Source organism: Daldinia loculata (assembly GCF_022478755.1).
Source record: "Daldinia loculata strain CBS 113971 unplaced genomic scaffold F4817scaffold_86, whole genome shotgun sequence".
NCBI lineage: Eukaryota > Fungi > Ascomycota > Sordariomycetes > Xylariales > Hypoxylaceae > Daldinia > Daldinia loculata.
Window position 1 is genome coordinate 4,796 of NW_026054940.1, and position 122,790 is coordinate 127,585.

Here is a 122,790-nt window from a genome sequence, read left to right on the forward strand (position 1 = left end):
TATTTAAAATATTAAACTGGTAATATTTTTATTTAAAATTTTTATTAAAATAAAAAATTAATATTAAATAATAAAATTAAAAATAATATATTTTATATAAATATATTATTAATATTAAATATAATTATAATTTTATAAAAAATTAATTATAATATTAATAAATTATAAAATAATAAAAAACATTATTAAATAAATAATATTATAAATATTAAATATTAATAAAATAAATAATAAATTAATAATTGTTTTAATTTATTGTTGCACAATATATAAGGCGTAATTGCTATATAGCGATTATGGCGTTATTTTTTGTGTTTAATAGTTATGAATCCGGTTTATGCAATAGTAACATTTATAATTTTTTGTATTTAGTGATTATGTTAGTTTTAAATCTGATAAACTTTAAAATTAAATTAATATTAATAGTAAGGCGCGGGTTTAAATTGATTTAAAAATACCGTATAATACCGCATTAAATAAGTTAAAGGTTTAAATTTCCGAGATTAAGATTAGTTAAAGTTACCGCGTTAAAGGTAAAGGTATGTTTTGTTAATAATTAATAATATATTATAATATTAAAGATTTTAAAAAGCCGAGGGCTAGAATGAGTTAGTGTTATAAAAAGCTTTAAAAACGTTAAAATGTTGCGATTTTAGGTAATTTTATTATATATAATTACTTAAGGGGTGTATTGCATAATATATAAAGCGTAATTGTTATATAGCGATTACGGCGTTGTTTTTTGTGTTTGACATTTATTTATTATAATTTTATTTAAAAATTTATTATATATTAAAACAATTAAATTTGGTATTTAATATATTATCAAAATTGTTTATAACTAATAATTTAACAAATAAAAAAAAATAAAAAAACAAAATTAAAATAATATTTAAAAATATTATAAAAAATTTTGGTTATATAATAATAAAATTAATTATTAATAAAATATTTAAACTTTAAATAATCTAAAAATATAAAAAAAATAAACAATTATATCAATTATAAAAAATATTAAAATTAACAAAAATAATTAAAAAAAATATAATAAAATAATATAAATATAAACTTAAAAATAAACTTATATATTATATATTTAATATTAATTAAAAATAATTAATAATATTATTAACTTATATATAAAACTTATTAAAAATAATATATAATTAATAATATTATTTTAAACTTAAAAAAATAGCTTATAATTTAAAAGATATATATATATATAAAACTTATTTTAAAAGATAAAAAAATACGTTAAATATTATTTAAAATATTAAAAAAATAAAAATAATAAACTTAAAACCTATAAAAAGTTAATATTTATTAATTTAACAGTAATATTATATTATATAATTACATAAAATTTTATCGTTAAATTATTAAAAATATTATTAAAAAATATAATATAATTTATTAAAAAATTTAACCATTTTAATATAATAATAATTATTATATATAAATTTAATAAAAAAATAATATTTATTTTAAATTATATAACTTATAAAATAAATTAATAAATATTATTAATATTATAATCCCTTTTATTTTATAATTAAAAATTATCCGCAAAAACAATATCTAATAAAAATCCAAAATTTATATTAAAATTTTAGCAAATTTTATTTATAAAATTAAAAATAAAATTGATAATATTAACCAATTATTACTTATAAACAAATAAATAAATTAAAAAAAAAACCAAAATATTAAAATAATTATAAAATATTATTATACCGCATTTTAAAAATTATAGATTAATATTATTTTAATTTTATAATATAATTTTAATAATACAAAATTATTAATATTATAACATAATTTAAATAAAATTATATATAAGTTTAAATTAAAAATTATAATTTTAATAATAAAATTATTAAATAACTTTATTAATTTTAATATTTTAAAGAAATTATATTAAAAAAAAATAAAAATTATAATAAATTTTATTATAATTAACATAAAAATAAAATATAATAAAATTTATAAACCGGTTAATTAAAAAGTTAAAAATATAATATATTTTAAATTATATAAAAAATATAATTTCCTAAAAAAACCTTTAAAAAATAATTTATTTAATAAGTTAACTTATTAATAATATTAAAATACATTAAAAACTTAATATATAAATTAAATATTTTTAACTATTAAAAAATATATAAAATTATATTAATAATTTAATTTTATAAAATTTTACAAAAAACAAATTTATATAATAAACAAAAATCTTAAATTAAATATATTATAATTAAAAATAATAATAATAAATAACTATTTTACAAAATTAAAAAACTTTTAAAAAAACAAATAAATAAATAAAATATATTAATATTAAAATATTTCATATAATAAAAAAAATATACCTTAATATATAATTAATAATATATTAAAAAATTATTAATATAAAATATAACAAAATTAATTAATTAATTTAATAAAATAAATAAATTAATATTGGAAAAATTAAAATTATATAAAAAAATTAATAAAAATAAAAATAAAAAATGAAAATTAATAAAAAAAATATTAAAAATAAACGTTAAAATAAAATTAAATATTAAATTAATAATATTATTATTAATATAATTATTAATTATACTATTATAATTACCAATTATATTATTGTAATTAATTATATTAATAACGATACTTTTAATTTCGAAAATTAAAATAGTATAATTTTTAAAATTAAGTTTAAATACAAATAAATAAAGTAAAACTAATTTTAATACAAATGAATAAAGTGGAATTAAATTCGATACAAATAAACGGAGTGGAATTAAATTTAATACGGATAAACAAAGTAAAATTAATCTTAACACTTAATTGGCTTAAAATCCAAAATTTTAAATTAAAACAAATACGGTTAATTTAAATAAATGCGGTTAATTTAAAAAATTAAAACCTATTAAATAACCATAAAAGAAATTCCTTTCATTAATATTATTAAAAATATTTTTTTTTCTTTTATATTATCTTTTAAATTTAATATAATAAAAATATTATTTAAAAATATTAATATTATTTAAAGATATTAATATTATTATTGTAAATTTTAAAGGTATAATTTTTATATTATAAATTTATATATTTTTACTTAATTATATTTTTAAAAATAAAATTATTATATATTTATAATTATATTTTAATTATATTACTAATTAATATAAATCTTAAAATCGAAATATTTAAGGTTAAAATATTTTAAAGATTTAATTAAAGTAAATATTAACTTAATTTAATAATGACTTAAAATATTACTAATTTAAATAATATTAAAATATTAAAATAATATGGAAAATTATTATTTGAAAAAATATATTATTAAAAGTAAATAATTATATTATTAAAACAAATAATTTTTAATTAAAATATTTATTTTATGGCAATAAAAAAATACTTTTATTTTAAAAAAAAATAAATTAAAAATTTAAAAATATATTAAATCAAAATAATATATATTATAAAATTAAAAAAATAGTTTAATCTAAAAAAAATTATTAATATATTAATAAAATTTAACTTTTATAATTAATTAAATAACGGTTTATTATACCGTAAAATAATATTAAAATTATAAAAAATTTACGCAATTAAATTAAAAAACAATTAAAATTTTAAATAATACAAAAGAATTTTATTATATATTTTAATTAAAAAATATTTCGAAGTTATATAAATAAACGGAAATTTTTTATTAAAATTTGGCAAATTACTAAACAATATTATAAAAATATTATTAACATTAAGATTAATATAAATTATACAATTTTTAAAATATTAAAAAATTTTTATATTTTAATAATAAATAAAAAAATAAATAAAAATACCGAAAATATAACCATATAAAAACATAACAAAATTTATATTTAATACTTACAATTTTAACATTTTTATATTTATTATTAAAAATAACAAAAAGATTAATAATAAAAATATTACAATAAAAAATAAACATAATAATATTAAAAATATAAAAATATAAATGAAAAATATTAAAAACGCTATTAATAATATATTAAAAAAGATTTTATAAAATTAATAATAAATAAAATAAATATATATAAATTAAATTAAAAAACTAAATAAATTTAAAAAAACTTTTAATTTTTTACATAAACAATTAAATAATTTAAAATATAGAATTTTTTAATAAAAAAGAAATATTTAATAATTTGCAAAAATTATACAATTAATAGAAATATTAAATAAAATATAAAAATATAATTAATTAAAATAGGTAATATATAACCTAAAAAAATTAAAAAAAAAAGAATATTAATTATATTTATAACTATATTAAAAAAATTAAAATTATTTTTAAAAAAATTTAAAAATTATAAATTAATAATTAAAAAAGATAAAACTAAAGATGTTAAAATATAAACAATATTTATAAATATATTAAAAAAATAATTACAAATTTTTTTACAATAATTTAAATTTAATAAAAGGTTTTAAAATATAATAAATTAATATAATAAAATGTAATAAATTAATGCAATGAATTGGCATAATAAAATACAATGAATTAATATAATAAATTAACAATATAACAAATACAATAAATTAACAATATAATAAAAAAATACAATATATTTATAATAAATTAAACCAACAAAAATATTAAAAACTTTTTTATAAAAAAGTTATTAATAAATATTATTATTATAATAATTTATATAAATTATTAAATAAATTATTATATTTATTTTATTTATACGTTAACTACATTATTAAAATAACTTATAAAAAAGATCTTTTTTTTTCTTTTTTAATTTATTAAATTTTACATTAAACAAAACCTTACAATATAATAATATTATTAACTACCTCCCATAATTGTTTAATAAAAATTATGTAAATTTTAAAGTTTTATTTTTAATTATTTAATTGAATTATATTTAAATTTAATTAAAAATTATTTTATTAATAATAACTTTTAAAAATTTTTATATAAATAATTATTTTTAAACTTTAATTAAGTTTTAAACTTTAACTTTAATATACGCACGTTTTTATTATTTATATCATTTTTTAAAATTTTAAATATTATAAATTACTATTATAATTTCTTTATATTTTTAACATATAATAATAATAACGTTTTTTTAAATAATATTAATTTTTTTTAAAATAATTATATAACTTTTTAAATTAACAATAATTTATTTAAATAAATTATTTTAAACTTTATTATAATTAATTATAAAATTTTAAAATTAACCATACAATTAATTTAAATTTAAATTTAAATATAATATATAAACTTAATTAATTAAATTAAATAATACATTAAAAAGTTTTTTTTTTATTATTATATAAATTATATATTTTATCGTTTATAAAAAAATCTTTTTTATAACTTATAACCGTTACTTTAACTTTTTTTTTTATTATAATTAACGTTAATTTAATTAATAAATAAATTATTATATAAAATATATTTTAAATATTAAAATTAACATAAAACCACGCTTTACGCCATTTAACATACATATAAAATTATATATATTAATCGGCAAAATTTTATCAACTATTAAACTTAATAATTATTAAAATAACCATATTAAAAATTATTAAAAACAACATTTTAATCGTTTAAAATATAAATAAAATAAATAAATAAATAAATAAATAAATAAATAAATAAATAAATAAATAAATAAAAAAATAAATAAATATATAATAAATAAATAATTAATCCGTAAATTTATAATTTAAAATAATATATAATAATTACTTTAAACATAAACCGGGATTTATAACTATTAATCAAATAATATAAATTAAAAATAAGTTTTAAAATAAAGGTTTAAATTGATTTAAAAAAACAGTTATTTACCGTGTATATATATGGCCTTTTATATAAGGTAAAAAAACTTACATTAAAATTAACCACTTTAATAATTAATTAAAAGTTATTTATAACGTTGGTTAAAAACCTCGTTAATGCGATATATTATTTTTTAATTATGGTAAAAATTTAATAAAACGTTTTTAAAAGTTATATTACCGATAAATATAAAGTTTTTAAAAACGATAAATTTTTATTTAAAAATTTTAAAATAATAAATAAAAAAAATTTAATACATACGTAACCGGGTAAATGTTAAATTATAACGTATTAAAATATATAAATTGTTAATTTTAAAACAATTTAAAAATAAACGTTTTTTAAAACTAAATAATAATAATTTTCGTTAAAATATTATTACATTTTTACATTACGATTGTCGATTACTTGTATTATTACGGGGTATATTGCGAAAATTTCGGCCGCGATAAAGTTTAAAAATTATTTGTTTTTATAAATTTAAAAAAATTTTTAAAATTTTTTACCGTATAAAAACATAAAAAAGTTACCGTAAAAAAATTTTTTAATTAAAAATTAATTATTTAAAAGTTAACTTAATTTAAAACAACTTTATTTTTAATTAAATAATTTAATCGAAAATAACTTTATTTTTAATTAAATAAAAACTTTTATTTCGACCGTTTTTTAATTAATTTTAATTAATTTTAACCAATATAACGAAAAATTTTACCACAAAAAATTCGACCATATATTTATTAACAATTACGTTATAATATAAAAAAAACGGATTAAAAGTAAAAAAAAAAAAAGAAATTGTTAATGTTAAATTAATTAAATTGTATATAATTACGTTATACGAAAAAAAAAAGAAAAAAAAAAGTTATTAATGTTAAAATATTATTACGTAAAAATAATTACGTGGTAATACGTGATTATTTTTTACATAAAAAGTAATTTTTTTTAAATAATACTTATATATATAATTTATTATTTTTATAATAACAATTATTACGATAGTTTTATTTTATATTATGTTTTATTTTTTTATTTAATATATACCACCGCCCGTATTTTACATACCGACATGTTTAATTTTAATAAAATATATAAATTTATATTTAATAAAAGTAAAAGTAATTTTATTATTTTTATTTTAATTAAATATTTATTTAATATTATTTTTAAATTATGTTATGTTTTTATTAAAAGATTTTTTTATTTAAAAAATATATAAGTTATTAATATAATTAAAACGGTATTAAAAATTATTTAAAAATATATTAATTATATAAAATAAAATAAAAAATAAAAAAAGTTAAAAACTTTTATAAAAGTTTATATTATATGTTAAAAAAACTTATAATAACGTTTTTAAATTATATTTTAACCTAACGTTTAATTATAAAAAATAATATATATTTTATTATAAATAATAATTATTTTTATTATTTTAAACGTATAATAAAATGTTTATTAAAAATTAAATTAAAAATGTTTTATATATTTAAAATGGTTATAATTATTATTTTATAAATTTTAAAAATATATTTTATATTATGTATTAAATATGTTATAAAGTTTATTATAAAACGTTTTAAAAAAAACTTTTATTTATTATAAATTGATTATTTTATAAAAAAAAGTTATATGTTTTATTTTTTTTATAATAAATTTTTTTAAACTTTTATTTAAATATAATAAAAACGTTATTAAATATTATAATTTAATATTTATAAAAAGTTTTTTATTTATTTTCGATAATATTATTATTTTAATTATTTTAAAAGGTTTAAAATAATATTTAACTTTTAAATTAATTTAAAAAATAATTTATATATATTTTATAATATAATTTTATATTATTTTTAAAAGGTATATTAAAAGATTATTAATATTAAAAGTAATATTTTTAATGAAAATTATAATTATTTTTTTAAAAAGTATTAAAACTTTTAATAAATTTACATTTAAATTATTATTTAATATAAATCTTTTAAAAAAACTTTTTTAAAAAGTTTACATTTTATTATTAATTTTTTTTATTACCGTACCATTTATTAAAAATAAAAAGGTTTTTATTATTAAATTAAATTTATATTAATTTATTATTTTATATAATTTAACGTCGTTTTTAATATCTTTTATTTTATTTTTTTAATAATTACGTTTTATAAAACGTATTATTTTATATAATTTTTATTTTTTTACTATTAATAAAAAGCCATTTTTTAATTATATACGTTTTATTTTATTAAACGTTTTTTTACAGTTTTCGTTTTATTAAAATACGTTATAATTTTTACCGTTTAATAAATAACCGGTTATTATTAACGCATTAATAAATAAATTTATTAATGTTTATACGTTACGATTTATTTTTTTAACGTTAAGTTTTTTAAATAACGTTAAAAATAAAAAAGCTTTTTTTTTATTATTTTTAAAAAAGTTGGTAATTTATTGTTTAAAACCGTAATTTTATACCTTTTTAATTTAAAGGTTTATTTTATTAAAACGGTTAATTATAAAACCGCGTAGTTTATTTTTAAATATAAAACGTTTATTATTTCGTTTATTATAAAAAAAATATTTAAAAAAATAAAGTTTAAAATATGTTTTTTAATATATGTAAATATTTTTATTTTCGAGATTAATGTTAATTTATTGTTAATAGTTTATTTGGCAATATCCGCCCCCCGGTTATGGCTTTTAATTCCGGGTTTTTAATAAAAATATTTCGTATTAAAAATTTTTATTATTATATATTTTAATGGAAAAATATAAATAAATAATATTTCCGTTATTTTATTATTTAATTTATTTAACAGTTTATAAATATTAATTACGTTTAAGTTATTAACATTTAATTAAAATATATTTTTTATAATTTAAAATTAACTTTATTAAATTATATATATATATATTTTTTTTTTTTACATAAATAATTATTTAAAGTTTTATTAAAAAGTTATATTAATAATTAATTGGAATATAAGTATTATAGCCGGGATAATTATTAATAAAGCAACTATTATTAATATTTACTTAAGGTTTTTATATTAAAACTATATTTGCTTCGTTTTCCCATGCCAATTGCAAGAAAGCGGTATATGCCAACAATCTCTTCCTAACGTTTCCTTAGGCTATTTTGAGGAGTTTCTGCCGGCGTCGCCTGTGGGGCCGTCTATCTAATAAATAGTAGTAACATTGGCGAGTTACGAACAATGGGTGATTGTCTTATCAATCATCCACTACTTAAATAGTACGGTAGCTAGGTAGGTACTTACCATAGATATTCAATCATGGAGTCATTTGTGTATTCAGATCATAAGAAAGGGGGTGGGGAGGGTGAGAGCAAAAAAAAAAAAAAAAACATACAACACTGGGGATTCGCTGGTCGTCACCGACCCAACTACTAATCCAGCGATATCTGGCTTATCTAAGGGAGAGCGGACGGGATCCCGAGTTTTCCAGATTCTATGGTCGTATGTGCTTTTTTGTTGCTTTACTTTTGTATATATCACAACTGCCGATCAACTGACCGAGACGGTGAAGCCAGCCTGCAGTCGAAAACGTTATATACGTTAACACGCAAATCTCCCCCTTTAAGAGGGACTTTATACTGCTGCCTACGCTAAATATGTGGTACGTGGATATCATTATGCAAGTGACTCCTTAAATTTCCTATACACCGAATGGTATGATACCAAATATTATAGGAATTTCCAGCTCGGAATGCGGCTTCTTCGGGCCTCGGGTCCCTAGGCTTCCGATAGGCATCCACCGCGGGAGCTTCCGCACTCGGGAAACATGGCGATTGGGTACTGACGCGGAATCACCGACGTTGATAGATGGATCGGCTGTAGAAACTGTAGCGATATTGTTGAGTAAACAACTCGACGAGTAGCAATGAACCAGAAAGTGTTAAACCTATATATAAATCGTGATCGCTCTAGGTTTCGTCTTCTTGAAACCGCACAGGTTCTTGATATTCTAATTTCGTGTAAGAACGGTTTCGTTATCTAAATCACTCGTCATGTTGAAAACTTGTATCGGCGCCGCAGCCTTGGCCGGTAGGCTAGTAGCCGCATCTGAATTATCTTGGACTCCCCCTTCGCTTGTTCCCAAGGCTGCTGGCTACGAAGTAGCATCGAACAGTAGTGGAATTGCACCTGTAAGTAGTGACACCTACATGGCCTGATGGATAATGGTATAGTCGTCGGTTGCTTATACTCCCTAGTGCGATGCTCTGAAAGAAGTCGGTCTTGGGGATCGACTACTTTTCGCGACGGACGCAGATTACGAACCTCAGATACAGTCTTGGTATGCGGAGAACGCCCGTTTTAGGCCCGACTGTCTTGTTCTTCCCCATAACACCGAGGAGGTAGCAACAGCATTAACAGCACTAGTTAAGGTCAACAATGGCGGAGGTGATTGGCACATCGCCGTGCGCAGCGGTGGACACAGCTTTCCCGGAAGCAACAACATTGCCAACGGCGTGACTATCGACTTGACAATGATGAACTCATCGAGCTATGATCCGGAGACCAAACTCGCTAGGATCCAACCAGGAGGTCGATGGCGAAACACATATGCAGACTTGCAGAAAGCTGGGGTAGTTGTAACAGGGGGTCGGGACGGCGATGTTGGCGTGGGCGGTTTTCTCTTAGGAGGCGGCAATTCCTTCTTTTCGGGACGAATGGGATTCGGCTGTGATTCCGTCAAGAATTTCGAGGTTGTACTGGCTAATGGCACAGTTGTCAATGCCAATAGCACAGTAAATTCGGATCTATGGCGAGCCCTTAAAGGAGGTGGTAGCAACTACGGCATTGTCACGCGATTCGACATGGAAGCACTCCCGACGCGAGATTTGTACTACGAGACACGCGCCCTAAGCTTAAACTATACGGAATCTGTGATTGATGCGGTAGTTGGATATGCCAACCAAGACCAGTCCTTCGCCGACAACGCTCTTATAACTCTTTGGAGCCACAACGCGTCAAGCAGTCCCGAGACGCTTATCGAGACAATCTACGTCAATACGCTGGGGAATACTAACGCTACATCCGCATTTGACAAAGTTAGACGTCTTCCGACTTTGTTTAAGTCTACGGCTCTCAAAAACATGGCAGTGGCTGCTAATGGCTCCCAGCTTCCTGGTGGTTCTAAGTAAGTTTACCATCTTAAGCTCATCTGGAGCAGGTTATGAGTTGATTGACTAATCGAATCTAGGAATTCTGGAACGACATTGACTTTCCGCAACGATCCCCAGATACTTCGTCGCTGTGTTGAACTCCACGAGGATTTAGTTAAGAGGCTCAGCAGTCTGGTCGACCCTAAGAAGTTCACGTCATTGTTAATCTTGCAGCCCATTCCTTCTTATATGGGAACCATCGCCGAGCAACAAGGCGGTAACATGCTTGGGCTAGAAAATATCGGGGGCAACTCTATTTTGTTTAACGCCGGTGTTGCTGTTACCTCTGATGACAGAGACTTCGCGATAGCGAAGGCAGAGCTAGCCGTGCTAACGGCCCAAGTTAAAGAAGTTTCCAAGTCGGTGAATGGAGACCTAGACTTCATCTACTTAAACTATGCGGAATCAAACCAAGATCCTCTTGGAAGCTATGGCGCCAAGAATATCCAGCATATGCGGGATGTGGCCGCGAAATATGACCCTACTGAAGTATTCCAGAAGCGCATCCCTGGAGGTTTCAAGATTTCGAGGGTGGCATGATGCAATCTTAGAAATATGATGAGTTATCGGTGAACCCTTTTAGGAACCCCTATAAGGTGTGCATGAAAGCGGTGGCGGTGATAAGGGCGGATATGTTGAGCTCGCTAAGGTCTTCTTCGATTTATGTATTTGGTTATAATATAATTATCTTTGACTAATGTTGCATTGTCTCCTTTACATATGTTACATGTCATGTTAACCCCTTTTTTTACCCCTTTTTTTTTATAGATTTTGTGGCTACCCGTGTGGCTTAGATGCTTGTCTCTAAGTCCTGAGTCGTTATCACTTTGCTCAGCCTCGTATTATCTTGGAGGCAACCTGCTTTACTAAGCAAGATTGATATAAGTGGTCGGGGGCCTCGGGATCCGGTAAAGTCTAAAGTACCACATGGATGGAGCCGGGGTTTTGGAGAGCTAATCCAACATCCCTTTTTCGTTCTTTAAGAAAATGGACGAAATAGAAAATGGTGTTCCCTCAGAGCGGAGGCCTGCGGTAAGGATTCTTCATAGTTGATAATTGATAAATACTAATATTACGTAATATTCAGTGCGATAACTGCAAAGCCCGAAAGGTATGCCCAATATCAATACCCCCTTTACCTAACTTATACTAGGGACCTATCTAAGACACCTTATAACATAATACTAATTCTTTTAGTAGACGAAATGCGATAGAAGGTCGCCATGTGCGAGCTGTGTAACCCTCAACGTTATTTGCCGTACAACTCGTCGGGCAACTGAGAAACGGCAACGCGTTCTCCTATCATCGAAATATGATGAGGCCGTACAAGATGTCAGTCGTCAGCTTGGCGATGTCAAAGAAATGCTTCAGACGCTCCTGTTGAGCAGAAGCCCTGGGCCTAATTCAACCGCGACATCATCAGATAGTACCTCACACCATACCCCACCACCAATGATCGATGAACAGGTACCTACTCTGTCTGGTGTCAATGAAGGCTATAATGGTGATCCTTCGTTTTTGTCACACGCTCATCTAGTCGAAAATGCGTTAGGGGCTACCTTTGCAGTCTCCGAGTTCGTAAACGAAGAAGCTCTAGATACTTCCTCATTACTTTCCCCATTGCTCTCCCCGCGGAGGATTGCCGAGTTACTTCACGATGCAGATACGGGTAAAGGTGTTGTGTCAGATCAGACAACTCCTGAATCTCTTCCTCAGCCATATGGTCCGCCTCCCGGTAATATTCCACTTCCACCAATAGATCTTGTTCTTAAGCTTCTACGCATGAGCAAAATCTCCAAGCAACGATTCTTCGTCGACGTTCCTACATTCAAAGAGGATGAATTCATTGACCTGTGCCGCGGCGTCTACTTCGCAACTGAGCCAGTCTCAATTTGGAAATGGATATGTGTTAATGTCGGTCTCTACTACATCTTCCTAGGTGCTAAAGAAGCCGATTGTGAACACATAGGCACAACCGTGGAGGTGTTGCGTTTCCACACTAGGAAAATGAAAGCAAATGCCGAAACAGCGATGCAGAGTCTCCGTCTATGCTCGGAACCGTCGACGGAATCATGCCGCGCTTTAGTTCTTCTCGTAAGTGTTCTAGTGACTCAAGTGTGAAGATGATTCTGACAGGTAGTCAGGGGACCTTCTATGTCAAGGAAGGTCATAGCACGATTGCATGGAGATTGGTAAGTGCTGCTGCAAGGGCATGTTTAGACTTAGGCTTCCATCGTTTGCCTAACAGTCCGGAAAACGAGGAGGTGCTTCGGCAAAGCACCATTTTTTGGCATACATATTTATGGGATAAAGGATTAGCTATGACCTGTGGGAGGACACCTGTTATCCATCATTACGATGTAACAAACTGTTATCCGGTCAACTCGGACTATCTACGTATGATGCCGGGCCGGTTAGTTGCTCCAATGCTCAATATAATAACGGTGCTAACTCTGGTAGGATATACGCCGGTCTCCTTGACTATTCCATCGTTGCGGGGGAAATCCAGAGAAAGCTATTTTCTGCATCAGCACTACATTTTCCGCAGCAGAACCGTGTCCAGTATGCTAGAGAATTTGCTAGCAAACTTCTGAAAATCCAGGAGTCCGTTGCAGTCGTATGAATTCCACGTAGCTTACTTGTGGTCCATTACTAACGCGACTAGATACCTGAGGATGGCCCAATTTGGGACAAGGGGTTTTTCGCCGCCGCAGTCTTGCTTGATATTAAGATGTACTGCCTCCTTACTATCGTGTATAGAATACTTCCGCCTAGTTCTGTACAATCACACCCGCTACAATGCTCAGATGAATGTGTAGACGCTGCACGTACGGCACTATCCAAGGTCGTGGAAGCGGGTGAGTATATGCTACGACAAGACCCTTTTAGATGGTACATGTTTTTGAATGTGTAAGTTTACCCCCAAATATCGTTGTTCTGTGTTTAACATCGTAGTATAGGATCCTGTCCCTTGTACCATTTGTACCTTTTATCGTACTGGCTGGAAATGCCATATCTACGTCCTCTAGCGCCGACCTAGCTCTACTCTCCTCAGTCCTATCAGTTCTAGAACCACCAGCGGCGAATTCTCCGACTGCTCGGAAGGTTTATAATGCTTGCGAGAGATTAAATCGTATCGCTACCGCCCTAGTATCAAGTTCAAACGAGGGCTCATTACATCTCAAAGAGTACCAAGAACAAACTCCTAATGCCGGTTTGCCTTTCAATGGCCCAACCGATGAATCCGATATACATAGTCGTACGCTTCCGAATAACTTTGAATACGTGTTTCCGATGGCGCAGCAAGATTGGGACAGTGTTATGACCGGGTTTGAGTCAGAGTTGGAAGGCTACGACTCTAGAGCCCTGACAAACATTATGGAACCTTACATCGCAAATACGAGTTGGTAATCCAAGCGCTTTGTGGGGTGCCGTAAGCTTTCGAAGCTTAAATGAAAGATAAAAACGATAATCTAAAAAGCCACGCCGAGTCTTTGGGCGATTCTAGGGCTAGAACTGTTGCCAAGTAATATTGACTGAAGCTGGGGTAGACGCCCGGATACGGAGTTTTGGTCAACCTGCCGTAGGGCTTTTCATGAATTCAAGCATCTGGGAATTGGCAAAGTGCATGCAGCAAACAACGTAAGCATGTTACTACTAAAGAATGATGCAATATCAAATACATCTTACCGCGGTATTAGCTAACTAGTCGTGGCGGTGTATTAAACCCGACTTTTTTCTCTCTAATGTTCCTTAATTATGTATCAATCCTGAGTATCACGTCGTGTAACATAGCCAATCAAAAAGGGGTATATCTTTGAATGTTGATAAATCCCTTTGAATGATTTGTATACCTCCTATACAAGCATCCAGGAGTCTTTAGTAGTGCTGACAACGATAGATCTCACATCAAGTGCTAAGTCGCGAGTCTCGGGCTTCAAAGCGAGTCTCGCAAGTCCTAAATGCATTTCCGATGAGTATATTAGACGGCAAGTCCGTCGAATCCAACAAATGATGATATCTATGCTAAATGCCAGTTGTTAGGATAAATAACTACCTAAGCTACATCTCCTATTTAACATTTTAGATTAGTAAACGCAATTACAATCATGTCTGCACCACCAGTCCTCCTTTTCCTGGGCGCTGGGAAGAAACTCGGCACCCAAGTCCCTGCTATATTCGCTGAGGCAGGATACAAGATTGCCGTCGTAGCGCGGACGCCGAAGGAAGAGTTCGAGAAGCGCGGATATTACCAGGTCCAGGCCGACTTCAATAACCCCGAGAGTATCCCAGAGGTCTTCGCCAAGGTCCGCGAGAACGTCGGGATCCCGACAGTTGTTGTGTATAATGGTATGTTGATTCTATACTACGTCGAGAATCTAGTCTAATAAACGTATAATTATAGCTGTGCAATATACACTTGATGACCCAGAGGACCCTTTCGCCTCACTTGCGCCAGAGAATGTCTCGCGCTTTCATTCCGCTGTCGCTGTAAACGGCACTACTCCACTTATTGCAATTGAGCACGCAATCCAGGCCTTTAGATCTCTCCCCCCTGGCACACCCGGGAAGTCCTTCATTTTCACTGGGAATATACTCAACCACAGCCAATTTAAGAATCGCCTGTGCTTTGGAGTTGGAAAGACCGTGGCCGCCTACGGAGTCAGATACGCTTCAGTGGCTTATGCAAAGGAAGGTTTCAAGTGAGTTTTCTCAACTTTTATATGATTAACCTATCGCCATTGTAAACTTAATAGTTCGATACGAGTTTAGCTTTGGGCCAAATTAAAATATATTCCCTCTCTCAAGGTTCGATCTATACCTATTAACGAAACTTTACAGGTTCTACTATGCTGATGAACGCTCGGAGGGGGGACTTCCTGTGATGCGAGAGATTGATGGGCTCGTAGCTGGGAAAGAATATCTCAAAATCGCCGAGGCGCCAGAACAACTTCCCTGGCTGTATACATATACCATAGGAAGTGGATATAAGGACTTTGGAGAAAAGGACTACCTGAAGACTGTTGATAGCAACGAATCTCGGTTTTTAAAGGGGGGACGGTAAGTATCTAAAAGCTTAGGTAGATATGAGAAGCCTTCATGATACGTATTGAAAGTATAGACTTGAAAATTTAGCTTATAACCGTGCTAATAAACATGTTGGGGATAACTCATGACAAGAGAATTTTTCTCGTATTTTAACTTCAAAACTTACTCATATGCGCGTCGTAAACTGCCTTATACTCTTGATTTTAGACAAGTAGTACGTACGACTGATGTCAATGCGCGTCGTAATTTTCCTATAAATAAAGGGGTATGCCGCGTACAACTCCCATCCTGGATTTTACTCCTATTTACCAAATATTTGGAACCACCAAATTCATTACCAACTCACTGCCAATACTTCACTACCAATAACCCATTACGAATAATCAATCCACTACTTACCAACAAATAACTCATTGCGAATAATCTACCACGAACAATTCACTACAAACAATCCACTACGATAATTCATCAGACAATTCACTATCAATTATTCTCTACAATCCACTACATATAACTGCCTATAGACAATTAAATATCAGTTATTCACTATAAACAATCCACTACGAATAATTGCCCACAGACAATTCGCTATCAGTTATTCAATATTACCACAACTATTACTACGAATTATTCATCACCAACTATTCACTTCGAGTTGTTCGCTAAGAATAATTTACCGTCAATTATTCGCCACCATCTATTCATTTCAAGTTATTCACTGCGAATAACTTACCTTCAATTATCCACCGCCAGCTGTTGACTACGAGTTATCCCCAACGAATAATTTACCTTCACTTATTCGCCACCAAGGTTTACGAAGTGTAAGCTTCCCTACGCTCAGTTGAGAAATCGTCTTATATAGACACGCAGCTAATACATCCACAATAAAGTTAGCTAAACCTATATCGCTCTATCTGCGACAATTACGAACTATTCACCATCAATAATTCACCACTACCAGCACCACCACCACGTCAGCTACTACCAATAATCTACCACCGACACCAAGATGGCATCGAAATTCAACTCCCCATTTGGCTTGACAGCTATCCCAAGAGAACTAAGAGGTCTCATATATGATAACCTCGAAGACGAGGATCTCGCGCCTCTGGCACAGACTTGCCAGCAAATACGTAGTGAAGTCTTATCTCGCATGCCAGGAGGTCGCTTTATCGATTTCGATGGAGTTCATAACGACTCAGAACTCAGAAGCCAAATTCACGAAACCATCGAAATCAAGAACCTCGATCTTATCGCCGAACCATGGTACTCTTCTGGATCAGCACTAAAAATCGGAGTTACGTGGAAACCAAGGAACGAAGACTATATACGCTGGAGGACTTCATATTGGACCATCCGCGACCTATCGTCGCCAATGGCACGGTACATATACCTATATTGCCCCGATGCCATTTCAATCACACTTCAGGCAGCTACTAAGGGGTATTTTCTACTTGCCTTATTGATCCTACGGACAAAAATGTTCGACATATGCCGAATTCTGAAGACTGTCAAACGCGATTTATGCTTCACACCGAGTACTTTGAATATACGATTCTGCGGTGGAAGAGATCCGGATCGCCCCAACTCAGTTCGCAGGCCCTTCTGGGAGATGCGGCCACGATGCGTTTTCCCGAATTGGATAATTCGTCAGAATAAATGGAAAGACACGATCACCAAAAAGTCACATCAGGACAGAGAGGTTTATCCTTTCTTTTACGAGTGTTTAATGCTTCCTCTAATATCATATGGCGGGGAGGTCTCTGTGCACATCGAATTTGACTCGCCACCCGACCATCGACGAACTTCTTTTCGAGACTGGATATTTTATTCCCTCCACCACATGGCACGAACGAGGTATCTTGGCTTCGGGAAACTATTCGATTTCGCAGACTACTGTTATCATCTCCACTTGAAAGACATCGATTATTCTGGGAATGATTACACAGGAAGCTTTGAAAATGTCATGGAATGTCTGGAAGAATTCACGGAGGACACCGACGCCTTCTTGAAAAACGCTAGGTGTCAAGAGGCAGACCAGCTACGATCATATCTGAGAAGGATGAGGCAAGCACCGATTTGCAATCCTTTTGCTGGGCCACTGGAGGGAAATCCATTCGAGGAACAGGATGCGGTACAAATGAGATATGAGACATATATCTGGAGATGCTACGGGGAGGACAATGCTATGAGACAGAAGCTTATTGAATGGGCTATGGAAGAATAGGTTGCTTGACATGTTGCAGTCATATTTCGGCAGGTTATCATAGCGTTGTATTAGGATTGATGACGAAATGAGAATGGATGACACCACCACAATAAGAAGACTCATGACGTGATTTGTAGTTTGCTTTCCCGTATTGCCATATCCAAAGTTCCCAATTCCTTGCGCCATACTAGTGACAACACGAGCATCGATATCGTGGGCAAATTCCAATTCACACAGATCCCGGACCGACCCCCTCGAAAGTGTTAGTCACCTCTTAAAATTAACCCTACGCTATCAGGAGCAATAAGAAGAAAACATAATTGACGTTCTCTGTCGTTATCCCCCATCCTATAATCTAGCGTCTATCGTCTAATTGAATTGTTATGTTGTGTTTCTGTCCTTTTCTCCGGACATCCCTAACCCATTGTCATGAGGCGGAGCAAGAAGCAAGATCTTCAAAAGGATTCTCGCCTTTGCCTTTTACCTCAGACTTTAAAGGTTTCCACGACCCGCTCTAGAAAGTATTCATACTGGTGCGTCGAAATTTATTCAAATTCCATCCCAGCTTTGTCTTGGATCCTCTCGGAAATCTTTATAGCTAATACTTGAGGCATCAATAAATCCATAACCACCGCATGGTATAGGAAAGGCGTCTCTACAAATATACAAATGGCATACGTCGTCGCTGATGTTATTGGATGTACGTTCTCTACTTTCTTCAAGGTATAAATGAAGCAAATAATAGTATCAATAACTCCCACTCTCCCGGGCTTATGAATAGTTTTACTATTAACATCTAACTAGTCTTGGAATAAACTACGTTAAAGGTTTTGTCTAATTTTGAAATATATTGGCTTAACGCCGTTTGAGTTGAAATTATCTGATTTAAAAACATATTCTCTTCCCAGGAACGGGTGAAGGTCTGACCTAGTTCTAAAGTACCTATATGTATTATTAGACTTAACCCTTGATAGGAGAATAGGGGATGTATACTTACCACAAGTTTCTGGAGGAACTTTGCATGTATATTAAGAGAAGAAGAAAGTGCCCATCATATCTTATCATCATTTATATGATAGATCTTAATGTGCTATGTATACGGATGGTTACACACGTCACGAGTTATGGCTTTTGGGCGGCTGGATCTTAGGCCGTGACACAACTTGCAAATCGAGTGGCGTTTTTTTTTTCCTGCAGTTCTTCTGGATACGACATGCTAGATAATTACCGGTTAACCGGATGTAATCCACCACTGCTGGAAAGGGCAACATGAGGCTCCCAGCCCAATGTGTCGGTGGCGTTAGAAGCCTTAAGGAATGCATATCTTTTGTACAACGGATTCTCGCAGTTTATGCCTTGTTATTTCACCGCTTTAGTCATTATGTACCCGTGCAAGCCTCCTAGATGCCGCTTATATGTGATCTATCATTGTTTACGTCCGCCATAGTGCCCATCAAACGTTGGCTGAATGCAGCTAAGCCTTCGGCGCCAACAAAAGTTCTTCGGTGAACTTCCAAGGAGATACGGAGAGATGCCGGCACACGACATTATGTTAACTACAATAATAGCTATTCAGAACGAAACACTAAGAACATAATCTCTTATCGTCTTACTATACCAATTAATTCAAACAGGAAAATTATAAGCCCATCCGGGTAGAGCTCACCCGGCAGAAAGATAAGTGGATTCGAAGGAATAAAATGCATCGTACCGAAATGTACACGCGAGTACGAGTTGAGGTACGCCGAGGTACCTAGGCTTAATCCTCGGATCATATTGGCCGAATTCGATGCCGGTTTCGCAGCTAGCTCGACTCTCCACCCCTGCAAGCTGCGGATCTGATAACTTTGTCCCCCCTCCCACCCTACCGGGTCGAAGGTACGTATCGGTTCTTTGGCGGGGGCCGTTGACGTTGATCACCGCTCTTTTCGCTTCTTATCAGATCTAGTGGAAATGAAACATCGAAACCGACCGGACACCTAAACTAGACCCTACTAACCGAAGCTAGTAATCACGCATCTTTCAGAAAATATTTAGGTTGTCATTGACTTGGTAAGCATGGAAATATTAGGGACGAAGGGAATTAAAAGGTTAAATGTTAGTTTAAGTAGCTAACTACCTAATTTAACATAGTGACTTATAGTAATTAATTAGTATCTAAGGTATACCGTACAATGGGCACCTCAGTGTATGAAGTGCAACTTTTTAGATAGAAATGGATCATGTGTCTTCCTTGGCATTTGGTACGGAATAGAATGGATCCAATCGTGATTATCGTTCCAAGCAGACTGCTCGCTCGTTTAGCTTAACCCCCTAGCTCCCCAAGTTTACTAAATTATTCGGGCTGTCTGGGTACCTACATATGACAAGGGTTGGGCATGTTATTACTTTCTTCGAAGTTTAATTTCTTTACCTCGTCTATACTTTTTTCAAATGTCTGCTTCACTTATCAGCCTATTCTTCCAGACCCTGTTCCGTGTACCGACAAGCTAATATTGGCACTGACTGATCCTTGAATTTGCTCTCCTTTTTCATACTCCCTCACTCAATTTATAACGCAGCTAGCCGTCCGCGTGTGAGGTAGAAAGAAGAATCAAAATTTTTGATGTTGTGGCGTTCAACAATTGTCCATTGCTTTCAACACCTGAATACTAGATTCTCAACTCGGCCTTTTAAATACTCTTGTATTCTTTCATTCGCCGCAACCGCATCGACTCCAAAGTTGCACCCCACTGCAATTAATTATCCCACACCAATACTCGCAATGGCCTCTCATTTTGCAAGCGTCAGCGGCGCCCGCTCTAACGCCAACCCCTATAGAGTTTTGATTGCTGGTGGCTGCTACGGCGGCCTGGCTGTGGCCATCAATCTACTCGAAAAGTGCGACACTATCGAGTCTCCTATCCCAGTCGAGATCACCATTGTTGATGAGCGCGATGGCTTCTGTACGTGTAATATTTCCGCCTCCCTGCATCTCATGCATGCATCAATTACTCCAATTCTGTCCCCCCCTTCAATTGTGGTTAGATTATGGATCTCCAACTAACTCGTAGTCTCACAGACCATGTAATTGGTTCACCTCTAGCTTTGGCGTCGAATAGCTACGCTGAGAAGGCCTGGGTAAACTTCAAAAATATCCCCGTGCTACAGAGACCAGACGTACGGTTCGTTCACGGTACTGTTAGCAAGGTCGACTGTGAGAATAAGATAGCAACGATTGTTGAGCAACCAGACCAAGTATCGCGGGACGAGGTGTATGATTTCTTTGTTGCCTCCACTGGACTCCGACGTGTCTGGCCTGTAGTGCCGCAATCGGCGAGGAGAGAGGACTATCTCGAAGAGGCCCGTCGACACATCGATGCCGTAACTAACAGCACCGCACCGGTGCTCATTGTTGGTGGAGGTTAGTTCGCCTATTCCTTGCACGCCGAGTTTTGAAACCTCTTACTAACGTACAAATAGGTGCTGTGGGTATTGAGATGGCCGCTGAATTGAAAGAGGTTCAACCCAACGTCAAGGTTTCGCTGGCGCACTCCCGGGCTAAGCTACTGTCGGCCGAGCCGCTCCCTGATAATGTCAAGGACTGTGCTTTAGATCTGACAGAGCAAGCCGGCGTCGATGTGCTCTTGAACCACCGGTTGAAAAGTAAGACTCCTATTAAGAATGAGAACGGCACCGAGGTGTTCGAGGTTGAGTTCGAAAACGGCCACAAGATGATTGCGAGCCAAGTTATCATGGCCATCTCCCGCAGCGTACCGTCGACCACTTATCTCCCCGAGGATTCGCTCAGCGAGGACCGTTACGTCAACATCAAGCCAACTCTCCAGCTCTCATCGGATAAGGTCCCTAACGCCGAGTCTCACTTTGCCGTCGGTGATCTGATCCATTGGTCGGGTATAAAGCGCTGCGGCTCGGCCATGCACCAAGGCCGCTATGCGGGGTTAAACATTCACCAGCTCATGCTGCAGGACATACAAGGAAAGGAGCCCGTGTTCAATGAACTAGGTGAGGTTCCGCCCATGATCGGCCTCGCAGTCGGCAAGAACGCCCTTTCATACGGCGGTGATGGTATGAAGCACGGAAAGCAGGTGATGGAATGGTTCTTCGAGGAGGACCTAGGTTTCAGAAGTAAGTTAACCCACCATAGGCATATCCTATATTCAACGTCGAGTGCTTCATAAGCCGATAACTAACATTTTCTTCGTTTAGTCGTCTGGGATCACCTTCGTCTGGGTGGTATTAAGGCGTGAATAGACCAAAAACCTTTGCTCTGTGCTTTGCTTTGACCGGGGTATATTGGCGTCACTGGGGTTCTGGGATAAAATGATTTGACGATTTGAGGCACGATTTTCGCGGGTATCTTACGACCGCATCACATAAATTAGACAGTTCTTGTTAGTTGGTTATTAATATGAGTATAGTTCTCATTCCGTTAAAATGTATATAAGGTACGTATTTGGTATATCTGATGCATTTGTGATAATCTGAATGAATCTCCGTTAATAATAAATAGGAGGGGATAAAAAATGATAAGTCCACATCGACGCCCCCTAAAAACGATAAGCGTAATCAACTCGAGGCTTTTCTTTCCTCCCCCTCCTTCTTCCTTCCACGCAGCCACGACGCCATACCACGTGACATGATTTCTACCACAATTTAAATCTTTACAACTTGGGCAGCAATCCGACCAAAGTCCCACCAACAACCTTTTCACTTTCCCCAAGCGGCGCGAGCTGGAAGAAGCGCTCGCGGGAGCACCGCACGAATGCCGAACGCTTATGCGGTAAGTCGACGAACTTGTCGAGTCCGAAGCCGTGCATGAAATCGTACGCCAGGACTGAACTATTGGTATATTTCGGTTCACCCACCACGTACATCGTGCGCGGGTCGTCCAGGAATAAATAATGCATCAAGCTAGACCACCACGCCGTCACGCGGTGCGGACCACGGAATCGTATATCACCTACTAGCGAGTGTCGTCCTCGGTCGAAATCTCCCGCGCTGTAGTACGCGCCAAGTCGGTCTTCCTGTAGGTAGAGAAAATAGTTAGCGTTTGTGCATGTGGGCGCCGGTAGGTATGCGCTATGATCGTCAAGTCGCGCCATGCTTTGTCTTACGTACCTTAGCCCAGTACACTTCAAAGTAAGCAAAGAACGTGTCGTCGAAAGCAGCCAGCAACGTGATCTGGTGGGGATCGACGTGAGCGCGACGCAGGTACTCGCGATGCTGCTCAAGGGAACCTGTCTCATTCCACCCCTGCGAGACGCGCGGGTCGTTCTGCCAGTTGTGGAATAGCTCTAGGTGCTCCGGGTTCTCCCAGTCGAGCGCAACCATGCTGAAGTTCTCGCGTAGGTGAGGGATCCATCGACTGTATACCACGGAGCCCGGGCGCGGCTTCGCGGGTCGTCGCGGGTGCCACGCCGGAGTCCCACTAGCCTCGGATGTCATCGCATGTTGGAGTGGCGTTAGGGGATACGTGGAGAGTGGTTTCGGCAACGAATTGCCATTATCTTGGGGATCGTTGCCGGAGTCGGGGACCCAAACGCTGCGCGGTCCAAACGGCGAGCCGGCGCCTTGCCAGAATGTGCTGCGCAAGACAAGCAGCTCGTCGCTCAATCCAGCTGCTGTAGGGTGGTCGATGGCCAGTAGAACGGCCTTAAGCTGTGCCACGAGCGCTTCGCGGCCGGGTCCCTCGAGCGTGAGCCGGAGCCCTTCTGTCGACGGCCGTACCGTGAATAGCACGTAAATCACGAGCCAGGCCTGAGCTAACGTGGGGGGTGTCGCGACGTCCCACGCAATTGTTGAGCTCGGAGAGCGGCGGGCGCGACCCCATGGTGTGTTGTTCGATTCGGCCGGCCGCTCGCTTGACTTAAGGTCCGTGGGCTCGGTGAAGAAGAGCGTATCATTGTCAAGGCGTTCTGGTAACGGTTTCGTTTTTGCTTTTACCTCGCTAGGAGCATCTTCTTGGGGCTTCACTTGGAGCCAAGGAGTAGAGTCTGAGGGACGCGACGTCTTAACGAGAGTGTAGGATGTGAGGTATGGATGTGGGAGCTTGAGCACCGGCTCGTTCGTAGAGGGTGTCGCCATTGCTTAGGAAGATATGGGGTGTAACGTAATCTACAGGTGCGATTGGGTATCTATGGACATCAATTGGAGGCTTTTTTTCGATATTTCTTAGGAAGAGTACTTAATTACTCGAAGAAAAAAAATACTAGGAAGGAAATTTCTTATTCGCAGTAAGAATTCACGATTATTCTCCTTCCCGGACAAGCAGGCGTACCAGCAGAGCAAATGGAGTAAATTTACTAGTCTACCGAGTTATTCCGCCAGCACCCTTGTCAACCAGTGAATTGCTCTTCCTGTAAGTGAATCATTCCCATCTGCCAAGTACCCTGAAGTACAATACCTTGTTCGATAGTTCTCAATAGGTAGGTAGGTAGGTATCCTTAATTCCCACTTTCCATCTCCGTATAAGTGTACGGATTATAAGTCGTGGGCTACCATGCTCAAAACTTTTTTTTTACACACTAATGCAAGGGATCGCGCGGTCAACGTCAACGTGTCTCAAGTGTTAGCCAGCCCATGCTGACATGCTGCTATCCAGCCGAGAGATGATCTAACTGGGACTGCGGAGATTGGGAAGGTTGCGTACTGGGGGGGTGGCAGCGAACCGAGGCCATGGCTCTTGGCGGTCTGCAGAAGCGGATCAGATAACTTTAAGCGGATAGATTGGAAGACAAGAACCATGCTAGCTTTGGTAATGGCGTGTCACGGCTAACGGCGGATCAGATAAAAAATTTAGCTGGGAATTTAATAGCGCGTCCGAGAATTGTTGTGGGGCGGACACGGATCTGATAAATATTTCTCGGACCGATACCGGCCTCGAAAGGTACAGGTACTAGACCTGGGTACATTAGGTATCTTTAAGGGTACATGATATAGTGTCGTCATCAGTGCCTACCTGTGTATCTTTTCTTTATATATTTTAGCTCTTATCTTATTAACAAAATCCAGTCTGTTAATAGAATAGGTTAATAAATTATAATTAATTGTATGGTTTAACACCATAACTTGGAACTAGCTAACATCACTCTAGGAGTAGTTGATCCGTATTAACATTGTGGAATCCTTTAAGTTAACATGATAATTGGCATACGCATATGATCAACATAGCAAGTCCTCTCTACCTTAGCTTAGGTAGTTTAGCACGATTTCAGTCTTCCATAATACTGACTCGTATGTTAATGATCTATCTTATTGGAATTATTATTGTTTCGAATGCACATGTTCTCAGTTTCGTAGATTCGACAATCTCTCTTATACCTCCGTTTAAATTATCTCACCCATACTCAATAAGAGAAAACGTATCTGTGCATCCCTATCTCATACTTAAAGCTATACATGTATATAAGCCAAGTACCTATACAAATTCGACAAAAATAATAATAGAAAAGACACTATTATGCCTTTTACCAAGTCCTTAAACCTGATAATCTATCATGTAAATTCTTTAATTGTTAAAGTGTTTTATTATGGTGTTACATAGCAAGTTCTTTGAACCAACATAAGTCTTTATAAAACATACTGTTAGCAAGTGCACCGATTAGGTTAAATACCTATTTTATAAGGTAAAAACTTACATAGGTAGATATTTTACTATTTGGATTTTATTCTATTAATTTTTTCGATAACGATCAAAGATAAGAATACTACCCAACAGGAGTTGATGGGACATCTATTGTTGACAACTAGTTAGATAAGTTACGTGTAAGCGTAATTCTGTTAGGAACTGATACATTATTCACAGCATTAAGATGATCGCTTCCAGTATCATCTGCATACGGCCTCTATATGTACCGAGCCAGTAGTTTGCAACCTAAATGGATATTCTTGCCGCACAAAGTATGGGGAGCATTGGAAGGCTTTAAGGGCCTTGTCTCTGCATTAATAGTCGCGATCTGTGAGGAACCGTCTAATTGCTACATAATATACTATAGGTATTGAGACAACCGTAACTGAAGCTGGACGAAAATAGCTGACGACATTAGGGGGGGGTCCTTTCTGTAAGCTATGTTCTAAAGGTTAAGTTCTTTGGTATTAATGGTGATTTTTATTGTCATAAAATGTCTCCTCTTTACCATACACATTTCACCTTCATTATAGCTGCAATACTCTGATGGATGTCACTTACTCCTAAAATCACTGCTCAGTTATCAAGATTCTAGATAAGACGCCTAGAACAGAGGATACTTTCAGTATGCATAGGTAGGTATCTAGGTAGCTACTGGCTTCCATGGCTTAAGCTTAGGGTTACTAATAGAACAACAAAGTTGTTTCCACCCCTTATAGGTCCGCCTCGTGTTAGTTGTACTTACCAAAATTGATGGATACCTAAGGGAGTAAGCTATCTAGAGTTTGGAGGAAAATAAAACATTATTCATATGGCCAAAGGGAAGGTAAAGCCTCGAATATTAAAGTAATTACCAAAGCTTCCAAGGATATCGGCTTGAGTGCCAAGGTAATTTAGAATGATCGATATTGCAAAGCTACCTACCAATACCAAATCGAATCAAGATCCAACATTCCAAAATGAATATAGTTTTGGCTATTTATATCATATTAAGACCGATGTCCTTATCGTGATATCGCCATGTGTGCGGTATACGACTGCCTGCTAACTCAAATTCGACTAGTGACCTGCGACGACAACCTTGGTGATAGCGGTACCATAATTTATCTCATATCTTACCTATACAAGGCCTGCGCAACGTAAAATCCTCTGTAAACCATTAAATCTACAACCTCATGCAATATAACTTCTTTTGATTTATTATCATTATCATAGCTTCATACATTTCATGATGCCTGGCCCAGACTTGTCCCTCCCGCCCAAACCGCCGGTGCCTAACTTCAACTCTCCAGTTAGTTCAAGTGTTCCTCGGAAGCCTTTGACGGCATCCCAACCTCAGTACTCGACACCTTCAAGATCGGCAGTAAGTTTCGACTCTCGGAATCCTACGCGATACTTGGTCCCTGTGCCATTTCCTACTCCAGAAACTTATCGGCTGTCTCCATCCCCAAGCCTTTCGAATCAAACCCCTCTTAGCTTCACACCACTTCAAGGTCTCCCTTCGCCATCGGTACTTCCGTTAGGCGGGGTCACTGCCTTGCGTAACATAACCCCATCGCCTCAATTTCAGTCGCCTACAAATGGCGCTGTTGCCCAGCGACGACGTCAGAGAAAGCGCGACCCGAGGATGCTTCCTTCTGCACGCTCGCCATCTGATCGTTCGCCACGTCCACGTCCTACGGGGAAACCCCCTCCATGGAGAACCAATCGACGTAGGGCTTACGTGAATCCGAATCCGTTCCAAACCCCAGAGCAAACTCGTACGCCTCTAGAAAATATGTCCGAGTATCATAAATCACCCGATGAACCCATACGGTCAACAAATTTACAAGATCATGCGGATAGAATATCCCTTCTAAGAGCAGAAGACACCGAAGCCGTAAATGCTACACAGGTATATAACATACCCACCACTTTTCAATAAGTCCAACGGCAAACTGAACCGCAGTATTAACTTGAGCAGCAGCAGGAATCTTCCCGGAGCGGCACCGACCCCATCCGTCAATTATTTGACTTGTATCTAGACAATGGCGTGAACTACCTCAACGACGAGGAGCAGGAATTGCTATGCAGGTACATTGATCCCGGGAAGGAAGACCAGCGAGACCTGGTGTACCGCGTGACAGAGCAGATCCTCTGGTATAACCGCAAACCTTCACTCACGTATAGACTCGCAAATTGGATCTATACCCGAGACAGTAACCACGAAGTCATTTTTAGGTTGCTTTGCGAACGCTTAAACCTGCCAGACCCCGAAGAGGGAAAAGCGATGATGTCTCTAGAAGAAGTCAACGAGCTCATGGACTGTCAGATTGCCGTTGATGCTTATAAAAAATGGCGGGAGGAAGAAAAGAATCCGGAAGAACAAAAGGGCGGGAAAGAACACGAGTTTCGTCTTGACTTCCTTCGTCGCTGAGGATTATGGCGTGGTAGAAGATACTCTCTATCACCGCCGGTCCGCTATCAGTAGGGGTACGATCCCATTCAAACAAAGAACCAAGGATGCTCATTACGTAGGGAAGTTCGTACATTATAGCTAAAACACAATACTGAGGAATCATGGTGGAGAAAGAACGGTAGCCTTCGAAACTTAGCCAACCAAATGATGAGGAATGAATAAAGAATGATTCACGACGAGGATGGATGGCAACACGAGTTTGTTCGTGCTTTACCGATAATATTACACCGATTCTCCTTCGCAGATGGCAAAGACCTGCCATCGTGGCAGAGGGCTCGCAAATCGGTAACAAGGTTACCTAGATTTGAGGGTCTCTAGCCTAAGACAGTCATAGATCGAGTATTACCTCAGTAAATTAGCATCCATATTAATACTACAAGTAATGATATAGCAAGTCAACTTTTATATTTAGTATTGTGTGCTGATGTTGCTTTTTACTAACCCTAACACATCCTAACTATAGAGCCAGTAGAAGAGAGAAGAGCAGCGAAAGTTTACTCCCTGCCAAGAGGCTTTGGCTCCGGCACGTAATCCATAGTACCACCAACGCTCAACATCCACAGTTGGCCAGGAGTTTCAGGTACTTCGGCTCCGTAGAGGAAGTTGTTAGGGAATCCCACATCAAATGGAATCGCAGCCTCAATCTCCTTAATATCCTCCGTAGACAGTTTAATATTCAGGGCATCGATGTTTCCCTTCAGGTGGTCGATAGTACGGCAACCAACGATGGGAAATACGTAGGGCGTCTTGCTGAAAACATAGGCCTGAGCAATACTTGTGATGAGAGTGTTCTTTCGCTTGGCAACCGCTTCAAGCACCTTGCTGACTTTGATGTCATCCTCGGTAGCTTGGACTTTGCGGCCGGCGTCACTTTTGCGTTGCTCCTCGGTCTTGAACTTCCCGCTCCCTAGAGCTCCCCAGGGAGCAATACCCATACCCTCGGAACGGCACATGGGAATGATCTCGCGCTCGAAATCCCGCTGTGCCGCACTCCATTTACCCTGGTACACGCTGAACTGCCGGAGGCCGTTTTGGCGGGCATACTCGTTGGCTTTGCTAACAACCCAAGCGGGCGTGTCGCTCACGGCTAGGTGAAGCACTTTGCCGGCTGCGACGAGATGGTTGAGCGATTGCATCACCTCGGGGATACTGGTAGAAAAGTCCCACCAATGTACGTAAAGCTAAAAATTTCATGTTAATTATGCAGAGCAGGAAATCAGGGTGAGTAGCGGCGGACTAACCAAATCGATATAGCTGGTCTGTAGTTTTTCCAAGCTGGCATGGACCGAAACGTGCAGGCTCTTAGAACCATTGCCAGTGAAATTGATCATAATCTCCCCCTTACCACGCGGCCCGGCGTGGAAGTTAATCGAATACTTGGTTGCGATGACCATTTGGTCTCGGTTACCACGTTTCTTCATCCATGCCCCAATGCGTTTCTCTGACTCCTCGAACTGGTAGTTATTTGACGTATCGATGAAGTTGCCCCCCTGATTATAGTAATAATCGAGGATGTCTTCGGTGGTTTTCTCGTCACATTCACCCACTAAGAATTACGGTGTTAATAAATATTACTCCCGTGAAACATGTGAATAGAAGAGTCTTGATCGTTACAATAAGGTGAGTGTTATCACTTACTAAAATCCTTCCAAGCATTCCCGAAGTTCATAGCACCCAGACATAGGGGGCTGACCCGGATCGATGCCGTAGGGGAAAGCAAGCGGTAGCGAGCTAGAGGGGATTGGGGTGCTGGTGCTGTTGGTAGTGCTATGTGTGCAGACATTTTCTATGATTTATAACGCCAGTTGATGGTTGTACGGGTATTAATAGGGGGTGTCTGTGCTCTGAACAATTCATTATGGATGTGGTAACTACCTAAGTAATCACCCACGTAGGAACAGCCAGGAGAGGTTGCTATCTTATAAAGAGAATTGAAATGAAGCTTATTAATCCAAAAGCCGATATTTTCTTCGGTGATGTACGCCAATGTCACATAACACGAGGGGTCGGGGTAGAATATGCAAGGTCTAGATCTAGACGCAAGGATACTATACCTAGGTACATAACTCACCTCACGCTTGGATCTACATACGTATGATATTTCTGTAATGACTGTTTGATAAGAATTCATTCGCTGACCTTGAATTATACTTCGTATAGTACCCATGTCCCTGGTGCTAAGTCCGGTCAAAATCCGCAGCTTACCAAGACGATGATTGATAATACTGATGTTCTTTTGCTGATCATTAAAATTACGGATTTAACATGTACTTTTCATAATCCCAACGTAGCAGAATTATACATATCTGCCGGACAGTATTCCCTCCGATTTTATGTGTTGGGTCCGGACTTATGCTAGTCTCCGGAGTGGAATACAGGTTACGCTTCTGACTGCAGGGTGTATATCTGAAGTTTGGTACGTTGCTGCCAGCCGCCACGAGGTTGTCCATAGCTTCGGTTCTAATAAATACATGGATATGTTTCTTTCAAAGTTCTACTTATGTACGTCGGTACCCACAAACTAAATAGAGTCAGCTAGAAGTTGTTGGTTGGCCTCCTTTTACCTAACACCGACAAGAACATCGGTGATAGATCAACATGACAAACGAAAGAAATAGAATAGTTAACTAATAGTAGCAATTTCTCACTACGGCAGGGGCTCTCTATGCTTTTGGTATTATTGATAGATAGCTGAGCCATTTTAGAACCTATCTCATGCCTTCTCTTATAAATATAGCTACCAGAAGTTTCGCTCTAGGATCACTAAGGTAACTAGAGCAGAGGGGTTTGAGGATAAGGATATTAGTAATACAGTTTTATATAGGTAGATCTATCCATTGTTATTCTTATAAAAACAGTGTTAATATCTTATATCTCGCTCGGATCATAAGCATAACCATGTTCTCGATGCCCATATCTCTCGAAAAAAAGAAAAGTTCAGTGTAAGCCACTATAGCTTCCTTATCAAGCGTCCTTTTTTTATCCATCAGACAATAATATCATCACTGGCATCATATAGATAGGTAGGTAAGTTGCTCGTGCTATGGAGTCTTGGGTGGGAGCACGGTTCCATCCACTTAAAGTAATCAACCATATATAGTTACATCCGCTTTATCTGCTATAACAACATTAATAATACATACGGAAATCCCCTCTTGCTGGACGACATGCATCTCATTGAGTCATAGGCACTATATATCGGACTTAGGTGATTGGAATCCTGTATACCCGTATTACAGGAAAACGCATCCATAAATCTACATTCAAGTTCAACTAATTTAGCCTTTAAAATCTATTTATCTATTCTCTAATTTTCAAAGAGTGATGCTATTTGTAGATTACCGTGCCGGTCCTACAACGTAGATTACCCCACAAAACAGGTACATACAAATATTGACTAAAATTATTATAAATTAACATCAACAATTCTACCTTACTGCACTTACAAAAGTTCAATATTTTTCAATAATAACAATAGATATTTACAAATCTTTTGACATATTTGAATTGCTTACATTTAAACTAATTGATTGATACTAAATTTGAAAAAATGCGACCGTGTTTCATAGTACAATTGAAAAAGTAATCTACGAATAAAAGGTACTAATCTGCGAATAGTGGCATATAATCTACGGATAAGGCCAACTAATCTTATATTTCTCGGCCACAGCAACATATTTAACAATAGTTACTTATATCAATTAAATCAGCTTAATAATGCCAATCTAATAATGTTACAATTGTGTAATAATACTGTATTTTAGTGAAGATATTAAGGAGTGACAAAAAATAGGTAATAGTTTGGCCTAGCAGGCCTGGCAGGCCTGGCGGACCTGGTCAGGTGACCTACCTTGTAAGGAACGTTCCCACGATTTTAATACATACATTGATACATCAATTAGATCAATTAAATCAATTAGATCAATTAGATCAATTAGATTAATAAGAATATTGTCAATATAAAATTAGCATACATCGGCCGCATTCTGAGAAGGTTACGAAACAGAATGGGGCCATGTCATTTTACTAATAATTTTGGTTGCCAGTTACTTACACCTGTTCTGTGGGGTAATCTACGTGGAAGGGCTGTCATGGTAATCTACAAATAGCATCACTCTTTTCAAAATGTCTTCTCCAGTTTGGCTTATCACAGGCGCCTCAAATGGCCTAGGCCTCTCGTTCAGCCTTCGTGCCCTGAAGGCTGGTCACAAGGTCATCGGTGCGATGCGCAACCCAACACGGGCTGCTGCTGCCGTCGAGGCCATCGAGAGTAGAGGAGGGAAGGTAGTGCAAATAGACATGACGGAGTCTCAAATTAGCATCCACGAGAAAGTGAAGGCAGCTGAGAAGATTTATGGTAAAATCGACATTCTAGTAAATAACGCCGGGTACTCGCTCCTGGGACCACTATCGGAATTTACGTACGTCTTCTACCATTAATGGTCTTGGATATGCTACGCATTGTGCTTACCAACCATTCTTAGCGAGAAAGAAGTCAATACTCAAATGCAGACGAACTTCTACGGTCCAATCTATGCTATCCAGGTCAGTCCTTACGACGATACCATTCTATAGTCGGCTCAGTCTTGTATTAATGACGTTCCAATCGTCCCAAGCCTTAGATATATATTTCTGCAAAAGGGGGGTAAGCAGAAGAAAATAATCACTAACTCTGTGTAAAGGCCGTTCTTCCCGGGATGAGAGACAGTAAATCCGGGACCATCGTCAATATTAGTAGCATAGCTGGCCAAGATGGTCTTCCAACATGCTCACTATATGCCGGTAGCAAGTTCGCTCTCGAAGGGCTTAGCGAGTCTCTAGCGCGCGAGGTTGCAGAATGGGGTATCGATGTGCTAATAGTAGAGCCTGGCGCATTCCGGACAAACTTCCTGAAAGCCTTAGTCGCGAACGAAAAGGGCCTTCCCGAGCATGAAAAAGATACCCCTGTTGGAAAGACCATGCAGCGTTTTCACGAGGTTGCGGAAACTCAGAGGGGAGACCCAGATAAGTTGGCTGACCGCGTCTTTGAGGTAGTGACGGGTGAAGGAGAAGCAGGTGCGCTGAAGGGAAAGATCCTAAGGTTGCCGTTAGGGAAGGACTGTTTGGCACGATTCGACGCCAAGATTGCAAAGTTAAAGAGCGACGTGGAAGCATCTCGGGCAGTAGCTGAGACTACGGATTTATAAGGTTTGGGGTAATTGCATGAAACCTGGATGTACCTACCTAAGGTAGCTATCGAAGCTACCTTGGAGCCTATTTCAACATTGTTTCTTTCCTATATCATGTAAATCTATTAGCAGCACTTGCCGCAATAGTTAAACCTTACAGGTGGTTCCTAACTCTATAGATACCTCCTGACCGCATTCCAGTTAGATCTTGCCATAGTTATGAGGTTGGTTCTAAACTCTATCTGCATGGGTTGTTTGTTTTGTCTCGGCACGTCTCGACTTTACTTTTTCTTCCTCTTCTCATCAACTTCCATCCTGTCAGGATTCTAGATGAGACATTTATTTCAAATGATATTTTCAGTATGTATAGCCATAGGCTCCCATGGCCAGCTCAGAGTTCCTCGCGGAACAACAAAGGTATTTCCACGCTTCTTGCTCCACCCCATTATACTGTTTTCCCGCTGAGTCGAAAGCAGGACACACATCCCCCACGCTGTCACTGGAAAGAGAATTGCAGGAGGGGGATTTAGGGTCCCCTACTGCTGCCTCTAGCCAGAGGACAGCAAATATTGCAAGCCATAACCCAACTCGTTAGGAGCCGCCGGCATTGGACACTTCGGGACGAACACGACTCCCAGAGGGGGAAGTCGAAGAAGAAGGTCCAAAGTCACGACCTAAGCAACTTCGCCTATTTCCAGAGTCTTCCAAGCTCTGCACAAACAATCCTTTTCGACTCCGGTTGCTATTTACCTTCCACCGACGACCAGCATGCTACCGTAGTTCCTACTAAAAGAGCCCGCTCCAATTCGGACTCTTTCCGAGAAGACTTGCGCCAAAACCTCGACGACAACCATCAGTAGTACTGCGGAGGTTCAACGTGGCCGGAGCCAATTGGTAACAGCTGGAGGAAAAAAGAGGGCATACATTGATCAATTTGTCAAGCTTATCAATTCATGCCTCAGTTGGAATGACAAACTCTTGGAAGCTTCTAATGGAGATGAGAAAGGTGGGAGCTTTGGGGAAGCAGATAAGGAGGGCGGGCAAGGGGTAGGAGGGCTACACTATCGTTAATGTTTTGGTTATACAACAGCGTTTTGAAGTTTCGGTTACTCAATAGCTGTCGCAGATCTAGCCTTATAGACTTAACTCATGTATTATATAGGTGATCTCTCAACTGTATGTAGCGAAACACGGGCTCAGATCTTAATCAATACTGTTACACGCACTTAAATCTTTGGCATCCACATATAACTGCTCGTATCCTGTACCTCAAAATAGAGGTTTGGAGTTCATTATTATTCACATTCATTAATTAGGTATTCACCTTGAAGTTGCTTTGCATATATTCGCAGCCCCTTTCTACCAGCTTTCCCAATTAGTAAGCACGTTCTCTTTTCGCCCAGCCCGGGCTATCCACGAGCTCGACCTTCTCCCTTCCTGTCCACACTGGCGTTCCAGCCACAAGCTCGAGTCCAGGGATCTTCGCACCACCTTGTTCGAGAGCCCATAGCGAAATACCGACATAGTTCGTGCCGTTATAATTCAGGATTCCTTCCGGTACGGGGAATACCGTTTGAGGACCGACGTTGCTGCTTAGCTTGCCGTATTGCCAACCGTTAACGTACAGTTGAGCCCGATAGATGCCGGACGCGGAAGTGTCGTTGGAAAACGAGAATGCTAGTGGGATGTCCCATTCGTCGGAAGGCAAGTTAAGGTCGAAGGAGGTCGCGTAGAAGGCAATACCCGGCAAGCCGATACCTTCTAGCGGGGAGTGGGATACCCATGATTCTGTCGGCGCGCCTGGGAGATGGTATCCTTGGCGCTCGACGAACAAGCCACCTTCATTTAGTGGACCGCGCACGCGGTCTAGGTAGTCTTCACCACCAAGATTTCCCGTTAGCTTCCAGCTGATGGGTGTGTTAGTCGCCTTGGACGTCTCCAACCTCCACCCCAAGATTCCACGAGGCTGCTTCATTTCGTCGGCAACGATCCAGTTCTCGCTTAGGCCCATATTCTCTACGACGACGGTAAAAACGTGCTCCGTCCCGGCTTCAAGCCCAGCACCGGTGACGTCATATTTGCCTTGATAGCTTGCGTTTGCTGGATTTCCGCCAAAAGACGAGAGAAGGTGGTCGTCAAGCCATACTGATACAGCAAAACCGCTCCCTCCCTGGGTCCACAGGGAGAAGTTCCCTTCATTACCCGTGGCGTTGAAATGACCCCGGTACAGAAGCACTCCAGTATGGAATCCGTAATCGGAAGAGTAGGTCGAAACAGGGGCGAATAGGGGTTGGTAAGTGTTATCCGTAAACTTATGGTCCGCCTTCGTCCATAGCGAATCGTCGTATCCCTCCTGGATCTCTGGGAGCGAGTCGATGTACTTCCATTCGAGATCTGCCAGATCCGGGACGGTAAATGAAGGGCTGTTTACGGAAACGTTGGCGGTCACGGAAAAGTCTGATGACTCCGTCGAAGTTTCTACGTCATTAACGAAAAGCCTTGTCCCTGAGGTTCCCACAATTTCAACCGTCGTGGACGTGTTGAAGTCGGCTTTGATGTGTAGCTCATTGTTCTCTAGGGAGGCAGAACGCACGAGGTAGGGTCCATTGATGACCACCTTATCGCTTGTGTCCTCAATATCAGTAAGCCAATAGTTATATGCCGCGTTGCGATCTGAAGATTAGGTAGTTGGTTAGCATTGGAAATTAGTTGCGGGAGGGTAGACTAACTGAGTAGATAAACCAAGAGGTTGTCACCGATATGAAGGACGGATCGCTCCTTAGGGGTCGCCCAATCCACAGTCAAAAAGCTAGAGTTGCTACTCGTTACGCTGTATGATTGGTCACCTTCGATCTTGTTAACTTGACTATTCGATGGCGCTTCAATTGCGAATTCATTGTGCTCGTTAGGTCCAGCATAAAGGATAAGAACCGTCTGGTTTCCTTGCTTCAGATGCGTAAAAACATCGGCAGTGGAGTAAAGCAGTCGAGTGCCTTGAACATCGTAGTCGGTAACTATTATTTTTGAGTCTCGGCCGTTGAGACTGAGGGATTGGTTTGTCCGAGGAATCGTAAGTGTCCCTTGGGACGTCGGTAGTTTGACCTTGTACTGTGTCGATTCAAAACTCGAGTAGTTGGTATGTCTCACCACGAAGAACGAAGCATCATCTGTGCTGTTTGCTAGTATCGGCGTAACAGTGATGTCAGGGTTATCGCTGTAGACGTTATTCGAACTACTACCCGGTGTTGCCGTAAGATAGCCGGGGCTAGACTGTAGGAACGTCGCCTGTAACTTTAGTTCCGAGTACTTCTCCCGTGTAATGGTTCGGTCCTCCTTGATGACACTTCCGTAGTCGTACGAAGTGTATCCGCCAGGGTGTCCGAGGTTACCCCAATTAGTCCCACCGAAGATCATGTAGAGATTATTTATCGTCACGCCCTGTATATGTTAGCAATGCCGTACACTTGACATGGTCATATGACTCGAGGTTCTTCGTGCTTACCGCAGCATAGTTATTCTTGTAGAAGACTCTCTGGAACTCGTGATTCACAAGCGCACTGCACTATATAACTGTTAGTCGCGTGTTTGAAAATAGGAGTTTAACCAATTATTATACTCCTAAAGTAAGGAGCTAAGTTCGTTCGTTGGTGATGGTGTTTGAGAACCTACCTGCTCAAAACCCCAACCTCCCCAAGGATCAAATGAGCCGGCTTGAAATTCAACCTACACTGATATTAGCAAATGCAAACCAAAGAATACCCATGACGGTTCAATAAAGAGTGTCAGGGATAATAGCAAGGTATCTTATTATACATACTATGGAGTAAGGCGTCGTTGGACTCTGCTCTAGATGGTCGCTTCGATAGTTCGTGGGTAAATTTCCTTTAGGCCAAACCGTGGGATGTGCGCAGTCAAATCCCAAGGGATAACCATCGTGCCCATAGATGTCAACTTCACCTTCGCCGGTTCCCGGAGCGTTGTGGCCGAGGGGGCTGGCATCATTGTTGATAAAAGGAACAACTATCCCAGCATCCCGCGCCTGTTGAAGAACGTATTCCATATATGACCCGTCTGGGAAAGGGGTATAATCGCCAGCTCCCGAATACTCGTTCTCGGGTTGGAATAGAATTACCGGACCGCCATTTGTAATTTGAGCATCTGCAATTATCTTGCCGATATTTGACATGTAGTTATCCGTCGCATTAAGGAAGTCTGGTGCGGCACTCCTCAAAAGACCGCGAACCCGTTGTATCCAACCTGGAAACCCACCGCCGCTGACCTCGGCATTGATGTAAGGGCCAGGCCTAGCAATGAGATAAATCCCGACCTTTTGAGCGGCATCAAAGAACGGCTTCAAGTCAAAGACACCCTCCGCAGAGAAATCCCCGGGCTTCCCTTCCAAGAGAGCCCAGTCGATGTAGAACGAGATGCAATTGAAACCAAGCGCTTTAACTTTCTGTAAGACGTCGATCCACAAAGATGGCACTGGGAGTCTGAACGGATGGAACTCCCCACTGAAGATCAACACCCTCTCGCCATGGACAAAGAGCGAGTGCTCATCCCAAGTGACGATGTCTTGCGCGGCTTGTTGTTTCTCGGTAAAATCCCGTATTAACGTATCAGGACGCCCGCCGCTGCTAAGAGCATAGCTCAGCAGAGCTTGCGTTGCGACCAGAAACAGTGACGACCTCATTGCCAGTCCAATACCTCGCGCAGTCCCAAAGGAAATTTGGCAAGTGGGAGTAGGGCAATGGGATATTTCTATTAAAGATTAAATAATCCAACTAACTAGTTAGTCTATTTATGCAGTTTAAGTTACATTGCGGACGATGCGCCTAGGCTGATCTCGCCCGATATACACAAAGAAACCCCTAGGTTAGACCTTATGATGTAGGCCATGCTGCTATGTTGGGGTACGTGGGGTAAGATCAGCGCACGTTGCCGAAGATGGGGATCGCAAACTTCCATTTCCGGTGGACGAGCGAGAAAACAAGTAAGTTTGCTCACGGGCTAAAGAGGTGAGCGGCACAGCACAGCACACAAGAGCAAACCCGTAAGAGGGCCATCGGTGAGGAGGCTCGTACGGTGTATGTAAAGTACGGTAGCATCTCCACAATGAGAGAGTAACCCCCAACGTCGTAATGGCGAACGGAATAAATCCAACAGGTCCGCGAGTACGGCCACTATTATTCCATTACAAGGATCCTTCATTGCGCAATATGGCTTAGGTGACTCGACGGTTCGGCACATTGTGTACCGACATTGACGGCGAGTTACATAAGCTCAATGAGGTCAGATAATTTAATCATATGCTTGAATTTATTTTAGTTTTTTAGACTTGAATTTGTTAAATTGGTAAACGCTACATAACGCATGGCCCGTGTTGTTGTATTTGTGGGTTATAAATGCGAAGTTTAATTAAAGATTTAAAAAATATAATTGGTTAAAAAAAAATGTAATTAAAAAAATATAATAAAATAAACGAATTTTAAATCATTAATTTAAATTTGTTAAAATAAATAAAATCGATTTTATATTATAAATATTTTTATATTTTACTTTTTATTAATGGAAATTTTATATATACATTTATACATTATATTTTTTTACACGGTTAAACTTTTTAATTAATTACACAAACATTTAAATTAAATAACTTTTATTTTTTTTATTTAAATTTTATTTATATATTTTTTAACAAAAATTAATAATTTTTATCATTTATATTTACAAATAAATCGTTATTATACATTTTGTAAAAACGCGTTAAACATTAAACAATAATAAACTTTTATTAATATTAAAATAAAATTAATTTTATTTATTTTATTAATCGAAACTTTATATTATAAAATAAAATTAAATAATATAAAAACGATTTTATTATTTTATAAAAAACTTTAATTTAATTATAAAAGTTTATGTTTATATATATTAAACACGTTTTTTATTTTAAATGTTTTATTTAAAATTTTTATACCTTGTTTTTTTATTAATGTTATATAAATAATAATGTTAAAAAACTGTTAATTAAAAAAAATAATTAATAAAAAATATAAAATAATTATTTTAAAATTTATTAAATAAAAAATATTACATAATTATATAATTATATGTAAATAAAGTTAATATATAAATAAAAATTTAATTAAACCAAAAAATACATATTTTAAATTATTTATAAATAAATTAAAATTTTTTTAAAAAAAAAATTTAAAAATTTTAAAACTTTAAAAAATTATTAATAATTTTAATTATATTTTAAACTTTTTATAACTTTTATTATAAATAATTTTTTATTAATTTAAAAAAATCCGATATTTTAAAATAATACATATATTTTAAATTATTATTTATTTTATTATATATTAAAACTTTAAATTAAAATTTAATAAAACTTAAAAAAAACCTTTTATTACTTTTTTTTACCAATAATATTTTTTTTTTAATTATTTTTTTTTTACTATTATTATTTATTAAAAAAGAAATTAAATTAAAATATTTTTTTATATTAAACTTTACATTTTTAAAAGTTATTTCTTTTTTTCTTTAATTAAAAAAAAATTATAAAAAAATTTAAAAACTTTTTATTTTATAAACGCATAAATAAATTAATTTTTAATTAAAATCTTTTTAAAAAATATTTTTAAAATAAATATTAAAAGTGTTTTTTAATTTAATTTAATATTTTAAAACTACTTTTAATTTAAATTAATAATATAAATTTAACATATTTTAATAATAATTATACTTTTGTTTTATATAAATTATAAAATTATAAAATAATTATATAAAATATATTTAAAATTAACATTATTAATTTTATTATTACCAATTTATTTAATTAATTAATTTAATTGTATAAATAAATAAAAAAAACATATAAATTTTTTTAATTTTTTACACATTTAATAAATAAAAATTACAAGGATAATTAAAATTAACTTAATTAATAATATTAAATTTTATAAATAATATATAATATTATAATGTAAATATATTAAGTTAATATAACGGTTTTAATTAAATAAATCATTTAATTTAAATAATAAATTAAACAATTTAATTTAATATTTTTTTAAAAGATTTAAAAAATAATTATACGTTTTTTTAATAATAATAAAATATAATAAATAATAATTATTAAATTAAAAAATGTTGTTTAAAAGTAATATAAGGTTTTTTTAAATTTTTAAATTTAATAAAAATTTTAAAAGAATTTATTAAAAAAAGTAATAATTTAAGCTATTTAAAAAAAAAGTTAAATTAATAATTTTTTAGTTTAAAAATATATTAATTTAACGTATATAAATAAACGTTTTTAAAAATAATTAAAAAAACTTTAAATTTATATAAAAACTGTATTAATTAAATTTATTTTAAAATTAATAATTAATTAATTTATTTTTATAAATTTAATTTTATAAAATATTTAAAAAAAAATAACATTAAAACTTTTTTTTAATTAACCGTTTTAAAATTATTAATTAATAATAATAAAAGCATTTTTATTTAAATATTTTAACTTAAAAACTAAAATTAAAAGCATTTTATTAATATAAACGTTATAAAACGTTTAAGTTAAATAAATTTCGGAAAATGTTTATGTTTAATTTAAAAAAATATGTATTAAATCTTTTATTATATTAAAAAAAAATAAATAAAAATTAAAGTTATTTTATACATCGGCAAAAATTTTAAAAAAAAATTTAAAAGATTTTAACAATAATAATAATAATTAAAAATTATAAAATTTACTTTAAAAACTATTTTACGGGTTTTTATACTTAAAACTTAATAAATTTAAACGAGATTTAAAGTTTTAATATATAAATAATATTAAAAAACAATTATTATAAACGTTAAAAAAATTTATTAAATTTATTTTTATAATTATTAATTTAATATATTTAAATAAATTACTTATATATAACGGTAAAAATTTTGTTAAATTTCGAGTTTAATGGATAAAAGTTAAATTATATTTAAAAATTTATATAAAAAGTTTTTCCGAAAATTATGTTTATATTAATTAAGTAAAATTATTGTTTATAAATAAAGTTTAATTATAACATTAATAACGTTTTAATTAAATTAAACGGTTTTATTTTATAAATTAATGGGTTAATTACGTATTAATTTTATAAAAACAATTTAAAGATTTTTTAAAAAAATATAAAAATTTAAAAAAAATATATAAATTTAAATATATAAAAAACATAATTTAATATATTATTAAATTTTTGGATTTTAATAAAATTATTTAATGGTTTAAAATTACTTTTTAAAATTATATTATTAAAACCTTTTTTAATAAAATTATTAAATTGGTATATTTTAAATAAAGTAAAATTTTAAATAATAATAAAAAAAATTTTGTTATAATTTAAAAAATTAGTTAAATTTACGAAAATATGTTAATTAACTTAAGATTTTTAATAATAAAAAAAAGGTTTATTTTAACAATAAAATATTTAAAGTTAAGTTAATAAAACCGTGGTAAAAAAACTTATTTTAATTTAAATTAAAATTAATTTTTAAAAAGTAAAAATTAATTAAAATTTATTAATAAATTAAAATTTAATTTTAAAAATAATTAATAAGTTTTAAATAAAAAAGTTTTTTAAAAAATTAATTAAATAAATATTAATTAATATAAAAAAAATAAAAAAGTATATTAACGGTATAAACGTAACATTTATAACATTTTTATTTATTTTATTAAAAAAAATATTAATAATAAAAAATTGTTAATACTTTTAAATCGTAAAATTTTTTTAATTAAATAAAAATATAACAATAATAAATAATTAACTTTTTTATTTATAAAAAAAGTTAAAATAAATATAATAATGAAAAAAATTAATTAATTTTATTTTATTATTAAAGTTAACGATAATAATTTAAATTTTTAAAAACTTTTTATGTTATACCTTGTAAAATGTTAAAATAAAAATAAAGTATTTATTTATACCGGTTTACCGTAATTAAACAATTAACCGAAAAGTTTAATAAATTACGAAAAAAAAATAAAAAAAATTTTATTTAAAAAAAAAACTTTTAATAAAAATAATATTAATATTTAATAAATAAAAATTTTTTATAAAAATATTATTTAATATAAAAGCAATTATACTGTTAAAATATTATTAATAAATAATATTTAATTGGTTATTTAACCGCAAGGTTACTTTGTAACGACCCATTAATTTATGGGTAAAATTGTAAAACTTGTTAATTTTAATTAACCATTTACACTTTTATAAAACAATCGGCCACGTAAGCGTAACTTTCATTAAAACAATAACATAATAAACAATATACAATACTTTTTAAAAATACCCTTACTTTTAAATACCGCTTTTTGCATGTAAACCTTGTTTTTTTAACATATACTTATTATATTTATATTTAAAATTAAATTATAAAATTTTTTTAAAATAAAAAAAAATATGTTAAAAATAATAATATTTTTTAACATTATTTATATAAAAAAAAAGTTATTATTATATAAATTTTTTAATATTTAAATATTAAATAAAATATTATATTTATTTAAATTTTAAACTTAATATTATAAATAATAAATATAATTTTATTTTTTTATAATAATAATTAAAAATTTATTAATTTATAAATATTTTTTTAAATTTAAATAAAATATATTTTTTATTTAAATATTATTACGTTATTATATAAAAAAAGTAATTATTAAATACATTACATTAATATAATACAATTATAATAATTTTTTTTAAAAGTATTTAAAAAATTTAAAAGATTTATATTTATAATAAATAAAAAAACCGGAAAGTGTTTTCCCGAATATTAATTATAAAATTATATTATTGATTTAATAAAAAAAAACGTTTTTATAAAGCTTTTTTTACGTTATAAGTAAAAAAAATTTAATATTTTTAAATTATAATTAAAAAATATATTTAATATAAAATATATTTGTAAATTTATTTTCTTTTATATATTTTTAATATTTTTTATGTTAAAGTTTAATTTTAAAGATTTATTTTGTTTAATGGTAAATTATTAAAAATTAAATGTAATAATAATATTTATATGTTATTTTATTTTATTTATATTAAAAATATAAAACCGATTTTAAATTTTATAATAATTTATTAACATTAACTTAAAATTTAAATTTAATTTAATTTGTATTTAATAAAATAATAAATAAAAAACAACATTTAAATATAAATATAAATTTTATAAATATTTTATTATATTTTTCGGATTAAATAACGTGTTTATTACTTTTTAATTTATAATAAATAATATTTTTAAAAATATAATAAACGATAAATTATTAATATATATTAATAATTTATTTATATATATCATTATTTAAAAAAAAATATAACAAAATAATTAAAAAAGTTTTAAAAAAACTTACCGTATACCATTTCATAATTATTTTACATAAGTGTAAATAAATAATTTAAAAAATAAAATTTTTAAGTTATATTATTAATTTTTAAAGTATTTTTATATTTAAAAACAAAATTAAATATATTATAAAATAAAAGTTATTAATTAACTTTAAAAAGTTGTAATAATTTATAAATTTTGTAAATTTTTATAAATAATTTATTAAAAAATTTTTAATAATAATTAAATTTATCATAAAAATTAATAAAAAAAATAAAAAAACTTAAAAATAAATATTAAAAATAAACGAGGTTTTTAAAGATTTAAAAGTTAAATTTACGTTAGTTTTAATTTTTATTTATTTTAATCTTAAATTATAAATTTTCTTTAAAATTAATGTTTTGGATTTTATTATTAAAATTGTTTTTTTTTAAAAAAATAAAAAAGTAAAATTTTAATTTATAACTTTTTATTTTTAAAAACTAACTTTAACGGAAATAAATTACAAAATATATAATAAAAAATTATTTATAATTGTTAATTTTTTTAATCGATAAAAATATTATTTTAAAAAAATACAATATTAAATTAAAATATTTTTTAATTATTAAAATTTATTTTATTTTATAATAATTAAAGTTTTAAATAAAAAATAAATAAAATAAACATAATAATTTTTATTATATTAATTTATTATTAATTATTATTTTAAAAAGTAAAATGAAAAGGTTAATATTTTATTTAAATTATTATAATATTAATTTAAAAAAAAAAGTTAAATATTAACCGGTTACGTTAATATTATAAAAAAAACATTTTTTATATTTATTTAATTTTAATATAATATGTTTAATAACGGTTATTTTTACATTTAATCGTTTAAATAACTTTTTAACTTTAAAATGGTCACCCGAATTTATAAAACGAGTTAAAAAATTAAAAAAAATAACTTATTATATATAAAAAAAAAAAATAATCCAAGCAATAATTTTAAATTATAAAACAATTTTTTATATAAAAAAAACGTTTATAAATACTTTAAATACTTTAAAAAAAAATCATAAAATTAAAATATAATATTTTAATAATAAAATATATTAAAATAAATAAAACTTTAAAACTTATTATACGAAACTTTTAATAATTTAATATTAAAATTATTATATAAAATTTTGTAAAAAAATATTTAAAATGTTAACGTAATAAAATAAATTAACATATTTTTTATAATTTACTTTAATTTATAAAATTATATTATATATTATAATATATTATTATTATAAACTTTATTATTAATTTATTTTTATTTAATAACTGTAATTTTATTTAAGTTATAATTAATTTATTTATTAAAATAATATATTTTATATTTTTTTAAAAAAAAAAAAAAACTGTAAATTTAATTAAAACTTTTGTTAAGTTTTATTAAAAATTACATAAAATTTTTTTAAATATTATTTTTAATTAAAATTTTAAATTTATTATTTATTTATAATAAAACTTTTTTAAATTTATAAACATTAAACCATAAATAAATATAACTTTTTATTTTTAAATTAATAGTTAAATAAAACAATTTAATTAAATTTTTAAAATTTATTTTTAAATATTTATTAATTATAAAATAATTAATTAAAAAGATTTATTATTAACGGTAAAATTTACATATAATAACTTAAAATTAATATTATTACATATAATATTATTTTACGCGAATTATAACTTTTATCCCGTAATTTACAATTTATTTACCAATACTTTTTAAAATTTAAACAATTAATTATATATATATTAAATAAAGTAAGTTTATATTAAAATATAATAATATTTAAAAAAAAGTTATTAATATATAAAAAATTAAATTAATAAAAAAAAATATTAAAATTTAAAAAAAGTTAATTAATTATATTAAATGGTAAAAATATTAAAATAAAACAATTTATTAAAAAATTAAATAAAAAAATGTTAAGCTTTTTTAAAATTTAAAAAGTAATTTTTTTTATTATTATTAAATTTTATTTATTTAAAAAGTAAAAAATTTACAATTTATTTTACGTTTTATTTATTAAACTTTATTACGTTAATAATTAAACATTATTTAATTTTAATTAAGTTTTACGAAAAATAACCTTAATAAAGTTTAAAAAATATTATATAAATAAAATTAAAGATTTTATATAAGTTTAAAAAAATGTAAAATATTTAATTAAATAAAAAAATTAATTAATTAAAAAATATTAAACTTAAAAATCTTTTATTATTTTAATAATAAAAACGTTAAATAAACAGTTTTAACATTACATTAATAAAATTTAAAAAAGTTAATAAACTTTTAAACTTTATTAAAAAAAATTATACTTTTTATTTAAAATTTTAATTTAAAAACAAATTTTTAAAAAAAAAATAATATTATATAAATAATAATGTTAAAAAATTATTAATTAAAGAAAATAATTAATAAAAAATATAAAATAATTATTTTAAAATTTATTAAATAAAAAATATTATATAATTATATAATTATATATAAATAAAGTTAATATATAAATAAAGATTTAATTAAATTAAAAAATATATATTTTAAATTATTTATAAATAAATTAAAATTTTTTTTTAAAAAAAAAAATTTAAAAACTTTAAAACTTTTAAAAATTATTAATAATTTTAATTATATTTTAAGCTTTTTATAATTTATTTTAATGAATTTAAATTAATGATGCGAATTTTATTATATTTTTTCCGTTATATTTTTTTTAATTAATTATATTTTTAATTTATTTTTTTTTTATAAATTTTACATTTTTAATTTAAAATAACTCGGGCGATTTTTATTATATTAAATTATTTAATATTAAAAATAATATTAAAAACAATAATATTAATGCGTTTAAAATAAGTTTTAATTAATTTAAAACATTTATTAATTTTATTATTAATAAATATACGCGTTTATTTAATTTTTTAAACGTTTAAATATATGCGTTTTAAACGTTTTAAACGTTTTAAAATAACGATTAATTATAACATTAATTATAACATTTTTAAAAATATATAACGTTAAAATTTATAATATTATAACGTAATACCGTATAAATATATAAAATATCGAAAAAATTTAAAAAATTAAATTAAAAACTTTAAATTATAAAAATAAAAAGTATTTTAAACATGGTTATAAGTATAAACGCGCGGATGTAAATGTTAATATAACATTTTTAATGTTATTATATGTTTTTAAACGTTGTTTTAAACGTTAAAACTTAAAATATTATAATATAATACCGTATAAATATATAAAAAAAATAAAAAAATAAAAAAAACATATTATTAACCCCAGATGACAAAAATAAAAGCTATTTTATATATTGTTATTAAATATTAAGTTATTATAAATATAAGGTTTAATTTTTAAAAGGACCTGTTTTAACGTGGTTAAAAACGCCCGAGTTGTCTTAGACTAAAATTCGTTGAAACTTGCACCCATGACCCACAGATACAATTACACGGGCCAGGCGTTCTGTGGCGCCTGTGGCGCCTCTGGCGCAATCGGGCGTAAGCCCGATTTTCAACGAATCTAGTCTGAGCCACTGAGATAATTTACAGCCCTTGTTACAACCAGACGCTTAGAACGGCGCGCTGACATCTGTTAAGCTCGATGATATTAGCAAATACCAGAAAGTTATTAACTTCTTTCGGAATACGATACTCCTTAATAGCCTATTTCGCTTGCAAGAGATCGCGTCGCTCCTTTATCATATACACAACTGTGACAAGGGCAATAGGGCTTGGAACTGAGGTTCTATTCAACTGATAACTTTTTTGGTCCTAAGGTCCATGATGACCTTCTTTCTATCTCTGTAGTCCTGAGGGGTTGCAACTACTTATACCCAAATTATGGTACGTATCTTTGTTATCATTTTGCCGTCCTAACCGCTGATAATATGTGTTTGTGCTATTAGGCATCTTTTCATTCCGGCATCGTCGAATGACCTTCACTGTGGTGGGCATGTTGGTTGTCTTTGCAGATATCCTGCGGCTAACAAGACTCGACTCTATTCCCCGTATAACAACAACCTTTTCAAAATGCACATAACCATAATTCTTATCAGGTGGACAACATGCAATCGAGCATCAAGAAGCTTCAGCGAAAGTTCCTCTACAGCCTTCTGAGCAGCCAGTTGATTTAAACCTCTCTGATATTTTGGCAAAGGCACTAACTCTCGTACAAACTACTGCTCCTCCACCAAGTTCAATATCTGTCGCGAGGTGGAACCAAACAGCATGGAAACAACTTCGTTGTTCCGTGAGGAACTCTAGCCTAGCTATGGGAGTCTAAGTCTATACATACAGAACATGTCCTTTGTTCTAGATGTCTCATCTAGAATCTTGACACTATCATCCTGAATCCCATCAATCTAATGTATCTGGCTGTTGGGCTAGGGGTGTCGACACTCTGGTTGTAATGACTCGTGGGCTATGGGGTTGTTGGACGACTGAACTCGTTGGGAGTTTGACGATCGGGTTTTTGTCGTCGGTGTCGTTTTCGTAGCTCTCTGCAGATATGGATTCCACCGGCGATGTGATTACTGGTAGTTGTGTACTATGATCTGCTTGCAACTTTCGAGGGAAGATTCTCAAAGGCTTTAATAGTGAAGTCTTGGGTTACGCCAAAGGGAAACACTCAGCCAATCCACCTATCTACAACTTCTCTAAACGCCTCTTCCTCAATATCTCCTCGCCAAACCGCGCCATCTCGAACTTCTTAACCTTACCACTTCCCGTCAGCGGTACATCAGCCGGAACGCCATCCTCGCCTAGCCAAAACACGTGTGTCGGCGCCTTATGGCGTCCTAGCTTCTGCTGCACCCAATCGCGAACTTCCTGATCACCCAGCTTTTTCCCTTCCTTTACGGCTTCGTCCGCTAGCTGCAAGAACGCGCCAACCACCTCTCCATAGTGCGCGTCCTTGAGTCCCGTGACTATGGCTCGGGTTATGGCCGGATGTGCTAGTAGCCGTTCTTCGATCTCGAGGGGGTATATGTTTTCGCCGCCGCGAATAATTATGTCCTTGAATCGTCCGGTAATGGAGCAGTACCCCTGCTCGTCGAATACGGCTTCGTCACCCGTCCGTAACCACAGGACACCTTCGGCGTCGCGCTGCATCACCTCCGCTGTTTTCTCCGAGTTGTTCCAGTATCCGGCTTGTAGCTGGTACCCCGCGATGCACAGTTCGCCGCGTGCGCCCAGCGGTAGGATTTGACCGTCATGGTCGACGATCTTGGCGCGCGCGTGCGGCATCAATGTACCTACGGTAGTGAGTCGCTTTTCGATAGCGTCGTCGGTGAATGCGTTGAAGCAGGTTGGGCTGGCCTCTGTCAGTCCGTAACTGCTAGTGAACTCGGTCATGCCAAAACGCTCGACTAGCAGCTCCATGAGGTAGCGGGGCACAGGGGCACCAGCGATGATTCCCGTGCGCAGGTTGGTGCAGTCGAAGTTAGGAGGGAAGGGAAGACTGAATAGGGTATCGAACATGGCGGGGACGCCGTGCACGGCGGTGCACCGCTCGTCGGAGATGGCGCGAAGGACGGCGGCTGCGTCGAATGTTTCCTCTGGATACACGATCTTGGCGCCGTGGGTAATGACGGCCATCATACCGAGCACGAGACCGAAGCAGTGGAATAATGGTGGTGGGCAACAGAGAACATCATCTGGGGTAAGCCGCATGCGGTCACCAATGAAGCGAGCATTGTTGACGATGTTGTGGTGCGTCAACATAGCCGCCTTGGGAAGACCTGTGGTGCCGCTCGTGAATTGCAGATTGCACACATTATGCGCGAGAACCTTTTTCCCGAGACGGTGAAGGTCACTGTCGCTTACCGATCTCCCTTGCTTAATTAGGTCTGCGTACGTTGGATACGACCCCGATTCGCCTCTCAGGATGACGACGTTGGGGCCCTCCTTCTCCTTGGCTAGTTCCGCTAACAGTTTGGTGTTCTGCAGCCTTCCAATTTTCTTCGTCGTGAAGAATATTTTCGAGTCTAAGTACAGTTTAGAAGACAGCAGCGTCTTGGGTATAGATACATTACGACTTACCTGAGAACTTCAGTGCGTGCAGCGCTTCTGTTGGTGTGTACGTGTTGTTCAATATCACCAATATAGCCCCGATCCGTGCGACAGCGAAGAAGACTGCGGCGTATTGCTCGCAATTGCCGGCCATAATGCCAACGCGGTCTCCGACACCGATCCCAAGGGAAAGCAGCGTCCTCGCCAACTGAGAGCTTTGCTGATTGAGCTCATTGTACGTCCACCGAGCACCCGTCCAAGGCGTGACGATGCATTCCCGACTGCCGTGGTGCTGGCATTGGAGATCCAAAAGTTCGCCGAGAGTTAGATCTACTAACGGGGGATCTACCGGACCCTCCAAATAAGACATTGGTTGCCTCTGAAACTGAGGATTCGGCGTTGCCGAAACATTCGATTGTGTAGTCATGATGGAAAGACTGTCGCTGAATGAAGGATTATTGAATAATCTTCCTAAATAATCCTGTCTCCTATTGACGCAAGATATTATCTATGATGGAAGAGGCTTTAGACTAAACACGCAATGGTTAATCTCTGAATATACGCAACCTTTTCTAACTGCAATTTTGTCTTGAATGTGTCTGACATACTGGATTGAGTATTATACACTGACGTAGAAGAGAGTTAGATGGATCGCTTGACAGTGAGAATATGGGACATACTAATATCAAAATAAACGAATTACCCCTGGTAAGTCGTAAATAGTACCTAACTTATCCCCAGTACTAAATGGCTAGGTATAGTTATAGCTCAGAGTCCGGGTATCTCTCCCATTCTGGTATATGCTCCCCAAAGCCACCTACTTTCTCACGAAATTCTACCATTCCGCATCCAGCGCACCGGGCTCCATGGTAGTACTTGTACGTAAGAAAGCCGAATAAAAGCACATGTTATTAAAACATCTGCAAGCCGGCCGATAGAACCCACGGGAATCCATAGATCCCAATTCCCTGGAATACGCGACGAACCAAGAAAAAAAGAACACCTATATCCCTGTACCATTGCGTGTATGCAATTTGGTCTTTGTTGGGTCCGGCTTCGACGGGTGGGTCAGACGGGGGGGACTAGACATCTAATCATCGGATCTGATAAGATCAATTTTTTTTTCTATAGCATATGTAGGTACCTAGCAGCTGTACCTGTCTTGTACGTAGTTACACGCATTCATCGTGCATGTCGTGCGAGATCGGAGTACGAAAAAAAAAACTACTGTCCAGGTAGTGAAACGCTAACTCGTCAAATTACTGCCTTATTACAAGGAATACTACACACGTATACAACAGTATACATGTCTAGTACCTTGAGGTACTTCGACGACAATTATCTGATGTACAATGTATCTCTTTACATGTGAGTATCCATTAGTCTCCTGTTTTTTTTACGCGTCTTAATGTTGGCTACCTAGGTAGGTATTCAGGTATGTTATGTAGAAGAAGAAAAAACGAGCTCATTTATATTCTAAATGTCGGTCTAAATCCGTATGCTATCAGAAAGATCATGCTTATGCAAACTCGCTCCAACGCCTGTAATACGCTAAGTTGCCAGATATACCATGTTCTAATGCACCACCAAGATGGATTTTGCCTAGGTATCATATATAGCCCATATATATATATAGGTACCTATCATCATAGCACAGTCCCCTTGACCTGCTTGGACTGGCTAACCCTAACATCTTGCCAGATCCCCACCGCGAGGATTTCGAAAAGTGATATGAGGGTCCCCGTAATACACATCCGGGACTGGGCTATGCCGTATGCGGTAATAATAGCGCTTCGCATCGCGCTGCCCATAGGATAGCTTAGCTGTCTCTTTAGATCAGACCCGATTAGGGCTAGTTCGTCAGAAGGGACCTCGGGTAAGAGCCTGGCAAGCTCCGTTGGGAGTGTCGTGTTCCAGATGGCACCGCTGAGCGAGCTGCCTATTGCTGAGCCCGTGTAGTACGCAAGACCCAGAATAGCCATGATAGAGGCTAGGTCCGAGTGGTCTGCGATGGCCATAACTGCTATCTGTTCGCACATGACAAGCGTACTACCCCCGATCGTGATAAGAATTTGACACATAATGACCCATGCGATATTCGTGTCGGGCTGGCGGAAGATAATCATTAAGGCGCCGCCTAAAAGATGCACCGGTAAAGCAGCTAAAGCTAGCCACTTGAACCTGTCTGTCCGTCTGATCAAATACCCCACGACCACGGCCCAAATGCATGAACCAAGGCCGTAAATATGGCCTATGTAGCCGGCCTTTTCGAGGGTTAAGTTATGCACAACCTGTAAATACGATGTATAATAGCCGTCCCATGCGAAATAAGCAATAAATATTATGATGGATAACAGGAAAGACCCCGCCACGTTACGGGAGCATAGGAGCGAGAATCGTACGAACGGCCGCTTCGTTTTACGCTCGTGAACAGCAAATGCGACAAGAAATAAGACACCGAATATGGGAGTAATGGCGACGGCGCTGTTTACCGCAGACCCGTGGAGCGAAAATGGGACCAAGATTAGAGTTAAGCCGGCGGCGGCAAGGAACATTCCTGGGGCTACTAAACGTTAGACTCCAGATTATGGATATATCGTTATATAAGTCGACATACCATCAAAATCAATCAGTCCTTGGCGTAATTTCGATATAGTCCACGGGCCATTCCTAGTGCGTTCCGGAAGTAGACCTAGCTTTCTCGCCTTTCGCGCATTGATGATCAGAATGGACAGGACTGGCAAAGAAAGCACAACAAACAACACCGCAGAGAGACCAAATGCCCATCTCCAACCGCTTCCTTTGAGGAACGCGTTAGCTACCACTGGGCCGAGGAATGTGGTGATCAGTGTAGGTGAAGAGTTGAATGCAAATGCAAGCGTTCGGTCTTTGAGCGACGAAGTATCGGCAATGATGATGTCGAGGACATAGGTAAAGCCGCTGATACCGACTTGGTAGATTACCTCTGCTGCTGCGTATGTCCGGACGTTCTGGCTCGCGGCCATGAGAATAAGTCCCAAGGTCGCGAGCGCGATTACGCACGCGAGACCCTGCGGGCGGCCCCAGGAGTCGATTAGCTTGGCTATGGGCAGTTTCAAAATGCCGCTCATGACAGACGCTATTATGCCGATGGTAGGGATCAAAGAATGCGCACTGAATTCGCTGACGACAAAGGGCTGCAAGTTCGACATGACCTGGTATTGAAGAGTATTCGCAAACGAGCACAAGAAAATACTAGAGACACGATAAACGATCAGCTAAAACTGCGATATCGATCGATGAACGCGTAACTATTATTGCTGTCACGATCACGACTCACAAGAAATATGCCAGAACGAGCACAGCTCTCGACCAAACTTGATTGATGGCATCGGCCTGCTTGATGCCATCCTGGATATCGATACTTGCTCCATCATCCGTTGGGTCGATGGTGACTACCACATCATCTTTGCTGGAAGTAGTAGATCCATACGAATCTCTTCGGATATTACCACCACCGTCGCTACTTGAACCCTGACCCAGCAGTGGTGCCTGGCTACCTGTTATCGTGTCTTCTTCCATGTTAGTTGACGGAGGAAGACGTCGATGGAGTCTTGACATAGATATCGACTCCAGGATGAAAAAAGTAAAGTTAAAATAATTGGCAGTGCACGTTAATTTCTACCGTTGCAATATGTTCATCCAGGATTCCGGGTAGTGGATGTTTGATCATCAGGCCACCCTGTCTGCCTGTCAGCTGATGGAACCTCTCAGCTCTCCCGAGACAGGGCAAAGGCGCGGGGGGGGGTTTTAGGGGATATATTCGCGCAACTTTGACTCGGAGTGGCTTAGCCACGGGGGCTTGAAGTCTTGCGCGTACAATACAGGAAATAAAGAAATAAACAAGCTGAAAAACTTGAGGTGATACAAAATAACCCTTTAGTGACTCCAGCTGACTGAGTCAAGTCGTACATCAAGTCGTACAGGGCGATCCGAGCATTGGGTCGGGTTAAACTCTAATCCCAGCATAGTTCAGCAGTATACTGCCTACCTGGCCTGCCTACCCGGTACAGTGAGTTACAGTGAGTTAGAGGAAGTGTGAGTGATAATTACCACCCCCCCAACTACCCTAATAATGATGTGTTGTCCCTGTGGGCCTGCCTACCCTCTAGCGCCATCAGATAACTCATTCATAAATTAAAACAAAGCATGATCCACCACTAATCTTGGCTTGGCTTAGAATGATCTTATCAGATGCTGCATGCCAAGACCCCGAAACAGCATTGTCCTACCACTTAAGGTTTAGTCTCTGCGAATCATGGCCCCTCATCCCTCTTAGACCTCTTAGACCCCGTCCTCGGAGGCAAGGGAATCCCAACCTTTCCTTCGAGGTACAGCTTTGTATCTTCTGTGCATTGGAGTTAGTGTTACATCATAAAAACTATATACCGATCCAGAGTCGCCGAAATGAGAAGGCATCCCTTCAAGATTGGTCTTATGGAGTCCGTCCCTTGGCTCCATCTAGCCCCGTATCGCCATGGATGAGGTTGTATTGGCATTTACTACGGCGCATCGTGCTTCCGGATGCCGGCGAGGAGTAAAAAAAAAGATGGACCCATGGTGTCTGTTCGCTTGGGGGGGAAGAGGGAAAAATTTCTTGACATGTTGAATATGTTGGAAGCTTCGTGATTCAGGCAACAAACATCACAGGCGTCTAAGTAGAAAGGGATTTCGTCACAATGGGTGACGCGCCTCAGAACGATGATTCGAACGCCAGCGGAAGTGCAAAGGACACCGTTTTCCGTAGAGCAGCGTCAATAGCATCATATGTAAGGTTGCCGACATACTCTTCACGCTGCGTTTAACAAACTAATCGACTATGAAGGGATCACGAGGTCTCTTTCGATACTTCCGACTCCTGACCTACGCCGAACCGAGCAAAACCGACATTTCCTTGCTGGTAATCGGTACCATTGCCTCAATCGCTGCTGGAATTCCGTTCCCGCTTCTTGGTATCCTTTTTGGTCAGCTATTAGACGACCTTAACTCGGCAACATGTGCGGGTGAACAAGCAACCTCCCCGGAGGACTACCAGTCCGATGTGAATCAAAAGGTATTGCTAGTTATGGCTTGTGCCTTTGCGCAGCTTGCACTTGTTTACATATTCTCCGTATGCTGGAACCTGTTTGGCGATCGGCTCGCTCACCGGTTACGAGAGCGTTACTTCCGCTCCTTGCTACGTCAGGAGGTATCATTTTTCGACAAATTACCAGCCGGGGAGGTATCCTCGCGTTTGAGCGCCGACATTAACGTCATCAAAAGTGGTACATCCGAAAAGGTCGGCGTGTATATGGGCTCACTCGCAATGTTCATCACCTCCTATGTCGTGGCCTTTATCAAGAACGCTAAACTAGCTGGCATTCTAGTGTCATTGGTTCCTGCATTCATGCTGATGTCCCTTGTCGGCGGTCACTTTATTGGCAAATTCTCGGGTCAAGCATCACAACATGTTGCATCCGCATCATCCATCGCCCTAGAGAGCTTGTCAAACGTTATGGTTGTACATGCGTTCAGAGCTAATAACCGCCTCGAAGAAAAATTCGCCGATGAGCTCCTCGTGGCAAAAAAGAATGGCGTCAAGAAAGCTATCGCGACGGCCGTGCAGTCTGGGCTGCTATATTTCATAGCTTTCTCGGCAAGCGGATTGGCATACTGGCAGGGCAGTAAAACCATAGCTGATGTTGTTGCTGGTCGTGAGGAGGGAGTGACTGTTGGTACAACATACACTATCATATTCCTTCTGGTTGACGGTAAGACCCCTATACGGAGCCATTGTAACTGTCTTCTGACGCCAATTTTCTAGCCTCTCTTGTGATTAGTCAGATATCGCCATACCTACAGATCTTCGGATCTGCCACGGCTGCATTAGAAAAGCTCGAGAAGGATATAGATCGCCACTCTAAAATCGACGGAACGCTTCCCTCGCAGGGAGACGAATTTGAGTCATTCTCGGGTGACGTTACACTCGAAAATGTTGACTTCACCTACCCGTCTCGTCCCGACGTTCCCGTAATTCAGGGTGTAACGCTTCACTTTCCAGCAGGCCAGCAGACCGCAATCGTTGGTTTATCTGGTAGTGGAAAATCGACAATTGCCGGCTTACTGACTCGATTATACGATCCCGACCAAGGTACAGTATATGTTGATGGCCGAAATATCCGTGACGTGAACGTGCGCCAACTACGAAGCTTTATCGGACTTGTTCAACAGGACCCCTTGCTTTTGGATCGATCAGTCTTGGAGAACATAGCTCTCGGATTAGTGAACTCTCCTCGGCCGGAGCACGGCCCCCTGCAGCCTATCCTTCTTAGTACCCAGCTGTCACAAATAGCAGAGGCGGTGCGAGGCGGACAAGACATAGTTACTGCTGCGGAGTCATATGGCGATCTAACTGTTGAAATTGTGAAAATGATCCAGCGAGCGGCGAATCTTGCTGATGCTGACGCCTTCCTAGAGAACTTGGAATATGGATTCGGTACGACCGTTGGTCCTAATGGCGACCTGCTAAGTGGTGGACAAAAACAGCGCGTGGCACTGGCAAGAGCTCTGGTTAAAGACCCTAAGATTTTAGTTCTAGATGAGGCGACTTCGTCTCTCGATTCGGCTAGCGAACGGCGTATACAAAGCGCTATCGACAAGGTTTCTATGGGCAGGACAGTAATATCAATTGCGCATCGTCTAGCGACTGTCAAAAATGCTGACAATATCGTCGTCATGCGCAACGGTAAAGTCATAGAACAGGGCAGTCACATTGACCTCATTGCTAGAAATGGTGATTATGCGGCCCTTGTTCGGTTGCAGAATATGGGATCGGAGACTTCAAGCGTGAGCACTGCGAAGGGAAGCACTACGAAGGACCTGGCCCGCTCAGACACAGACATGGAGAAAGTATCTCGGTCCCTCACTATGGAGAACGAAAATGTTGGCGAAGCTGTCGCCACTGAAACCGAAATAGAGGTAGAAAAGGAGGCGAAGATATCCGATCAGTCGAGGCCGACATGGGCCACAATTAAGAGTCTAGCGACAATAACTCGACCTCATCTGCTCTGGGTATTTGTTGCCCTCTTCGCAGCTATCATTGTTGGCGGAACATATTCCGGATCAGCGTTGATCTTTGGTAACACGATCGGCGCTTTAAGCCCTTGCAACTCTGAGGATGCTATTCGAGCAGCGGGTAGCTTTTTTGGCCTTATGTTCTTTGTGCTTGCCATTATCGAGTTTTTCGCCAATGGGGTGAGTTGGTCGGCATTTGGCTGGATCGCGCAAAAGATTATCTATACAATCAGGGTGCTCTCTTTCCGCTCGCTATTTGAACAAGACCTGCAGTGGCACCAATCCGAGAATCGCACTCCGTCGATGTTGCTGTCGTATATCACAAACGACTCGGCTGCCGTCGAAGGTTTAACAGGTTCTATAATAGGAACTATCTTCTCTATCGGTGTTAACTTTATCGCCGCGGTCATTATGACACTCATTATCGCCTGGAAAATAGCAATTGTCTGTCTCGCAACAGTACCGCTTATGCTTGGCTCAGGAATAATGCAAATGCGTATCCTCACTCGTTTCGCAGAACGCCACGAAAAGGCATTTGCTAAATCTGTGAGCATCACTGTCGAGGCTGTGAACTCAATCAAGACTGTTGCAGCACTATCGCTCGAGCAAGAGGTACTCGGGACATACCGTCGCTCTCTCTCAGCGCCGCGTAGTGAGATGACGCGCTCCAGCCTATGGGCCAACCTATTCCTCGCGATTGCATTCAGCATGTCAAATCTCATCTATGCGTTCATCTATTGGTGGGGAGCCAAACAGATTATCGAAAGCCATTATACACAGGTCGAATTCTTCATCGTGCTGATGGCGCTTCTAGTTAGTGCTCAGCTTTGGGGTCAACTCTTTACCCTCGCCCCTGAAATAACGAGAGCGGGAAGGGCAGTGGGTCAGATTTTCGACCTCATCGACCTAAGCTCATCCAAAACCCTGTTGGCAAAGGGGGTAAATCATCGTGACCCAGAGGCGGCTGTTGAGTCAAAGAGAACATTAACATCAAATGCTAAGGGCCTTGCGGTAAGCTTCAAGCAGGTGAAATTCTCATACCCCGCGCGACCAAATCGACAAGTCTTGAAAGGTCTGAATATCGATATTCGCCCAGGCCAATTCTGCGCTCTTGTTGGTCCTAGCGGTGCCGGAAAATCGACAGTCATATCGTTACTAGAACGCATGTATAGCCCGGAATCGGGCGCGATCGAAGTCGATGGCGTAGATATCTCCGGCAGAAAAGAACCCGTCTTTCGAGATGACATCGGTCTGGTGCCACAGGATAGCGTCTTATTCGACGGTAGCATTCGGTTTAACGTCGCCCTCGGGGCTCGCCCAGACGAAGAACCATCAGATGCGGACATTGAGGATGCATGCAAGTTGGCGAATATTCACGATACTATCGTAGCTCTACCAGATGGTTACAACACACAGTGCGGTCCCAGCGGGGGTCAACTTTCAGGCGGCCAGAAGCAACGTCTTTCCATCGCGAGAGCATTGGTGCGTAAGCCGCGACTACTACTCTTAGATGAATCGACTAGTGCTTTGGATGCAGAGTCAGAAAGGCTACTTCAGGATGGATTAGAGAAGGCGACGCGGGGTATCACGGTGGTGGCTATCGCGCACCGATTGCATACTATCCGACGCGCAGACGTAATCTTCATGATCGAGGATGGGCAATGTGTCGAAAGGGGTACGCACGAAGAGTTGTTGACTCGTAGCGAGAGCTATCGCGTAAATGTTCTACACCAGACATTGGATGGATGAGGAGAGATGAGGGTCATCTCGGGATCTATACTGAGGCAATACACCCTCGGACATGAGCGCATAATGAGACGTCGATTATATAATATAACATGAAATGTTTATAGAGATTCGAGTAATTATAGAATAGAATTTGTATATACACTCTTTAATAATAAGTTTGTTGTTCTTGTAAAGAATATTGCTCTTGTGAGATCTTGTGAGATCTTGTGAGATGAAAGTGTAACCACAAGCACGAGTATGAAGATTAAAAATGTGGGTATCGGAGGACGGAGGACGGAGATCTCGGAATACAATTCGCATCTCCGAGCTTACCAGTACTATGGAATGAGATGAGACATGAAACTTAGGTGTGTATTAAATTACATCGAAACAGCCGACTTACACGAGATCAAACATCGTTTGTTAAATGTTAGATACTAACTACTTTGCCAAGTATATACATACTGCCTTGGATATTTTATTCTCGTACGAACATTACGTCAGGTATCCATTTCAACCCTATATCTGGAAGTCTTCGATTAAGTATATTTGCTTGTTTAGTTAGGTAAGTCTTGTCGCAGTCTTAAACCTTTGAATTAAACATCGAGGTTCTAAGCATGCACATGTACCTATGCATAAGTGCCTACCTACATATATGGAATAATAAATCTGGAATACATATGTATGAGGCAATTACCTTGAATATAGGTTAGGTATTATAGTCAAGTACCGCAGTACTCGTCGTATGTAATAATAGTCCGATTTCTTTAAGATGCTAGATCTAACTATGTAGAATGACCTCAGCTGCAAAAGGAGAAAAAGCCACATGATGCAGCTTCCACTTCCATTCCACCGGATCCCAAAAGGTGAGCTGAGTGTTATCGGAATTGAACATTAGAGGAAGGATCTGTCCCCGCTTAAAAGGAGGTGGGCTGACACTGACAACATTGAGCTGTCACTACTTTTGTTGTGTACTTCATACTGTACTACACTAAAGAAATCCTTGTCAATTCCGTCGCCCCATTTAGACAAAATCATATGATCACTAAAAATTTACACCGAGTCTAGAGTCTAGAGCCAAGAATCTGCCTCGACTATGCAGAGGAGGTTCTTTCAAATGGTGAGCGACACTACCTACATAAGCTAACTTACTCAAACTATGAGAGATCTGCGTCCCGTGAGTAAAGATAGGAAATAATCCAATAGGAATAGGAGTAAAGGATGGTAAACGCGGGGTCTTCCCCAACTTCCCCGCGTTTAAAGCCTGCAAGTTAAGACGCTAGGTAAGATTAAAGAAATCGATATGCATTCTACATATGTATGCACTCCAAGTCGACCGGAATGAAGACGGGACTGGCGGAGTTCCGCGCGGCCGAAGGCTCAACGCTATTCTCCTATCTGCAGCGCTACCAAGAACCAAAAACACCTCTCTTGCGTTTAGTGGTGCGGTCTGGTGCGTCTGCTCCGCCCGGTACCATAATCTGCACATAAGCCAAAGAAGCACCTGACATTCTAACAATCTCAAACCAGTCTTTCGCAGCGATCGTCCCTTGCGCCGTACATACCAACCAATGTCTTTCGCCCAGCCTACTCCGTACTTGCATACATACAAGTTAACTACGGTCTAGCTAAAACTCTAGATCGTCCGGCAACATGGATCCGCCTGTGGAAATTACTATGTACACTACTAGTACGGAGCCCCTAGGAGCCCCTAGGAGCCCCATTGTAGTTTGCGGTGGTGAGAGGGGTAAGGTGACGTTGAAGCATGCCACTGAAAGGAGACTTCAACGAGACGCTTTCGGGCGGGCGCGAGCTTTATTGGTCAATGCGACTTAATTTAGGTTGCTACCTACCTATCAACGGGCCTTTGGGTGTTAGGTGAAGAATATTATTTATACATCATGATTATCGCGTCAAACATTCTCAAGTCCACCATCAACATCAGACAACTTCGATATAAGTTAAATAAACTTTCGAAACCCAGACCAACTCTCATCTCATCTCAACCTCGATCACCCATATTGACCACTCCTCTAAAAAGAAACATGAGTTCCTTTCAAATTCCGAGCGAACAATGGGCGCAGGTCGTCGAAAAGACCGGCGGACGTAAGTAACCTTATACTGCTACCCAACGCCTATCTATTTATACACAGGCCTACCTCGTCCAGTCTCTAACATCAAGCAGCCCTACAATATAAGAAGGTTCCAGTTCCTAAGCCTGGACCTGATGAGGTACTCATCAACATCAAGTACTCTGGTGTCTGCCACACGGACCTACACGCCTTAAATGGCGACTGGCCACTTCCCACCAAGATGCCCTTCATTGGTGGACACGAAGGTGCAGGTGTTGTTGTCGCACGTGGCGAGCTTGTCAAGGACATCGAGATCGGAGACCACGCCGGTATCAAGTGGCTGAACGGTTCATGCCTTACCTGCTCCTTCTGCCAACAGTCTGACGAATCACTTTGCCCCCATGCCTTATTATCAGGCTACACAGTAGATGGTAGCTTCCAACAATATGCCATTGGCAAGGCAGCTCACGTTGCCAGGATCCCGAAGGACGTCAGCCTCGAAGCAGTTTCGCCCATCCTGTGCGCTGGTCTAACAGTGTACAAGGCACTGAAGGAGTCTGGCGCAAGACCTGGCCAGCAAGTCGCCATCGTCGGTGCTGGAGGTGGGCTTGGTAGCTTGGCTATCCAGTACGCCAAGGCAATGGGCTTACACACGATCGCCATTGACGGTGGTGAAGAGAAGGGCAAGCTCTGCAAGAGCCTCGGTGCTACAGACTACATCGACTTTACCAAGAGCAAGAACGTAGTCCAAGACGTCAAGGCAGCAACAGCAGATGGCTTCGGCCCTCATGCTGTCCTACTACTCGCTGTCAGCGAAGGTCCCTTCCAGCAAGCTAGCGAGTACGTACGTAGCCGCGGAACCATCGTTGCCGTCGGTATGCCCGCAGGTGCATACCTCAAGGCACCAGTGTTCGACACCGTAGTCCGCATGATCACCATCAAGGGCAGCTACGTCGGTAACCGCCAAGACACCGCTGAAGCCCTCGACTTCTTCAGGAGAGGGCTCGTCTCCTCACCTTACAAGGTAGTCGGTCTTAGCAAGCTGCAGGAAGTATTCGACTTGCTAAAGGCTGGCAAGATCGCCGGTCGGTATGTCGTCGACACAAGCAAATAGACGGGCTCGGGGTCAATAGAGTTTAAAGGGGTACGATAATGCTTTTCTTCTTCTATATATATAAAGTTCATACAGGCGGGTTGGATGATGCGACGACGGCTAGACGAGATGAATGAGTGTACCAATGTACCTACCAATTGAAATTTTGATATATCTTCACAACATTTCTTAGTGCTATGACAGTGTCAATCCTTACACGTGGCATCTTTCACGCCTCTAACAATGCCATCCGAAGTTGCACGGGCAAAAAGAACCCCGAGTAATTGCTATTAGTCTAATTAGTTCTAATAAGACTAATAGCAATCACTCGTATGCAGATAGATATCGCCAATAGATGATGTAGATCGGAATCGTCTCCAAAATCAGGGGTTACACAGTATATTGTAGGACTCCGAACATGCTCGCCCCTCAACACAGTATACCTATTTTCGTCGTGGATGCTACACACCCCCCCCCATCCAAATCTACCTATAGATCTTCGGAAGATGGCTGAAACCGCATGCCACTAGTGCTCGCAACCCATGCTCCCGGGTCCGCGTCTTTAAACGCAGAGCCCGCAGCAATCTGGTCGTACCAGACCTTCCTAGTCCCCTGAGTGCCCTCGTAGCCATGGTCGTGCCAAGCATTGGCGTACAGCCCGACTCTGAACTGGAAATATCGTCCGTCGCCCACGGTTGTCGGGAGGTTGTAGGCATCGACTACTTTCTCTCCGTCATACCACAGTTTGAAGAACCCGGTGTTGTCGCTCTTCCAGCTGGCTTGGATCTCGACGCGGTGCCATATTCCGGCGGTTACCGTTTTTAGGTTTTTGAATTCCTTGATCTTTTGCTGGTTCGTGGGGCATACGTTGCCGTATTTGACCCTGGTTGCTAGTTGGTCGCCGTCGATCCAAACCACTAAAATAATAACGGTTAACAATTGTATCTGCGAAGAGAAAGCGTAGAGTGATTATATTGTCCGAATAACAGAATTTTCCAATGATCTAGATCAGGAAATTCCTAGACAGTCACTCCAAAGGATAAGGGGTTAAGAGTAGTGCATACTAGTACTAGGCATGTAGTCCTCGCCACAGTTTAGATCCGAGAAATCGGCAATAAACTGGGCGAGATTGTAACCCTGGGCCGGGTTGAACTGCCAGCCATCCTGGAGTAGGAAGGCAAACCCGTAAAACCCAGCGTCACCTTTGCGGTAGACATTGTACTTGACAGCTTCAGAATGATAACGGCCATTGTAGCCCGAATCGTGGATTTGAGTCATTCTAAGAGCCGTAGGGCCCTTGTAGACCTGGTCCGTCACTTCATCGACGGTGCCCTTGTGTTCATGTGTAAAGGTATCCCATCCGGCCTTCGTTCCGGTGTTGTGCCAAGACTGCGTAGCTTGAACAGCTGTTAAGCCGAGGGCGAAGAGCACGCTCAATAGATTAATGTTAATCATCTTAGCTAGGACGAAAGGTAAGAAGATTTGTTAGTTATCCTTAGAAAGTTGAGGTTTGAGGGCTCCACGGCTTTCACATTAGGAGTACAAGGTCCTAATATCTTATATAGTACGATCTGGTGAGAGGTGAGCTCATTGTGGTAAGCTTACATACCTACCTAATGTATGTGTACGAGCTGGCCAACCAGATTGTCGGCAATCCTCAAAACTGGTAATTCACTAGTTGATGCCAGGGGAGCTGCTTACTTGATCCAATACCATCGCTAGCCTCCCCAATATTAGCCAGGGGGATCTTAGTTCGAAGGGGATGATAGTTCTCAGACAAACTGTTGACCACTTATTAGGGGTCTTATTTCCGAAACCAGACAGCCCTTCTGTTCAAACATACGACTAAGCTTACAGTGCCATATCAAGGAGCTTATTTTATTACTTTAGGCGGCACTATGAAGTTCGTTGCTTCAGTCAAATTCTTCTAGTAGAATATATGGCCAGCCCGCAGCTGAATACCAGGCTGTAGAATCATGCAGGGCTATTGTAGTTTAATATTAGGTACATATCTAAAAAGCCGCTGTGTCTTACCTACCTGCTGCAAGATTGGTATTGTGATTGATCACGTTATACGACGATAGCGAATGGAGATCTTATACACACTGCTCACTTACAAAAATGTACCTGTCATACTCTCAACTCCGCTTAGAGACATACGTGAGAAGTACGTCAGCAATAGTTCGAAGATCTAAGTCCGTTAAGAATGAAATAGCCTACATCATTTTACAAATCAAACAGACATAGAAACAACAGCATCCGTTGGACGGAGCCTATCATTCAAAATCCATGTGCCCAGCTCTCATCACTATTTGAATGTGTTTTATAAGATACCTATTCAAGTCCAAGATATTTAGTAAAGTTCCTAAATTTTATATGTATCCATCCAACCGTCCTAACAGAATAAATATACAGAAGCACGAGAACTAGCTCGCGCCGGCAACGATGCTTGATACTCTACCAGAGCACCCAATATCCCAATATCGAAGCGTGCAACTTAGCTATCTGATCCTACTTATCAAAACCATACTAACCACGAACGAGCTAGAGTGTCCCAAATCTCCGCCGTGTCTACCTAAATAACCCCCAACCCACCTAGTCCATTCTAGTTTGAGTTATATTATATCTGTTCACCCAGATTTCTTGGCAACGGGTGCCAAGTGAATATTCAAGGCCGGCTTTTCCCACACGGTGAATGACCTTTGGTTTAAGATCCAGTTTCGACTATCATCATCGATCGATATGTCGAAGTTGTAAATAATCTTGGCCAGGATGAGACGCATTTCAGCGTATGCGAGACTATAGCATCATGTGTTAGCAATTCATATCTCCCACCACCATGCCTTTATACCAGGATAACAGGACTGTGAATGAAACTCGACTGATACTTACTTTCTACCGATGCAGTTTCGCGGTCCGGTGCTAAACGGTTGCATGGCGTCCTGCTGGTCGTCCTTGTATTCCGGATCGCCCAGCCACCTCTCGGGGGCAAATTTGAAAGGATTCTTCCAGAATCGCGGATCGTAGTTGACAGCCCATTGGAAGACGGAGACGACGGTCTATTGCGATCAAATCGAGTAAGCATTGCTATATATAACTGGAGAAGGGGTAGTAAATAAATCACTCACGCCTTCAGGTACAAATGTCCCTAAGATTGTCGCGCCTCCTTTAGGTGTAATTCTCGGCAGGTCGCTAGTAACTGGAGGATACTGTCTCAAAGACTCGTTGAGGCATGCAAGCATGCTAGGTAGAATCCTCGTTAGCGAACGGTACGGCCTATGGATGAATGTTCAGAATGACACTTACTAATGCAGTTGGCTAACAGATGTGAGAGTGATCTCCTGGTCGCTCCTAAAAGTAGAACGGACCTCTTCAGCGACCTTCGCGAGCTTGTCCGGGTTCGTAGTCAAGAGGTAGGTTGCTCCGCTCAAAAGTGTGGCTGTAGTTTCCGAGCCCGCGACGATCAGTAGATTTGCGTTGCTAACGAGAGTTTCGAAGTCCATGCCCAATTCATCCTTCTTTTTCACCAACCCTTCGATCAAGTCAGGCCTTTCTTTGCCAAGTTTGATTCTCTCGTGGAGTGTTTCCGAGACGAGGTTGAGGCTCTCCTTATTCTTGCCCATTAATCCCCATCGGTAAATATACTTCACTACCGGACGTAAGCCCAAATGCGCCAAGCTCTGGAATGCGGATGACTCCCTGAAAGTCTCCGTAATGAGCCTCACCCAAGGATGGTACTATTATGAGTTAGTAGTTTCTTCCACGTTCTCAAGCGGTCGGATGGAATCAAGGAAATGGTATTTAGTATCACGTACACCTGTGCCCTCTAAGCAACCGAATGACCTCCCGAAACCTAGGTCGCCGATGACGTCGAACGTTGTCCAGTTATACCAGTCTCGCATGTTAAGGCGAGCCGCGCCATTCTGGGCGTTCTCGTGTAGCCGTTGTATTAATAGTTCCACATATCCCTTGATCAAAGATTCTTGCTCTCGCATCGACTTATCGGAAAACCCGTGTGAAAGCTGCCGGCGAAGGATTGCATGTTCCTTACGTTCGGCTGTGATAAGGCTGTGAGGGAGATCGGTATTTGTTGTGTAGAATTCTATAGGCTTCGAGTTAGCATCCACACATGTCAAATATGTTTCAAATAGGGCTGTAGTAGGAAAGGATAAGACCATATTGTTCTGTTTAGTATCCATAAAATGTCACGCAAGCTAGAATGACCCGCTCGAGAGTCATAAGTGGCTTACCTGGCCATTTGGAGTTCTCTGGGGCATTGCCAACGCGGTGACCATAAATATCTTTCCATGCTTGGGGGTCGTTGAAGACAACTTCGTAAGGTGTGAGTCGGAGGACTGGTCCGTATTTGTTGTGCAACTCTCCAACTTTAACGTGTATATCGCCTTTTAATATGTGATAAACTCGCGGCAGATTGGTGAGGCGCCAGAGGAACGGCCCGGGGACGGAGCGTAAAGGATCCAAGAAGAGTCTATAGAAGATACTCCCTACGACGTAGAGAGTTAACTAGGTAATTATAGTGTAAATATTAGGCAAACTAGTAACTATTAGACCTTTAAAGGCTGGACGATCTGTGACTTACACATGCTGCTCCTATTAAAGGAATATTAACGGGATTGCCTAACTCGAAAACAGGCGCCATGGTGAACTTCAAGTGCTAGAGCTCCTAGTTCAGTCACGCCTTTGCTTTCTCTTAAGCAGACTTCTTCATACCACCAGTAACGGGGAATACTCTCACTTATATATCGGGAATTTGGGCTCCCCATACCGACAAGTCCTCGCGGAAGGATATTCGATGGCAGTACAGTATACAGCATCGCTAATCCCGAAAGGCATTAACTCAAAGCCTTGACCTATTCACAGCGGACAATATACCCCTATAAGGCAACCATACTTGGCCATTCTCCAACGGCCCTGTGCCGTCCCGTAATCGTTTACGCATATCTTACGATTTGATAATTACGAATTAGACGAAGAATTTCCCAACCAATAGCTGAACAGAGTTTCCGAACTGATCTACTTATAGAGGCTAGACTACATCACGATCCTTGTGGTAGATCACCCGTTAGCACTAGGGGATTTATGTTGCTTTGTATAATCTCCCCCACAGACGATCCCGGCCCGCACAGTCCCGGTGCACAAGGTGTACGTCGGCAGTCCAAGACAAGGTTGTAAATCTAGAACAGACCCATATCTATTGGTTGGAAATAATTACCTTGCCGTATCATGTACATAATATGATTCGTCGCGTCGATTATCGATCGTAACGTCTTCGCCCCGATGGGCAAAGCGTCGAGACGGCAGCCCTTCCGAATGCGCAGAAGACACGGCGTCGTCAAGTTGACAGACTCGACGGGCTCTTCGAGAAACCCGAAGTTTTGCTCGCTTAGCAAAAGCCGAAGTCGCCATGAAATCCGTAACGTAGCAGTACCGGACCATCGTTCAGCCGCATAATAATAAAAACTCTCCGAACTAACATTATATCTCTTATCTAAAGTCAGGCATTGCTAATTATAGTCTTATGACTGCGTAACCCAACAGGGTTGATATTGTGTAAGTAGAGGTCACCCCCCAGGCAACACAAAAGCCTCAGGTTTACACCGTACCACATTCTTATATCATAATACTGCCAATTGCACAACGTACACATAAAAGAAGTCGTTTAAGCCGCCGGAGAACTATATTACCAACAGGACCTAGAAAAGATATATAAGATACTAAGATTAGTAGCCTTATAGGCCTAGAGAGGCCAGCCACGGCGTTAAATGCCCGCATATACACAAACGTGCACGTAAAACCAAGAGCAAAATATAAATAAAGGTATAAACCTCAGCCTATTACAACTTACCTGGTAGGGGTTATGTAAAAGTCCCGACCTCTCACCTGATACCCCCACCGATAAAGCCGGGTATAAATAAATGACATCTAAGATCAACATAGGCGCTTTGATTCAAGAGTTGACGGATACTTAAAACCCTTGAACTACATGTAGTCCATTGACAACGAGGTGACATACGCAGTTTATCTTCTGTTATCAAGCGGCACCGGAGAAAAGAGTAGAGAAGGGGTAGTAAACCCCTGTGCAAACGATTGGATATATTCCATACTAGAAATAAAGAGACAAATGCCTGAGGGTATGTAGGATAAGATATTACACTGCTCCAAACCCCCGGAGCATGAAACGCCCAACTCCGCTAGTAACTATGATGCATTCCTTCAAACATGATTCAAAATGATAACAGGATGAGACGTAATTATCTTCAGCCCGAAAGTATCCCGGGAGATAACCCCAACCCTTACGCCATAATGCGACCCCAGGCTGCGCGTAATTCCACAGCAAGACTCAACAGGTCTTACGGTACTAGGCGCCAACCCTCACACCCGTAGAAGATGGAATACCCCTTCCAGTGGAGCCGTGGTTCTCATCAGGCTTTTGCGCGGCACCACCATCCGACTGATCAGCCATCAGGGGTTTCTTTGGATCATACCCAACCGACTTGACAATGCCCAGACCCTTAGTTCGCCCTTCACGAAATAGAAGCCTGTCGCCCGGGGCCAAGTATTCTGGTCGCTGAACAAATCGGAATGCTACGGTCGCCCGGTCACCGGTTCTTATGAAGGGGCGGTCTACATCGATTATTGCGCATGTCTGGGAGACTGGCCCGACATGAAGCATTGCCTGATATTTGGTCTTGATGGTGGTCGCATGCGAGAGAATCAAGACCTCGGCGACAAATTCACGGTAGACTTTAGGAAGCGGTTGCCCCTCGACTTTTGGTAAGACTACCATTCCTTTCCTCACATCTTTTCGGCGTATTTTCTTCAACGCGAAACTAGCGGATTGGCCTGCAGACGCTGCGGGTACACTGATTCTTTTTCGCTCGATAGACCGAATGCTAGTTTGAGTGAACTGACCCAGCGAGTCCGGTCCGATTAAAACGCTATCGCCAGTATGTACTACCCCTGACTTGACGATACCACTAACTACCGTACCAACGAAAGGGACAGAGAAGGTATCATTAACATGGAATTCAAAAGGAGCGTCCGTGTCATAACGTCCATGATGCGGAAGGATATTCAAGAATGTGCGAACAAGGTTAAGATTCTCGCCGGTAACGTTGGAGACCTGGAATATAGGACATATTCGTTGACTCACAAACTGGGTAGCGGTGTTGATACACTCTTCGCGATTGTTAATAAATATAGGCATTTTTCGTGCCGCTGGAGATTTTAGGATTTTGGTAATCTGCTGGATGGTCTGTTCCAAAATATTTGGAGGACAGATGTCAATTTTGGTAACCACCACCATGATTGGGACATTTAAGGCCAAAGCGATACCAAGATGTTCTTTACTCATGCCAATTAGCCCATTATTGGCGGCGACCATTAGTAAACAATAATTAGGGCTGCTAGACAACAGGCCAAAGACTGTAGTTCGTAGATAGCGTTCGTGGCCGGCTAAGTCGGTGAAGGTGATCACTTTAGCGCTGCGTTTGCCAATTTCTTCCCACGACAGTTTCCCTACATCACAGTAAGCGGCAAGAAAAGGACAGTTGGGATTTTGAACAACTTACTCCCCGGGGTGTCGGATGTAACAACATTTCCCATGGTGTCGAAACCCATTATTTCCATCCCGACGGAACTAGTGCGACCAGTTTCTATCTCGTGTTTGTGACGGAAGAGATTGACGCGAGCTTTCCCTCGCCCATCGTCGAGGTCTCCCTTAACCAAGACGCCAAGCATGGAGCTTTTCCCAGCATCAACTATATATGAGTGTCAGCACAGCTGTTTATATTATTTTACACGCAGACTAAACTCACCATTACCAACAACGGCTATTCTTGTTTCGATGACCTGCTCGATTGTAATAGGGGTTTTTCGTATTAGAATTTTCCCGGTGCAGTCTTTGTCTTTACTCTGGTTCCCTGCAATTGTTGACTCAGCTTCGACGTCGCCCCCAACATTCTTGGTGAGCAATATATCACAGTCGGCGTGAGCCTTCTTAGCCGTTTCTTTTAAACGATCTAATGCAATGTTCCACTCGTCGCTGGTGAGGCGCATCGATTCACCATTATTCTCAAATCCTAGGTCAAAAACTGCCTCGCCATGGCCCTCCAAGAGTCGTTCGTCGATGTACTCGGAAAGTTTCTGTTGGGCTGTTGCATCGTCGGAACAGGCGAGTAGGAGATCGCGTAGTGGTACATGAGGTTCGGAATCGCCTAGGTTTAATGAGTCGAGGATGTCGAGCTCTTCGTGGTGCTCAACGCAGTCGGTGGCTTTGGCACTCGGGTATCGCAATGCTTGTTGCTTTTCAACAAATTCAGCGAACTCGCTTAGGGCCTTATAACTAAGTTAGCAGATCATATCGAGAATAGGCAAGTTTTTTATGTACCGCTTCTCCTTTTCGCCGTTCATGCGGCAGCTGTTTCGCGCCTTTGCTCGTCATGTTTGCTGGTGGTTCGAGACTTGCAAGCGCAAGTGGAGCATTAATACTAGTATATTCGAATGATCATTGAGGGAATGAGAGAGTATTTGAATATATGTAGGTCAGGTTCGCTATAGGTATTATATCAATTGTAGATATGAGCGAAAGATCAAGTGAGGCGAAAACTTAAAAAGAATTAAGTACTTTGAAAGTTCCTCAAGATCGAGTCATATGTAATATTGTCGCACTGACGAGGTTTCTAGCCAACGTTGTGGATAGCTTCTAGCTAGCTACCAGGGTAGCTAACTTTAGTATGGGCCTTCTCGCCTCGTATAAGAGGCCATATATATACATAATAGATAATTATCTTTTTAAATTAATTTAAGCTTTTATCTTATTTAATCGTTTTATATAATATTTGTTTAATAATTATAAATTTTAATTTATATTTAAAATAATTATTATATTAAACATTTAAATTATTATATTAAAATCGATTATTTTTTTTTATAATTTTATTTATTTATTTATTTATTTTTATTTTTATTTTATAACGTTTAATATATTATTTTTAATAATTTTTAATATAATTATTTTAATTATTATTAAATTTAATAACCGATAAAATTTTACCGATTAATATATATAGTTTTATATATATATTAAATGGCGTAAAATATAATTATACGTTAATTTTAATATATAAAATATGTTTTATATTATAATTTATTTATTAGTTAAATTAACGATAATTGTAATAAAAAAAAAAGTTAAAATAATAATTATAAATTATAAATAAAACTTTTTTATAAATAATAAAATAAATAATTTATATAATAAAAAAAAAGGATTTTTTAATAAAATATTTATTTTAAATAATTAAATTTATATATTATATTTAAATTTAAACTTAAATTAATTATACGGTTAATTTCGAAATTTTATATTTTATTATAATAAAATTTAAAATAAATTAATTAAATAAGCCATTATTAATTTAAAAAATCGTTTATTTATTTTATAAAAAATTAACATTATTTAAAAAAAACGTTATTATTAATATATATTAAAAATATAAAATAATTATATTAACGGTTTAATTTTAATTAAACCTTAAAATATAATATAAATAATAAAAACGCGTATATATTAAAATTAAAACTTATAATTTAACCAAAATTAAAAAATAATTATTTATACAAAAATTTTTTAAAGTTATAATTATTAAAATAATTTTAAAATAAACTTAAATATAATTTAATTAAATAATTAAAAATAAAGTATTAAATTACACGTAATTTATGTTAAAAAATTATAAAAAATAATTAATAATTTTGTTATATTAAAAAATAATGCCGTTAATAAATTTAAAAGTATTTATTATTAAAATAAAAAGTATGTTAAAATATATTTATTTATATTTTAAAAAGTTAAAAAATAAATACAATTAATTAATAAAACATTATAAAAGGTTTAAATATACTGTTTATAATATAAACAATTTATAATTTTAATATATATTTAATTAAAAAAAATATAAATTTATAAAAATACGTTTTAAATTTACGAAATGGTATAAATTGTGTTAATAATTAAATAAAAAAAATAACCGTTATTTTAATTTAATAATAATATAATCTCGAAAATATTAAAAATAAAAATATAAAATAAAATTATTTTTAACGTTTATTATTTACGTTTTACGTATTTACTTTTAATTTTATAAAAAAAAGTAAATTAATAACAATTAATTTATTTTTTATAAATATATTTAACTTTATATAAAAAAGTAAATTAATAATAATTAATTTATTTTTAAAAAATATATATTTTATTTTATAAAAAAAGTAAATTAATAACGGTTAATTTATTTTTTACGGGTATTATAATTTATTAAAAAAATAAATTAACGACGGTTAATTTATAATTTATAAATATATGGGTTAAATTAAATTATTTATATAAATTTTAAATTATGGTATTTATAAAAAATATTAATAAAAAAATAAAAATATTTATTTAAATATAATTTTTTTATAACTGTTATTTTAACTAAAAAATAATATATATATTTTTGTAAATATATATAAAATTATAAATAATTATTATTTAAATTAAAAAATGGTAATAAAATAAAAAAAATAGTTTTATTAACTATATAAAGTTTTTTAAAATAAAAGTCTTAAAAGATTTAAAAGTGTATTACATTAATAAGGTTTTTAACCAATGTTATAAATAGTTTTTAACTAGTTATTAAGGTGGCTAACCCTAGTATAAGCCCTTTTGCCTCGTATAAAAGGCCATATATACACACGGTAAATAGCTATCTCCTCAGATCAATTTAAGCCCTTATCTCATCCAATCGTCTCATACAGTATCCGTTTAATAAATATGTAAAATCAGTCGGTCAATGAGTAATTCGGCAAGCTCGGGGCAAGGCGCAGGGCATACCGTCATAAGCCACATGAACCTACCACGTTTCCGAAAGCTCCCCGCTCCACCCCGCGCCGCTAAAGATTCCCAACAATTTATCGATAACAGCCCAGTAAGGCTACCTAAATTGAGAACGGCGGCCAATCACCTTTAACTAGGTATGTAGTTAATATAAAAGTGCGATAAGAAATGATAACCTAGACACTTTCCTAAGTTCTATAGTCCACAAACTCAGGACCACGCTATAAATAGAGATAATACTGACAAAGGATGTGTTCAGTACCTACGTATAACCACAGACTTCCGTAGTTAGGCTAGAGTTTCTCGCAGAACAATGAAGTTGTTTCTATGCTGTTTGGTTCTACCTCGTGACACTAACACATCCCCGTTCGATGTTACCAAGTACTCGGTACGGCGATCTCCACAAGCTGCAGGTACGTTGCAGATACGTATTTCTCCATAGGTATGAGAGAACTGAGACTTGAGGTAAGACACAACGTATATCTCTTGAGACCTGCAAATTTGCTGCCAATGGGATTGGAAAGGTGTAGAGGTATATCGTTCCGAGTTATTGAGAATTATATCGCCCCAGCTTATATTAAGCCTACTCACCGGCATTGCTGATAAAAGCGCTAGTAAAACAAGCCTTTAAACACTTCTGGTGGCTTATTTAGTGAGTATACTTTCACATTGATCTACCTTGGTGTCACATTAGAAACATGGTTTTCTTTTAAAATACTGCCGTCCTAGAATGAAGATAGCCTGTTTACTATATAGTTATCTAATGAAATAAAACCAGTGTATTTCTTATAATCTGTTACCCTAGAAATGTGATGAGCCTAAAGATTATGCGAGACAGGCTTTCTTGCATAAAGTGTTCATTATTTCAAACCGCATGATTGAACTAGAATACTTGGGTAAGTACCTATACAGGAAAATACTCACAGCATAGATACGCTCATATATACGTGCGGCTAAACCATTATATAAGAGAAACACCCGAGGGCCTAGACACTTCTAACGATAAATCGAATATGCCTGCCGAACACGTGCCCGGCCTAGATTAGATGGCCCTTTTGATAGCCACGTGCAGCTTACCTATATGATACAAGTGCCAAGATCTCTTTAAAGAGACAGCGTCGGAGACTTATACCCATGGAACTATGTCCTCAAGTGCGAGGGAGACACAGGTACATATTCCACTTATATTGACAAATTAAGACTTTGAAAAGACCCAAAACTTGCCACTTTAAGAATGGTGCAAAAGTCTCAAGAAATAAGATGTAAGTAGATAATGTACCGTGTCTCCCTCGCACTTGAGGACATACTGAGAGGAGAAGAAGAAAAGGTATGTAAATTACCCATTGGCGACGACCTCTAGATATTATATACTTGGATAGATACACACGGGCTGAAATTCAAATCCAGTAAATACCTGATATTCCCCAGGCCGCTCGCCCTTTAAACGAGGGTCTCATGCTCGAGCACTTGTAAGCGCACATTGGTGAGGCCGAGTGTACAATATAGAATATTTCTCACTAGACAGAATTGTACTATTACATCGCCACGGCGGTGGGAGCCGAAGATAGTTTCACATGACCAACTTTGTTAATGTATCGTCTAGGGCAAGTGACTGCAATAAGCCACACGGCATTCTCGCGCAGTGTAACGAGACAATGCACCGTACTGGTACAACCCCATAAATTAATTCCAAGCCGTCTCTGGTCCGGATTCTTTAAATACCGACTAACTAGTAGCTTTGTCATACTGCGAAATCACCCAGCTGGAGTTTTTGGACTGGCGAGACTGGATAGATTTCTGGCACCGGTGATGATAGGCAAGCGCCGGGACTATCTTCCGTGTGTACATATTTGACGAGAGAAGAAGCATCAGTCACCAACGAGGAACTCCCTATACCATGGGGGAGGTAGTATCATATCCTGCTAGCTTCGCCGGGGCCGCCTTGGCCTAGACTCTGCCTAGCTAATATCTCCTATTATGACGCCGTATCCACTCAATCTGGATAGTGACCGATTTGGCGCCTAGACCTCGACGTTATTTATGTCTTGTCCTAGACGCCATTAACTTCATTAGGTTTCCCATCACGGAGATGAAGGGTCCGGCAGTTCAGAAGCTAGTCTACAAGGGGTCAAGAGGTTTCTGGGGAATTGGGGTAGCTAAGCAGAATCAAGAACGCATGAAGCGGGGAATTCTTTAAGAGATGAGCATTTGGGGAAAAGACATGTGGAGAAATTTGGGGGCTAGCCTTAGAGACCGGAAACGATACCCGATCTACATCCGGCGTCGAGGCTGTTATGTGTCACTTGACTTTGAATCTACATCTCAGTACCGGTAATGGACCATTGTGAGACCCAGGTTGTCGGGTATGCTGATCTTCGCCGATTCTAGTAGGGATCGGTTTCTGCTTATCTCACGATGAACGTTCATCCATCCATCATAGAAGTTAACGGGTCGAAGATATGAAGAATTCCGAGTTACCATGTCAAAGGAAACTCGGTGAGTTAGATTCGTGATGATATATTCGCATGATAAAAAGAACTGTTGATAGAATATATGATGCAAATGTATATACGAGGTTCGACGTATAAGATACATGAGGCTACGGCGTGAAGTAAGAGGTTAGAACGTGACCCTGTTCTAGCCCGATCTTCAATCAATTTTAATGAACTGAGAGGAGAGGTAATTTAATCAACCGAACATGATATTAATCTGTGATGTCTTTGTAGCCGCCTTCGGATTATTCAAACGGATGGCTAGACGCTGAAAGGCGCTATGGCGATTTCAAGCCGGCAGAGTCGAAGGCTTCTGGAGACGCTCACTTTAGAGTAGCTGAGAATGGTTACTCCCTCCGTTTGATTTCGTGACATCAGTTTTGACAGTGCAGTTCTCGTGGGTTCGTCACTTGCATCTTCAATTGATCTCAGTCCGTGGCCAAGAAGCGAGCCGCGTTCAAGCAAGCAGGGCAAGCAGTGTATTATGACCCCTGTCCACGGGTCTGCAAATCTAGGGTAACCGCAAATCATTTCCTCATTTAACCGGATCGTGAATCTGATTTGATATCTTCACCCAAGACTCTGGGCTATGAAACGAAAGAGGACCGTCTTTCCTCTCTCGTACGATGTGGTCCACGATCTAGTCCTACATTCGCCTCCGCAAACGACTTTCCCGTCTAAGTAGAGTTGCGTTCACGATGAAAATAAAAAGGCAGCTTGATCATGTCATTTTTTGAGCTTGAAGTTCAAGCAAGCCACTAGCTTCAGACTTCTCACTCATCACACCATCTCAGCATAGGACCTACCACTTGCTAGGTTCTTTCTCTTAAGATGTATAGCAAAGCTACCACCGCCGCTTTGGCGACTCTGCTGGCCCTAGGTCACGCCCAGGAAATCGGCAAGCAGGACGCCGAGACGCATCCCAAGATCACCTGGCAGCGCTGTACTGGACCCAATAAGTGCTCCAACGTCAACGGCGAGCTCGTCATCGATTCCAACTGGCGATGGACTCACGTGGTGGATGGCTACCAAAACTGCTACGACGGCAATGATTGGAACAAGACTGCATGCCCGGATGCCAACACTTATACGAAGAACTGTGCCATCGAGGGTGCCGATTACTCGGGCACATACGGTGTGAGCACCTCCGGCAACGCTGTAACCATGAAGTTCCGAAATAAACACCAGTATGGTGTAAATATAAGGTCCCGCCTTTATCTTATAAACGGCGCCAATAAATACCAGATGTTCACAGCCAATGGCAACGAAATCGCCTTCGATGTCGAGAACGCTAACCTGGGCTATGGCCTGAACGGTGCCGTATACTTCATGTCCATAGACGAAAATGGTGGAAAGTCGCGCTACTCGTCCAACAAAGCCGGTGCCAAGTATGGTACCGGATACTGCGACTCGCAGTATGCTCGAGATCTGAAGTGGGTTGGTGGCAAGGTAGGCCAGACTCAAGCAGTCCCAATATCTAAATAGGACGTTAACTAACTTTACGCTTCTTCTTTAGGCCAATGTTGAGGGCTGGCAACCATCAAAGACGGACAAGTCTTCTGGTATCGGTAACTCGGGAGCCTGCTGTGCTGAAATGGACTTGTAGGAGGCTAACAGCATGTCCTTCGCATTGACCCCCCATCCATGCAAGAAAGACGGATACTTCGTTTGCAAAACGAAAGACTGCGGCGGTACATACTCCGAGGATCGCTACTCCGGTAGCTGTGATCCTGATGGCTGTAACTTGAACCCGTTCCGTCATGGCAACACCGACTTCTACGGTACGGGAAAGACGATCGATACCAGCAAGAAGTTCACAGTCGTGACCCAATTTCACGGCTCCGGCACATCTCTCACAAGCCTATCTCAGTATTTCATCCAGAACGGCAAGAAGTTTGAAGTTCCCAAGTCCAAGTATATGTCTGGTGGCAGCACGATCGATGCTGGCTTCTGTGGTACGTTTTTGTTCGAATATCCACACTAATATCAATACCGCTAACGCTTAATCCTGCAAATAGATGCTGCTAAGGATCTTTTCAAGGACAACAAGCAGTTCCAAGAGATGGGCGGTTTGAAGACGATGGGTCAGGCTACCGGTAAGCCTATGGTCTTGGTCTTATCCGTCTGGGACGATGTAAGTGGAATATACCACCTGCCCTTAGTGAATAGTGTAATCTGACATTTCGATAGGCTTACGCCAACATGCTTTGGTTGGATGGCGAGAGGTACCCTCTTGACCGCGCCGCGTCCGAGCCGGGTGTTGCCCGCGGCGAATGCGACGTCAACGGCAGCAAGCCCGACCAAGTCCGTGAAAAATTCAAGAACGCCAAGGTCACTTACAGTAACTTCAAGTTCGGGCCCGTCGGATCGACTTATAACCTTTAAGTTGGCGCGCGTTCCCCACTCCCCGCAAAGGCGGTTGTGGTCTAGACATGAAGGATCCGTTCACTTCACTGTCATAATTCTTACAACAATTAGTTCGGATATACGGGATAGTTAAAAGATAGAAGTAAAAGTATTCAAGTGAAGGTTTCCATCGACGTTCCCCACCCAAAATAATTTGCACTTCGAATATACACTATGTACATCTTATGCCACTTGTAAGAACCTTGACATATGATGTAACGTGCCTAAGGTGCCTAATAGTAGTTATTGATCACTTGTTGGTAACAAGGCATAGTTAGGTCCATAAATGAGAAATGAGATGTGTCACACCTAAGTATCACCTTCCTGTCTTGTAGAATCGACGATCTAGAATTGATGTTGACGATATGTACTTCAAGAACTGTGAGCCTATGACAAGCGAGGTCTCCATAGGAACTATACCGAATAGAACGAGGATCGAATAGCCGATATAAGGTATCACGAACAAAAAAAATACAGTCCCTGTTTGCCCTTGTCTAGGGAAAAATATTTTTTCCACCGATGGATCGGCGGCAAGTTGCGGCTCATAAAAGAAGTGGATTGGAATATCCACATAGAAAGAAAATCTAGTTCGCGAGTTGTGGATAACTTGGGTGAAAATATTTCAGAAGTTGTGACCAGGTGGGGCTTTCAGAAGATTCAAATTGAGTTCGGCGAGCCCCGCCGGATTAATTGCCTATTAATTGTATGGGGAAAAAATAATTTTCCTGTCACCAGGAAACATGGACAGTTGGTTACACCATGTACTATGTACCATGTACCTAGGTTACAAATGTACAGAAGTACAAAAATACAATTCATGTGACAGCGGTAGATCTCCGATATGAGATCGATTTTAATTTTAAAGGATGTCAAGTTTAAAATCTCAAATTATTACATAGCAGCTATGATTTCTAAGGTAGAGTCACACAGGCCTATTCCAAGATTGGATAGTCAGGGGAATATTCAGATTTCAAAGTTTGATCTTTTTGCCGTTGTTTTCCATTTTAGCATTTTCCTTGTTCTCTTCTAGAACTTGGTTCAGACCTCTTCCAGGTCCTTCGCCCACTTCCGCCGGCCCCCGATTTGGTAAACGGTCGCACCGCTGTGGATCTTATAGGGTAACGATCGAGTAACGCGGCCCACCAGCCATCTCTCCTATGTATGTATAGCTCTCTAACCTAGTGGTTCCAGCAGCCATCGTATGTTCTCCGTCCTTCACGATGGCTTCGATCAAGTGGGTCTATGAAATTTCTTACATATGTACCAGATCATAGTAAGGAGTCCGCCGCGAATAGAGCTTTGTTTATTTCCCGAATTAGCCAGGATAGGTGATCCGAGCTCATGAGTTAATTCGGCGGTGTGGTTGTCTCCATTGTATCACAACGTCTGATGAAGGCGTCATTGTCAGTATGTACATAGTTGAAATACCTAGCATTACCTGGTACGTAATTGCTGTTTGCATGGCAATTATTGCATCAGCTGCTCCGTCTTCCCCAGCTAACCTTATCGGTTCCTCTACGTCCATATGCTCCGACCCCGTAATGTGTGCAGGGCTGATTGCGGGGCACTTTGCGGCGTTTATGTTGTAGAAATTAGGTGTATACATTAAGGTGTGTAGTATGGTTTACAAAAAATCTTATAAGACTTTCGCCATGTATTGTAGAAAAATAGAACGCGTCTTCGTTGGCCCCTTGCCCACAAAACAGGTACCTAATACTTAACAGTGCTTCTAAAAAGAGGCATGAAAATTTAATAGTCAGGATCCCCCTTGAATCTGGCCAAATTTTCAAGTCGCCGCTTACGTAAATTCAGGGCCGTCAAAGTCGTTTGTACCTTACGGAGTCAAACGTGTACAAGAAAACTTAAGGATAAAGACCGAGAAAGAGGCGCCAGACAAAGAGCAACAAATCAGTTACGGGCGTTTGAATGCGTGCTGAGGACCCCCTGTAACCGCTGCGACTTAGTGGAGGAGCTTGAGGGCCTTGCCCGCCTGTAACTTGTAGAGTTTGCGCTGTAACTACAAGGGGCCGGACCCAGTCCGTCTCAATCCATGACACATAATTACTTGATGGAAAGCTCTGGTCGAAAGCATGATGTGAAGCAAGCCTTTAATTGCGCCAGCTACATAACGTCTTGGTCATCCGCCATATTACATATGCCATGATGGAAACTTTATTGCTAGTATTAAAATATAACTTCAAAAGAGGACGTAAGCGTCAACGAAGCGAAGTACACCGAAACTCGACTATCCTTTAATATCATCCTCGCCCGTCAGCCCTACACCACTTACACCACTTACACGATCCACCCAACTACATAGCAACGCCGCGCAAGGTCACAACGGATTTTTATTTATTTATAGAAACACGCATTCAAGAAGAACCAGTCGAGGTCTAAGACCATTGTTAGCTATTCTTCAGCTTCTTACCTTGTCACCGTTCCATCGAGACTCTTCCGTGGCATGCACTTACGGACGTCATCGTGACCAATCAAAAGCCCACAACGAATCTTGAACATTCCTAAAAGGGACACAAAGTACCGGTACCAGAAATCGTGGTAAAAAAGAGCAAGAAAATAATCGAAAGTCGACGAAGTTATTCGGTTACGAATCCGCATATACGATCATTTCTCTACTACTGCGGTTGTATTTCGCCGTTGCCCAGCATTGTCTCAAACGCAACAAAGAGGTGGCCGCCAAAGCCGGATGCATTAGTTCAGGTTCAGGTTCTACATACCTAGATCCATCGGCATCGGCATCGAGCAGCAAGCGAATCGCAGTCGCACCTACTTCATTCTTTACCTTGGGTACTACTAGCGCTTTTAAGACGCAAGGAAGTCACACGACGTAAGAGGATCCACAGGTCCAAGTGACCTAAAGCTATTCATCAAAATGCCACATCGAGTAGTAGACTTTTTTAGGTCTTCTAACGACAGTATTCACAACATCAAGGCGTCCGTACAACGGAGGAGTAATCCCAACTCTCGATCCGCCTCTAGAGAACGGCCCACCGTAACTACGGTACTCGGAAGTGCCGCCGATCACACTCAATCCTTGATTTCCGCCGCACCTCCCGTAAAGATGGCCGAACCTCTCAGGGAAAAACATAAGGACTCTCATAGCCACCATCGCCTAAGTTTTCCAAGCTTGCATCTTGGTGGTTCTAAATCTTTCAAGGAGTCATCGCAAAATCCCAATGCGTCATTAGACTGGAAAATTGAGTCGCCACCAGTTGTCATGCACGGCGAGCCGGAGAACAGCACAGGTGCTTTGATTTCCGGTCAATTATTACTCGACGTCAAGGAGGATGGGTTTGAAGTCGAAAATTTCAGTGCCAGGTTAAACATCCATATCACACAGAAAAGACCATTTGCAGGGCATTGCCAGCAATGCTCGAATCAAACGACAGAGCTCAAGTCTTGGACGTTCTTGAGCGAGCCAACGATTCTTTCTAAGCGTAAGTCCAACCTTACCTTTTCCGGACACCTTTCTTAATACATGACTTACACTATATGCAGGCATTCACGAATTTCCTTTCTCTGTTCTACTAGATGGACATTTACCTGCGACAACGGACAACGCGGTTGTCACCATTCGGTACGACTTCTTCGCGGAGGCTACGCCCCGAACCGGGCCTCCTATCAAGCTCACGAAGAATATCGACGTAAAGCGATCACTCCAAGTGCCGGAACTGCCCCACCACAGCATTCGCATATTCCCCCCAACCAACATTGCAGCTAGCGTGCACTTCACGCAAGTTGTACATCCCGTTAGCACTAACACATTCACCCTACGGCTTGACGGTATCGTGAAGCATAATCCCGATGTTAAGACTGTGGAGTATTGGAAGTTAAAACGGCTTTCATGGAAGCTCGAAGAGAATATAGAGACCGTAGCGCCAGCATGTGAGAAGCATGCGCCAAAAGATCCAGAAACCGGCTTGCCAACGAAGAAGGGCACAAAGCGCAGCGACGCACGGATAATAGCGCATGCGGATTTGCATAGCGGCTGGAAGTCGGACTACTCCCCATCTGGGAGCATCGAGATGGAAGTCCAGTACCAGATTGCACCTAGTACGAAGACCGTGTGTGACATGAAGAGCGAAGATGGTACCCAAATTACACACCAATTAGTTGTGGAGATGGTTGTTGTCCAAGAATACGCACCTACTGCCCACCCTAAACATATCACGCCTACTGGGGTGGCACGTATATTACGAATGCACTTCGGCGTCGTGATAACAGAGAGGGCGGGGTTAGGTGTCAGCTGGGACAACGAGGCACCTCCAATCTACCAAGATGTTCCGCCTTCGCCCCCTTCCTACTCGTGCGACATACCCTACGAGAGCATCGAGAGTGTCGAGGATTTGACACTAAGTCGACAAAGTCAGGAGGTTGGGAGCAGGGCCCAGAGTCCAGCATACGAGGAGCGAGCACCGTCAAGCGCGGGAGCCGATGAGGCCGCACGTTAGGATCCGTCCGACCGCCGGCATGGCATGTTTAGACGATGTTCGTTGTTGAATAGGTTGCGGAAAAAGTAGTGTGGGTTTCATTTGTCTTGCAAAAAATATTATACCCCATAAGCGATGCTTCAACGGATTGCCAGAGCTTTTTTTTTTTTTTTTTTTTTTTGCATTGGACGAGGATAGATAGAACGGTGGAATTCTACCACCCACAGCTCACAGCGCAAGGTAATTGGCATGGAGTTTGAGAGCCGCAGTTTAGACGGCTGTTAGACATATCCAACATGATGCCGCAAAAGGCAGCATAATAATCAATATAATGAAAGATAATTTTCGAAATTTACGTTAATTTAAGTAATCGTAATAATTAATTTATTAGTGAATTTTAATGCTTGGATTAATTAAAGTAAATGTTTTCGAATTAATAAATATTTGTATTTTATCGAGTGGTTTAAATTTTAGGTAATATACCATGTATTAATGATTAAAATAAACGAGGTTTAATAAACTTATTACGAAAAAAACTTATAATTAATAAATAATTTAATATGCCCGAGTTTACGAGGGGTTATTATGTCGAATTTTTTCCATGGCCCAAATAGGAAAGTAATTTAATGGGCAGTATCTGGCACGTGCACCACTTTTTAAGCGATTTGATTAGGTGCACGACCTGTATATGTGGGGCATGGCTTGGCATTTTCGTCGAAACCAGCTCCGAAAGCTAAAATGGCTTTAATTGGGTGCATCTCACAATATTATGTGGGCCTCAAAAAGATAAGATAACGCCACGTGACCACATCTGTAGCCGCACGTGACTTAACCACATGATCTAGCGATAGGCCACCAAAAACAAAAGGGATAAACTTTCGCTTATGCTTTCGCTTTCGTTTTCGCTTTCGATGGGGGCAAAGGCAGCGGCGCGAAGCGCCGCTGACTTTGCCTGTTGAGTCATGCGTTAATTAAAAAATAAATAAAGATGCGAGGTTAAGGAATCGAACCTAGGGCCTAGGTGTGGCCGGGATAACTTCGGGGTTATGGTATAGCCAGGCGATTACGTAAGGGTTGTTACGTAAACTCGGGCTATTGTGCAGCCCGGGGGGTTGCCTCCTGTTTGGTATGAAATTTTAAGCTGAAGTTATATTTAATATAAGTATAAGTATAATAAATTTTTAAAAATTAGATATTTTATTTTTACATAGTTCGTAAAAATGAGACTGCTCAGATGTCCAACTCACATCAATTCAAGATCAATCTGTTAGATTTTCAAGAACGTTGATTATTGGATAAGGTGACGGCGACAGATAATGATGAGTAGTACAACGACTTGCGAGAAAGGATTTCCAAGCTGGTTCATCATTGAAATTAAAATTACAAGTGATGCGTTTGGATCTGGCGTAATGCCATAGGTCGACTTTGTCTGCCCTCTTTGGACCTGAGAACTTACACCATAACCCGAATATTTCCAAGTTGGGGAGAAAGTTCCACCGGTCGACTGCGAAGTCAACCAATAATCTCTTCACGATCTCGGGGTTGAACCTATACTTATCGTTGTCTGCAAATAGATTCACTTCTTCTAAAGACGGCGGTAGGATCCTAACCAAGCGTGGAATAGCTTCGAATGCCTCGGGCGGAATTTTTCGCAGGATGTCCTCGCGGATTAACAACCCCCCTCTCTCCTCAGTCTCGAACGCGGGGGTGTGGAACACCCGGACATCAAGGTCAAGCCTTTTGAGACTTGTGAACTCCTTCATGGAGGCTACCCCGTTGATTACATGACCATCGAGGTACTCCAGCGTTACAATAAGCTCTTCCAAGTGATGGCCCACATTCTTCCCAATGGCAGCGATAAAGGCGGCTGCATCCCAGCGATCCAGCGAAGGTCGGCTATTATTCCTGGACACATAGCTAAACCTGAACGATTCTAGGCAGGGCGTGCGCGAAAATAGGAGAGATATACTGTCGCTATCCACATAAGTGTGCTCTAATACAAGTTTGCGCAAGCCCAAACTCATATCTAGAGAGTGACGGTGATATCCTAATGTGAGCGGTCCGCCACCATAATCCTCACAGTTAGTAAGGGATAACGACTTAGGATCTGGCGTAGTAAAGAATGACAATAAGGCGCGTAGGTCCATCTTCTCATTGTTGTTTTCGAGGTCCCGAATCCACACGTGGGCCAGCTGTCCTAGAGATGCCCCCTCGGGGTTCTCCTCGATCCTCCGACTGATCGTCTCCATCAAACTCCGGGCCTGCGAGTAGTACTCGTGATTCCAGGAAGATGTAGCCGGTGATTCCATAGCGTGCCGGTAACTTAGCGGCGGTGATAACATCAAGGATTTGAGGTTAGGAAAAAGCGTGAGTACAAATGTTCCCATAAATACCAAATATTTATCGCGACCTTCGGTATCGAGATCCTCAACTCTAGAAAGGAGAAATCTTGCCCACTCCTCCACGTCTACCCCGGCACGGCGCAAGTATGGCGATTCCGTGATAAATGCTCTCAAGCGCTCCATAGCCAGCGCATTTCCGGTAAGGCGTTTGCGCGGGTACACCACGTCCGGCCCCCTCCGCCGCTGGCAAAAATCGACATGCCAGACATATCTTGCCACAACCGGGTTATTCGCGACGGTGTAAATCCAAGTGACGATAGGCACGTAGTCCAAAATGCCTTCGAAATTGAGATATCGATTTTCTCGAATATAAGAAGCATGAGTATCGATTAAAGACTTGCCGCATTCGTAAACATAGCGACAGGTCAACATAAGCTTCTCAAACCCCTCGGGCATCGACTCCTGGATGACCTGGTGGAGAATCTCCGGGGGGAAATCCACGAGAAGCATAATGGATAGGACCTCGCGCAGGGAAGATTGCTATATTATAATTGTTATAATAATTATAGTTTGAGACCCCTCAAGGAGAGGGGTGTCGAAAGTGAATCTCACCGTAGCCTTATGATGCAGGAATTCATGTTTAGTTGCTGCGCCACAATTGGACATTAGGCGAATTCAGGCATCAAAACTTATCTCAGTAAACTCAGACCACAAATTCGATATTGTTCGTGGGGTTGTACCTCCCTTAGCCACACCACTTTTCAACCAATCAAAACCCGGAATAACCCCTTAAAATAATATCGAATTTATAGTTTAAAGCAGTTTTAAGATTTTATATACCAAAAATATACGTTTAACGTTTTAAAATAATAATATTAATAAAATTATTAAAATAATAATATTAACGCGTTTTTATAATAAATTTAATTAATTATATAATTATATTAATTTTATTATTAAGTTTATTAATTAAATTTACGCGTTTTAAATCTTTTAAAGTGTTAAAAATGGCTATAATAACGATTATAACGCGTTAATTTAATGCGTTAATTATAATACCGGTCGTAATAATAACCGTAATAAACGTTAATTATAATAAATATTAAAACTTAATATATAAAACCGTATAAATATACAAAAAAAATTAAAAAATTTAAACAATAATATTATTAACTTAAAATTATTAAAAAAAAAAGATTTTATACGTAATTATAAAATATTAAATTATTATATTTAAATATATATTATTTTAAAACGTTAAAAATTTTTAAACGTTAAAACTTAATATATAAAAACGCAATATCGTATAAATATATAAAAAAAATAAAAAAATAAATTAAATATATTATTAATTTTAAATTATTAAAATTAAAATTATTTCATACGTTATTATAATATATTAAATTATTATAAATATAATATTTAATTTTTTCATTATTAACAAAACTATTAAAGACCTTTACAGCGTTATACAGCCTTAAACCAGATATTTTCGAATGTTTTACCCGTGACCCATAGGTATAAACATATAAACCACGCGTTGCGTGGCGCCTGTGGCGCCGGGGCGAGCAAAGCAGGCGGGCGAAGCCCGCCTCGAAAATATCGGGTCTGAGGTCACCTGAGATAAATCAAAACAGGTATTTATTAATGTAACGTCCCATTATGGAGAATCTCTTTATAATCGCGTTTGTGTCCGTTAAGGTATAGCTTTATCTGCTATCTTCCATTTATAAATATCTTAAGATAAAGAATATGGAGGAATTGTTTCATTTGTTAGTATAGAACTACCTATTTTACAATTAAAAATTAAATTGGAAGGGATTTTTATGTCTTACATAGGTACCTAATGTACCTAAGGTAGGCACTTGGGTAGTTACGCACGCTTATTACTTACTATAAGATGCAATAGATACCTACGCTTAATGTGAGTCTCTAAAAGCCAAGCACCTTTAACCCATCTTAATCATCTACGAAGTACCCCCCGCGATATTATAAGTCAAGGTCAAGTCGAAATTTCTAATAATTTATGTAATCGAGCATCGTGTTCAATTGATCCAATATTAGCCGGAAAGGAGGTTTGTGCTTCAATTACTCTTTTCGTACAGTCCGATTGCGCCATCGATCCGACCAAAGTCGGCAGCGTCTAAGGCGGGGGAATTGCATCGACACGGTATCACAATTTCAGTGCTCAAACGGACCAAACACAATAACTAACATACATACAAACAAAACACTTTACTTAGACTTTTACTTAGACTAGGTCATTAAGATCGCTCCAATCATGAGAAACGTCCTGATTGAAAATCCCTCAGGCACCCCCGTGGCTGAGATGGCTACGAATAGTGGTCTAGCGGGACACAAGATCCTGCTAATCGTGCCCTGGGACCCTCCTGAGGGATACGTCGACGGCTTGCGCAAGACCTATCCCGGCCTCAAGGTATTCCATATTCGTTGGGATACATGGAGCAGGCCAGACCTCCCGCCCAATATTACTCCTGAGGATTGGAAAACAGTCACTATCCTTCTCATTGGCCCTCAGTTCCCTACTAGAGAGCAGGCGCCTACGCTACAGCTGGTGCAGCTTCAGAGCGCCGGGGCAAATTATATATTGAACAATCCTCTGTTCACCGACACCGATATTGCTTTTTGCACGGCGAATGGCGTTCATCCGTAAGTTTTATTCGTCGATGTTATATATGATGTTAAATGTGTCCGGGCCCGTTAAAACTAACCTCAGATCGCTCATAACACTAGACCGCAAATCGCAGAATGGGTCATAAGCACGTACCTCGCTTTCCAGCATAATAGTGAGTATTCCAAACATGATTCTACTGAAAATCCTAACTCTGCCACTCATAGTCCCACGTTTCCTCGAGCATCAGAAGGAGCACAGGTGGGAGCATAGTTATGATGACTCAGACACTCAAGATGCCGTCAACCAACGAGTGTAAGTCTTGTTATTCTAAGAATTGACTCTCAAGTATCGATACTGACAGTGCTACGTAGCGGTATATTGGGATACGGAAGTATCGGAAGACAGGTAGCACGGATAGCCAAAGCTATTGGTATGGAAGTGTATGCGTACACGAACAGACCCAGGCCTACGCCCGAGTCTCGTCGCGACCACTCATACATCGTCCCCGGCCTCGGCGACCCAGACGGTTCTCTTCCATCAAAATGGTTCTCAGGGACGAAACCAGAAGAAATCAACGAGTTCCTCTCCGCGGACCTCGATCTCTTAGTGCTAGCCGTGCCTCTAACCCCCCAAACACAGGGGCTTATCGCAGCGCCACAGCTCAAGCTGCTCCAGAAGAAACGCACTTTCGTCAGCAACATCGGCCGAGGCCCCGTCGTCAACACGGACGACCTATTCGTCGCGCTCAACGAAGAATGGATCCGCGGCGCCGCCCTCGACGTCACGGACCCGGAGCCCCTGCCAAAGGGCCACCCGCTCTGGGACGCGAAAAACGTCATCATCACGCCCCACGTCAGCGGCAACTCGACGAGCTACAACCGTCGCCTGCTGGATATCCTGGAGATTAATCTGCGCAACTTGAGCGAGGGCAGGGAGTTTATGAACCGGGTGAGCAAGAAGAGGGGTTATTAGACTCGGTGCTTGACTAGGATTTATGATGGAGGATATACTTCTGGCCTTTCTGTTGGTGAAGGAAAAAAGGAAATTAGGGGAAATTGAAAAGTCAAGGTCATTAGTTGTATCAATTACATATTTTACATATTTATCTTTGTCCTGTATCGTTCCTTTTAGATATGCCAGGATCTATATATTTGGATATACACCCTATGTATCTACCTAGGTATTCACTACTTATAAACAACACTTTTTCGTATTAAGATATGCTCAAGCCTATTAGCCATAATGATCGATTGTCAACACCAAAACCCCCCTACTGCTATTCACGAGGTCCAATCATGATTGCGTAACTTTTTATTAAATTGATTCGCCAGTAAGAAGAACCATCCCATATGTCATTGACGGTCCGTAAATAGTATACATTGCAATTTACACCCCGAAATCAGGACTACTAGTCTCAAGCAGGCCCAAGAAGCTCATCAGCAATTGCCCTTCCCGCTGCCCTGCCTGAGAAAATACAGCCGCCGAGGAATGTGCCCTCGAGTGAGTTGTACCCGTGAACTCCACCACCGCCAAACCCAGCTGCCTCGCCCGCGGCATATAGACCGGGGAACTTTTCGCCATTTGCCTTCATAACATTGCTTTCTAGATTCGTCTCGAGCCCGCCGAGTGACTTGCGCGTTAGAAGGTTCATATGAACGGCGATTAGGGGACCATGCTTCGGATCTAGGATCTGGTGGGGTGCCGCTACACGGCGGGTATCAGGCCAGTAATTGCGGCCATTACGGATGGCCATCACCTGAGCATCCTTGCAGTAACTGTTTACAAACTGGTCGTCGCGCGTCTCGACAACTTCCCTGATAGCCTTGGGGTCAAGTATAGGCCCACCGACAGATTTAGCTATCTCGTTCATGCCGGTGACTAGGTCCTCGAGGTTGTCGCGCACGACAAAGTCTTTCCCAAACTTCTGAAAGTTCTGGACGGGCACCGTGCCCTTAGAGCTAAAGACTCGGTTTTTAAGAAGTTGCCAGATGCTCTTCTCTGTCAGGTCGGGGTTCTGTTCTGAGCCTGATAGCGCAAATTCGCGCGCGATGATGGATTGGTCGAGAATAAACCAGGTGTAGTCGTAGCCGGTGCTGCATATGTACTTGAGCGTTGCTAATGTGTCACATCCGGGGTATAGGAATGGCGGAAGCCTTTTTCCGGTTGCGTCCAGCCAGAGCGACGATGGTGCTGGCAGGACGCGGATTCCGTGATCTGGCCAGATGGGATTCCAGTTCTGTAGCCCCTCGGTGTAATGCTGTATTAATCAGTTAGTGCCTATCATATAAACCCAGGGATCTCGAGTGTGCTCCTGAAGCGATATATCCAATCAGGTTAATGAGGGTTTTGTCACTTCCTAGTAATAACAAAGGGGAGAAATGAATTACATATTACTTACCCACATCCTGTCGCGATTGATGAAGTTAGCGCCAGCCGACTCCGCGATTCCTAACATCCGGCCATCGACGTGCGCAGGAACGCCAATCACGAAGTTCTGCGGTATCTTCGGACCAAGACGATCCACGGGCCACGCTTTCTTTACCGCCTCCACGTTACCTCCAATACCTCCTGAGGAAACAATTACCGCCGCGCCATGGAGCTCAAAGTCACCCACCTCTTCTCTTGACGTTTTGACTCCTCGAGGCGACGGATCTTGCGCAAGAATACGTCCTCGGACTCCGGATGCTCTACCGTTTTCATCGATGAGTAGTTCGTCTACCCTGTGCCTGAACTTAAACTCCACGATACCTTTTTTCGCCGCCTCTTGGACGGGTTCGGCAAACACGCGCACAACTTCGGGTCCGGCGCCCCAGGTAATGTGGAACCGCGGGACCGAGTTTCCATGGCCATCTGCCGTACCATCGCCGCGCTCGGCCCAACTCACCGTAGAGAGGAAGCCAGCCCCACGGTCCTTGAGGTACTTCTCCATTCCATCCGTAGCAAAGTCGACAAACGCCTCGGCCCAGCGGCGCGGCCAGATATCCTCATCATCAGGGCGATCGAAGCGTGCCGACCCGAGCCAATCGCGCATGGCGAGCTTCCGGCTATCTTTGATGCCAAGCCGTCTTTGTTCCGTCGAGTCGACGCAGAAGATTCCGCCCAACGACCAGAATGCCTGGCCGCCGAGGTTCTGCTCTCCTTCTTGGTCCACAATTAACGTCCGCACGCCGCGCTGTGATAATTCGAAAGCAGCTACCAACCCCGCTAAACCACCGCCCACGATGATAACCGGAGCTTCCTGCTTGCCGGCGTCATCTATGCTCGCCATTATGTCTATCGCCTTTCCACTTTTTGGTTATGTTTAAAGAAGTAAGGACCAAGATAGCTATGGATTCATTTTTTGGGCAAGGCGAATTAAGTAGAACGAACGTTTGTAAATTACGTCTAGCCTTTTTGCATACGTGTGCTAATGTTAAAGAGTGGCTGAATCAATGGAATATGAATAAGGGAATGTGAACCCTGTTAGTTAAGCCGTAAATCGCACAGCGGGGTTCGTCCTGCTGCTGCGGTACCTACCATCGCGTGGTTCCCCTCCCACCTGCTGCCGAGGCTTCACTGCAATTGCTTCTCCCATCGCATGACTATCGTTATTTCCCATGGTATTCCCTTATATGTACAACTTACACATCGTACGCTATAGTCGTCTGATGGTAGTATGTAAATCCGCTTTAGGTAAAGCGTTCCGTAAACATAGTGAATGTTAGTTACTTTTCTATTCAATTCATTTTCAATTCATTATTCTAGCGCTTCAAGTACTGGGTGATACACGTCAATAGCTATAAGGGAAGAATCGCACAGGCATATTTCATATATAATAATATTTAATATCAATTTTGCTGAAAGATATGGTATATGAGCTGTATCTTGTATATTCTACCTACTTATTAGTCTATTAACTCCTACTTATAAGGTATGCATTCCACGTTAAGACACCATCTACTATACTTAAAAGTCACTGAAAACGTCAGCATCTCGCAGAAAGTTAGTACCGCTGATAAGCAGGCGCCTAGGAATCACTGTAATACAATCTGTTCAAGGAGGCCAATTGTCAAAAAACTTCAATCCAAAAATACCAACCAATATTATAGCACATAACTAGGGCGTGCCGCTGTGGAAGCTCCATACAACCCGGCCCGGATCACCGGATCCGTTCCGAACGACAGCGGATCCGGCAATTTAATTTTCTCGGGCAGGACTGAGACTGACATTATAACTTTCCGCAAACTAAGGCTTAAGCATACTGCGTGATATGTGGTCCTGCTCAATTGGCTCCTTTAATGAATGCAGATGTTGTCGAGAATGAATCCACTTGCAGTGTATCCGATTGTTATACCTCCACAACCGACTTCGCCATACATAAAGGTTCGAATGATATTCGTCAGATAGTTCCTACGATGATGAAAATATGCAACTAGAACAGCGTGCTACCGGCTCCGAAGCAACTCGAGTTATTCCTAAGATTGCAATACTATATCCAGTGAGCAAAAACTTTGACGGATCCTCTCGAACTTCTATTCCGTCTCATTTTACAAAATGCTAGGAACGTCCCTGTTTACGCATTAATGATAATTGGCGGTTTCTACGAAAGAGTGAATAAATCTGAGAAAGCCTTACAAGTTTATCGCAGTGCAATAACGAAATTTGGAAACCGTGAAGTTCCAATGAAGTACACGATATGGAGTGAAATTGGTTCCATTAATCACGATCTCGGTCGATATCAGGAGGCAGAGGAGACGTATCAACGGATAGTAGAAGGGCTCGGAAGGATACTTGGCCAAAGCCACCCCAAAACGATAATCAACAAATATTTTTTAGGACGCACTTTTCAAGACCAAGGAAAGTATGCAGAAGCGGAAGAAATTTTTCAAAAGGTAATAAAAGAAGAGCAAATGATATATGGCCTAGAGCATGCGCATACTCTAATATCTTTATATCATTCAGCATTAGTTTTCTACGAAACTGGGAGGTATTTAGAAGCAGAAGAAATATATCGACGGGTATTAAAGGGAAAAGAAAAGGTATTTGGTTCAGAACACACGTATACTCTTCAGACTGTACATGAATTGGGAAACGCCTTCGAGTATCAAGACAAGCATGTACAAGCAAAGGAAACGTATCAACGGGCAACAAAAGGACGGGAACAAACACTTGGACCAAGCCATGAAGACACTTTGGAAAGCATGAAATGTTTAGAAGATGTTCTTGGATGTTTGGAAGACTACGAACGAGAAGGAGAGCAGATACGAGCACTATTCGATTAGGATGACCTAATCTAAAAAATTGCTCTCTAGGTCTAGGTATTGGTCGGTGGAATGCATCATATTCGGCCGTAATTGTAATATACATCAACAATACAAAAAGGTCTTCCGTCATATATGAGACGCTACATCACTAATATCCATCATATATAGGAATATATGTAAAGAAAGATTCAAAAAGCATGGTCATTAACAAGGGGATCCAGATTCCAAGATACTGTGGACCTCCTGAGCGTAAGTGCAGCCATTGTTCACATTGGAGTCCGAGAAGCCAGCACTCCACATCATCACGCCACCAAACCTGGAGTTACTCTTATAGTCGTTAACAATGTCTGCGAGCTGTTCAGGTGTTGCGTAGTATGTCTCTCCAGTTGGTGCGCCGTTAGCAGCTAGCGGAGCGGCCGGGACGCCGATGAAGATCTTGGCATCGGCCGAAGGGGTGTCGGCTGTCCACTCTACCCATTGGTCGTAGTTAAATGGTGCATTGCCGTTGACGGGAAGAGCACATGGATAAGTGTAGTTGTTGTTGTTGTAGAACTGTGGCCATAGGTAATCGAACGTAGAGTTGCCGATGATCACACCCATGTTCGGCTCAGGGATGGGGCATTGAGGTGCACCGGTGATGTAGTATGTGTGAGAGGAGTCAGACTCGAAGTTAGAGCGAAGTTGAGATATCATATGCTGGTAGTATTCGCTTCCTCTGTTGACTTCTAAGTCAAAGTCGAAACCGTCAATGACAACGTCGCCAAAAGGTCGTTGTACGCTTGAGTTTCCAGAGTTTCCGTATGCCTGCCAAAGGTAATCCCCAATAGACTCTGCCTGGTCTTGCGAAGACAGAGAGTAAGAGGCAGTAGCACCTCCCAATGATAGGATAACCTTTATCCCGACCCCTTGGCATGTTTTGATGGCTGCGGACAAGGCATCGCAGTTTTGTCCTTCACCCGAGTTACTAATGAAGCACGACTGGCCGACCGTGCCAGAAGGGATGTCACTCCCGCTGCCCCATGAATACAAGAAAGCTAGGACAATTATGTTAATGCCGGCGTCGGCGGTACAATAAGTCGAGAGGTCGTTGTTCTCGATCGTACCACCGCCATTCTGGCCCCAATAGACAACGCTCTGGGAGCCTGAGGCCTGTCGGGACTTAAGAGAATGAGGAAGAGCCGTTGCTGCGCCGAGCATAAGGCTAAGATAGTTATATACAGTGGCGGAACGCATATTGATAAGTCAAAGATAAAAGATATGTACAGAAAACAAGTATATACAAGAAATGGATAACCTGTTCAAGGTAGTGGGCAGCGTGTTCCAAAGGAGTGTTTAGAATGAAGGATAAAGGAGAGACTTGGTGGTATCATCATGGCATATTGAAGCCTTCTCGAGAGCAGAGTAGATATATATGCCATTGTGTCAGTAGGTTGACATTGAGCCAGCGTCTTCGCTATGTCAGGAGACGTTACATGTATCACGCGAAAAGACAGTCACAATACCTATAGCCTTGAATGGTAGTAGACCAAATCCCCTTGCAGTTTACTAGTAACATGCTGCTCTCACCGTCGCTCATTAACATACTTGGAAAGTGCTCGGGAATACTGCCCTTATAATCAAAACCTAGAGACAAGATAATTGGCCAACAAATAATCCCAAGGGAGATTCGGTAAGTGTCACGTACTATAAAAAACTACATGGGGTAGCAGTCTTCTGTTAACGATGGGATAGGGGATACATGAAGCCTACCTATGACCAAAATTCTAGACAAGGCATAAGTTGCAGTAGCAGTTAATTCCGGACTTAGTAAAGAGCCGCGCAAGTCATAGTGCACATGTAAAAGAGGAAGTCGGCGTGATAACGGGCAAGGAGGCTTGCCTCTCCTACATCTGACCTCAGGGGTCCGGAGATGTGGAGTCGTGCATCGGCCGATGATCCCGGTCTTGGCAAGTTTGCCCGATCAAGGAGGACGTAACACAACGGGGTCTCATATCTCTATCACTACGTTACAGCAAAACAGTTCTAACGAGCAAAATACTTGGTGTTGGAATAGTCAAGCGAGCAGCAGATGAATGGTTTTGCATAGGGGGGAGATTAGAATGTTAAATCAAGCTCACGACAAATGACCTGCAACGTTAACAGTTGACCCGCTTTATCAGGAACGCCAGGGTAGCAATGGGTATAGAAGCAGCTATATCTATGTTGATCATGTAATGAGCTACCTTTTTGGGTAATTCGCGGTAGCGTGATAAGAGAGAGGCATGATTGTCCGAGCTATACCGACGGCTATTCTAACTCATAGGCATCTCAGCACCAATCAGGAAGGCTTTAAAGCGATTCCCTTCGCTGACGTACAGGTTCAATGCATGTACTGCAAGGCACGTGGAGGAGTGCTCTTAAGGGTGCCCCTGACATATTAAAAGGCTACGTACTCAGATTTCAGGATATCCAACCTCGGTGCTTCTACCTATATCACGTAGGTATCATTGGTAGGTAAACTTGTCATAGCTCGGAAGACTACATTATATGGAATTAGGAACCCCTGGAGAGTAAGAGCTGACATACCCCACCTCCATCTCCTCTTTCATCCTATTGAAGAGGACTTTAGGACATTACAGAAATCTTTCAAGAGACATCATAACTACCTAGGTAGATACAGATAAGTATAGAAGGCGTCTAAAGGCCTAGTAGAAGTCGACCTCTGAATTTAGGACAATTTTAATCAAAGAATTAATAAGGCATGGCATTGTGAAACATTAAGGGGGAAGTGTACCGCTTATATGTATGAGTCTGAAAGGCTTCGCTTGATTCAATCGATAACTAAATAGAGAATCGAAGACACCTTCTCACCCTAAGTCTTTAAAGGTTATACATGATGTACAGAAGTCGTTTATACTAATGACATATATGCTCAACATATATCGAAAACAGATGTTTCATTAATCAAACCCGGCCGCGGATTGCTTATACATAAAAAACCGCATCATTAACGACTGCTCGTCGCAATGACACAACAACACAACCGCAATGCTCAATATTCTCACGATTTCATACACAAAACCCCCGAATAAAAATCAACGCCAGAATAGACAATCCACCCCTTTCCCAAGCGTCCTAGTCCTTAGTCCTTAGTACTCTCCAGCACCGCCTTCACCATCGCATTCCCGACCTCAATAGCGCCAGGGAACCTCGGCTCGAAGAACTTCTGCGTAACGACAAACCGCTCCTTCCACGTCTCGAAGTGACCAAGACTAACACACTCCGCCCAGCCGCGCGCCGCGAACGTGAACTCGAGGTCGTCGCTGCGGAACGTGTTGTCCTCGACCGCGATCCGCAGCGCCTCGTCTAGTCGCCCCGCGTCCCGGAACAGGTGCTCCGTGACTCCGAGCCACAGCCGGAATAGCGGCGTGCTGCAGATCATGTGGTCGTACGGCACGATGCCCAGCGCGCTCCAGCAGTCCACCATCGCCAGCAGGCTGAGGTGGTTATTAGGAAGCGGCTGTTGGCGCTCTGCTCGCGCACCTCCTAGGATGAACTGGTCCAGGACCTCGTCCTTTAGCAGTGGCTTATCAGCCCACTTTGGCTTGTGCTCTTCGCCGAACACCTTCTCCTTAGCGGCTAGGACGCGCGCCCTCAGCTCGTCGAGGTGTCCGCCCAGCATGAGTTTGTACAGTTCTGTCACGCTCTTCGCGTACTGGTCGATCTGCTTACGGGCTTCTGGGTTTAGAATCGCGAGACCGGCGTACACGTGCCATTTCTGGCTATAGATGCGTAGGGTTAAGTTGATCTTGACGTTCTCGATGCCGCCGACGTAGCGCGCGCCCTCCCAAGGGAACTGCCGCGTTGAATGCCACGCCTTGCCCATGCTCAAGAACGCTGCGTGCGTTACAGCTTGTGTGTCCGCTGTGATGCGGTCATGCTCGTGTGCTGATAGGTATACGTGCGTTGAATGCAAGCATTGGAGGACGGTCTCGACTTTCTTAAAGGAGTCATCGGAAGCCCGGTGTCTGATAATAACCTGATTTATGGTAAGTGGTGTTAAGTAGATAGATGTAGCAGGGGTAGTACTAATGGCTGGCCTGTCGTGTCGACTTTAGGGCCGTGGAGAGAATGGCAAGAAACTATGTCCACGTCCGCCGGGAGGTGGTCTTCGAATGCCTTAATCTCAGGGTCTTTACACGATGTTTGCCCACCTACGATGGCACCAAGCTTTGTTGCTGTGTATACTTCGTAAGTTATGTTTCGAATAGTTCAGATACATGAAGACACCATACATGGGCCATACTCGGCAACGACACGGTCAATCGCCGCGGCCTCTACGCTGTAAATAATATAGTCACACGCGCGAGATACAAGATGGCCATTTCGGAGAATTTGTATATTGCTCTGGAAACCTCTCAGCATGGATTCCTTCTGAGAATGGATGACTATATATATGTACCCGACTTGTAAACTCTTCACGTAAACTCTCATATTGATCCTCCTTATCGCAAGCCATTACTCTATCAACATCGATAGTTAGTTAGTACTTCTGGGATTACATTCCGCACTGGCACTCAGTAAAACCTATACGTCGCATATTAGCTTATGACATAGTAAAATGCGTCAAATAAAATGCGATATTGTAAAAGCGCTTCAGACAAAAAAATATAAGGTAGCTGAGATTTTTCATCATGGAAAGCCAACGACTGCCAGGAATCAGAATGACCGCCTGGAAGCCGAGGGCAATGCTCGAGCCAAATGCACTCAAGTCATCATTTGCGAGGAAACTTGTATAGATATAAAAAAGCGACTTACCAAAATAAATTCACGAAGGCTTAAGCGCGACAGCAAATTGCAGTCGTACTAGCGGTTTCTTACCTCCAACCAGCATCGCTAAGCCTCCGCGCGTACATCTTTCCCATGTCGCCCATGCCAATGATGCCGACGATGAACTTCTCCATGCCGGGTGGCACGCCAGAGCTGTTATCGGTCGCCATGATATCGTCCCAATCTCTCCTACCAGAATTGACCTGAATGAAGGATTTAAGAGCAGAGTGATTACATGCTGGACACCTAGCACAAACAACTCGAACTCTCGATCTGGTAGGTCAGAGCGGGCAATGAAACGTTGGGTTTAGAAACTGGCGATGGAAAATATGAAGGAGGGTAAAAAAAAAAAGTTTTTAGCGACGCTTTAATAGAAGCAGAAAATTTAGGTGGAGCTTGAGCTTGGACCCGTGCACCCAATTATATGGGCCCGGACTATTCTCGGAACCATATATTAGGTAGTCCGAGCCTCCGAGGTGAGTGTGGCTTGTGCGGTACTTAGGTACTTGGAAAGTATATCAATCACCTGGCAATTTGCTCTCTTCAGCCACGCCGCATTCATCAAATCAGATAAGCTTGGAAGAGTCAAAGCTGTCCCAAGCTACAGAGAATGACTTGATATTTCAAGAAGCGGGCATATAGGAGAGAGGCTTTATGCCACATATAAGCTATCATGGAAGGTCTCTTCGCGCTCGGCTCCAACGGATCCGGTCAGCTCGGCATAGGTCACCAAGAGGACGTATCAGTCCCGAAGCAAGTCGAGTTCGCGGGCTCAGCCCCTGAGGACCCCGTTGTAACGATTGCAGCAGGGGGAAACCACACGATTATAGTTACGGAACTAGGGAAGGCTTTCTGGGCTGGCGATCCTTCGAGCGGCGCCTGCGGGATCGTGGAAAATGCCACGAATGCGAAAGCATCCAAGTTTCATGAACTGGTCCTCTCAACTCCTGAAAGTCACGGCACCGTCGTTCACGTTGCCTGTACATGGGACTCGTCTGTCTTGGTGCTTAGAGGTGACAGTGGCAAAGCTACAAGCGTGTACGTATGCGGGGTCCCTGACGTAGGGGCTGCCAACATAAGTTCGGGATCCGCTCTAAGTCCAACCCTGCTCAAGGACTTCCCTCCCGCCGGGACAGAGATTCAAAACCTGGCTGCCGGCTTCAGACATGTGGTTGCTGTATTGGACAACGGAGATGTCTACGGTTGGGGCAACGGGCGAAAAGGCCAGTTGGGGGAGTTATGTAACGAAGCTGATTCAAAAGGCGTAGTATACCATCCGCGGAAACTTAGCGGGATTTCTTTCAAGGTGGCTAAGGCCGTCTGTTGTCAATACACGACTTGTCTTATCAGTGAGCCCGGGGATGGCCGAATACTTGTCCTGGGAGCAGATAAATGGGAATTGAAAAGCGTCGCCCCCGTTGAGATACCCAATTGGAGTACGATTCGTGCAAGCTGGGGAGGTATTTACGTTTTACGGCGAAATGGCACTATAACTGCGTGGGGTCGAAATGATCACGGACAACTGCCACCTCCGGGACTTCCAAAATTAGAGAGCATCGTTGCTGGCAGCGAGCATATTCTAGCTGTGACTGAGGGCGGTGACGTATTATCATGGGGTTGGGGAGAGCATGGAAATTGTGGACCGCAAACCGAGAAATTCGGGGATGTTAAGGGACGATGGAACGTGCTTGCGTCGTTGAAGCATTTACCGGAGGGATCTCAAATTACGACGATCGGAGCCGGGTGTGCTACAAGTTGGATCAATATCACAACAGATGGAATGTTTCTCTAGGCTACTAACTTCCGTGGTTAGACTTCTGGTACAACTCCGTACCTATATAGCCAGAGCTCAAACATCACGTATCTAGCCACGACGAATATGAATAGGGGTGCTCTCATATAGCTCCTTAATCGTCAAAGAGGCCGAACCTCCGAACTTGCGAGAGGCGTTGAGTTGGTTCAAAGTGCGAGGGGGTATCTTCAGTGGCATCATTTAACCTCGATTCCTGAGTATTCCGGTTTGTCATCATGGACCTCGCATTCGTCGCTGGTGCATGCTATGGTCATATTAGCCACGTTAACGTAAACGCCTTGGGCAAAAGGAATACTTACGAAGTCACCCCTAACATCCCATTCTAATCGGGCATTCTCTTCCTCATCTTCGTCTCCACCCACATTCATAGGATCCCATTGATGCTCGTCGTCCTGGGGGACGAAGAGTGACTCAGACTCAAATGTCGCCGGAGGTGGCCGCTGGGATGGACGAACAATCGATGGTCTGAGAGAAGGTACGGGTTCGGGCCGTGGTGCTTGTGGCTGAGGAGGCATCCTTGGAACTGGCGTCGGCGCATGCGATGCAGCCCTACTAGTAGCAGCTTCAAGTTGCGGCGGTTTTGGTCCTTTGGCGCCACCGCGAGTTTTCTTGGTCTTCTGGCCGGGTGCTCCCCTTTCGCCAACCGTCATCAGAAGGAATTCACATTTGATCCCATCGCCCTCATATTTCAGCTGCAGCGGTTTGGTCGGCACTGAGTAGTATGCCGAGATCTGACTGCCGAGGAAATTTGCGTGCTGGATAATCGCCCTGAAATCTTTTACGCTGATTACGATATGCAGCTTATCCTCCTGAACATCGAAGTCTTCAAACTCATCCCGTTCGACGGCAATGGATGTGTGAAGAGGCTTCTTCAAAACTTCTTCCCCATTCTTGATCTTTTCGGTGAAGCAAGTAAAGTTGACAGTCTCATCGTCCTCGGAATGGAAATCGAGGTATTCTATGCCGGGACCAAAATAGTCCATAATGTGACGTAGGGTCCGAGACGGAATAGACCAACGATTTGACACTTGGTTCCTATCAAACTTGCCGTGGATTGGCATAGTAGGGTCAAAAGGTAGTCGGTATTTGGTGGTTATGCCTACGCTTTTATTAGCTAACTACTTGGACACGGGCAACGTTATTACTCACCATTACGGAACACGATCTTAGCAATGAATCTGCTTTTCTTGCCAGGTTCGTCTACTATTGCCACATCGCAATGTTCAACGGTGGTATCTTTTTCCCTGTCATGCAAAGGGTCGCCACTTCTAGCTCTGAAAATCGACAGCAAGGCCTAGGAAGATTCGTGTGAGGGAAAAGAAGTTAACAACTCTTGAGTAGGTAACATACTCGATTATGAAGCTTGCAAAAGAACTTCTCTCGATTTTGGGGTACACCTTCAAAATGATATTTTGAGAAGAATCGATGAGCTACGAAGGAGAAGCATAAATACGCCGTCTTAGAAGGATTTAGGGTGGTAAAGACAAGCTATGCGCCCGATTTTAGCAAAGTACTAGTTAGACTAGGATAAATAACAATGAAGCTTACTTTGTCCTTTCCTGCTTCAAGAGAAACTTCTTCACTGAATTTACTGAGACAAGTCAACGCATCTCTTAGACTACTGACCCCTTCCTCACTTAAAGTGAAATTTAATACAGCCATGGTCGTCCGAAGGATAGTCACTATGCTGTTGTGTATAAATTGGGTACTTTCGAAAGGGGATTGTTGATCAAAAAAATCGTTGATGTAAGTTATGATGACGTATGCCTCATTTTTGGGTCTCGGGCTTTTTGGATATGCCTTGATAAAAACGAGGCATTGGTGGTTATTGATGTTCTTGACGAAGCACTAGAACTAATAAGTCAGCAGCTTCCACTTTCTAGGCTCTCCCCGGTCTCGGTTTCGCTCCCAATTTAAGGAAGTTGGACTTGGTCGCGTTAAGCTTATCGAGACGCGTCGCGGGGTACCTACCTGTTTTAAGTACATAAGTTAAGCTGTTTCGATCTGCACAGTGTCGCTAGCAATTACCCCAAGCTTGTATCTCATATCTCTACAAACTTCTTACACTAATTCATAGTGTAGCAATAAGTACTAGACAGTGAAAATTGCTAGAGTTACACATTGTGGGTAGCAGTCCCAAAGCTTGTACATAAAATACAACCTACAGCTGCTTTACGTTCCATGCATTACATACTAACAAAACTACATTTTGTCCATCTCCTCTATTTTTTAGGCCATATCATATTTCCAATGCAATAGGCACCTAATCATACCAATTCAAATTATTCAAGCATGGAGTCCTCGGCTCTCCCTCAAGAGATTTTCCTATTATTATGCGAAGAGCTTGCTGCGCGTCGCGACTTTGGAACCCTCTTCAACTGCTCGCTTGTTAGCCGACGAATTGCCAGCATTGCATTAGAGCAGATATATAGGTGAGTCTTGCACTTTTTGGAAGTTTTAATTAGGAACTAACAGTTTCTTCGTGCGAAGTATTCAAGAATATTCCCCCGTAAACACCGGTGATGCCATCTACAAGCTAGAATGGTTACAATTGTGGAAGTCTATTATCCTCTCGAGTATTAAGAAAACCGCATTCCCATATTGCGTTTACGTCCGCGCTCTATCGCTTGGTAACCTCGAAGAATGCCTCCAAGACATCAGCCGAGACAACTATGCCCGGGATATATTCTTCGATGGCGCAATGAAGCAGTTTCTTGTGCTAAAAACATCTGAGAATACTCACGAAGTCCAATTGCCACCCATGGATACCCTAGCTACGATAGTCAAATGCGCGGATTCCATTACCCAATACATCAAGAGACTGGCAGACGATACGGGAACCGCTGTGTCTTTGGCGCATCTGGAGGGCACATATATTCCACATCATATATTACCGACCTGGATAGCACGGCTTGGAACCCTAACATCCTTGCGTATACGAGACGGATCAGTACTTAGCATTGAAGCAGCTAGTGCTATTTCCGAATGTTGTCCACTGTTTGTCGATTTAACATGTTATTATTGGTATGTTGAATTTTATCGGTCAATTTCATTTCTAGTGTCCGTAGATGCTAACCTGTCTATAGTATGTCTTCAACCCCTGTCCTTATTATTTTCTTTGATCGAGTACCATGCTAGAAGTCATGTCTGCTAGTTAACGTTTATGATGCTAACAAATAATAGACCAAAGCTCTACTGCAGACGAAGATTTGGCCGCATTTTTCCAAACGCTACGTCCTAACAGTCTGCGTAGTTTTGAAGTAATAAGCCAGAATTCAATTGGGAAAAACGCCTTGACGGCACTCAATTACCATGCAGCATCTCTCCGAAGGCTCGTACTTCGAAATCTTACACCGCAGGCTATGAAGGCCCTTAACTCGTTCCCCGATTGTACATTCCTAGAGACACTTTTGATCGAGAACGACCGGTACAACTTGGTGGACCCGGCGGATTACCCCGAGGAAACACTCAAAGAGGTCTCCTCATGGATCTGCAAATGCAAATCTCTTCAAGATCTCAGTTTCTCGCATTTTGTTGGTTCCGATCCGGTGGTCAATGATATTTTAAATTCGCCCAACATCCGCCTCACGTCTTTGTCCTTAATATCTATTCACTCGGACGCCGAGGCAGAGTATGCCTCTACCTGGACTGCGCTTGGCCTTCAAGATCATCTTGAGTCTCTGACTCTTGGTCTACATGAGCTCGGCTACGGTCACATAGCCGAAGCAAAGCCACCGCTAGTAGACTCAATTTGCCGGCTTAAAAATATGGCGTCACTAAATTTAATGCAAGTATATCTCGCTCAGGACACAGTAGAACGCATCGCGGCGTCGTTACCAAATCTATCCGAATTTAGCTTCGGCGGCAGCCTCTTACATAACTCCGTATTAATTCCTCTAAGCGCCATTCCAAAGCTCAAATTACTCTGTATCAGTTCCCTATCTTCTTTCAGCTTCCAAGGTCTATATAAGTTTGTCTCTAGGCTTATATCTCGAGGCCGAACTGGAATCAAGATAGATATCTTAAATCAATTAGGCGAGTGTAAACTTACTACGTCTGAATCTGATCTGCTACAAATGCATTTCATGAAACATCTCGAGGGTAGGCTTGAGATTGCCTATTTTATGGATCCAGACGAGCTCCACGAGACAGACTTTTCCGATGTTTCCGACTAGTTATATCCACAATGCGATGTGTGGAGGTGGTCTATAAGCCTCATGTCACAATCATATCTTTGAAGCGGAGGTTCTTGAGCAGTTGTAATGTATAATTCCATTCAAGAGAAGGGTTTTCGTTCATAAGCATTGAGAAATTTCGATCTCTACACATTATACACGAAATATATCGTTCGACTAATTACTCAATAATGAGAAAAGCAGGGCCTACTAGTCCATCTGGACGCTATACTCGTCCTTGACGCTGTTTCAAATCCTTAGTTAAAGACATCTCCATCCTTCCACCAGTCTCCAATGATCCGCACTTCATCTTTTTCATCTCTCCAACCTACCCCTATTCGAGGTACTCCGTACTGCGCTCCCAGCATCCCTAATGTTCCCGTTGTCCCTATCATGTTCGTTCCTGTCTCCATGCTTGGCAAGATAGGATCCATGTCTGTCACTGCTCTACTTGTGGTCATATGAGCGATTCCCGATCCCATAGACACCGTGCCAGACTTATCCATGGCCCCAACAGCCGGATAGGCACCAAAAGCATGAGAACCTAGGACATAGTTCGCGCCATCATACTGGTTCATAGGACAGTCGTCGTTGACGTGGTAGCTAGGAGACTTGTACTCGGGATACGTGCTCTGGAACTTATTTCCTTGCCAGCCGACCTGCGTTGCCACGACCACGCTGTCGGTTGCGGGGGAAACTTGGCCACCGAAGAAGGTGATCCTGTCGCCCGTACGCTGCGTCGGGGCAAATGTGTTCTGGCACTCCCAGCCGCACCACTTGTCGGAAGGCACGGGGACCGTGTTGTGGTCGCCAGGCAGGCATGCGTTCGGCCAGTCGAAAGGGAGGGTCTGTTGGCCCTCGGGCGTCCAGGCCTCGGGCTGGTGGATGCGGGATAGTTGCGTAAGCACGAAGGTGCAGTTGGGCCCGGCTAGGAGCTCGGTGTGTGCGCAGCGGTAGGTGACGCACATGTACTGGCACATTGTTGCTGTTGGTGGTTTCTTTGGTTTGTGTGGACGGTGCGTATTAATAGTTGTGGTAGATTAGGAGGGGTTTCGAGAAGAGCTGAGAAGCTTGCTTGGTATGTTATATCGACGACGGAAAAGGGATTCTTCTGCGTGGTCAGGGTTAGGAACTGTTGGATTTTATTATAAGGGTCTGGCGGGTTCTGGTCAAGAACGGGTGCCACGGGGTTGCTGCCTTGCTGGGGTTGAGGTGTTCGTAACGGTGCTGTAACGTACTTGTATGTATGATGTGTGGTTCTAGTTAGGACGAATATGTTGAGTAAGTAGTTGGAATCAAGGAGCATGTCTTGATGACACATGGGCAAGTATGATGGTATTTACTACTGAAGGTATGAGCTTTCGTACCACGACTAATGAACTAGAATATACATGAACAGACACGGCGGTGGGGGAACCGTGTTTTTTCGTTCATCTAGTCGGGCTGTTGCGTGGAATTTGTACTGGTTGGTTGCTCGGAGGGTTGAAAGACGCGTATTTCAGGATGAAGCCCTTGAATCCATCTGCAAGAGACAATCGGGGTATCCGTGCTTGCTATTAGCAGATTTGTAGGTACTTGTATTGAACCAAACAGAGGGACATTATGAAGACTGCATTGACAACAGCAGAGGCAACTTCCGATTCAAACAGGCAAACGCCTCGTGTTCTCCCATCTACTCAACGATACCCGACATCTCTCCTCAAGACCTCAGACTGCTTCACAGCTTTTTTATAGCTAATATCCCACTAGAGAGGTAACTTAACTTGAAGCAGAGCTTAACGATCCACAACTACAATCGCCTAGCTGTTTCCCTAGTGTGATCGTAGAGCCCATCTACATGTCTACGCTTGAAGATGAGGCCAAGACCAGAAAGGAGGGGGGGTAGGGGGCCCGTATCTGTTTCTACCCAAGTACCACCATAATGCTAGGTTTAAATCAAGAGATTAAACGACCCGGGCAGGCATTTTTATCATTTAACACATAACACCATCCGTATCCCTCTGTTCTTATAACCCATCGTAGCATTCACGGGTACAACACACCTACAGTTTTTCCCGTGGTAATACAGGTATAGTAGTAGCTTCGACAGCCTTGCCACATGTTCACTGTTCCCTGCTAGTTATTTAATCATGAAGGGTCTTTTACGGCAGAGAAATAACTTGGGACGGCCTGGAAGATTGGTATGTACTATTAGCGACTTCTTGTATATACTTGTTCTTTATCAGATGCAGTCACTATTTATTATAGGCTAGGTAGACTATCAAATCCAACGAGCCTCACTTCAGCACTTAAGCAAGCAACCTAGCTGTACTACTTCCTAGAAGCTCGTCTGAAATTCGGCAACGTAAAGTGATACACGCGCGGCGTCCTGCCAATACCCGATGTGTTTACCACATGTTTCCCACGGGACGGCGAAACATCTGCATGGTTATACACATTGTGGTAGAGAGCTTCAGGTTACCTACATGTTCCTGGAGGAGTTTGTTCAACTGTAACTGTGATAAATATTGTGCCAGCGACCACTATTATTAAAATCCTAATGCGGACCATATTCTTTGCTATTCTTTGCGAGTGGGTATCGATTCTTCGTTTGCTATTTCTCATGATGCATTCATTATGATAAATCCTTATTCAAAAGACAAATTCTAACACCGAGCATTTCTTTGCACTTAAATCTTATAGTCCACGCTCACCAACGGCGTTGGGCTTCCATCTTCTCATGGGCTGCCCAGTGGTCTTCACCGGTACCATCTATAGCAATATCATGGCTGATTCCAAAACTTCGCTTCGAATCCATCTTCTTGTTCAATTCTTTCGTAATGGCGTCCACGTCGACGTTAAGATAATCCCTTAAGTACTTCCCTACATCAGTATTCTCTACGTTGCCCCGAATCGCGTCTGCCCCGGGACCGCCAGAACTGTAGATGTTAACATCTACAGCTGAATGGCCGTGAGTGCTCCATCCGATCTGTGCGCGAACGCTGATCATCTGGGCGAATGAATACTGGGCTTGTTCTGGGCTTAAAGCTATAGTCGTGAGCTCTTCATCGGAGGCATCATGAATGCCAAGGCCAGGCTTAACAAGTTCCTCATTAATATACTTCTTGAGCTCGTCGACGGAATGATCGGTGGATTGTGCAAGATGTCCGTGAAAGCGACGAGCGAGATATTCTGAAGACGAAGAGGCGTTGGCCAATACAGCAGGATACCACAAGTATTGTGGATAGTCAACATTTACCTCTGAAAGCAAAGTTAGCCAAGGTTCCCCACCAGTCTTGAAGAAAAGGTATACTGACGTCGTGCTACCGATAATCCACCTGTCTCATGGTCACTAGTAGCAACCAGGACTCCTGGAGTCTTGCTCTCGTCTAAAAAGTCCAATACAGCTTCGAATGTCTTGTCATATTCAAGGACCTCTCGCACTTGTGCGGCCGGATCGTTCTCATGGCCAGCATGGTCGATTCTACTGCCCTCGATCATTAAGAAAAATCCCTGGTCACTGTCCTCTGTAGCCTTCTCGAGAGCTCTCAGAGCTGTCTTGGCCATTTCGCTCAGACTGGGGTAGATGTCGTTCATGTTTCGCCTGTCCAGCTCGAATGGGATGTCTGTTGGGGCAAAAAGTCCCAGTATCGGAAGGGGAACTTCCTTCTTACCCTCCCAGAATTCATCGAATGCTGCCCGGTCGTTGATATAGTTCCAACCATAGTCTTTCTTTGCCATTTCTACTACATCAATATTGTCTTCACGGCATGCACCGTCGGTTCCGTTCGGAAGGAAGTGGCATCGTCCGCCTCCAAACATCAAATCTACCACGCGACCAAGGGGCCCATTTCCTACTTCTTGAACAGCGATGTCGTCGTTTTGCTGACGTACATCAACATGACTAGCAAAGCAAGCAGGAGTTGCATCGGTTATATCCGTGGTGACAACCAGTCCAGTCTTATATCCGGCCCTTTTAGCAGCTTCGAGTACAGTCCCGCAGGGGGTTGAATCAGGTAGCATCGAAATGGCGCCGTTATAACTCTTCATCCCGCAACTGAATGCCGTCGCTCCAGCAGCCGAGTCTGTGACTAGGGAGGAGCTACTTCGCGTTCGGCTACTACCCCAGAAGTGCTTATCAAGGGTGAGGGTGTCACCGTACTCGAGGCCTTCGGTATATTGCCTAAAACTGCGAGTCAAAGACAGCGAAGCAGGGCCCATACCGTCAGAGACCATGAAGATTAAATTACGCTTGCCGGTAGGTTTGTCGAATGATGTTTGTTGTTGATGCGATGCCCAAATAGCAAGAATTAGCACGCCGGCGGTTGCGAGAAGGGCCCATGCGAATAGCAGAGCTTCTCGTAGCCTCGTATGCCATGTCTGACCAGACTGTGTAGCCCTAGATTGTCCACGAAGCACATCTTCTTCCGAGTCGCTCAACGCGTCGAAATTCGCATCGGGATCGCGACGGTCGCCGTCGAGGAGAGGTGTCGTTGCATTAGCCTAGACGATGAAGGCTACAGTCAGCTTAGTTCGTAGTTAAAGAGCGGTCGCATGCTAGTGCCCAACAGTACGCGACACATATTTCGGCCTAAAGACAATAGCTAGTATTTAAAACGAAAGTATTAAGAGGTACTTACCATATCGGTCGTAATTCATTTGAAGGTGGTGCTCTCAATGCGATGATGAATACAGTAGGTTGTGATTAGAGATAGTTGTAAGTGTGTATGTTGAAGCTTACCTCCTAAGGTACTTAACACAGTCCGAAACCCTCTAAGTTTAAGCTTCGAGGTCCCTGAGAACTAGCTGCATGCATCAACCCCCAACCTTGTTCCCATGACGTTATCATGCGTAACAATTATGTTACACCAATGTATCTAATATCTTGGTAGAAGAATATATGGCTTAGTAGCATATTCAATATTTGGCAAGACAGCCCCTATTATTCATCTAGGCAACGCCACTTAGAAGCGGGCAGTGCCTCATTTAGAGATGACAGTCATCGCTTTATTCCAGATATCCAGATACATAGTGATAAATCCATTGAGGCAGACTAAAGTACACTTGCGAGTAGAATATTGTTAAGCATACACTATCAGTTAAAAACCATTACAAACCCTTTCACCCGGGATAGAGGTGCTCGACCTTAGTGGGGGTCTGCAAAGTCTTGGTGAGAATGTCTCGTTGAGGACTTCTAACCTTTGAATATGAAGATACCACCACAGAGCCTTTCTTATAGCTTATAGTAGTGGATTTTAGGGCTTCCTTATGTCTTAGTCGGATAGCTGACTTAGGGTTGGTCACTACATATGAACAATGTCTTTGTACATATCCTCGTAGTTTCTCAATGTTTCTCGTAGTTTAATCCTTAGAGGGAGAAACAATGCCCATGTATGTCTGTCATTGCTCCTTATTGCTTTTCGTAGGTACTTCTAGGAGGATCTTTGTGCCCTGTTCTTTATCGAGAACAACAATCATGTATGTTTGTTCTAGAACGACAGCTGTCTCTAAAAATGTATAAAAACCCAAGACCATGTCTTACCTTGGAGTCGATTATACTATTATTCTTCTTTTATCAACATTTATCAACACTACATATTACCTTCAAGCGAGCTGGCCTCGGAATACATCGACAGTAGTCTAGTACATTTTACTGCTCTTTTTGCAAACGATAAAATCATAAAAACATCACAATGTTTACGAAATATTGCTCGGTCGCGGCCGCCATGGCCCAACTCCTCGCCATATCTAATGGCCACATGATCATGCAGACCCCGAAACCCTTCGGAGGTCCGGACCTTGACAACTCTCCTTTAACTGCAGGCAACTTCCCCTGTAAATTAAAGGGCGATCCAGCTACATTTTATTCGACGTCTGGCCTCGACAATACAATGGCGGTAGGGGAGAGTCAATCCCTATCGTTCAAGGGCTCGGCGGTTCATGGAGGTGGAAGTTGTCAGTTGGCAATCACCAAAGACCTTCAGCCTAGCGTATCTACATCTTGGCAAGTTATCCTTTCCATCGAAGGCGGTTGCCCAAGCAAGTCCGGCCAAGGTCCTGACACATATGACTTCAAGATTCCAGACGGAGTAGCACCTGGCAAATACGTCTTCGCCTGGACTTGGATCAGTAAACTCGCGGGTCAGCCGGAGTATTACATGAACTGTGCGCCTATCACAGTGACAGGAGGAAAGTCCAAGCGGTCGAATAACGAGACTATGGAACTCTTCACTCGCGATGGTCAGTTCCCCGAGCTCTTCGTAGGTAATCTTGCCGATATCAACTCGTGCAAGACGGAACCCAGCACCGACCCCCAGTACCCCGACCCCGGCCCTAACGTCATCCGCCCGGGTTCAAACAACAATTTTGCCAAGATCCAAGGCGACAATTGTGTTCCCAAGGGTGCCAAGTCTGGCGGATCAAGCGGAAGTGCCGATCCTGCTGGCCAGAATACCCCCAATAGTGGTGTGAACGGCGGAGGTAACGATAGTGGCAACGGGAACGTTGGCTCCAGCGCTGCCGGCCCAAGTAGCAGCGCCGCTCCAGCTACTAGCGCAGCTCCCAGCAACTCTTTCGTAACAGTTGTTCCCGTTGGCAGCGGCGGCAGCAGCAGTGCTGCTGCCACTCAGAGCTCCTCGGCCGCGCCTGTAGTTAGTTCTCCAGTCAGCTCCGCAGCCACTTCTGTAGCCACCCCCGTAGTCAGTTCCGCAGTTAGTTCTGCAGTCCCTGCTCCAGTTAGCTCCGCGAGTCCCGCAGGTAGCGCCCCTCCCAGCACTGGTTCCCCTTCCGGAGGACTTACAGGACCGTGTACTTCGGAAGGAATGTTCAACTGTATTGGCGGAACCGCCTACCAGCAATGCGCTTCTGGTTCGTGGTCTACAGTTATGCAAATGGCCCCTGGTGTTAAGTGTGCTGAAGGGCAAACAATGACTTTGTGGGGGCGTGACGAAACCCCTCGCAAAGTTGCCCGTAGAGTCAACTGGTAAGATTAGTTGAGTTATTACTCTGTTAGCTAAAGTATATACCACGCCTACCTGAACAACAGTGTACGTAGGCCAATAATAAATCTTATCGGAAGGACAATGTAAATAGCCTTAATTTAATTCACTCAGTCACATTATGTTGTTAAGAGGCCCCAAAAGTAATCTAAATTTTGGTTCTTGCCTAGATCATTTTATTCATCTAATATGTGGAATTGTAGAAAGATGTGGTGGTATTATTAAAAAGAAACTATCAAGATCTAGGTCAAAAATTCATACACCTCCTTATCTTAAGCACTCTCCAAGACTCATCCATAACTTTCATACTTATATTAGTTAGGTACATATCTCACATATACTATTCCTTTTTGGCTTGACGTGTTTTATATTAAAACAGTGCTCGGATAGCAGCAATGATAGCTAAACCCACTCTCATCATCTCAATATTTCCGACACTTGATTCGAATTCTGGTCAGATGGACTCTTTGCCAATAATAGGCATGCGTCAGGTACACACTATCATATTACACAATTCGAACATACCTAATAACAGGCGATAGTTCTTGTAGGTCACCGCAGTAGTCTACATGTACATAGGTGAAACTGCCAATACTTTGTGACTTAAGTTCCAATGAGATACTCCTACTATAGATATATTTTTACTGAGGTGCCACTTACCTACCTTACCTAGATAATTGTATATATACCTCTACATGGTAGGTGCGTGGTCTCTGGCATCTCTGTGTGGCCAACATTCGTTAGATAGTTACCCTCCGTAATCTTCGCACGATCTTAATGGAAAGCTTCATCATGGGTCCCTGTATTAAAACTTTGATACGTTGGGTACCTACCAATCTAAACTTTGGGTTTTACCCTTCTTGCCGCAAAAGTCAAATTTTATTTGAATCAGATTACTAGGGTATAAATAACGACCACCAAAGGTAGAAAGCGATACCGTACAAGTTACTTCACACCAGGAAGCCAGAGTGGACTTTGCATGTTCTAATCTACATACCACAAGTCTTAACAAAACAAACGCTGTCTTTCAATTTAAGAGTTCACATAATCAATACTATTTGATCTCTTTCGTCCTGAATTCGGTTACAAAATGATTTCAAAGTTAATTGCGTCGATGAATAAGGACTGGATAAGATGGCTGAGCATTGGGGGGGATTCGGAAATAATCGACCTTACTATTCGGATCTCACATTACCTTAGAGAAGAAGCGACTAAGCAAAATTTCCCAGCTGATCCTGCGTTGATCATCCAGTTGACCAGGGCCAACTCCACCATCACGGAAGAGTCTGGGGAGCTTGGAACAATGATCGAGGATGGTCTTGTTGAACTTGTCTACTCATCAAACTTCATCGAAGTCACCGGCTCTGATTTTGACGTGACAGAGAAGTTGTGCCGTGCCATTTTCCGAGGTCAGCAGGTTCAGGCCGAAGTAGAACTAAACAGCCCTGAATACGAACAAGCAAGGACTGCGTTGGTTAGGCTGGGGCGACCAAGCTCCTTTCAGGATGTCATACAGAGTCGGCAAGAAATCATCAACCATGCCAATGCACTAAACTATGCTATCGATCATATCATCCTCAATAGCGAACCAGTCACGGAAGACTTCCTTCGAGAGACACATGGCATATTATGTGCTGGAAAGGTCTTGGGGGAAGATGCAGGACAGCCTGGGGAATACAGGACTTGGGAAATCGCCGCAAGACACGGTCAGGACATGAAGAAAAAATCTATCTTTATACGTGCATCCACTGTTCCTACCTACATGGCGGAGCTTGTGGACGATCTACACAAAGATATGGTCGCAGCGGAGGAAAACGGGACGATTTACCCCTTTGATATGGCAAGCCGATACTGTCACCGCCTTGTCTGCATTCACCCTTTCGGAGATGGAAATGGTAGGATGTGTCGGATTCTGCTCAACATCATTCTCCTCAAGTACGCTGGGTTTGTCAGTACGTTTGGTGGCACTGAAGCCGAACGGCAAGAATATCTGGACATAGCAAAGCGAGCCAACAAGAAATTCCACGAAGAAGATATGGAAGTTCCCGAGGAGGATAAGAAAGGTCATCATGAGTTGGCGAGATTCATGCTAAGGACATCTAAGCAGACATTAGGAAAGTTGTGGGCATGGGCTATGGGTTAAAAGGAGTTAGAATAGAGGTATTTGTGTGTATCGTTGCGAAACCATCAGCCCATAGTAGAGCTTAGAAAAGGGGGTTGCAGAACATTAATTGCCAATTGAAAGAAATATCCTTCAAATATAATTACGTAACTCGCGTGAAATACGTCTAGGTACTGTAAAGGTTCCAGGGGTCTTCATTCTGCAACGATCTGATAAGAAAGTACCTTGTATCGTGTGACGCGTAATACTAGACGGGCTAATCTCCATATAGCACGCCGATTAATTAGTAGTCATCCAGAGGCAGTAAGCGATATACATATTTAATAGCATTTGGTGTCTATTTACAACATGCTAAACTTAAGGCTCTTTCGATTTGAGTCAAGGAACTCTACTAGGAGGTAGTCCAGTTTATGTTGATAAATTATAATGTCACCACCTATCACACTACTCCGGCTAGCGACGCTGGTATTTGCGACAACTTCGCTTGCCCTTAACAACGCTGATTCACCAGATGGATTCGGTGCAAATCTCGACAGCGCCCGCGAGAATGGCCCCCAGATATTCAACGCCCTTCATAATGCGATGCGCGAGTTTGGGTCGGCCTTACATCATAATGGGATGTCTCTATTTCCAGCAGTGATACCCGAAGGTGTGCTCTTGTATCATGGAACCGATACCAAAGAAGTACCTAAGGGTTTTGAATGGCTTGCATTCGAAATAGAGCATGCGGAATCTTTTGCTCGTTGTCGAGGACCGCCCCGGAAGAACCCCGATAAGAACCCGGGTTCCTTGGAGTTTGCCATGCATCCTCCTCCACCACCGCCGCCGGACAAGGACCGGCGACCTAGATGCCCTCCACACTCCCCAGCAGGCCACTTGCACATCTACCAGGCTTCACGACCGCTGAATGTCCTTTACATCGATGGCATGGCGGCTGGAAAGACAGTCATGGGTACGGTTGATACCCAGGATATCTTGCTGTCAGCTAATAGAAGTCGGTCCTCATTTAATGATTGGGCAAGGGCCGATAGCTTATGCGCGCTGGCTCGGGAGTGGAAGATGGATGGGTTTATACGTATGGAACCTGGTTTCGAGGTCATCTATTGCGATTTTACAGATGGTTTAAGACTCCTATCGGCCAACCAGCGGCCGGCGACAGATGAGCCTGGTGATCTGGATAACATGCAAATCGCAATGTTTGAGTGGGCGAGGGCAGCTTCTCAGCGGTACCAAGGCATTAGTTCGTCGCGTGTGATACTTGATTACTCTTCCATGGTCTCTGCTTTCTTCTATCCGATCAATTTGACAAACCCGGATCCGAAGAGACCTGATCTACCCCGATTAACGCAGACCAGCGATGTCGAGATGAGTGTTGTAAGGGAACATGTTGGCGACTCGGTGCTTCGATCGGTATCATCCCGAAAAGCTCCTGTAGACTGGCAGGGGGTAACGGATATGATTGTTACTCGATACGCCAAGCGGTTACCCTTTATTGCTCAGACGGATTCGATCGACGTTATAAGGAACGAGATAAACGGCCTCCTAAACATCTTTATTGACTACGCAGAAACCGACGACGGCTTCTTGGCTGCGCGACAACGCTGCATACAGTTCTATCTTCAACCTACCCACGTGCGAACACTGGAAGATAAGCTCATACACGCGGCTATTGAGAGCACCACTACTACGATCTGCACTGCGCTTTTTAAGACGCGAGAGATTATCGTCGAGGACATAGATGCTGATGAACAATTAGCAGTGGATGCGGCAAAGCAGATTATTCAAAACCTAATGGGAACACTGCGCTGGTCGGAGTGGAAGGAATGTGGTCCCTGCCAAGCAGACGAGTTATGCTTCGTCGCGATGTGGCCTTTCGGAAATGTTGAAGACCATTATAACCCCAGCTGTCTCAACTACTCTGCTGTCATCGGCCGTCACGATTACTGGCAGCAACGGCCACCACCGCTTTGTATGAATGAACAGTCATGTCAGAAATACGACGACGTGAGGAATGAAGAATTATGATGATAAGGTCTAGTATCAAAGAAAATAGGGATTTCAAGCTATGGTACCTCTGGCGCTCGAGTTAAAGCCTAACTTTAGCAGTTCGGCGGTGGGACCACCTCTTATACCATAAGCCTCTCCTGAATAGGTAGAGCAAAACATCTAACTTTTTACATGAGATATACCAAAGTTATTCCTTTACAGTTTAAAAGCTAGCCTGTCTTCTTGCTATTAGTTTGGTATTACATAGCACCGGCGAGATAACTACCTACCTAAGGTACGGACTGATTCCAGACATGAGAAATTGAAGCGTTGTCAATTCACATAAAATCTAGAACAAAGGGTCTACAGCTATATTATTGATTTAATCTTAAATATGTTCACAGTGCCTCGTACAATAGCAAAACCGCTTTCCCGCTGCGCGGTTGTATCGTCACACGTACAGCAGAAATGCGACCGTAACACCACCAGGTCCCTGAAATTTTTTATTTTATTTTTTGAATCCTTTTTCGATTCACCTAGCCCTAGTCAATTTTAGCACCAATCTATCGACGCCGGACGCCTAAGATTTAATTAGGTCCTACTCTTGTGACACCTAAATTTTACATCAAGGACTTCTGTGTCTCGTTCTAGTTAATCCCTAAACTACACCTGTGGTATGATCATTGTTTGATATGAATAATTGTTGTATTATAAAATATTTAAGAAATTCTTTAATATTTATAAAATCTAGGTATTTATATGGACTTATAATAGGTTTTATAAACTTTAATTATGTAATAATACCTTTTAAAAGGGAAAAAAGATAATATTTTTATTGTTAAAAAATAAAAGAAATTATTTATATAATTTAATTTTATTATATTATAAAATTTATTAATAGTTTATTTTTATTTTTTTTTAATTTTTTTTTAATAATTATTTAATATATTTATGGCTTAATTTAATATATTTTATAAGATATTTATTATTTTATTTTTTAATGATATATTTTTAATAAATTTTTAAAATAATTTTATTTAAATGGGATAATTATTTTTTAAATATATTTATTGGTAAAATTGGTTTAAAATAATTAATAAATATTATATTATAAATTTTAAAATAAACAAAAAATTTAAATTAATATATAAAACAATTAATTTATTTAATAACGTAAAAAGGTTTAATATATTATTATTTAAATTTTTTATTTAATATTATTATTACGGAGATATTATATTTTTTATGTAAACGAAATAATATGCGATTATTTATTTTAAAAAATATAAGTTTATATTATAAATTATAATATTTTTTAATAATTATTACAATTAAAACAATTGCGTTATAAATTTTAATATATAATTAAAGTGTTAAATTTTAATAATTTAAAAGATGTAAAAATTGTGGAATAAAATTTAAGGTAAATTTATAAATTATTTTTAAAAGGTTATATTAAATAAGTAATAATTATATTAAATTAATTTTATATTATAAGTAAAAAATATAATTTTTTTATTGTAAATTATTTTTAAAATTATTAAAATAATAATAAAAAACTAATTTAATTTATAAAATAAAGTGTTTTGTTTAATTGTTAATTTAAAGGTAATATGTAATAATGTATAATAGTTTTGTTTTAACGTAAGTTTAAAATTGTTTTTAAAATTTAAATAAAAATTTTAAGTTTTTATTAAATATTATAATTTTTAAGATTTTTTAATTATTTAATAATAAAGTATTATAATAAATATTGGTTTAATTAAACGTTGTTTAATTATAACAATTAAAGATAATAATTGTAATTTTTAAAAATTTATTAATTATAATATTAAAAGTATTTTTATTATTTTTAATTTTAAATAATTTAAAAGTAATATTAATAATAATTATATAAAATAAGTAAAATAATCCAATAATAAATTATAATAAATTATAAGGTAAATAATTTTTAAGTTTTATAATAAAATATTTTAAATATAATTTTATATATTTTTTAAATTTTTTACAATTAATAATAAAATATATAAGTTATTTGTTAATTTTATTATATTTAATATGATTTTGTTTATAAAGTATTTTAAAGATTTTTAAGTTATATATTTTAAAAATGTAAAATTTATTATAAATGTTTAAAGATTTTTATAATAAATTATTTTTTAAATAAAAAAAAAATAACGGCATTATTTACAAGATATTTATTTTTTTTAATAATGTTAAAGATATTTTTTTATTTAAGGTTTTAAAAGTATTTAAATTAAAGTTTTATTTTAAATTTAAAGTGGATTTGTATTAAGGTTATTTTTTAAGATATTAAGTTTATTAAAAAATTATTTTTCATATTTATTATGGTTAAATAAATTATAAATAAAACGTTTTTATATGTAAAAAAAGCTTTATTAATTAAGGATTTTTAATATTTGTTTTTATTATTTAAAAAAATATTAAAACTTTCGGTATTATTATTAAATATATTTAAATTGGTAATAAACAAATGTAATAATGTATTTAAAATAATATGTAATTTTTTAAGTTTATAAAATATTATAAATTTAAATTTATTAATATATTCCATTATTTGTATAAAATAAAAATTTTTATTGTTTATTATTATAAAATTAATAAAATTGTTATATTTTATTATATTTAATATAATTTTATGGTTTATAAAAATGTAAAATTTTATTTAAATAATATTAATATAATAGCGGGTTTTTTTTATGGTTTATATAAATCTTAAAATTTTTATCTCCGTTAATTAATATCGTTATTTCGTTATTAATAATATGTTTAATAAAAAAATAATTAATTATATTATGGTTTATAAAATATAAATGGTTATTTTATTATTTTTCATTAAAGAAAAAAAGGTTTTATTATTAATATAATAAATAAATATTTCGATACTTTTATATAATATATTAAAGTTAATATAAAAAGATTATTTGGAATTGTAAAAATATAAAATTATATATTTTATTAAAACGTCTTTTAATCTTTTAAAAAATAATTTTTTAATTTTAAATGGTATATTTATAAAAACGTTATTAATTTATTTTTTTTATTTTTATTTATTTTTTTTTTTTAAGTTGGTATAAATAAATATTATTTTTTATTTTTCGAAAAGTTTAATTAATTTTGCAAAATAAAATATATTATTTTTTATATAATTAATAAAACTGATAAATATTTTAAAATTTTTAAAAAATATAAAAAAAATAATTTTAAAAATGGTAATAAATTTTTCTTTTATTATAAATAAATTAAAAAAGTTAATTAATTATTTAAAAATAATAATATTAAAAAAATTAATAAATAATTTTGTTAAGTTAATTAAAACATTTTTTTTATAAAAAAATGTAAAAATTAAAATTAAATTTTTAATATAATTTTTTAAAGTTTTAAAAATAATAATAATATTATTATAATAATAATTTATTACGTTAATATCTTTAAATAATATATTTATTTAACGTTAAACGTATACGTTATTATTTTTATATTTTATAATAAAGTAATAAAATATAAATTATTTTTTAACGGTAATATTAATTAAAGCTTATTTTATAAAAAAATGGATATGTTATTAATAATAAAATATTAAAGTATTTATTATTATTATAAAAATTTTAAAATATATTTTTGCAAATATAATTTATTAAAATTTTATTGGGTAAGTATTATTTAAATTTATATTATTAAATATTTTTATATTAACGATTATTTGTTTTTTTTTAATTACGCCATTAAAACTGTTAACAAATTTTTAAATAATAAATATAAATATTAAAAATGGGGTAAATATTTAAATATGTATAATATATTTTTAAGAAATTAATTTTTTAATAATTTTATTAATAATAACTTAATCTTTAACATTAATAAAATATAAATAAATTTTTTTAAAAAAGAATTTTTTTTATTTAAGTTTTAAATTAAAATAGAGAAATTTATTTTTAATAATGTTAATAAAGTTTTTATTAACGAAAATATTTTGAAATTATATAATTAAAGCGGAAAATTTCTTAAAAACTTTAATATTTTTAAAATTATTATAAATTGTAATATTAATAAAATATTTACGGGATTAATTAATTTTAAAAGTAATAAAATTACTTGTAAAATTAAAGATTTTTAATTTAATTTCTTTTTTTAATAATTTACGTAATGTTAAATACGGCGTATAATTATTATCGATTTATTATTTATAATATTTTTATTTAAAAGGTTTTAAATAATTCATTAAATTATTTTTTAAAATAATAATTTAAAAATTTATATTGTTATAAATAATAACTTTATTTATATTATTATTTAATAATATTATATAAACAAAAATATTATTTAAATATAGTTTAAATATAAAATTTTATTTAAACAATATATTATAAATAATTTCAAGATAATAATGGTATTATGTAAAAATTATTATATTAATTATTGTTATAATTTTAACAAATTATATAAATAACTTAAAAGTGGAAAATAATAATATAACGGTTTTGTAAAATTAAATAATTATTAGTTTTTTTAATAAAATAATATTTATTTATTTAATATTTAAAATGTTTGTATTGTATAATATATAAACTTATAAATTATTAATAAATATAATTTTACGTGTAAATAAAATAATAATTAAAGTTTTATTTTAATAATTTTTAAAATAAAAATAAAAAATAATATATTTTAATAATAAAAATTAATAATTAATAATATTATAAATTAATATTGGTATTATTTGTGTTTAAATTTTTACTCCGAAATAATGTTTTTTAATTTAATTTTTGTTGGTTAAAAATTTTAAATATTTAATGTTTATATATATATTTTTTTTTATATTTTGTGGTAATGTTTATTATAATATAAAATTTTAAATGTGTTTTGGTTTTGTAAATAAAATTTATTTTATAATTTGGGTAAAAGTTTATAAAAAATTATAATATAAAAATTTTAAATTTTATTGTTTTTTAAAGTGTAATAAATAAGTTTATAATATTAAGTTTATTAATAATAATATTAATATTTATTTTATTATTAACGTAATAAATTTTAAAAATTGTTGGTATAATATTGATAATAATATTAGTAATATTTTTGGAAAATAAAAATAATGTGGATAAAGTTTTAAAAAATATTTTTAATTATTTTAAATGTTATTTATTTAAATATTAAAATAATTTATTGTAATTAGTAAATTATTTGGTATAAAATTTATATTTAAATATAATTGGTGTTAAAAAAATTGTATTAAAATTTATTATTTTATTAGGTTTTTTTAATATTAATAAAAGTATAAAATTTAAAAAAATTAATTTAAATAATAAAATTAAATTTTAAATGGGATTAAAATTATTTATGGTAAAACTATTATTTGGTTTAAGATTTATCATTTAAAATATTTATTTTAAAAGATTAAAAAGTTTAAATTTATTTTTGTTAAAATGTTTAAAAAGTAATAGGTTATATTTTATAAAATTTAAATAATAGTTAAAAAAATATTTAAAATTTATTATATAAACTTTTTACCAAAATAATTATTATTAATATTAATATAAGTAATAATTATTATAATAATTATTTTGTTAATTTTTATAACTGCGTTAGTTTTATTAATTTTAATTTTAATTTTATTATTAATTATTTTAATTTTATTAATTTTGTTTTTATTATTATAATGTTTAATTATTAAAATAACTTTAATTAAAAGGATATTTTTATCTTTAATTTTAACTATATTACTAATTTTATTAAAAATTATAATTATTATAATTTTTATAATTATAATTATAATTATATTGTTTTTTATTATTTTAAAAGTGGCGATAATATAAATTATTTTATTTTTTACAATAATTTTATTATTATTTTAAAAAGTATTTATTAATAAACTTATTTTTAATGTTATTATGGGAGTGTTTATTGTAATATATAAAATAAATTAAAAAAGTAAAGTTATTTATTTACTTATAATTTTTATGGTTTTTAAAAATAATAAAATACATTGTTAAAATAAAGTTTTATAAAATAAACTTACAATCGTTTAAATAAATTAAAAATTGTTTAAATATAATATTTAAAGTAAGTTTTTAAAGTTATAATTATATGTAAATATTAAAAGCGTTAAAAGTATTAAATAATTAATTAAAAAAGGAAAGGTTATAATTTTTAACATTTTAAATAACGTTGTAAATAAAGGTTTAAAAACTTTTACTTTTATAAAAATTTATTATAATAAATTTATATTTTTATAAATTTAATATTATTTAAATATTTTATTTCTTAAATTTTGCGATTAAAATTTAAATAATTAAAGCAATATCTTTTATTTATAAAGTTTATTTTTTAAAGTTTATTAATTTAATTATTAACCATTTTTATATAATACTTTATAAATATATTGTTTAAATTTATTTAATTTTAATATTTTTATAAAAAATTATTAATTTTAATAAATAATCGGTAAAAGTATAAATATTAATGTAAATAATATATTTATTTATCGTAAAAAATCTTAAATTTTTTATATTTTTAAAATTAAAATTAAAATATTTAACATTTTTAACTTTAAAAAAACTTTTATTACCATATTTATTACCATATCCATTACCGTATTTATTACCGTTATTAATATTATTATTATTAATATTATTATTATTATAATTATTAAAACAAACAAAAACTTAAATAAATAAATTTATTATAAAAACTATTATAAAAAAACATAAAAATTAAAAAAAAAAAATTTAATTTTAATTAATAAATAATTAATTTAACCAATTAAAAAAATTATTTAAAAAATTGGTTAAAAGATTATTATGGTTAAAAACTATTATAAAATATGTAAATTATAAATTTGTTTAAAATTAAATAACTGTTTTTCCAACTTTAACAAAATTAAATTAAATAAATGTAAAAAATAATATTTATTATGTAAAAATATTTAATATTTTTAATGATAAAAATTATAATTTAATTTTATAAAATTATTTAATAAATAAAGTAAAGATTTTATTAAATTTTTAATTAACGGTATCGTTTTAATTTTTTAAACGATTATTAAATTGTTATAAAGTTTATAAAATAATATTTTAAAAATTATTAAAAATATAATTATATAAAAAAAAATATAATAAATTAATTTTTGGTTTTTATAAAAAAATAAAAATAAACGATTTAAATAAAATTATTATTAAAAAATTAATGTTTAAAAAAAAAAATTTAAGGTTATATTTTTTTTATTTTAAGTGATTTTAAACCCGAAATTTTCGAGGCGGGTTGCGCCCGCTTGCGCCACGCAACGCGTGGTCCGTGTGTTTATACTTATGGGTTACGGGTAAAATATTCGAAAATTTTTGGTTTAAAGTTGTATTATATTATAAGGGTTTTTAACGTTTTTATTAATGATAAAAAAATCAAATATTATATTTATAATGATTTAATATACCATAATAATATATAAAATAATTTTAATTTTAATAATTTAAAGTTTATAATATGTTTTTTTTAACTTTTTATCTTTTTTATATATTTGTAAAATATTGCCTTTTTATATATTAAGCTTTAACGTTTAAAAATTTTTAACGTTTTAAAATATTATATATTTAAATATAATAATTTAATATTTTACAACCACGTATAAAATCTTTTTTTTTTTAATAATTTAAAGTTAATAATATTATTTCCCAAGCTTTTTAGCCTTTTTTACATATTTATACGGTTTTATATATTAAGTTTTAACGTTTATTACAGCTTTAACGTTTGTTACGGCTATTGTTACGACCGGTGTTACAGTTAACGCGTTATAACTGTTATTGTGGCCATTTTTAACACCTTAAAAAATTTAAAATGTGTGGATTTAATCGATAAGTTTAATAATAAAGTTAATACAATTATATAATCAATTAAATTTATTATAAAAACGCGTTAATATTATTATTTTTAATAATATTATTAATATTATTATTTTAAAACGTTAAATGTATATTTTTAGTGTATGGGGTTTTAAAGTTATTTTAAACCATAAATTCGATATTATTTTAAAAAGTTGTTCCAAGTTTTAATTAATTGAAAAATGGTGTGGTTAAAAAAGGTATAACTTTACGAACAATATCGAATTTATGGTTTAAATTTACTAAGATAATATTTTTTAATACTTTTTTTTTTAACGTTAAAAAAAAATATAAAAAAATTAAATAAATTTTATTTATTTAATAAAATATATAACGTTATTTAATAAATTTTAAGTTTTTTAAATAAAAAACAAATTTATTAAAAAAAATATAAATTATAAAATTTCATCGATAAACAGTCGCAAGCTTTTGATCCGTCTCGAAATTTTGTTATGGGAGGTGGGGGCCAAAAAGGGATTAAAGGTTAAAAGGGGGGGGGGCAAAAAAAAAAAAAAAAAAAAAAAAAAAAAAAAATTACGTTAAATATTTACGAAAAAAAACCTTAAAAATAAAAATCCCAGAGGCGGGTA

General features: G+C 38.1%; 31 protein-coding genes across 31 annotated transcripts; 16 read left to right on the top strand and 15 right to left on the bottom strand.

Moving 5' to 3' along the window:
* Positions 1-9,857: 9,857 nt before the first annotated feature.
* On the top strand, positions 9,858-14,426 carry F4817DRAFT_362176 (uncharacterized protein; the record flags this gene model as incomplete). The annotated part of the gene is made up of 8 exons (XM_049306494.1): positions 9,858-9,995; positions 10,062-10,990; positions 11,054-11,546; positions 12,216-13,109; positions 13,178-13,428; positions 13,476-13,632; positions 13,681-13,925; positions 13,976-14,426. The coding sequence occupies 8 exons, from the start codon at positions 9,858-9,860 to the stop codon at positions 14,424-14,426; spliced, it is 3,558 nt and encodes a 1,185-aa protein (XP_049154243.1).
* Positions 14,427-14,775: 349 nt separating this feature from the next.
* On the top strand, positions 14,776-16,180 carry F4817DRAFT_292846 (uncharacterized protein). Its single transcript, XM_049299705.1, has 3 exons — positions 14,776-15,365; positions 15,421-15,718; positions 15,858-16,180. Exons 1-3 carry the CDS (start codon positions 15,125-15,127, stop codon positions 16,078-16,080), a joined length of 762 nt encoding a protein of 253 aa, XP_049154244.1. The 5' UTR covers positions 14,776-15,124; the 3' UTR covers positions 16,081-16,180.
* Positions 16,181-17,073: 893 nt separating this feature from the next.
* On the top strand, positions 17,074-18,347 carry F4817DRAFT_369214 (uncharacterized protein; the record flags this gene model as incomplete). Its single annotated transcript, XM_049307331.1, has 1 exon — positions 17,074-18,347. One exon carries the CDS (start codon positions 17,074-17,076, stop codon positions 18,289-18,291), a length of 1,218 nt encoding a protein of 405 aa, XP_049154245.1. The 3' UTR covers positions 18,292-18,347.
* Positions 18,348-21,037: 2,690 nt separating this feature from the next.
* Positions 21,038-22,523, top strand: F4817DRAFT_320704 (FAD/NAD(P)-binding domain-containing protein; the record flags this gene model as incomplete). Its single annotated transcript, XM_049301212.1, has 4 exons — positions 21,038-21,218; positions 21,335-21,676; positions 21,736-22,401; positions 22,483-22,523. 4 exons carry the CDS (start codon positions 21,038-21,040, stop codon positions 22,521-22,523), a joined length of 1,230 nt encoding a protein of 409 aa, XP_049154246.1.
* A 370-nt stretch (positions 22,524-22,893) lies between these two features.
* Positions 22,894-24,847, bottom strand: F4817DRAFT_352574 (acyl-CoA N-acyltransferase). Its single transcript, XM_049305249.1, has 2 exons — positions 23,400-24,847; positions 22,894-23,344 (listed from the first exon to the last, which is right to left on the bottom strand). The coding sequence occupies exons 1-2, from the start codon at positions 24,358-24,360 to the stop codon at positions 22,938-22,940; spliced, it is 1,368 nt and encodes a 455-aa protein (XP_049154247.1). The 5' UTR covers positions 24,361-24,847; the 3' UTR covers positions 22,894-22,937.
* Positions 24,848-27,134: 2,287 nt separating this feature from the next.
* On the top strand, positions 27,135-28,319 carry F4817DRAFT_320706 (uncharacterized protein; the record flags this gene model as incomplete). The annotated part of the gene is made up of 2 exons (XM_049301213.1): positions 27,135-27,797; positions 27,867-28,319. The coding sequence occupies 2 exons, from the start codon at positions 27,135-27,137 to the stop codon at positions 28,317-28,319; spliced, it is 1,116 nt and encodes a 371-aa protein (XP_049154248.1).
* A 378-nt stretch (positions 28,320-28,697) lies between these two features.
* F4817DRAFT_292930 (Aldo/keto reductase) lies at positions 28,698-30,277 on the bottom strand. The gene is made up of 3 exons (XM_049299706.1): positions 30,000-30,277; positions 29,603-29,907; positions 28,698-29,542 (listed from the first exon to the last, which is right to left on the bottom strand). Exons 1-3 carry the CDS (start codon positions 30,142-30,144, stop codon positions 28,856-28,858), a joined length of 1,137 nt encoding a protein of 378 aa, XP_049154249.1. The 5' UTR covers positions 30,145-30,277; the 3' UTR covers positions 28,698-28,855.
* Positions 30,278-32,284: 2,007 nt separating this feature from the next.
* F4817DRAFT_292934 (NAD(P)-binding protein) lies at positions 32,285-33,719 on the top strand. The gene is made up of 3 exons (XM_049299707.1): positions 32,285-32,782; positions 32,846-32,906; positions 33,044-33,719. Exons 1-3 carry the CDS (start codon positions 32,487-32,489, stop codon positions 33,545-33,547), a joined length of 861 nt encoding a protein of 286 aa, XP_049154250.1. The 5' UTR covers positions 32,285-32,486; the 3' UTR covers positions 33,548-33,719.
* Positions 33,720-34,831: 1,112 nt separating this feature from the next.
* On the bottom strand, positions 34,832-38,380 carry F4817DRAFT_292947 (glycoside hydrolase family 35 protein). Its single transcript, XM_049299708.1, has 5 exons — positions 37,347-38,380; positions 37,199-37,252; positions 37,032-37,091; positions 36,259-36,967; positions 34,832-36,202 (listed from the first exon to the last, which is right to left on the bottom strand). Exons 1-5 carry the CDS (start codon positions 38,220-38,222, stop codon positions 34,905-34,907), a joined length of 2,997 nt encoding a protein of 998 aa, XP_049154251.1. The 5' UTR covers positions 38,223-38,380; the 3' UTR covers positions 34,832-34,904.
* A 9,888-nt stretch (positions 38,381-48,268) lies between these two features.
* F4817DRAFT_292973 (4-coumarate-CoA ligase) lies at positions 48,269-50,670 on the bottom strand. Its single transcript, XM_049299709.1, has 4 exons — positions 50,659-50,670; positions 50,587-50,604; positions 50,009-50,508; positions 48,269-49,953 (listed from the first exon to the last, which is right to left on the bottom strand). Exons 3-4 carry the CDS (start codon positions 50,403-50,405, stop codon positions 48,614-48,616), a joined length of 1,737 nt encoding a protein of 578 aa, XP_049154252.1. The 5' UTR covers positions 50,406-50,508; positions 50,587-50,604; positions 50,659-50,670; the 3' UTR covers positions 48,269-48,613.
* Positions 50,671-51,624: 954 nt separating this feature from the next.
* On the bottom strand, positions 51,625-53,539 carry F4817DRAFT_362184 (MFS general substrate transporter; the record flags this gene model as incomplete). Its single annotated transcript, XM_049306495.1, has 3 exons — positions 51,625-52,541; positions 52,596-53,212; positions 53,298-53,539. 3 exons carry the CDS (start codon positions 53,537-53,539, stop codon positions 51,625-51,627), a joined length of 1,776 nt encoding a protein of 591 aa, XP_049154253.1.
* A 1,297-nt stretch (positions 53,540-54,836) lies between these two features.
* Positions 54,837-59,467, top strand: F4817DRAFT_369220 (putative ABC transporter; the record flags this gene model as incomplete). Its single annotated transcript, XM_049307332.1, has 2 exons — positions 54,837-55,791; positions 55,821-59,467. 2 exons carry the CDS (start codon positions 54,837-54,839, stop codon positions 58,817-58,819), a joined length of 3,954 nt encoding a protein of 1,317 aa, XP_049154254.1. The 3' UTR covers positions 58,820-59,467.
* A 779-nt stretch (positions 59,468-60,246) lies between these two features.
* On the top strand, positions 60,247-62,197 carry F4817DRAFT_352604 (alcohol dehydrogenase). The gene is made up of 2 exons (XM_049305250.1): positions 60,247-60,904; positions 60,984-62,197. Exons 1-2 carry the CDS (start codon positions 60,700-60,702, stop codon positions 61,982-61,984), a joined length of 1,206 nt encoding a protein of 401 aa, XP_049154255.1. The 5' UTR covers positions 60,247-60,699; the 3' UTR covers positions 61,985-62,197.
* A 255-nt stretch (positions 62,198-62,452) lies between these two features.
* On the bottom strand, positions 62,453-64,121 carry F4817DRAFT_362188 (polysaccharide lyase family 20 protein; the record flags this gene model as incomplete). The annotated part of the gene is made up of 4 exons (XM_049306496.1): positions 62,453-62,880; positions 63,028-63,369; positions 63,807-63,847; positions 64,081-64,121. 4 exons carry the CDS (start codon positions 64,119-64,121, stop codon positions 62,453-62,455), a joined length of 852 nt encoding a protein of 283 aa, XP_049154256.1.
* Positions 64,122-64,593: 472 nt separating this feature from the next.
* Positions 64,594-66,623, bottom strand: F4817DRAFT_362189 (cytochrome P450; the record flags this gene model as incomplete). The annotated part of the gene is made up of 7 exons (XM_049306497.1): positions 64,594-64,762; positions 64,856-65,022; positions 65,092-65,206; positions 65,270-65,700; positions 65,779-66,065; positions 66,214-66,487; positions 66,564-66,623. The coding sequence occupies 7 exons, from the start codon at positions 66,621-66,623 to the stop codon at positions 64,594-64,596; spliced, it is 1,503 nt and encodes a 500-aa protein (XP_049154257.1).
* A 1,415-nt stretch (positions 66,624-68,038) lies between these two features.
* On the bottom strand, positions 68,039-70,729 carry F4817DRAFT_293097 (P-loop containing nucleoside triphosphate hydrolase protein). The gene is made up of 4 exons (XM_049299710.1): positions 70,374-70,729; positions 69,802-70,321; positions 69,556-69,744; positions 68,039-69,502 (listed from the first exon to the last, which is right to left on the bottom strand). The coding sequence occupies exons 1-4, from the start codon at positions 70,425-70,427 to the stop codon at positions 68,343-68,345; spliced, it is 1,923 nt and encodes a 640-aa protein (XP_049154258.1). The 5' UTR covers positions 70,428-70,729; the 3' UTR covers positions 68,039-68,342.
* Positions 70,730-76,183: 5,454 nt separating this feature from the next.
* F4817DRAFT_362191 (glycoside hydrolase family 7 protein) lies at positions 76,184-77,737 on the top strand (the record flags this gene model as incomplete). The annotated part of the gene is made up of 5 exons (XM_049306498.1): positions 76,184-76,801; positions 76,869-76,874; positions 76,959-77,307; positions 77,371-77,486; positions 77,543-77,737. The coding sequence occupies 5 exons, from the start codon at positions 76,184-76,186 to the stop codon at positions 77,735-77,737; spliced, it is 1,284 nt and encodes a 427-aa protein (XP_049154259.1).
* A 2,678-nt stretch (positions 77,738-80,415) lies between these two features.
* F4817DRAFT_352622 (uncharacterized protein) lies at positions 80,416-82,599 on the top strand. Its single transcript, XM_049305251.1, has 2 exons — positions 80,416-81,213; positions 81,275-82,599. The coding sequence occupies exons 1-2, from the start codon at positions 80,649-80,651 to the stop codon at positions 82,225-82,227; spliced, it is 1,518 nt and encodes a 505-aa protein (XP_049154260.1). The 5' UTR covers positions 80,416-80,648; the 3' UTR covers positions 82,228-82,599.
* A 658-nt stretch (positions 82,600-83,257) lies between these two features.
* F4817DRAFT_352623 (uncharacterized protein) lies at positions 83,258-85,244 on the bottom strand. Its single transcript, XM_049305252.1, has one exon. It carries the CDS (start codon positions 85,056-85,058, stop codon positions 83,466-83,468), a length of 1,593 nt encoding a protein of 530 aa, XP_049154261.1. The 5' UTR covers positions 85,059-85,244; the 3' UTR covers positions 83,258-83,465.
* A 999-nt stretch (positions 85,245-86,243) lies between these two features.
* F4817DRAFT_352627 (uncharacterized protein) lies at positions 86,244-88,396 on the top strand. The gene is made up of 6 exons (XM_049305253.1): positions 86,244-86,472; positions 86,524-86,623; positions 86,774-87,218; positions 87,303-87,355; positions 87,408-87,495; positions 87,555-88,396. The coding sequence occupies exons 3-6, from the start codon at positions 86,830-86,832 to the stop codon at positions 88,153-88,155; spliced, it is 1,131 nt and encodes a 376-aa protein (XP_049154262.1). The 5' UTR covers positions 86,244-86,472; positions 86,524-86,623; positions 86,774-86,829; the 3' UTR covers positions 88,156-88,396.
* F4817DRAFT_352632 (FAD binding domain-containing protein) lies at positions 88,349-90,640 on the bottom strand. Its single transcript, XM_049305254.1, has 2 exons — positions 89,582-90,640; positions 88,349-89,440 (listed from the first exon to the last, which is right to left on the bottom strand). Exons 1-2 carry the CDS (start codon positions 90,449-90,451, stop codon positions 88,598-88,600), a joined length of 1,713 nt encoding a protein of 570 aa, XP_049154263.1. The 5' UTR covers positions 90,452-90,640; the 3' UTR covers positions 88,349-88,597.
* Positions 90,641-92,630: 1,990 nt separating this feature from the next.
* F4817DRAFT_362196 (glycoside hydrolase family 18 protein) lies at positions 92,631-93,623 on the bottom strand (the record flags this gene model as incomplete). The annotated part of the gene is made up of 1 exon (XM_049306499.1): positions 92,631-93,623. One exon carries the CDS (start codon positions 93,621-93,623, stop codon positions 92,631-92,633), a length of 993 nt encoding a protein of 330 aa, XP_049154264.1.
* A 1,924-nt stretch (positions 93,624-95,547) lies between these two features.
* On the bottom strand, positions 95,548-97,369 carry F4817DRAFT_362197 (prephenate dehydrogenase; the record flags this gene model as incomplete). The annotated part of the gene is made up of 5 exons (XM_049306500.1): positions 95,548-96,444; positions 96,495-96,643; positions 96,701-96,812; positions 96,868-96,928; positions 97,287-97,369. The coding sequence occupies 5 exons, from the start codon at positions 97,367-97,369 to the stop codon at positions 95,548-95,550; spliced, it is 1,302 nt and encodes a 433-aa protein (XP_049154265.1).
* A 223-nt stretch (positions 97,370-97,592) lies between these two features.
* F4817DRAFT_293347 (RCC1/BLIP-II) lies at positions 97,593-99,126 on the top strand. Its single transcript, XM_049299711.1, has one exon. The coding sequence runs from the start codon at positions 97,909-97,911 to the stop codon at positions 99,025-99,027; it is 1,119 nt and encodes a 372-aa protein (XP_049154266.1). The 5' UTR covers positions 97,593-97,908; the 3' UTR covers positions 99,028-99,126.
* A 16-nt stretch (positions 99,127-99,142) lies between these two features.
* On the bottom strand, positions 99,143-100,710 carry F4817DRAFT_362199 (Rad9-domain-containing protein; the record flags this gene model as incomplete). Its single annotated transcript, XM_049306501.1, has 5 exons — positions 99,143-99,292; positions 99,324-100,147; positions 100,198-100,342; positions 100,399-100,536; positions 100,597-100,710. 5 exons carry the CDS (start codon positions 100,708-100,710, stop codon positions 99,143-99,145), a joined length of 1,371 nt encoding a protein of 456 aa, XP_049154267.1.
* A 630-nt stretch (positions 100,711-101,340) lies between these two features.
* Positions 101,341-103,352, top strand: F4817DRAFT_369228 (uncharacterized protein; the record flags this gene model as incomplete). The annotated part of the gene is made up of 3 exons (XM_049307333.1): positions 101,341-101,480; positions 101,539-102,072; positions 102,239-103,352. The coding sequence occupies 3 exons, from the start codon at positions 101,341-101,343 to the stop codon at positions 103,221-103,223; spliced, it is 1,659 nt and encodes a 552-aa protein (XP_049154268.1). The 3' UTR covers positions 103,224-103,352.
* On the bottom strand, positions 103,353-104,409 carry F4817DRAFT_293366 (uncharacterized protein). The gene has a single exon (XM_049299712.1). It carries the CDS (start codon positions 104,201-104,203, stop codon positions 103,481-103,483), a length of 723 nt encoding a protein of 240 aa, XP_049154269.1. The 5' UTR covers positions 104,204-104,409; the 3' UTR covers positions 103,353-103,480.
* A 1,009-nt stretch (positions 104,410-105,418) lies between these two features.
* Positions 105,419-108,024, bottom strand: F4817DRAFT_352647 (alkaline phosphatase-like protein). Its single transcript, XM_049305255.1, has 3 exons — positions 107,843-108,024; positions 106,520-107,705; positions 105,419-106,463 (listed from the first exon to the last, which is right to left on the bottom strand). Exons 1-3 carry the CDS (start codon positions 107,843-107,845, stop codon positions 105,913-105,915), a joined length of 1,740 nt encoding a protein of 579 aa, XP_049154270.1. The 5' UTR covers positions 107,846-108,024; the 3' UTR covers positions 105,419-105,912.
* Positions 108,025-108,928: 904 nt separating this feature from the next.
* On the top strand, positions 108,929-110,188 carry F4817DRAFT_320730 (uncharacterized protein; the record flags this gene model as incomplete). Its single annotated transcript, XM_049301214.1, has 1 exon — positions 108,929-110,188. One exon carries the CDS (start codon positions 108,929-108,931, stop codon positions 110,186-110,188), a length of 1,260 nt encoding a protein of 419 aa, XP_049154271.1.
* A 1,007-nt stretch (positions 110,189-111,195) lies between these two features.
* F4817DRAFT_369231 (Fic-domain-containing protein) lies at positions 111,196-112,609 on the top strand (the record flags this gene model as incomplete). Its single annotated transcript, XM_049307334.1, has 2 exons — positions 111,196-112,321; positions 112,594-112,609. Exons 1-2 carry the CDS (start codon positions 111,291-111,293, stop codon positions 112,607-112,609), a joined length of 1,047 nt encoding a protein of 348 aa, XP_049154272.1. The 5' UTR covers positions 111,196-111,290.
* Positions 112,577-114,791, top strand: F4817DRAFT_352650 (uncharacterized protein). Its single transcript, XM_049305256.1, has one exon. The coding sequence runs from the start codon at positions 112,749-112,751 to the stop codon at positions 114,345-114,347; it is 1,599 nt and encodes a 532-aa protein (XP_049154273.1). The 5' UTR covers positions 112,577-112,748; the 3' UTR covers positions 114,348-114,791.
* The last annotated feature ends 7,999 nt before the right edge of the window (positions 114,792-122,790 follow it).

What these genes read in the sequence shown, in the direction of transcription:
- F4817DRAFT_292846 (XM_049299705.1), top strand. Translation starts at nt 15,125, where the DNA reads ATGTCTGCACCACCAGTCCTCCTTTTCCTGGGCGCTGGGAAGAAACTC. An exon ending in GACAGTTGTTGTGTATAATG is followed by an intron (nt 15,366 to 15,420) that starts GTATGTTGATTC and finishes GTATAATTATAG; the next exon opens with CTGTGCAATATACACTTGAT. An exon ending in TATGCAAAGGAAGGTTTCAA is followed by an intron (nt 15,719 to 15,857) that starts GTGAGTTTTCTC and finishes GAAACTTTACAG; the next exon opens with GTTCTACTATGCTGATGAAC.
- F4817DRAFT_352574 (XM_049305249.1), bottom strand. Translation starts at nt 24,360, where the DNA reads ATGGCGACACCCTCTACGAACGAGCCGGTGCTCAAGCTCCCACATCCA. An exon ending in TTACTTTGAAGTGTACTGGG is followed by an intron (nt 23,345 to 23,399) that starts CTAAGGTACGTA and finishes GCGCATACCTAC; the next exon opens with CGGCGCCCACATGCACAAAC.
- F4817DRAFT_292930 (XM_049299706.1), bottom strand. Translation starts at nt 30,144, where the DNA reads ATGTCTGCACACATAGCACTACCAACAGCACCAGCACCCCAATCCCCT. An exon ending in GAATGCTTGGAAGGATTTTA is followed by an intron (nt 29,908 to 29,999) that starts GTAAGTGATAAC and finishes CGTAATTCTTAG; the next exon opens with TGGGTGAATGTGACGAGAAA. An exon ending in AGACCAGCTATATCGATTTG is followed by an intron (nt 29,543 to 29,602) that starts GTTAGTCCGCCG and finishes TGAAATTTTTAG; the next exon opens with CTTTACGTACATTGGTGGGA.
- F4817DRAFT_292934 (XM_049299707.1), top strand. Translation starts at nt 32,487, where the DNA reads ATGTCTTCTCCAGTTTGGCTTATCACAGGCGCCTCAAATGGCCTAGGC. An exon ending in GGACCACTATCGGAATTTAC is followed by an intron (nt 32,783 to 32,845) that starts GTACGTCTTCTA and finishes AACCATTCTTAG; the next exon opens with CGAGAAAGAAGTCAATACTC. An exon ending in GTCCAATCTATGCTATCCAG is followed by an intron (nt 32,907 to 33,043) that starts GTCAGTCCTTAC and finishes CTCTGTGTAAAG; the next exon opens with GCCGTTCTTCCCGGGATGAG.
- F4817DRAFT_292947 (XM_049299708.1), bottom strand. Translation starts at nt 38,222, where the DNA reads ATGAGGTCGTCACTGTTTCTGGTCGCAACGCAAGCTCTGCTGAGCTAT. An exon ending in ACAAGAATAACTATGCTGCG is followed by an intron (nt 36,968 to 37,031) that starts GTAAGCACGAAG and finishes TAACATATACAG; the next exon opens with GGCGTGACGATAAATAATCT. An exon ending in CCTCTTGGTTTATCTACTCA is followed by an intron (nt 36,203 to 36,258) that starts GTTAGTCTACCC and finishes CCTAATCTTCAG; the next exon opens with ATCGCAACGCGGCATATAAC.
- F4817DRAFT_292973 (XM_049299709.1), bottom strand. Translation starts at nt 50,405, where the DNA reads ATGACTACACAATCGAATGTTTCGGCAACGCCGAATCCTCAGTTTCAG. An exon ending in GCACGCACTGAAGTTCTCAG is followed by an intron (nt 49,954 to 50,008) that starts GTAAGTCGTAAT and finishes AACTGTACTTAG; the next exon opens with ACTCGAAAATATTCTTCACG.
- F4817DRAFT_352604 (XM_049305250.1), top strand. Translation starts at nt 60,700, where the DNA reads ATGATTATCGCGTCAAACATTCTCAAGTCCACCATCAACATCAGACAA. An exon ending in CGTCGAAAAGACCGGCGGAC is followed by an intron (nt 60,905 to 60,983) that starts GTAAGTAACCTT and finishes AACATCAAGCAG; the next exon opens with CCCTACAATATAAGAAGGTT.
- F4817DRAFT_293097 (XM_049299710.1), bottom strand. Translation starts at nt 70,427, where the DNA reads ATGACGAGCAAAGGCGCGAAACAGCTGCCGCATGAACGGCGAAAAGGA. An exon ending in AACGGCGAAAAGGAGAAGCG is followed by an intron (nt 70,322 to 70,373) that starts GTACATAAAAAA and finishes CTTAGTTATAAG; the next exon opens with GCCCTAAGCGAGTTCGCTGA. An exon ending in TACATCCGACACCCCGGGGA is followed by an intron (nt 69,503 to 69,555) that starts GTAAGTTGTTCA and finishes ACTGTGATGTAG; the next exon opens with GGAAACTGTCGTGGGAAGAA.
- F4817DRAFT_352622 (XM_049305251.1), top strand. Translation starts at nt 80,649, where the DNA reads ATGCCACATCGAGTAGTAGACTTTTTTAGGTCTTCTAACGACAGTATT. An exon ending in GCCAACGATTCTTTCTAAGC is followed by an intron (nt 81,214 to 81,274) that starts GTAAGTCCAACC and finishes CACTATATGCAG; the next exon opens with GCATTCACGAATTTCCTTTC.
- F4817DRAFT_352623 (XM_049305252.1), bottom strand. Translation starts at nt 85,058, where the DNA reads ATGCTTCTCGTGGATTTCCCCCCGGAGATTCTCCACCAGGTCATCCAG.
- F4817DRAFT_352627 (XM_049305253.1), top strand. Translation starts at nt 86,830, where the DNA reads ATGAGAAACGTCCTGATTGAAAATCCCTCAGGCACCCCCGTGGCTGAG. An exon ending in ACGGCGAATGGCGTTCATCC is followed by an intron (nt 87,219 to 87,302) that starts GTAAGTTTTATT and finishes TCATAACACTAG; the next exon opens with ACCGCAAATCGCAGAATGGG. An exon ending in GATGCCGTCAACCAACGAGT is followed by an intron (nt 87,496 to 87,554) that starts GTAAGTCTTGTT and finishes AGTGCTACGTAG; the next exon opens with CGGTATATTGGGATACGGAA.
- F4817DRAFT_352632 (XM_049305254.1), bottom strand. Translation starts at nt 90,451, where the DNA reads ATGGCGAGCATAGATGACGCCGGCAAGCAGGAAGCTCCGGTTATCATC. An exon ending in TCAATCGCGACAGGATGTGG is followed by an intron (nt 89,441 to 89,581) that starts GTAAGTAATATG and finishes TGATTAATACAG; the next exon opens with CATTACACCGAGGGGCTACA.
- F4817DRAFT_293347 (XM_049299711.1), top strand. Translation starts at nt 97,909, where the DNA reads ATGGAAGGTCTCTTCGCGCTCGGCTCCAACGGATCCGGTCAGCTCGGC.
- F4817DRAFT_293366 (XM_049299712.1), bottom strand. Translation starts at nt 104,203, where the DNA reads ATGTGCCAGTACATGTGCGTCACCTACCGCTGCGCACACACCGAGCTC.
- F4817DRAFT_352647 (XM_049305255.1), bottom strand. An exon ending in TGGATTATCGGTAGCACGAC is followed by an intron (nt 106,464 to 106,519) that starts GTCAGTATACCT and finishes CTTTGCTTTCAG; the next exon opens with AGGTAAATGTTGACTATCCA.
- F4817DRAFT_352650 (XM_049305256.1), top strand. Translation starts at nt 112,749, where the DNA reads ATGTCACCACCTATCACACTACTCCGGCTAGCGACGCTGGTATTTGCG.